Below are 144,179 nucleotides of genomic sequence, written 5' to 3'. Positions count from 1 at the left end.
CCATGAGAGTTTCCATCATCACTGTGTAACTGGTTCTATGCTTCCAAAAGCTAGGAGAACAAGAAATACAAATGGTCTGGAGAATATTAGTACTAGAAATTGTTTTAAATTTAGTAGTACAAAGTGCAAAGTATTTCACTTAGAAAACAATAACAAGAATTTCTGCTGGCAAAAGGAGACTCGGTTAGACAGAGCAAATGACTGCACCTCACACATTGCAGGCTAATACAGAGATGTGCCTAAGTCAGTGGCAATGACGTGGCTGTTAAAAAGGGAATGAAGTACCAAGTAAGACATACCAAGCAGAAATAGAAAAAATATTAACGATACTATGTCGGGCATCAGAAGGATCTCCTCTGGAATGCAGCATACAATGCAATTCTGCTCACTCTGAGTGAAGATTAATTTAAGTGGGACAAAAATGTATATGTGAATTTACTGGGAAGAAGGCAGGAAAGCAACCTGTCTCAAGAAAATAGATGTAAAGAGCTCAACAAGAGATGCTAGTGTCCTGCCTCAGCCCTTGTGCCTGAGAGCATAATTTCTAGCTTCAGAAGCAAAAATTGTACAAAAATAATCCAGACCACCATCCTCTGGTCAGACAATGGTTGATAGTTACGTGTAGACCCCAGAAACAATTGTTTCTTACGTCCTTTGAGATTCCACAGCTTGCTTTCTCACAAATGAATTTTAATACATCCATCAGTCTGCTTTAGCTAGGAAAAGCAGCATACAGTATGCCACACTGAAACTATTTCCTATCCGCTCTCCATATGGATACCGTCAGAGTAAGCTGCTTCACATAAAGATATTCTTAGTGGGAGCATAACAGCATCTGCGTGAGGATCGAACAGGAGATTTATTCTCCCTAACTGTAGGTGCCTAAGGTGTTTCACATAGAAGCCTAGTAGCATCCAGAGGGCAATCAGATTTTAGGTGGGTTGGAACACCCTGGGGAGATGTCCCTCTCTTGACTAGGCAGTGTGATTTGGCACTTGGATTTGGTGTCTCAGACAGTGTCTCTGTAACATCTCATAGGTGAATACCTCCCCTTTGTGCAGGATTGCAGGTGTGCTATGAATTCTCACCTCAATATGAACTGACTTCAAGATGAAGACGAAGCCAGCATCAAAGAACAAAATCAATGGTTGCTTTGTCACTGATTTGAAGGCAAGAGGATTAGATTTAAACTAACATTCCTACCCAAAATATGGCTTCTCAAGATGTATGCTTTGCTATGAATCCCTTCCTCTCAGGGTGAGAAGATAGTAGTTAACTCATTCTAAGTTTCTTTACTGGTTGCTTCTACATGATTAATTCAAGCCTCTGAGGAAGAATTACTTCCAGGTTGACTTTTCAACTGGTTGGAATCTCTCCTGTCAGGATTATGAAGCTGTCTCCCACACAATTTAAAAGTCTCTTTGATGTAGCCTGTATCTTGCTTTAGCTGCACAGTAAATATCTGGGAAATTAAACTCTCCAATGGGGAGGGTATCCTGTGGTTACATGTACCTTGAGACTTGGTCCAAGAATTATTATTCTTGCTTTCCTCCAGTCTTGGTGATCTATAGTGCTTACCTCCTGTAGATTCCCCTTTGATTTTCATTCCTTTTGTCTTTATCCAAGAATTTCACTACCCTATTCTCCATTTTCATATTGTCGTCTGCTGGCATTGGAGATGTTTTTCAAATACAAAACCATCCCTCCTCTGTCTCTTCCCATTGTATCTCTTCTATATAAATTGAACCTGTCTGTACTGATATTCTGGTTATGAGAATCATTTTACAAGGTTTCACTTGCACTCATACTTTCCATTATTTAGTGATATTTCTAGTTCTTCTTGCTTGTTTCCCATGCAGAATTTCCATTCACATAAAGCCACTTTATGACTTTAGTACTTTTATTATTCATCTTCTATTTCAGAGCCTCAACTTCTGTCTTATTTTGTGTTTTAAAAGCACACACTTGAGTTTTTGGATTAAGTAAAAGCTTCTTCTTTCAGCTTGTTTTAAAGCCCACATAACAAGCCAATTTTATACCTGAGAAGTTGTCATTCCCTCTGTTTTAGTGGAGACCATCTAGCAAAGCAGCCATCTCTCATCACAGAAGATACCCAAATGCTCTTTGATTCTAAAATCTTTTTCTCTGTGCTGTGGGAGAATATAGTGATCGGTGTCTCGTACCTGTCTTAGCTTTTTTTTTTTTTTTTTTTCCCCACCAGTGCATTGTATTGAAGGCTCTGTGAAAAAAAAAAAAAAATAAAATAAAAAAAAAATAAAAAAAATCACCTGGGTTGATTTCAGCTTTGTTTCCCTGTTTCTCTTCCTTGATCTCTGAGGAGGTCTTTTATCTTCCCTAAACAAAATTATAGCTGTTCCTTAAGTCAGAGATTGCTTATCAGAAAAATCCCTTCCTTCTAAAGAAAGAAATGAATAGAACAAACCTAGATGAATATGAAACAAATGTTTCACATTGCTGCAGTTATCAGTATGCTAATGTCCGTGCTCTGCAGTATTACTGTGGAAATACTGCGGTATTACTGTGGAAACGGTGATGTCGGTTACTAAAAGAAAGATCATTACTGCCAAATGTCTGCCAAAAAAAGAGGGGTCAATTTCTTTATGAGCCTTCCTATTAAAAAGAACAGCAGAAAACTGAAAGTCCAATCTGGTTCATACTGTTGCAGACTTTGAGGGCTGAGTTCAAGGCATCATAACAAAATTGCAGCCCCAGCACTCCAGGAGATGTTCCGTGGCTGTGCAGATCACTGACGGAATAAGCAGAAATATTATTTGTATTTTAACAGATAAATGTCAGTTAGCTGTTTTCCTGTTTTAACAGGGAATTTGAATGATGATTCCTGCATTTCTCTGAGGTTGGTTCATTTAGCAGCACTCTTTGATATTTGTGAAATGCCACCTTTCTATGAATATAAGAGTTTGGCAAAGAACGAGAGAACTATTCATTAAAATTCAGAAGTACATAAATGACAAATAAGGAAGTAATTTAGAGGATGTATTTGGCATGTGGGGTGTGGAAACAAACCAAGTAGCCTACTGCAACTTTGACTGTATTTGAAGTTACGTATTTAACTCATCCTTCTGATCCCAGGCTGGCGGGAGTCTGCAGAAGCGTTTTCAGTCCTGTGATAGGCACCCGGTGTGCTTTGTACTGAGGTCAAGTGATGGCCTCTAGACATGGTAAGGCCAGGGTAAAGGCTGAAAAGCTGGGCCATCTGCTGCTCCGTGGGGGTGATGGAAAGTGGCAACACTGGTGAAAATAAATGACAAAGGGGTAAACACAGTGATGTAACCGAGAGCTTAAATTTTATATCTATTGACATCTGAGACCAGGAACAGGTGTTGTCTAACTGATGGCAATTTTTTTCTCAAGAAGACATTGTTATCTTTCCACAAGGATTAGAAGAGCTTGCTTTGCCTCTGCTGTTCTTAGAGCTGGCATACCTTTGGATATCATCTTCAGCACGGCAACCTGAGGAGGGCTTTTGCCTTGCCTGGGCTAGAAGTCCAGGATGCTGAATATTTGTTGGTATTTGTACTTGGAATAGTTAGATGAAACCTATACTGGGATCACCTGTATATGTCAACCACACTGTCAGCATCTAGAAACAGAATGATTTCTACTCAAGTTCATGTTATCTACCAGGCAAAAAATGTCTCAGAGATGTCAAAGCTTCCTTTGCACAAGCAATTGTCTTTGCATGCCACAGCGATTGTGCAGACTGCATTACATATCTGTGTTGCTGCCTGGAGTTTGCAAACATGCCTTAGCTCCCTTTTCACAGGCAGTTGCTTGCATAGGAAAAGCTAATGAGTTCAGAGGCAAGGATTGAAAATAAGCAGTATCATGAAAAAATATTGCAGAAGCTATCAACCCTACTCACAAAGAAAGAGAAATATCAGTCAATTATTCTTTCTTATAAACTCATTGGTACACACTAAATCCAGGAATTACCTTTACTGGCTTGCATGCCATTTTGAGGTACACAAACAGCACGGTAACTTCATTGTTCACAATGGTAATTAAGTCACTACATTATCTCATCACAGTGAGTCACTTAAATGGCATCACTGTTGCAAGATGGGAAAATTTACCAAGCTGGAAAATTATGGGTCAGATTAACTCCTAGTGTAACATTCAGAAGTATTATGCCCTGGATACATTTGGCCCACCCTTTATAAATTAGATTGTGTTTAATGTGCTTTGGAGAGGAGATGAATCAGACCTGGTGTTTGAAAAAAAAAAAAAAAAAGAAAAGAACCTGTCTCATGCTTTTAGTTTGCCCATTCCTTGGGGCAAATGGCTGTTGAAGTTGTGGAAATAATCCCTTGTTTTTCCAGAAGAGGCCTACCTGGACCTTCAGCAGTAGATCACCAAGAGAGTGTATCTTCTTTATCAGGTCATGGGAGTTCAGTGCAGAGTTGTACAGTAGAAAGAGCACGCCTGCAGTCTCTTAAAGACATCAGACTGCTGTAAGTCAGCCATGCACATGGTCCTTAAAGGATAGCTGCAAGGTACTTAAAGCTATAACATTACACACAAAGGTCTGAGATGGGAATCGAGTCTAAAATATACATTTGAAACGTGGTTTAAAACAGGCCATGAATATCTATTTTTAAAAGCCCCTGTGACTGAATTTTCCTTTTGACCGTTATTTTATTTTTTTTAAAAAAGAAGAAAAAACAGAAACTGTCGATACTGTAATATTTTGTACTGATGACTCGCATTACCCCTGAGTGACAGCTCCTTAACTCAATTGCAGGAAAACATGGACATCACGCCCAGGTAAACATTCATTAACTTTTCTTGACAGCCCTTTTTAAATTAAAGGGGGGAGAAAAATGGCACTCAAAGTTGCTGCCAAATTTGTCAGCTCTGATCTTGTCCTGACACTAAGCCCAAGCAGCATTTATCATGTTTCATTTCCAAGGACACTGGTGTGCTCAAATCAAAGTGGGTGCCATCGTTTCCAGCAGGCTCGGGGCTCTGTCGACCACTGCCACAGTGGCATTCCCAGCTGGAAAGCACATGGAGTAAAACCCCTCTGTGGGAGCAGCGTGGTGCTCTTGGGTTTTCATTTTGTGGAAAGAGTTAAGTGCTTAAAGATGAGGGTTCAGGGAAGGAGAGTCTGAGCCTGTTGAACTTGTTTTTCTCCCTCCCAGAGTTGCCCAAGTTTACAGTCTGTGGCTCTATCCGTAGGGCTTCAGACAGCAATAAAAGGGAGGCAGAGAGGTTCCCTGACAAAAGCCTGAAACCCTGGTATCTCTTTTGTTTTCACCCTAGTCTATGGCCACTGACATTACTCCCTTACACCATGGATGGATAATAAGCCCCCTTCTCAGGAATAGAAAAGCTCTTATACATTTTAATGTGACCTTAGACAGTGCTTTTCAGAAATCACAGGCACATCTGACTACACTTGAGGTTGAATTGAGCTAATGGCATTCACCTCATCTTTAGATGCAAAATTGGAAGATAAAAAGACCTTGATGTGAAAAGGAAAGGGGGGTTGTGGGGAGCGGGGGTGGGGGGGGAAGAGGAGCAGATTAGAGATATTGCTTAAAAATCTTATGATTGCTAGTTGATAACGAAATGTCTCCTTCTCTTTCTAAAAACCCTATGGGCTTGCAAGATGTCCTTGCGCTTTTATTTTTAATGATAGAATCTTTTTATTCCCTGGCCAAGGAAATTTCAATGTTGCTGCATATGTGGCCAGGAGATACGTTGACCTTTAGCAAATCTTATTTTTAAAATCAGATGGAACAGTTATTGCAATATTCCAGCCCTGTAAGATTAAAAAAGAGCTTTCTTCCTCTGTAATCAGACGTGGATTAAATTTATTAAAGGTGCAGTATCTCTTCTTTAAGTGACACTTGCCAGTCATATTGAATTCTAATAAGCCATTTGAAGATTTTGTATTCTCCTGCTTTTATTTTTTTTTAAGCTGAAACCAAGGCATTATAAAAAGAGTGGGATAACTTATTTGACTAGCAAAGAAACTTGATGTGAACAGGAGAAGGGCAGCAGACAAAAGAAAGCAACTGAAACATTAATGAATGATAATGCTGAGCAATGAAACATGCAAAGGAGCATGCAAGGAGGAAATTCAATGTGGAAAATGCATTTTAAAACTAGAGTAAATCTACTCAGTGAAGAGGTGCAACTGTCACAAAAAAAGGCTTTAAAAAAATCAAGTGGTGTGTTTATTATAATAATTTCAGTTCTGTTCCTGAGCAGAACTGTCTGCCTGTTGGGTGCATATGCACATTTGAGAACACGAGACCAGTCAATCCTATTTAAATGTGTTTTCATTTTCTAAGTACACGGAGTTGCTCGGGGTTGTCTGAACTGTAAGTAAAGCTATAATCCTTTCTCTTGGGAGTGTACAGAATGACTAGGTAGATTCCTTGACATTGTTTTTGAAATTTTGAAAGCAAATTTGGGAAATTATTCAACAGCTTCTATTAAAATGAATCTTTTCTGAGTCTTCCTTGAGAATCATAGAATCGTAGAATTGTTTAGGTTAGAAAAGATCATTTAGTCCAACCATTAAAACAGCACTGTGTTGTGGTTTAAGCTCAGCCAGTATCAAGTCCATCACTAAACCACGTCCCTAAGTGCCACGTCTACATGTTTTTAAATACCTCCATAGATGATGTCTCCACCACTTCCCAGGGCAGACTTTTCCACTGCTTGACAACCCTTTAAGTGAAGAATCTTATTTTTAATATCCAATCTAAACGTCTCCTGGTGCAATGTGAGGCCATTTCCTCTTGTACTATTGCTTCTTTCTTAGGAAGCCTTCTTCCTTGCTCATCCAAGCCATGAGTAGGCAGTTTCTCAAGGAGAATTCTATGAGAAATAGTGACAAAGGCTTCACTAAAGTCCAGGAGGACAATATCCACAGCCTTTCCCTCATCCACTAAGTGGATCAGTGTGTCACAGAATGAGATGAGGTGAGGCAAGCAGGACCTGCCTTTCATAAACCCATTCTGACAGGGCCTGATCACCTTGTTGTCCTGTATGTGCCGCATGATGGCACTCAAGATGATCTGCCCTACAAACTTCCCCAGCACTGAGGTCAGACTGACAGGCCTGTTGTCCTCCAGAGCCTCCTTCTGGCCCTTCTTGTCCTTCTGACCTTCAGTCAGCTGGGACCTCCCCAGTTAGCCAGGACTGCTGGTAAATTATGGAAAGCAGCTCAGTGAGTATTTCTGCCAGCTCCCTTCGTACCCTTGTGTGGATCTGTTCAGCTCCATAGATATGTGTGTGTCCAAGTGGTGTTAGAAGATCACTGACAGGTTCCCTTGAATTATGGGAGCTTCATTCTGCTTCCCATGCTTGTCTTCCAGCTCAGGGGGCAGGGTACTCCAAGAACAACTTGTCTTACTATTAAAGACTGAGGCAAAGAACGTGTTAAGTTCCTTGGCCTTTTCCTCAACCTTTGTCATTATGTTTCCCTGCATCCAATAAACAATGGATATTCTCCTTAGCTCTCCTTTTGTGTTTATGTATTTGTAGAAACATTTTTTATTGTCTTTTACGGCAGTAACCAGGTCAAGTTCTATTTGGGCTTTGGCCCTTCTAATTTTCTGCCTGCATAACCTCCTGACATCCTTGTAGTTCTCCTGAGTTGGCTGACCCTTCTTCCAAAGGTCATAAACTCTCCTTTTTTCCTGAGCTCCAGCCAAACCCCTCTGTTCTTAACCTCTAAGTGTGGGTCCAGAAACACTGATGGCGCAGGAAATGTGAAGTGTACAAGGACACTCAGGAGAAGTTTGTCATTAAGCATATCCATCTTTTCAAAATAATTACTAGAGTCTTAATTAGGAGTCTGATCTATGCTCTCTGATTGTGCCTAGCAAAGGAGCCTCTCTATCTGACCTTCCCAGTCCTACTTAGCCTAAATTTTTGGTGGTTCTGAACCTGCTTGTCAGAATCAGTCTGGATGTGTGATAATAATGGCAGGAATCTTCATAAATGGCCTCCTGAAAAAAAGGCAAAAATCCAGTTTTGCACCACTGTATACAGAGCCCTGGGTTGCACTGCTTCAGCCCAGGATCTGCATGGGATCTCAGTCAGGATGGTGCTGTAGACATACCAGGGCTACTGCCCCTTCCACACCAGCATGGGGAGAAGCCGTTGAGCACCAGGTCCCGTCAAAGCACCTTTCAGCTTTCCACCCTGAACTTTCCAATTGTTTTTCTGGTATCTATCTCTTATTCCCCAAGAGATGCCTGTTATTAGAATTATATATACGATACTGTGATACACAGAGTCAAATGTATCCCCAGGGTGACTTTGCTGACACTAGTAGATTAGCATGTGCTATAAATCTGGCCATTCCCATGATGCAAAAACCTTTTCTTTTTATCCCTAAATAAACATTAATTAAAAATTTTACATACATAAAATATATGAAAAGGAAAAAAAAAAAAACCAAAACAATCATCTGCTCCTGCATTAACATTATAAGAAATACCACTTACAACAGTGAAGGCTAGGAAATTAAGTAATTCAAGCTAGTCTAGAAAATTGAAGCATCAATGCCAGCTAACAGGAGCTGAGAATTAACTACCTGACTGCAATTTGTTAGTCATATTATTCCCTTATGATTTTCATTATACATAGGAAAACAGCCCTGCTTTAAATGTGTGATTTTTTAAACCCAGATGGTTTAGGAGCCTTAAAAATTGTAAATCAAAACCAGAAGAGATTTTTCTCTTCATTCTGTATTTGTCTTTCTTTCTCTTGCTTTTATTCTTTCTTCCTTGCTTGCTTTCTCTCTCACTTTCTTTCATTTCCCTTTCCTCTTTCTCTTTTTTCTTTTCTTTTCTTTTCTTTTCTTTTCTTTTCTTTTCTTTTCTTTTCTTTTCTTTTCTTTTCTTTTCTTTTCTTTTCTTTCTTTTCTTCTTTCTTTTCTTTTACTTTTCTTTCTTTTTTCTTTCATTTTTTTCCCCTTTCCTTTCCTTCTTTTTTCTCTTTTCTCTCTTTTTCTTTTTTTCTTTCTTTCTTTCTTTCTTTCTTTCTTTCTTTCTTTCTTTCTTTCTTTCTTTCTTTCTTTCTTTCTTTCTTTCTTTCTTTCTTTCTTTCTTTCTTTCTTTCCTTCCTTCCTTCCTTCCTTCCTTCCTTCCTTCCTTCCTTCCTTCCTTCCTTCCTTCCTTCCTTCCTTCCTTCCTTCCTTCCTTCCTTCCTGCCTCCCTCCCTCCCTTCCTTCTTTCCTTCCTTCCTTCCTTCCTTCCTTTCTTTCCCTTCCCTTTCCTTTCTTCCTCCCTCCCTTCCTTTCTCTTTCCTTTCCTGTCCTTTCTTCCTTCCTCCCTTCCTTCCTCCCTTCCTTTCTCCCTTTCTTTCTTTATCCCTTTCTTTTTCTTTTTCTTTCTCTTTCTTTCTTTCTTTTTCTTTCTTTCTTTCTTTCTTTCTTTCTTTCTTTCATTCTTTCTTTCTTTCTTTCTTTCTTTCTTTCTTTCTTTCTTTCTTTCTTTCTTTCTTTCTTTCTTTCTTTCTTTCTTTCTCTTTCTTTCTTTCTTTCTTTCTTTCTTTCTTTCTTTCTTTCTTTTTTTCTTTCTCTTTCTTTCTTTCTCTTTCTTTCTTTCTTTCTTTCTTTCTTTCTTTCTTTCTTTCTTTCTCTTTCTTTCTTTCTCTTTCTTTCTTTCCTTCCTTCCTTCCTTCTTTCTTTCTTTCTTTCTTTCTTTCTCTTCCTTTCTTTCTTTCTTTCTTTCTTTCTTTCTTTCTTTCTTTCTTTCTTTCTTTCTTTCTTTCTTTCTTTCTCTTTCTTTCTTTCTTTCTTTCTTTCTTTCTTTCTTTCTTTGTATGAGCTGTCATTGAGTAGCACTGGCAGTGAAGGGCCATTTTTATAATTCCTTCTACATCATATGCTATAATCACATTCCCCCTTTTTAATTTGAGGATATGAAGTTGTCAAATGGGAAAAGGAAAAAAAACTCTTTACAGTTTCAATGGGACCTTCTGGAAGATTCATGTGTGTTGTGTACATGGAAGTGTAGGTGGGCTGGCAGAAAGTCAGGAATAATCTTAGATTGTGTTAATGTTAAAGCTTAATAAGCTTGGTGCAGTATACAGAGAAGGAGTTGGTCCTAAGTTCTTTAATAGTTCTTTAATAGATAATTTTTTTACTTTAGATGAACTTTAAAGAAAAATGATAATGTAAGCACTGGTAGTTACTCTAGGTTGGGATTTAAGATTACAGCATTTAGAAAGATTATATATTTGATGAACAAGGCGAGGTGGTGTGTGTCAGCCTTTGAAGGGGTTACCTCGCCTAGGAAGTGAGTATTAACAGCATCTCAGCCCTACCAAGATTAATGTCAGTGGAATCAAAACTGGCATTAGCAGAGCACTGTTGTCAGGAAGCTCACGACAGTTCAATAACTTTAACACACTGGGTAGATTTCAGCATGTGTGTCAAAGACTAGTACTGCTTAAAAAGGCATGTGGCAAGTAGGCAGTTTTAATATAAAGATCATAAAAGATTTGAATACCAAATGTACAAGTGTTGAGTATTACTTGTGGGTATTTGGAAAAAAAACAAAAACTTTTTTTTTTTTTTCTGCCTCCTTCTCCCTCTGTTTTTAAATTTATTTTAAGTGGGGATTCCCATCCCTGAAGAATTAGTACCCGGTATAATACAACCTGCATAGCTGCCAATGAACCTAATGAGGAAACACGGATTGTTAGCTAATGGTAATAGGGAAACAATATGTAAGAGAGGGATGAAAACCTCTTTTGATGGGTTTGTTAAACGTGATGCTGTATGCTTTGGGTTTGATTTTCACTTACTTTTATGTTTTATGCCATGTTTTCTGTGGCTATATTAAGGAGTTCAAGCACTATAAAAAAATCCCAACTATAAATGTCCCTTTGCTAACTAAAAAGGCCCTTCACTGATCTTTGAAGCCAGAGGAGCACTGATGAAGGCTGGTAATAAGTGTATAGATGTGTTTTTAGGGGCACTTAGGGAACTACACGAGGGCCATCCCCCTACCCTAACCCTTCCCCGAAGGCAGAACACCACGAGCCCACCCTTCCCCTTAGTAGGTGCACAGAGGCCGGTGCCATCCCACGAGGGCCGCGGGGCCGTGGGAGCCTAGGGGGCCGCGGCGGGGCCGTGTGGGACCGTGGAGGGGCGGTGGAAGCGGAGCTGGGTGCGAGCTGCCCTCTCTGCCCGGCCCCGCGCCCTGCCCAGCCTCGGGGGATGGAAAACTGGAACGGGGATGTGTTTTTGAAGCGTCTGCGAAGCGGCTGTGCTCTGCTCTCTTCTGCTCCCGCCCAGCCCATCCGACAGCGGGGATTTTCTGGTTTTAGCAGTGATGTAAACTAGGAACTATTTTATTTTTTGGCTTGCTTTGTCAGACCTTTCGAGCTACAAGCAAAAGGCTTTCAGCCTTTGTGCTCTGTGTAACGCCTCCCCTCAGCCCCGGTTTACGTACGTGTGCTCTGTCTGCGGCTCTTACCCTGGGTTGGGAGCGGCAGTTCGACATAAACACTACTGCTTCTTGGGAGGAATTTGGGATTCATTTCTAGAAAAGAGATAGCAGTTTAATTACAGGTCAAATACCGATATTATGTTGTGCCACATATTTGTCAGAGTGATAAGTTTGGGGATGTTTGTGTCTTTCAGAGGGGAAGAAAAAGACATATTCAGAGAGGAAGATTTAATTTGTCTAACTAAAATATGAAGTCTTAGAAAACCAAACCAAAATGATAAAAGAGGATAGTGTGCTTGTTTGCCTCTGGTATAGGTTTTCCATAGATAAAGGAATTTGGCTGCAAATGATCCGAAGTAATATTTTAGCACAAGCCTTAAACCACACACTATTATTATCTATTCCCATGCTTCTCTATATATATTTCTACAGATATTTTTGCTGTCCTTGCCATTGTGGAAGCACATGCCTTCTCACAATTTTCTCTTTTATAAGTTACTAGAATTTGAAAACCTAAATCTGACTTTTGGTCTGCCCTGATTCTTTAATAGGTGCCTCAGCTCTGTAGTTTGCTACTGAAAATCCAAACTTCTGGGAAGGGAAGATAAATTAAAAAAAAAAAAAAAAAAATTGCTTTAAATGTGTGAAGTGTTCCAATAATTTTAAACAGTTTAATTTAAATTTTAAACTGCAAATCTTCAACCTCTAATCACTTCTAAAGTGAAGTGGTTTTAACCAAATGTGAAGTGCTGCAGAGTTTTAAATGATCATGCCTGAAGTAGATGACTGTAAACTTTGGAGAGGGTTGAAAACTCTCTTTTTTTCTTTCTGTTTTCTTTCTTTTTTTTCCTTAAAATAAAAACCAAAACCAAGCAGCATTACACAGCATTAAACTATTTCTGCTGAAGAAGGCGAGGGGCTGAGAGGGAAGCTCTATTAATACTGCAAGACCATAAAAGTGAAGGGATCAAAGCATTTGAGAGTTTTCAGAGGCACAAAGTCCAGCGCCAGGCTGAGGCAAATGTAGAAAGCCATTCCCAGCCTGAGAGCCCGGGTAGGGCCGGGGAGGTGCTGGGCTGTGGGTGCAAGGCAGGGGGGATGCCGGGGGATCCATGGTCCCCAGGCTCCTGCGCTGCGGGAGGGCGAGCCTCGGCGAGGCTCTATGGAGAGGAAGGTATGTGTGCAGCAGAGGGATGGTTAACACTTCCAAATTTGCAGCTATGTTTTTAGGACTCTTTCCAGCATTAGCTTCTCTTCAACATTTTTATTTTAGGGCTTTCAGTCTTTGCATTATGTGTTTTTCCTGTTTGAGGGAAAGAGTAAGAAACTTAAACTAGAATTCAGAAGCTGGTCCAGGACTCGGCTCCAGCTGGAAAAACACATGTGCTGGCATTCAGCTCCTGTAAGCTCCTTTCTGACTATTTTGAATGCTGGCATTGTTACAATAGGCAGGGGAACAGCCATGATAGCCCAGGGTGACAAATTGCTCAGTCTTGTGCATATATGTTTTTGCCTGGCTGGTTTTTATTAGCATGTAAGCATCATCTGCGGACTGCGCATTCTTTCCCTTTCATTTTCATGACCCCGTCCAGTTCAGACGACTGACAGATTCACTATGTGATTTCCAGCTTTTGATGATAACTTTTTGACAGCGGTCCTTATCTTTTATTTAATATTATTATGATGATTATAACAAAGGGCTGCATGTCGGGCAGTGTGGAAATCAGACTGGGTGCTGCCTCCTAAACTGTGGTGTTAACTTTGTGTTGTTTTAACTACAAAATAGAACACAACTTCATGGATTAAATGAAGAAAAAGGGGGACAACTGCCGAATCTGATTATTTGGATTACTGCAAAAGGTAGTTATTTTATGTCAATAGGTAGCTATTTTGTGCCTTCAAGGACTTTGGTACTTATTTAACCTTCCTCAGGCGAGTAATGCCATTAATTTAAGCAGGACTACGCATATGTGTGTAAGGGCCAGGAGCTTATTATGCAGAGATGTAAATAAACATCAACTTTTCCCCCTTTGGTTAAAAGGAGACTCTTGTAAATGAATGAAACCAAATGAACAAACAAAAAACAGATGAAAGAGAAAACATCCCTTCTTTCTGAAAGAAAAAAAACTTACATGCATCACTTCAGATTTGGCAGCCTCTTGTCTCTTACAGACTCTGCTTTTGTTTGCTTAGAGATGGCTGAATTACTATTTTTGATACCACTTAGGATCATGTGCTAGAAAAGGGTTCTCGTCAAAGCCTCCCAGTGGGGCTGGACAAGATCTCTCCAGCACGAACCCCGCTCTCCAGCAGGGACGATGGAGGGAAGGTGGTGATAGGTAATTTTTGCTGTGCAGTCCCTCTTTTGCATGGGCATTTGCATGAAAGATACAAACACACTTAGTGTGTGCAAATCAGAAATAGATACTTGCTGGGCATTTGTTGAGGAGAAAGGTTTTGACTTTGTAGCTTGCTTTCACTGTTGGTCAAAGAGCTTTAACTTTTCATCATCCAGGTTTATTGCTCTGATTTTTGTTCAGTTTTGCTGTTCTTTCTGAGGGTAGAGGCTGGTAGAGGACACTGCATGCAGAAGACTGATTTCTTTCCCACTCCAGTATCCGTTTTGTAGAAAACTGACTCTTGAATTTCCTAGTCCTCCTTTCGCCATGTGAGTTAGATGCTGCTCTGTTATTTTGATTTGAAACAGCTGCTAAGGGAATCTTTGCCACTGAAGTTTTGGTGACAAAATGGAGATTATATCTGCAAACAGGCTCCCAGACATGTCTCCTTCCTTCTTTGCCTTACAGGGAAGGAGGTGAATTTAGTATTAGGAAATGCCTCTGGAGGTTTCATGCTAGTTGGAAATACTCCTTTGCTTTGGGAATTCAGTACTGGCAAGCAATGGAGGCATGGTAACTCTGCAGTGCAGTGAATGGGTTGAGTCAAGGCAGAATCCTGTATCCCTGTTTAGCAGATGTTCCTCTTTCATGCATTGAGATTTTCCAATCAGTACGTCCCATGGTTGAACTCTAGCAGTACAAGATAAAATCAGTCCTTTCAGTGGGTGGAAAACCAGTCATGAATGTGTGAAAACTGTCTGGGAACATCCACACTCTTCATTAAGGTCTTTGTGTGTACCGAAGGTGGTAGAAAACCTCCTTCCATCTTTGAATTTTGGATTAGATTTATACATGGATTTCGGTGATCAGCAGAGATCTTGTTATGGGTTGCTGTCTCGGCTAAACGCTGGGGGTTGACCTCTGAAGGTACAAAGTGTGTGCTGTGACAGCACAAGTGGAGAAACTGGGCTTTTATTTTTCTGGCTAAATCAGATTCTCATATCCTGTAGATTGACTGCTGAGGAGGACGTTTAGCAGCCTGTGCTCCTTTGTGAATCTGGTCAAAGCTTTTGTGCTGAAATGTTTATGCCGTTAAAAACACACTTGTTTGCTGGCACTGAGACTTTTCAAAAGAACAGGCCTGTTCTAACACATCTTCCAAATGATTTCAAAACTGGACAGTGAAGCAGATTTCCATCAAAACCAGCCCGGCTCCTCACTGCTCCCTCTCTGCTGTCCACCCTCTGGGCTGCCTGGGCTGGGGTAGTTGCAGATGTCATCCCTGCTGCTCGTGTGGCCCTCCTGCAGCCCCAGGGTGCCTTGCAGCTGCCAGGCACACCTCTGTGGCAGCAGGTTCTGGGGCTCCTGAACACCCTGCTCTCGTCGTAGGGCTATAGCTGAGCTGGAGGTGCCTGTGCTTGGGCTCCCCTGCACTCAGCACTTCTAACTAAAGCATTTCAATCATTTACAATGTCTTGAGTTCTCCTTTTCCGTACCCAGCTTTGAAACCTTCACTCTGATGTGGATTTTTTGTTCTTTCAAGTCTGCAAAGTTTCCCTCAGAAAGGTCACCCAGAAAGCTAGTACTGGTCGTGTTATGCACCTGGCTAACGTGGCCTTAGAAGATAAAGTGATAGAAATGTGTGAGAACATGAACTGGTAGATAGAGGGGTTTTCTCTGGTGTCAGGAAATAGGTAAATAGTGCCTCGCTCTGCAAACACTTACCATGAGTGCTAATTTTTTTGGGCAGTCTGAACACCTAAATGAGACTGTGCCCTGGGAATAAATGGGGAACTTTGGACCATCAATTTTTGTAAGGCAATATTGCTCCCTTTGGGTAAACAGAGTAATGAACTTGTGGTGGATCTGTCTCTCTGTTTTGCTGGAGGCTTTTGTGGAATGTGGCTTTCACTGAGGTTTTGTCCCTTCTCTGGGGGCTGCACCAGCAGTGCATCTTTTCCTCCTGGCTACTGCCCAGCCAGAAATGTCCCCCATCACTGGTTTCAGTGAGGCTGAGGGACAGCTCTCTAGAGCACGGTGAACAGTTAGGTGCTTTCCATCACTGTGCTGTTCTGTCAGAGAGGTTAAGTTTAATTTGCTGGCTAATCTCTGGTGGTGAAATTAATTTCTGCTCTGTCTGTTTAGATTGTTGTGACACCCAACCAAGCCAGTGTCCGCTGGCTCCCTTTGCTGCCAAGGGCTCCAGGTGGAGTGGAACAAGGAGGGGTGCTGGCTGCTAGTAGCTGCTCCCCTTGTGCTTGGCCTTGATGCAATGTAAAGAGACAGACCTGCTTCCCATGCAGAGCCCTAGTAAACTCATCACACTGCAAGTGTCCATAACATTGAAGGTCTGAGGTCACCTGAGTTTCATCCCTTCCATTGTGAGGTTTAGCACATAAATCAATGTGATTGTCCCAGTTCCTCTCCTTTGTTTTTTTTTTTTTTTGTTTTATTTTTCATCATATAATTTTCTCACACTGGGTAGGGCAGGAATACAGACAGAAGAATAGAAGGAAAAGGTGAACACCTTCTGGTCCTGCTCACATGAGACATTTCAAAACTTCTACCTCTCTCTCAGTATTTTGGCTCTGGTTTTAATAACTTTTAATCACTTTCCTCATTAGCCTGATTGTTCATTTTTCAATATGCTCCTTTAACTACTTATATACCTCACAAAGAATACTGCAGAGAAAGCAAACTAATTTATTAGAAAAGCAGAACCACATGGCATTCCATATTGGGCAGATTTGTGATGAGCAATTAATTATTGCTATTTTCTCCCTCCCCAGTTTAAATACAGTTTAAGTTGTTGATGTTAATATTATCAAACCAACATTTTTATATCATTTGCCAGGCTTGACAGAATTAAGTGGATTTCTTTAAGTGATAATAGACATAATTAATTTGGTGTATAAGTTGCTTTGTTGCCTTTGAAGTTAAGTAAAAAATGAGATGTTAAGACTGAATTAGTGCTATTTAATTGGAAACCATTATAAAAAATAAACTACATCCACGGTAGTTCCATGAAATAGAACAGAGAGAGTGTATGTGTAAGTGCAGAAATTAACAATTTGTGGTTGAGTGTTTTGCTTTAATAGCTGTAAGAGTGGCAGCAGTGATTGCAAGTACAGTGGAGAGAAGGCAGAGCAACACAGAAAGGGCAGGGCTGAGCTATTTGAACATGATTGACAAGAATAGTTACAGGAAATTTCTTTATAGGTCACACAGACAGAATGAAACCATTGCTCTTGGAGATAGTGCAAGTGTTTCATTTTCCTTATTTCATCTTTTGTAGTCCTGTAGTAAATAAAGAGTGGTTATATGCAATGTTGGTAACTTGCAAAGGATGTTAGGCTCTGCCATGTGCCTCTGCACCTGGCTCAGTAGATATTTGGAAGACAGAAGATGTTAGCATGTTTAATGGCTTTTAACATACAGCACTGCTTATCAGAAGGCCATCATGAAAAATGACATGGCAGAGACCTGGCATTCTCCTGTGAATCAACTGGACAGCCTGGAAAATCTAATCTGTGATATCAGTATTATAAATTAAATATTACTGTCAGATATTATCAACTGATTATCAGCTCACTCGTGTGTAAGGTAAAATTTGGCTATTTATTAAAATGAGTGCGTTTCTGGCCTCCCTTTTATCTCAGGAATAGCCTGATTTAAGTCTTCAGCTGTTAGAAGAAGTTCTGGTTTTATTTTCACCCATGAAGTCAAAACAGCTGTGGAAGAGGAGTATGTGGAAGGAGGGGAGAAAGCATGGAGTTGACATTCCTCAAGTGAAGGGCAGCCTAGTAATTCCCTAGTAAAACCAGTAATTCCCTCCAATAATAGTGGTTTAGGCAAGGTAAAAAAATGGGTGCTGTATACCACTGTGGTGAACAGGATGCTCTCGTTTATATTGGATGTCAGTTAGATAAAGCTGGCTGTGTAAGTGAAGAGATTACAGCAGTGCCTACAAAGGGATGAAAACTAAAGGTTTTATTCCTGAATTTGCAAGGAAATAGTGTGGACTATAATACCAAGATTCCTTTCCCCCCTCCTACACCTTTGTTGACAGTGAAAACACCACACCAGGTTCATTCTTGGTCAAGTATGTGCCCACAGACCTCTCCAATCTGGGTGGAAAAAAGAGGGGGTGCTGTTGAGGAGTAAACACCAGATGCCTGTGGTCACCTCTAAATTACTGTTTTGGTGAAAGGTACTAATAGCTGCCATCAAGTGAGCCTTTGATCCAAAGACAGTAATAGGTCTCATTAAAATCAGTGGGTTTGCCAAACACTCCTTTTCAGGCTCTGAAGAAGCAGCAACTGAGCCTCTTTAAATAGCAGAAACAATGAAGAGATTTCAAACAGCACATGCCAGGTCAGAGCTGAGTATGTAGGCAGGGGGATTTCCTTGGTGGCACACAGGGAGTGGGATTTTTAATTTGTAGTTGCTGAGCATCCAGTGGCAGCATAGCCATGTGAAATCAGGAATAGCAGTTATGAGCAGGACTGTGGTGGCAGGAGTGGGACTGAGGGTCTCAGGTGCAGAGCTTGGTGGAGCTGGATGATGAATTCTTGTACAGAAACTGGGTACCAAAAGCCCCTTCCGTGTTCAGGGAAACATACCTCTGGTTTGGCAAAAAAAAAAGGAGAACCTAAAGAAGATCACTGTACTGTGTCACTGTTTTCTCATCTAGAGTGGTCCTGGGGGAACTGGATGCTGTCTAACTGCTAAGACCAAAGGAGCAACAGTGATACACTTGAAAAACAGTGAAGTTCATAGAAGACTCCTGTTGCCTTTTGTGAGCTCTGGGTCAGGTCAGGGTTGCCAAGAGTTTGATACTGCTAAGATGATTATCTCAAGGGGACATTTCTGGGGGAGCTGTACAACGGGGGAGACAATACTTGCTTTGCCTGATTTTGACAGTATGTCATATTCGATGGATGCTCTCTTCACTTTCCAGCTTTTGACAGGCTGTAAGAGCTAATTAAACAAAAGTACTAAATTCACATGCTTCCTTCAAAGTAGCACACATTTATCCTGCAAACAGTTAATACCTACTATCATGGGTATGTAACTAGTCAGTGTGCTGTAACACATATTGCAGAGCCTACTGAAGGCAGATATTGCCAATTAACACATGATATTACCAATCAGCATTCATGCCATTTATAGAACACGTTGTCTTTCTGCTACTGGAGCTTCAAGACCCACAACAGTATGAAAGCATTTTTAAAATAGGATTTTATATCAGAGAGGGAGTAAAGCTCGGTTTTATTGAAGAGGTGGAAGAGTAACAAAGGGCTGAACTAGAGGGAAAGGAGCAGCACTTTACAAAACACACAGAAAGACAAAGTCTCTGCCCGGAGGGTCTTATAGTGTCAGGCCAAGGAAATTCTGTGTATGAGATATCAGAGGATGGCAGTGGGAGGCAGGAGGGAAGGAGACAGGGTGGTGTGAAAAAACACAGGTGTGTACCCTAGAGAACAGCTTTTTTATATTGTGTTTTGTCAGCAGATTGTGGAGGTAGGGAAGGCTACCATCTCATGGGCAGCATCGACCGGAAGCAGAGAAACAGAGTCTGAAATAGATATTTAAGAAAGGACAACAAATGGGTGAAAGGCCACTTTCTACTTCCCCAGGTTTGGGCTGCCTGGAGAAAAAATAATTCTCCAGGCAGTAACAAGCAGCTCTGTGTTGCTGCGAGTTATGACGACCTGGAAAATACTTTGATGTGGGCATTTGCTGGAGTATTTTTTATTCCTCCCCGCTCAAGAAAAACACTTCTTACCTTTTCTTCCTGTCCCTTTGCTGTCACTGATGTCCAGAAAGTTTCCCGTGGACTCCTATCAGTACTTGGGGCCAGAGTCTGGTATTTTCCTCTTTCCCCAAAGTGTACTCAGCAGCAGAGAGATTCCCAGAGGGTTTGAGGGACTGGGAGTGGCAGCACAGGGGTTAATGAGAGAGATGGAGAGACTCATCAGTGAGGAGACACAGGACAGAAATACACACATACCTGTGTATTTATTTTAGATACAGGTATATAAACTAACCAGAAAATAAAGTCACTACAGAGAAAGAATACTCCCTAAAAGCGGTTGGACATACAATTTCTTTTGAGGCATTAATATATGCTGTCTCTAATGATGCAGTTTGTAAATCAGAAGAAAAAATGAGCTAGCACCTTAGGCTAAAGAAGAACAAACCAGGCCTGGAAAGTCTTATCATCCTTCATTGTCCATTTCTTCTCTTTCCTTTTCATTAAGGAAGAAATGTTGGTACCTCTTGCTGCAGTCCAGGTATTGATATAAGCTGGTATTAGTATCTCATGAGGGATGTATTTTTTTTTAATGTGGGTTTTTTTCAGCTGAGGTGCTGTAGCATTACGCTTTGTATTCTCCTGATGCTAAATAATCACATTGTTCTCACTCAGCTTGTCAGGAGGTTGCATTGGAGCCTCTGAGGTGACTGGACCTGGAAAGCCGCTGAAAAGAAAGATAGGTGAATAATTGCTAAGGGTATTTTAGAGGTGTTTCTGCCTCCTCTGTAATTAAGAAAGCACAGCTTGGGGTTTATATAGATGTTTGCACAATTTTTTTTTCTCATCTCATTTATTTTTAACAAGAGAAGTCTGAGTAGTGCTCCCTTCATCTCATTTCCTATTTCTAAATGCTACGGGAAAAAATGAAACTGAAAGGAATTAGCAAAGTCACCTCTGAAAATGTGCCTCTCCCCCCCATCCACCGATGAGAAGTGAATACAGAAGATAACTAATGCTGTGTTTCTCATTAGTCCTAGATTCAGAAAGAAAATGAGGGGAAACCTGAAGGTTTGTAGTGCAGGTGTCTTTTCTTCCTAATGCTGGTTTTTAGTAGTCACTTCAGCCTTGAGTGTTTTACATTAAAATTATACTGTTCAATTACCTAATTTAATTCCTCTATAAGATTCCACTGGTCTCCAAGTACTCAACATTCCAATCATATCTAGTAGTATGCAAGAGCTGGTGAACTTTCTCAACAAGCATTTTCCATTTCTTGAGCCCAGACATTGTGTATCCTCTTCATGGTGACAATGGAAATTGCCAGGGGATTTCTATGAGTTGAAGCAGATTCTGAGGATGGCTTTAGTGAAGATGATTTCTTTACAACATCATTCTTGGGTATTTTCAGATGCGTATATTCATGAATACGGTATATTCAGATGGGTATTTTCTCCCATGGTACCTACTGTAAAAAGCAAAAAAAAAACCCACAAAAAAATCTTTACCAAATAATATAACACTACGGTAGAGCTCCACATTTTTATTTCACTGCTGGTGAATGTAAATGCTGAGCTAACTGCATGTAAAAATTTGTTATGGAAGTACAGAGTGAAACATTCATAGAAATTTTATTTATCTTTCAGGTAGTTTCTTCTTAAGAGGAAAATCAGAATTGCAGAGTAAGTCCTTTCTAAGTTTTATGTGAGTTCTGATTAAAATAACTAGCTCTTTTTAAGTAAAAAGTTGTTTGTTTTTACCAAAATTCACAAAAGCAGCAATTTTCATAACCTACAAGAACACAGGAAATTTTGAAAATTGTCTCTACCCCTAAATAGCTGGGGAAAAATGACAGACATTTGATTAGCTTTACTGAGCACACAGTGTGCTCAATGTGTGGCCTTCAGTGAGATGTTTCAAGGCATTTGGATCCAAAATACCTCTCTCAGTTATACCGAATGTTTTATCTTCAGTGTAGCACTCCCATTTGTGGGAATGGGAGCTCTGATATTGATCATTTGAAGTTGCATATTGCTAATGTTTTAGCCATAAACTTATTATAACCCTAAAAATAAAATTCAGCATCTTCCCTAAGGTGGATTGAAATGCATATTTTACAGACGCCTGATGAAATTTCTGAAGTTGCATGAGTTTTTTTTTAAAACCTGAATAAAAAGGTTCTCTCTGTGTTAATTTATGAACTGTTTTACTTTAATTTGTGCCTGCCATTTAAAGAATAAAGCATAGCTGAGGTGCACCTTGGTGGTTTTTTTTCCCCACAAACCCTCCCAAAGTGCAGAAATCCAGTCAATCACTTTCACACACCCACAAAAAAATAATGGCTTGACCCACTCATGGCCAGATCTGACATGCCCTGCTGTGGTGGGAAAATTAATTCACCTCACTACATTGCAGTCACCCTCAGCTGAGGCCTGCAATTATTTCATTATGATCTAACTAAGGCTGATAACAGATCTCATTTGATACTGCGGATGGCTTGGGGGGCAGCATGGGGGTGGGAAGTGGATGCCCTCACATGTCAAACATTTGCATCTAACCAACCAAGCTTTGTGAAGCTTTCTTGCCTGATGGAAACGGGGGTGATTAAAGACATGTTGTGCCCGTCTGTGTAGCTTCCACTGATTTTTCTCCCCAAGACGCTGTACTGTGCATTTGGCATATTTAAGAAACTAGAGGCTTTTCATCTTCTGCAGGGGGAGGGATGTTTTTGATGGACTGGCTGGAGGAGCACACTCAAGAGTCCAGTGTTTTCTAGAGAAAGGATCCATTATCATCTTTTCTTTCTTTCTTTCTTTTTTTTTTTTTTTTTTTTTTTTTTTTTTGGTTTTTTTTTTTTTTTTTTTTTTTTCACCTGTGCTGTGACAGATGGATGGAAGAAGCCCTGGAAAAGTGTTAATTGCTCTTTTTTTTTCATTCAAGTGGTTCCGAGGTTCAGGAGACCCTCTAATTAAAGAATCTGTGAGTGAGTTGGGCATCTGGCCTCTGCCATTTTAATCAAACTTGTAATATGAGGAGAGGGCAATGGTTGTCCAATTACTTGACAGCTTGAAGAGGTATATATAGTAAACAAATACATTTGCTCAGAAGATGCCAAATTGTCATAACAACAAAATGCTTGCTATCTATTTTATGTTTATAATTCTTTTGAAAAATGGATAAACATGTACCCCATCCCCATGCACTGAATGGATCTGTGTCGGTTATAAGATTCTTCTGCATGATTTAGCATCTGCAACATGATTGGTATGCAGAAGTTTCATAATATATGCAAGTACCATTATATTGAGTCAGAGAACAGTTTCTCTGATATGAGAAAACTACTGAAGTTCTTTATTTCAGTCAGCTGTGAAATATCTTTCACCCATTTGCCTACAGAGACCTGTCATTCATTTAGCTAAAGAACATAGCTACCTTTTTCCTGTTTTTCAAAGGATCCAAATCCTAGCTCACACACCTGGAATTTATCACAGAGTATATCAAGACTCCTTCATATTAGTGAACATTATGTTGAGTATGAAACGATGAGTGCTGCTTCCATGAATCTGATGACAACCTGGAATAATTGCTGAGCAATATAAATTTTAAAATTCTTCGTAAATGCTGCTAGCTCTCTAATGTAAAGATGAGTCTTCAAATGCCATCACTGTTACTTTAATATACAGGATCTTGTTGAATCAGCTGAATTCCCATTATTTCACTGTTTGTCATTTTAAGGGAAACAGCTCTCAAAATGCCTCTTTTGTTATCAGAAACTACATCTCATATTCCTCAAGGTGAGACTCTAGTGTCAAAGTAAACACGGCAAATGCCCCTTTAATAACTGTATGATTCAGATTTATATTTAATTAATTAAAATGTCAACACAAAGATACTGAAGGAAGGTGCTTCAGAATTCAGTTTGCTGCAGAATCTGAAGGGCGTTGCTGCAAATATAAGTCTTGTATTTATATATTCAATCATATTTATTGAAATGTGGATGGCTCAGTTGCTGGCATTTGGTCAATGGAGATTTTCTTCTGTTGGTTTTTGAAACAAGGTTGAGCATAACAATGCATAACAACAGATGGTACTTTTAATTTCTACAAACCAGTCAGACCCATCCCATCTAAAACTCATCTTCGTAACTCTCAGCTGTATTGGAAATCTCAACAGAAAAGCCAAGATAGAGCGGATTGTTAGAGGCAGCATGGGCTGTTCTGGAACCAAAATTAGGAGTCTTTGACTGCAAAGAGGAATGTCTCTTCAACCCTGCTGTGGTGCTCCAATTATACTTTTCCAGTTCTGTGAAAAGAGAGAGCTCTTCACTTCCCATTATTTACATACCTTTATCATTAGTCCTGAGCTTTATTTTAAAATTGTCTCCACCAAGAAAGGTCTCTATCCGCTTCTTCCTTGCACACAACATAGAATGCTGGCAACTGTAGGTACTTTTATAGCTGTCCGCCAAACCATCAATTTGAATGAACAAAGCAGACTATTTTCTCGTACTTATAAGACCTACATTTATAGTATCCACACGCTGGGGTAATTACTGCTAAATAATTTAATACCGTAAAAACTGACATATCCATTTAGGTGTATGCCTGTTATATTGTTAAATTGTATTGGGGTTTTGACCTCTATTAGACAGCAAATAATCCTACTAAAGACTGGTCATTCTCTCTCTCTTTTGCTCTCATGGTGAATTTTATTCATAAAGCTTCGGGTTTTGCAGCTATTCTCATTGTTGTGTGATTAGTAAGTACACACTTGTGACAGCACTAAAAATTCAGTGCAATCACAATCATGTTTGATTACCAATTCAGAAGGATCTAACTATCTAGCTGCAAGGATAATTTTGCTCACTGTAAACAGCTTGGAGAATTGTGTGCGATCATGTTGTGTGACCAAAAAAAAAAAAAAAAAATCGAATTAGATTATTTGCTAAATGCCAAGGCACATTAAATATTTTTGACAACAATGAAGATTCTTTGTAAATTGTAATTAGACTGGAAATTATTGCACAGAGCTTGCTTCCCTATAATCCTTTTAAATCAGAGTACTTGTAATTGGCCTTAGAGACTCAAACTGTTTCGTGTTTTATTTTCTAGAAGTTCCGCTTCTGCATATGTAATAACAGAATCCTTTGTGAATAGGACACAATAGGCGTGTGTGTAGAGTTATTTTAGTTTATTTGTTTTGGTAGTGAGTCAGATAACCAGAGAAAAAGAATATAGGAAAGAAAACATGCCGAATGCTCCTGGATATTAATGGTACTTACATGAAAAAAAGAAAGGTATATAAATCATAATGGGCCAGATGAGGCTAAAAGAAGCAGGACAGTCCTGCTGGTTAATATTCACCAAATATCTGGACCTATATTTTACCCATGGTACTGCCAGAAGCTTCAGGATACCTAATGATTTGTGTTTTCCTGAACACAAAAACATGGATTTTTTTTTCAAGTTCCAGTGTCCTTAAAGCTTTCTTTTCACATTTGCAGGTTTGGTTTTTTTTTTTCGTTCTGGTTTTAGGTTTACAGAAATGGAGAGCCTGTGGGAAAGGATGAATTCTGCTGCAGCCATTCTACGTTTAAAGAAGGCCCTTTTCAACAGAAGATCCTTATGGCACTAGAGCACGAGCATGTCTGTTTGTTTGTATAAATAATAGCTGTAGGAATGAGAGGGAGCAGTGGCAGATAGTCAAGGAGTTAAGTGGAAGTAAAAATTAAGTGGGAATTTTGAGGCTTATTTGATGTAACACTTGGCTTTGAGGATGGAGGAAGTTGGACTTGAAGCAAACCTGCAAATTACAGCCCAGCCTCATTAGAAATTAGCTGGTAGTAATCAGAAAGCCTTAACTGAGTGTATAAGTATCTTTAATCTAGAGATGTGGGATTCTGTTGGGTGGCTATTGCTCATTCTCTCAGAGACTGAATTAGCTAACAAAACCAAATCTGTCAATACATCCAATATAAATTTTCAGCCCGCCTCTACTGAGCTTTGATTCATCACCAATATCCAAAATGAAAGAATATTTGCCTTGGAACAGTTTACACAGGACTAGCTCTTACACAGGACTTGGAACAGTTTACACAGGACTAGCTGTACACTCTTGTGATTTTGACTTTCCCTGAAATGAGTGTAACTGCTAGTCTGTACATGTGATGAGAAAATAATGTATATAGAGCCACTTCATCTATTTCATGTGTGGAAGTTACAAACCACAATCTCCAGTGAGACTGTATGTAAAACTGGAAATTTTAGATCTATTGAATTACTTTAGCTCTTCCTTGATCTAGCTGAGGCTAAATATTGGCCTACATACGACGTTTTTATATTTTTAGTACTAAGTTTACACCCAACACTCAGAATTATAAAGCTCATCTGCTAATGTAGGCTTATTAAAAAATTCTGGAGTCCAAAGATGAGATTTTGGTTTCATTAGTAAAGGAAATGGTAAAATCCACAGGAAGGGACTAGAATTTTATTGTACAAACATGAATTTTAGAAGACTGAAAAACTGGAGTAAAAATAATATAAATATCTGCCTTAAGTGTTTCAAAGTGATAAGAGCTGCATGGATGAAGTCCATCCAAACCAGTGAAAAAAATCGTATTATCTTCAATGGGTTTTGTGTCAGATACTCTGAAAGCGTAGCCCAAACAATATTATTATCATTGATATTTTCTGTTTAAATGCATTATTTCCAGACCTTCAAAGGTCATCTATTTCAACCCCCCTTCAATGAGCAGGGACATCTTCCACTAGGTCAGGTTGCCCAGAACCACATCCAGCCTGAACTTGAATGTCTCCAAGGGTGGCATATCCACTGCCTCTCTGAGCACCTGTGCCAGTGTCTCACCACCCTCACTGTAAAATATTTCTTCCTCATGTCCAGCCCGATTCTCCCCTTTTTTAGATTAAAACCATTACCCATTGCCCTATTGCAACTTATCCTTTTTTCCTTCATTCAGTACAGATATTTTTCTTCAATACATTCAGATGGGGCATTGAGGGAGACATCTGACTCGTGTCACATTGTACAACAAAGTATGTGGCTCTGAAGAGCCAAAATAGCTTTAAAAAATAGTGAAGTCCCAGTGATTTCTACAGGCTGGAAGAGGAGAATTTGGACAGTTTGTTGGTATGGGAGAGTGGGGATGCTGTCCCAGCCCATGGCCCATTCTGGTGTGGTTAATGTGGTTGGTGGTAGGGATGGTCCCATGCAGGTGTGAGCACTGCCTAGAAACTTGCGGGCAGTGAGAAATGGCTGATTCATGAGGTGTTCCTGGGGCCTCTGCATTACACCCTGCTGGCCCAGCACCAGAGTGTAAGAAGCTTTGCCATCTGCATCCTCGTGTCACCACACTTCAGTGGCCAAATCCCACAGACTTTTTTTAAGCCTTACTCAGGTGAACCACCCGTTGAGTCAGTGAAAACCTTTTCCAAGCAGTGCTTGAATGAGGAAGTTGGAAAAGCAGCTCATGTTCACTGTGGGGCCACACTCCTCTCCAGTCCTGCTCCTCTCAGTCCTGTGGCTGCTCTCTCTCCAGTGTGGAAAAGGCATTTGTAACAGGACCCTACATTTTGAAGCGAGCAGAGTTTTACTGTGAAGAGTGCTAGGTTTTACAATATATATGTGTGTGTAAGTATATGAAAAGAGGGAGAAAGAGGCTTGATATGTACACACATGCATACACATTTATTTACAAAGAACCTTTTAAAGTAGCTTATAAAAACATCAGTGAGATGGAGTCAAACTTCAGGACGTAGCACTTGAGATCTCATCTCAGGCATCATGTTTCTTGGTAGCCTCAGTATTCGCATTTGAAAAGCCGTTTATATTGATATTATTACCAGACAGCTATGAGTCCATAGCTGTGATGTAGAGGTCAATTATCTGCAAAGTTTGGAAGCTAATGGAAGATATAATATGCTATAATATGTTGTTGCTACAGTGTTGATTATTTCTATGGTAGGTCTGGCTGAACATGTGCCGTCTACTGCTGTGTGCTGCCGCAGGTGCATGGCTCTAATGCATATTGCCCTTGTGCGCTCCAGTTCAAAAGTGCTGAGGTACTGGTGAATAATCGAAGGGATTTGATAATGGTACCTTGAAGAACTGGTGAGGACCACAAAACTGCTAAGTTGCTGTGGGTAATGTCCTCTTGGTTTTCCTTGATTTGCCACATGTATGTGCTGACCAGGCACATGTGCTCCTGCCACGTGCATGGTAAGGCAGTGAAAAGCAGGATCTCCTCAGATCTCCTTTTCAGTTTGTTTTCTGAAGGAGAGATGACTCCCTTTTCTCCTCCCCCCATTTCCCTGCACTTGCTGCTCCTCTGGCCAGGACAACTGGCGTAGGCGACGCGTCCCCCTCAGCACCGTGAGAAACTCTCTGGCTTCCTCCCCTGGAGCCCAGATGTCTCCTTTGATTTTCCTGATGCCTGTCACCCTGCCACTGCTGATGTCCCCAGTGCCAGCGATGCTGCACATGCAGGAGTGCTTCATGAGGCATGAGGGTCAGAGAAAGTCTCACACAAGCCTGCGTTAACCACTGGTCTCCACAGCCCCAGCACGTGGAGACCAGTGGTGTAGGGTTGAAGCTCAGCCAGTGGTGGCTCTGCCCTAGTTATCCGTTCTCTGTGCAGTGACTGCCCCCTCAGCTGCTGGCCTGATGCTCCTAAATATATGACTGCCTCCATCTTGTCACCCTGCCACAGCTCACGCTCTCACTGATGTGAACGGGTACTATATTTACCCAGGAGAGTCATGAAAATTGCCATGACAATGACTGTGGTTGCTTGGGAATGCAAAGAGCTAATTTTGCCTGAATAATAAGACACAGAGTCATCTGTCTCCCTCGGTAAAGCAATGAGGAGTTTATGCAGGTGAGAACAGGTAATCATTGTGAGGGCATAATTGCAAAATATGAAAATGTTCCCATATCAGTTCAGACTGGTGACTAATAAATAGCTCTAATGTGCTAATGGCTAAAGTTTGATGCACTTGGTCGTTGTGCTGAAGATCTGTAGAACTGAGCATCCCTGCCCCCTCATTTCACTGCCACAGAGAAAAAAAAAATCCTATTAAAAAAAAACTATAGCCTGAAAATAACTCTCTACTGTACATCTTTGCCTAGGGCAAATTTTTCACTGGTGAGTAACAGTATTTTCAAAATCCACCTTTTATATTTATCGCTCTAAAGCTATGTAGTATGCCAAAGTTCATTTAAAGGAGACTACATCTTTTGCTTTTGGAATTCTGAAGGAGAAGAATAAGTTATCTACCAAAACCTAAAATTTTCTCAGCTAGTGCTTTTGCTTCTCCTTCCCATCACAGAGCCTCTGAAGACCTGCTTGGTGAAATGGTGACAAACTGAAAAATCACTAAAAAAGTTCCCTGTTTGTTTCAGAAATGTCCTGGCATCTCCAAACAAACAGATAAGACAGTCCCAGCAATGCACTACCCCCCACCCCAAGGCACAGAGATTTGGAAGAGGACGGCATGATGGATGGGTGCTTCCTCCGAGAGCGGTGAAGCCCTTGACCCACTGGCCCAGGAGCCCAGCACCCTGGTGCACACCTCCATTGTGAATTACAGAAAAGGGCTGGTTTTGTACATGGTTTAGAAAGAAGCCATTTCAGGTGTTCATTAGCTTTTCCCAACCCAGATGCAGCAGTTCCTTGGAAAGTTGAGAAAATTGCATGACTGCCAGCAGCATCGAACGAATATGTACAGGCACAAACCCACCCGCCCTCCTCAGCACTTCTTTTGCTGCAGCACAGTGGTTGAAGGCAGCTTTCAGCTGTGTCTGAGGCACTTCTCTGCTTGGTTTCAGTCTGTGGGAGCAATTAGCCTTCAAAGGCATTGGTCAGACTCAGCAAAAGGTACTGGTGGCTTTAAAACTGCTTCCAGGAATTAGATAAACAGTCTCTTAGGGCTCAGAAGAAATCTCTCTCTCACTCTTTAATTTTTTTTTTGTGTCTTGCACTTTTAGTAAGTGACAGTTTTGCAAATTGCTAGTAAAGAACTTAAATGTCTAATTAAATCTCGAAGATGTACAGGAGTTTGAAGAGCGTGATTGATGCCCACAAAGGTATGGCTGCCTAATGGAGTCGTCCTGACAGCAATCGCGAAAGCCCATTTAACGGCTGATGTCTTGTTGTGATCCATGTTGTCATTTTTTCATTACTGATTAAAATTAAAAATCTGCTTGGCAAATCCATTGTAAAAATTTCCTTCATGAAAATCGACGGGTACAAATTATTTTGTCAATCGACTGGCAATCAAACTGTGACTGAAGATTGTTTCATGGCCATGGATTTTTTTTCCCTTTTTGCTCATGCCAGTGAGCTTTCATAGCAAAGTTTTTTAAGTGTAGGTGGCAGTCTTGGCAATGCTTAATTTCTTTTCTTTTAAATAAATAAAGCTGCACCTCTATATTTTAATGAAATGCTTTGTTTATGTTGTCTTCCCATTCCCATTTGAAAGCAAATGGGAACGTTCCTCGCTCTGAAAGTTGGGCTATGCTGCTTAATTGTCTAATGCCATGTAATGACAGGTGAATAATAGTAATAAAAGCCTTTATTAGGATAAAATCTGTTTTGAGAGTGGAAGCGTAAACTGTCTAAAATGTAAAACTGAAAAAAAAAAAAAAAGAAAAAACAACCAAGGCTTGCAATGCTGCATTCAATACAGCTAGTAGATATGTATGGCTCCATTTCTTGGTGGTTTTCCAGCTCGATGTTCCCATATGTGAGTGCAGCGGACCTGGGTGAGCTGCCCTGGGGTGAGCTTGGCAGCTCACTGGGGTGGGGCTGCAGATCCCTTGTGAGGGCTGAGCAGAGATGGCAAAGTGGTGTGAGATTGTGAATGAGTGCTGATATATTCCTTGCAGAAACAGTGCTGAAGACTCGGTAGCATGCAGCTTACTGTTGCAGGAGAGTCACTTGCAGATCCTAATTTCTCCAAAAAACTAAAAAGATGCTTTATCCTGGCTAAAAGCAAATGGACAACTCAAGCAGGAAGAAAAACATTATTGTCCCATTAATAAAACTTTTCTCCCTCTTAATTGATATTTCCACTTTTCCTAATTGAGTCTCATCACTGAGTATAAATCAAAGGTGATAAAAATAGCTCTCCATAGCTGTTACTTGTGCTGGTTTCAAGTTTGATCTCTGTTGCTGTTCATGCTTATCTAATCTAATCAATGTATCTTTTTCTGCAGGTTCTTATGTCATCACTGTGAATGCTTCTTATTTCAGAGAACAAGAGAAAAGGAATGTTTTGTTTGAGTTGCAGAGTTGTTGTTTATTATTGTGATCTTCAAATTAAAATGCTGAAATGTATTGTGTGCCTTATATCTTCCTTTCAAACTTCTGAGCAAAGAGTGCCCTTTTTGCTCTGAATGAGAAAAGAAAATCTAAATAATTTTCTCCTTTAAGTCCATCATGTTTTGAACATAAGAATTTTATTAGTAACATTCTCAGTGTTCTGAAATATTTAAAACAAAATTAAGAACTTGCAAGTAACTTTACAGTAAATACGTTAATGCTTATATGAAATGGGTTGCAGATTTTTATGTGAAGACCTTGTCTGCTTGTGGCAAATTGTATTTCTATGATAGTGCTTTTGGGAAGTACTGACACAGTCTACACCAGAGTGGTAGAAAATAATTACTGGGTGAAAGCTGGCTGCCCAAGTTCCAGTTTTAAACATTCTCCAATGCTTCTGGCGATACACTTTAGGCAGTTAGCAGCTGAAACTGATGTCTTTTGTTGCTGCTCAAATTTGAATGTAGCAACAACATTAATAAAAGCAATAACATTTTCTTCCTGAAATGTTCATTTCTAGAATGAAATAGATGTTTTGAACTTTGCTCTATCGAGGTGTAAAAGAATGTGCTTTTAAAAGTTGTGTACTATGCATCTAATGGGGACCTGGGAGAGTACTGTGTGCTAAGGAGCCATATACTGTCTACAGCTCAGCGCTGAGCTTCCCCTCTAGGCCTTGTGGAGCTGGTGACCCTTATCCACACATGTTGCTTTTTTAACTATGAATTTTCCCAATCTTTCTAAATGGGAGAGGCAGATCTGAGCTATTTCAGCCTGTTTTTGGTAACCTTGCATGCTGAACTGGCATGCTGGTCCGAAATACTGGCAGCATGATGGGACTACTGCTGCTCTCCAAACAATTGCACAGGGTTTTTGCTGCTTCATCGGTTATTGTTCGTGGCATGGGTAATAAGTGAAAACAATGGGTTGGAGTAGAAGAAAGAAACAAACAAAATAACAATGGGAGCACCAAAACAACAACAGCACCCCCCCCCCCCCCCCCAAGTTTACATGTTTTTAATAATGTTAATGTGACTGAGAGAAAGGCCAAGGAATTTTAGCCATGTGGGATATGTCACTCTTTATTTCTGCCTCTGAGGCAAAAGCAAAGCAAAATGCTTAAGAGTTTGAGCTTGGAGCAGGGTGTCAACCTTAGCCTCAGTTTATGAAAGGTTATTACTTATTTTACAGTAGTGCCCTAAATGTGCCAGCTGCAACATAAAAATACTGGGAAACTTGCTTTTCCCCCTGAGAGCTGTTATGATGTGACCCCTCTTTAAGGCTATCTGCAGGGTTTGAGCCTGAGGCTTACACGCATTCAGAATGTGTACACACTGAGAAGTTTCCCACTCTGCTGTCATATCATGTCTCCATTACAGGGTAGAATCCTGGCATGTACCATCCTTCATCCCACAGCCCTTTTTTCATGGAAAGGAAAGCGGGAGTGTGGGTTTGGATCTTGCTGGGAGGATTAGATGACAAAATCCACTGGTACTCTTTGCTCACAGAAGTTGCATGTTGTAGGATTTAGGGGTACAAAATTGGATTTAAGTAGCTAAGCCTAAAAATAAAATTCATAGAACTTTCATTTAGACTCATACCTTTGTTCAATTTACAGCTACCTATATTAAAGTAGCAGCAGAAGCTCAGCAAAACTAACATCTTTGTAGGACTGAACTCGTGTGCAAAGAAAGGCACAAGTCTTCTGAGGGAACTGGGGTTGTTTAGCCTGGAGAAAAGGAGACTGAGGGGGGGCTGTAACACTTTCTATAATTATGTGAAAGCAGATGTGGAGGTCGGTATCTTCTCCCAGGCAACAAGCTATAGGACAACAGGACATGGCCTCAGGTTGTGCCAGAGGAGGTTTAGATTGGATATTAGGAGAAATTTCTTCACCAAAGGCATTGGAACAGGCTGCAGAGGGAAGCGGTTGAGGTATTTAAAGATGTATAAATGTGGCACTCAGGGACATGGTTTAGTGTTGGACTTGGCAGAGCTGGGTTAATGGTTGAACTTGGTGATCTTAAAAGACTTTTCCAACTTAAATGATTCTATGACTATGTGACTGTGATTCTTATTGCCTAGCTCGTATCTGGGGTTGCCAGTGGTTCTCTGGAAAGCAATATGAGAAGGGCTATAAATGTACAAGATCTTTCTTAGTTCTGGTCTCATCTTCCCATAAACAGACATAGGTTATTTACTTGCTTAAATGCTTGGGTTTAAGTTGTTACTGAAGCTGCACGTCTGTATAACACACCTAGCAATGGAATTCATTGCAGGGTTTGTCTGCCATTATTCGTAGTAAAAATAATGAAAGATCCAGTGTCCAAGTTCCTCATAAAGTATTACAGTGTCATCTGACTGAAGGGATGTCTGAGGTAGCGTTGTGACTTGCCAGAGTTTTATTTTAATGAATACTCTTTAATCAGAAATGTCTGATTCACAAAACCAATATTGTTTGCAGAATAGAGTTTGTTTCAATGTATTTTTCTAAAGACTGTAACATTTTTTGCATGTGTGAAAATGTTAAACAAACAAAATTTGTAACAGAGAATGTCTGTCTTCCCTCTCTCAAATATTTTTTGTTTGAAATGTGTATTATACACACGCAGTAGATGTCATATATAATAACATCTTATACAATATGCATACACTGGACCATTATGTACTCTGTGCGAATACAACATACTAAATCATTTCATACTTTTATACAACTACAAGAGACTAAATGTTTCCAAAAAAAAGCCAGAATCCTTCAAGACTTTTGCCTTTGTGGATGCAAGATGTCTAAAATGAGGCTGGAACCAGTCGTTTCTTATGTTTCTTTCTATGTGATGGGATTCAGTGCATGGACAGATGTGACCCTGTTGCAAATATTAGCAAGCCTAATCTAAAATAATATTTAATTGCATTATATTGTGTCTATCATCTTTAGCCTACTGATGTAATAGTTATGAGGATACTTGTTTTCCTTAGGTTTTCTCTAAGCATAAATGACCAATTTAGGAATACGGTTTCTTGAAAGACTCAGACAGGTGCAGGCTCCTTTGGTAAGTGATTGACATAAACCCGGCTTGTATTCTTCACCTTCCTGAAGGTGCTGCATCTAATTCAGCTTCTCCACCGAGGGGCCTACACTTAGCTGCAGTATGTGGTATCATGGGTTTCACCATGGGCTGTGTAGGCTAGTGCTGGGGAAAAAAGGTTCTTGCTCATGAGGTTGAAGTCTCTGCTGTCATGTCTTTGCTTCCGTGTTACTTGAGGAGCTGCACTGAGATGACAGCAGGTATTTCTATTTGTACTGAAATCACATATCCTTATTGCAGCACAGAGGTAACCTTTGTGTTCAGGAATAAATGTGTGACTTATGTATAACATGCATATCAAGTATTTCAACTTTTGCCCTAAAGTATGTTAGTAATTGTCAGTATGTATTAAATACTGTTTATTAAATTAGTTATCCTTTATTCTTTCGTTAGAAGTTCTATGGTGATGCCATCAGTCTAGTGTCACTGAGCTGATAATCACGAGTTTTAAATCACATAATATTTCATATTGAACTCTTTCCAGAAGTTATTTACCTTTACATGAGCTGTTACATTTAAATGTTCTGTGCTGCTGGAATCAGAGTCTAGACTGAAAATGGTTTAAAAGAAGGAACATTGCACTTGAATGGGGAATGATTAGGTTATGGGCTGGCAAATACTTTCGCTAGTGATGAAGTTAATTCAAAAAGTAATGCCATAAAAAATGTTAGAGATTAGACAACACTAATTTTTTTTCTCACGGTTGTAGGAATTTCTCTATAACATTAAATATCTCAAAGCTAATGAGACAGTTACCACTTACAAACACAGCTAGTGCATAATCTTGAAGTGTGTATGATTCCATAAAACTGCACTACATGATCACAATTATCTACAGCTTTTTAATTACCTTCAGGAACATGCTTTAGCTCATAAATCTAAGTTTTTATATTTGTAGAGTTTTGCTCCTGGGATCAGTGGTTTTGGAAAAGAAAACACTTTTTGAGAGTGTATAAAGTACTTGAAAATAAAGGAGTTCCTCTCAACGTGTACCACTATAACTGAGGTCAGAAACTGGACCCTTTCACTTTTGAGAGTGAGTAGGTTAATGCCTCATTATCCTGCAATAGTCAAGGGATTAACAGTGTTTCCATTACATGCTCCTGTTTTGAGAGGTTAATATCTCAGCCTATAAAAATTTGCTGTGTGCTGAGACTTGGCACAAAAGGTCTCGGCACGGGAGAATCTTGTTTTTTACAGAATATGGTTTAAATCACTTGAATATTTTTTTAAGTTTCAAGAAAGCAAAAAAAAAAAAAAAAAAAAGAAAAAGAAAGAAAAACTGGGGGAAAAAAAAAGAAAAAATGGAAGAAAAAAGAAAAGGCAGAGGTTTGTGGTTTCACACTCGGATTTTTTAAGGTCCTAAAAAATGCAAAACTAGCTTTGACTTAAGCATTTTTTATAAATTTTTCATAATGCAATTTTAGATGTAAAATAATTTTTCATAATGTAAGCTATTGTCTCTCACTATTAAATAAAGCCTTGCAAACTTCTGCCATTTCAGGCTCCTGACCACTTTTTTTTACCCTGCTTTCAGTCTTAGCTTTCATTTCTAATTAAAAGGAATGTAAAGTCTAAAGTGAAACCATGCTGAAAATATATTGCACTTTGAGAAAAAATCGTATTTCAAAAATTCCTACTAGGAGTTCTTGATGTTACATGAGTATCAATTAAAATTAAGCTTGAGATACCTCAGACTCACCTCAGCATTTCTGTCTTGGTGTTGACGTACCCACAACTGTATTAGTTGTATTAGTAAGGCTCCAAAGAACTGATTTTGTTGACCTATGTGAAAAAATTACAAGTGATCTTAAACTGTTTTAGTATCTGCTGCTCAGAGATAAATGGGCATTTATCTTGTCATTCACAGGCTCACTTCTGCTTTTTAGGCCAAATTTTGCATCACCTACAACTGCATACTGAGGCAAAAAAGTATGTGGCATATATGTAATAGTAAGGATCAAAACTTGTTTCAACTTCAACTGTTCTTACATCCCATTAAAATCCCATTAGTTTTTCTGGCATAACCATTCACCCTATTGTGGTTAAAATATCTTGTCCCACTTGAGGGGTTAACATTCAGCCTTAAAAATATACTTACACTGGAGATATAGTGTTAAAACCATCAGCTTAAAAAAACAATTCTTCAAGAAAATTTAGAAATAATAGAAAGTTGAACGTCAAGTACATATAAATACCACAAAATCTGTTGTTCCAATCTTTTTTGGTATATTCCAGAACTTGAAAAAATAACTGTTTTGTTGACTTACAAGACAGTGCACCAAAAGTCTACAAATTTTTCATTGAGGCAGACAAAAGGATTGAAGTGTCATATGTGTTTTGCTTGTGTCATGGGTGGAGCTGGGTTTTGTTAAAGAGCAATGTGCATTTCAAACAGTACTTTGAATAGCTGGGACAGAAAGGAAGCACTGCAATTAATTAGTTATTTTGGGTTTTTTCACATTCACATCTTTGTCCATTTTCTCAATGGGAATATTTAGCACTCCAGTTTATGTACTGCTGCTGGTAAGTGACATGACAGATTGTTGTGGTCTGTAGGGCCAAAAGCTGCTTTTAGAAAAATCAAAATGAAATGAGTTTGAAAGGTCGTGTAGACAGAGTTACACTTGAGTGAAGCCAGCTAGATTTGGTGATGGGACCATGGATCTCAGCAGGGTCCAGCACTCCTGCCAAGACAGCTGAAAGCTGACCTGAATGTATCTATGGTACTGCAGTCTGCGGAACTGGTATACCTAGCTTATAAGTCCACATCCTTTCCTTAGAAATGCTACACACAACTGTCTACGTACTTATGCAGATTTAGCATGTGATGTCCAAGGTGCATTTAACAAAAAGGATGTGAAAAGAATGCTATTGCCACCTGAGGCTCCAGGAATCAGACTATACAGGATTTAAATTTTCCTGTGAAACTGAGAATTGGTATCTTGTTAGCAGGCTTAAAATACTTTACAACACTTTAGAATTTTTAGCTGAACTGAACTGAAAAATACAAAAATATGAAAAAAAAAACCAACAAGGAAAAAGGAAAAAGATAAAAAGCAAATCTACTTTTCATGCAGGACTCTCTTGAATGAATCAAAGTTGTGTGCTGAGAAAACGTGTTGTCCAATGGAGCACTGAGACAAAAACATGCCCAACTGGACACGTGTGCCATGTTGACAGCCCATGTCAACAGTGAAATGGGAGGCATTGATCAGTAGCAAGCACTCAGACCATAAATAAACTACACCAGTAAACAGAGGAGGGATTGATGTTTCATGTTGCTGGTTCCCAGCCCAGTTCACCAGAAAGAGACAAACTCTAAGTGCCAGTGATGGAAATACTTTTCCATCAATTTATAACTTTGTCAAACCTAAAGATGCTTCCATAGGGTGAATAAAAGGCACCTTCTTAGCCAAAAAACTACTCTGGTGCCAAGTTTCACTAACTACAAACAGTGGTGGTATTTTAGTTCTTGGATGAAGCTGCCAGAAGGCTTTTAATCATGGAATATGTTGAACAACCTAAGTAAAGGAGTCATTGCCACTATGCTGCAACCCTACCTAACACATTTATAGGTGTATGAGTATTTCAGAAGACATCTTTGTAGGAACTTTTTCAGGTGAACTTTACTGTTCATATTGCACCTTTACAATGTATGTTATCACTGACAATGCTTGAGTAATTTCACATCTAAATGGTTGCACAGAAAAGTTATTATGACCACAAACAAGCACTAACTTAGGCTTCCTGATTTTCAGTAAATTTTCCCTTTATAATCAGGAATAAGTGTGTTCAAGGTTATGGCCATTACATCAATTATTTTTCCAATTCTACTTTAGAATGACATACTACTCCAAGGCAGGCTAGTGACAAATTGTATTGCAATTGATGTGAGAAGATTTAAAAGGGAAAGAAAAAGCATAATTTTGGCAAGAGATTCGTGACTTTTTTAAGTATAAAGAAATAATAAATATGGATTGGATTCTCCATAAAGGAACTGAAACACTCAGTCCCTTGCCATTTCAAATGGTACGGTATTATTTTATATCCCTCTCTGTCCTAATCTCTTTTGTGACGTTGTTGTGTTGTATTGTGTTGATAAGAGGCTATCTTGGGGCCAGCAAGGGATAAGATGTTAATAAAACTCTTGTTTGCTGTTACAGAATCAAACAATTTAAGGGTAGTCTCAGGTTTCATGTGAAATTATTGCTGGCTTCTCTTTATATCAATCACTAAGAGAAATACTTCTTAACCCTTTAAGGCACAAAAAATAAAATAACTCAGAAATCTTTCAAGATACAAAGAATTAAATTTAGAGGGAAAGCTATCATTTATTTATTTTCTCTTTAATAACATTGAGTCCTTAAGGGGGAAATCCCTGTTTGTCAGCCTCTCAGTGAGATGACATTTAAAGCTGATCAGAAATCTGCAACTTTTTTATCAACAAGAAGTAAAACATAATAAAAAAGCAGTTCCTTTGAAATCAAAATGCCAAACTTCAGTTTGGAGGAGAAACAAACCACCTTGCTTCCACATTTTAAATTGAAAAGTTTTCATTTTTTGTTTTGAGATATTCCATTTATTTTATCTTCCATAATGACAAAATAAAAGGATAAAAATTGATATGAAAACTTAGCAGTTTTGTAGGTGAAATATTTTTTCTTCATCTCCAATCAGTTTTGAGGTAAACTTCTGTTCAGAATTGATGTGAAAATCAGCAGGAATATTTCTGTAATTCAGAAATAATCAAGAAAGCAATTTTTTTTCTGCCCTTTCCCAGGAAAGTCTAACCAAAACCAGTTTATCAAATATGTTTGTTATCTAGAATTAAACAGGTTTTGTGGTGTTTTTTTATTTTTTTTTTTTTTTTTTGATCAGAAATAGTTAAGATTGTCTGGAGTAACTGCTGTTATTGTAGCAGTTTTTTAAAGAGAAGACAAAAAAAAAAAGTGCAAATAAATAATAGCAATTGCAGAAAATGTACCTTCACTTTCCAAAACATACTTTTGTTAGCTGTTGAGCTTCTGGGAAATTACACAAGCATAACAGAGGGTCTTGGGCACACAGAAACTTGGCAAAATTTTACCAGTATCAGCCTGTTTAATGAACTGTGATCACTTGCATCTCTATTTACAATTCTCAGAAGTGATACAAAACGTGGATTTGCCTGGCCCCACCAACACAGGTGCTTTTTAGACAGAGATAGACAGAAAGGTAGCATGGTGGGAAAGCAAAATGTTATAGATTAGGGTGGATGGAAAAAACTAATATTTACATCCCAGATATAGCTTAATATTTATGGCTTTATATGTTCATCCAGTAGACATACTGATGCCATCTGGTTTCAGCCCACCTGGTGAGGATATTGCAGATGATCAGCAGTACCATGGTGAATGATGTGGCCTTGGATAATGGTACGATTGGCAACAGCCATGTTGGTAAAGCTCATTTCTTCCAGACTATGTGTCTCATACTTTTCTTCAGCAACTGCCAAATAAATATTGTGCAGAAAAAAAAATCTCACCTCCATGTCATTAAAGTGAACCAAACAAAATACATTCTGGTGATTTGAACTGTATACATTTTCTCCTATTTCTAGACTCTCTGAGCCTGTTGTCATGCCAACTTGTGACTTTACCAGGTAGCTCAAGGACCCCTTAGCTATGCTACTTCAATAATAAGTAGGCAAAACTGACCAGTTTCTACTAGCATTCCTCCTTTATATGACATTAAAAAAATAATATAATGGGTAAGCTGGACTTTGGTAACCTTGGACAACTTAAATTGCAATTCTCTATGTAACAGTTGTCAAGTTACTCCAAGAGGTAACAGCACTTCAAGGCCCTCTGAAATTATAGTGTTGCACAGAGATGGTGAGGTTTGTAAAGAAACTGGAGATGTTCTGAGAAGGAATAGTTATTCAATATTAGCAAATATTTCTTGAGGAAAATCACTTAGCCCTTAATGTTGAAAGCAGTTTTGTTATATAATGATGCACAACAGAAATACAGAAATACAACTGACACAAAGCCACCATTTTATATCAGGAATATTTTAAATCTGAAACATATATTAAGGGTTGTATTTTCAATTCTCAAAAGGCTTGAAAATAAAAAGAAAGGAAAAAAAAAAAAAGCCACCAGAAAAAAGAAATCAAGGCCTAAATTCCACAAAACTTCCTGCATGAGTAAAGTCGACTTTAAGATGTATAGCTTGCAAGAAAGAATTTTAAGTTTCCTCTCCTTTCCATCTTCTGATTTTTTAGTCTACCACCCTTCTGAAAATCTAATAATAAAATTGGGTTTGTATTTGCTCATGAAAGACATACTAGTTCAATTTATTGCTCTTTCCTGTTTGTTTTAGTTTTAATGCCTAGACAGTTTTAGATGAGGAGCTGGAGGTCGTCTTATACAAGTGAAAAAGTCTGTCAGTGCTGTGTGTGAGGAAACTGGGTTAAAAATTGTTTGTTGAGCCAAAATGTCGTCTTGGTTATTCCTGATTCTTCAACCTCCAAGCTGCTCTCTCAGTCACAATTTGTTTCCCCACATGAAATACATGTACACAAAAGGTTTTCTCCTTTGTGACTGTAAAGACTACAATGCCCTTTTTTGGGTAGGAAAATGTAATGTATGTAGAATAATTTATATTACTTTCAATTACATTTTCAGAAAGAAACTAAGCTATCCAGGGTTGCATGTATACATCTCAGGGGAAGTTCTACCATAGAACTGTTTGGTTCATGCTGGACAAAGCAGTGATGTGACAAACCTTATGACAAGTGCAGTACAAAGATTCTAGGTATTAAGGAAATTAAATGGTTTTAAAAGAAAAGAAACCCCATGGTAATGTGTTCTTTAGCAGTGCATTGCATACTGGTCAAATTCAATGACTCTAACAGCTCTGAAAAAAGTAGAATACATATAATGTCAGGAATAAGCTGGTCTAAATGAAAGGCTTCTATCGTAACATTTGCCTTTTATATAACTTGTTACTACAGTAATAGAGTTCTCAGTAAATTTCAAACCAAAATTTTCATTTCAAGTGTTTTTGGAAAGGTATTATTACGGACCTAATTTCCACTGCAGCTAAGCATGTATTAATAACAAAGAAGGCTAAGGAAACTGCTGGTATATCCAGTAGTGCTTGACATTTAGTAGATGAATTAAAGTTTATAGTCAAATTGGGTTTTAACTAATAACATTAGAGATCTTTGTTATGAGTGTACATCTTTCTCCTTTTCTTTTCTTTTCTTTTCTTTTCTTTTCTTTTCTTTTCTTTTCTTTTCTTTTCTTTTCTTTTCTTTTCTTTTCTTTTCTTTTCTTTTCTTTCCTTTCCTTTCCTTTTTTCTTTTTCTTCTTTCCTTTTCTTTTCTTTTTCTTCTTTTCTTTTATTTTCTTTCTTTTCTTTTCTTTTTTTTCTTTTCTTTTCTTTCTTTCTTTTTTTCTTTCTTTTTTCTTTCCTTTTCCTTTCCTGTAGTTTCTCACTACTCGTGTGGTGAGGGACGGAAGCACTAGTTCCCTCCGAACTAGGGTTGAGACATAGAGCAGTCACAGAATGTGGGTCAACAACAAATTATTGCGCAGTTACAATTCCTTATATACATTGCCTAAGTGCCTCCCTAGGGTCAGCTGGATCCCGCCCCTCCTGGCAACTTCCCGTCACATAACGTGATCTTCCGTCCGCCAGTCCCTACACTTTCCTTTCCTTTCCTTTCCTTTCCTTTCCTTTCCTTTCCTTTCCTTTCCTTCCTTTCCTTTCCTTTCCTTTCCTTTCCTTTCCTTTCCTTTCCTTTCCTTTCCTTCCCTTTCCCCTTTCCCCTTCCCCTTTCCCCTTTCCCCTTTCCCCTTTCCCCTTTCCCCTTTCCCCTTTCCCCTTTCCCCTTTCCCCTTTCCCCTTTCCCCTTTCCCCTTTCCCCTTTCTCCTTTCTCCTTTCTCCTTTCCCCTTTCCTTTCCCCTTTCCCCTTTCCTTTCCCCTTCCCTTTACCCTTCCCTTTCCTTCCCTTCCCTTTCCTTCCCTTTCCTTTCCCCTTTCCTTTCCCCTTTCCTTTCCTTTCCTTTCCTTTCCTTTCCTTTCCTTTCCCCTTTCCCCTTTCCCTTTCCCCTTTCCCCTTTCCCCTTTCCCCTTTCCCCTTTCCCCTTTCCCCTTTCCTTTCCCCTTTCCTTTCCCCTTCCCTTTCCTTCCCTTTCCTTTCCTTCCCTTTCCTTTCCCCTTTCCTTTCCCCTTTCCTTTCCCCTTTCCTTTCCCCTTTCCTTTCCTTTCCTTTCCTTTCCTTTCCTTTCCTTTCCTTTCCTTTCCTTTCCTTTCCTTTCCTTTCCTTTCCCTTTCCTTTCCCCTTTCCTTTCCCCTTTCCTTTCCCCTTTCCTTTCCTTCCCTTTCCTTTCCTTCCCTTTCCTTTCCTTCCCTTTCCTTTCCTTCCCTTTCCTTTCCTTCCCCTTTCCTTTCCTTCCCCTTTCCTTTCCTTCCCCTTTCCTTTCCCCTTTCCTTTCCCCTTTCCTTTCCCCTTTCCTTTCCCCTTCCCTTCCCTTCCCTTCCCTTCCCTTCCCTTCCCTTCCCTTCCCTTCCCTTCCCTTTCTCCTTCCCTTCCCTTCCCTTTCTCCTTCCCTTCCCTTCCCTTTCTCCTTCCCTTCCCTTCCCTTCCCTTCCCTTCCCTTCCCTTCCCTTCCCTTCCCTTCCCTTCCCTTCCCTTCCCTTCCCTTCCCTTCCCTTCCCTTCCCTTCCCTTCCCTTCCCTTCCCTTCCTTTCCTTTTTCCCTTTCTCCTTCCTTTCCCTTCCTTCCTTTCCCTTCCTTTCTTTCCCTTCCTCACTCCCTCCCTCCCGCATTACATGTGTCAATCACATTATGCTGGACTAGTGAGAGTCACTTAAAGTGCCCTCAAATCAGATTTTATCCTTTTGGAATTAGTATCCATAACTGCATAATTTGGGCTAAATTATGTTCTCATTTACACCCGTACTGTAAGTCCGTGAGATTGTGGGAGTAATAATTGGGAAACATGAGCCAAATTTTTCTTTCAGTCATATCAGTGTAAATCTGCAACAATTAATTTAAATTTAATGACCAATTATGATCTACCTCTACATATATAATAAAATAATTAAAAAAAAGCATTTTAGGAAAATAAAATATTTTTGTCAAAATTGGGGAACATTATAAACATCCCTGTAAATCTGTGATGATTAAAGAATAGCAGGAGAAGGAAAGCCTGATTAATGTTTCATTGTATCCATTTAATACACCTGTATAATTTACATATTTTTCAAAGCTGTCCTGTTGTCATTTCTTCCCGTGTCCTGACCATGTTTCATGACATGTACTCTAACAAAGAGTATAAGGCAATTCTGGGATCTGTGCTATTGCTGAAGTGGTTAATAATAGTATGGTTGCCAAACAACTCTGCTGTTCTCTTTTGATTGTCATGAGTTAAAGTAGCACTGCCAAACTGTTTCACTTCTTTCCCATAGGTAAGACCATTTGAAATTGAGATTTTTTCAAATACGGTTTGATTTTTGGTTTATTTTAAAGTAAATTTAGCCGTCCAGTTGTTAAACTTGCACATTTCCTTTAAAATACAGTGTTTTCTCTGCAGGGAAATTAATTTTTTTCACACAGTCTCTCTAGTGAGAGATAATGTCCAGAATAATAACTGCACATCAACCAGCTTTCATGAAGGTTCTGACTATGGTGACAGACAGCAAGAACTTTTGTTTGCTTTTATTTGAGCATGTGGATGGAATAGCTGTTCCTGTCCTTGGCTCAGCCGTGTCCTTCACAGATATTTGAATGAGTTAATTATAGATTGTTACCTAATGACATAACTACGCTTTCTGAATCCCACAGAATGACAATCTCTGATCAAAATACTTCTTATTCCTGTATTTCCTCATCATCAAGAAAACCATTCTCTATGTGTATGCACATACAGAAATCTTTTCTGTAATATTTTCTTGAAGTCTGAGGGTGCTGCCACATGCATTTCCACTTCAGATTCCATTACTTGTATCTGTCTTACAAACCAATTGATACTCACATGCTGTTATTTTACTAATGAAGAAACTTGCAGCATCCTGTTCCTGTTTACTTATTTAAAAGTCAGAGTCCAGGAGAATGAAGAAACACCTGCTAGATACTAGTCATATTCATAGTCACCTCTTAACTACAGTTGACAAAAGAAATAGATGATTCCGATATTATACGAAGATTCAGTTCATCTAGTAATCATGTTTCAACCTGCTTTCCAAGTGCTTAGACTTGGTTATAGTTTTGGATAAGCATTTCCACCCCATTCTCCCCTCTTGCATAGAATATGTGACCCCTTCACTTACATATCTGAGCTGAATTCTGGACCTCCCTCTTTCCTCAACACAGGTTCCCTCTCCGTAGTAGAAACTGCTGCTGTTTCTGTTTCAGACAAGTGCTGGTTGCACTTTTCACAGATGTAAAGTCTTCACTGTATTGAAAGTAAAATCCCAATGACTCCTGGTCTTGTGTAAGTTATCAGTTATATTAGTCTTTTTCACAAAGTCACTGGCTGCTGAAATGGAGGTGGACCACTAGGCATCAGGGTTGTTTTGAAGTTCTTTCTAAAGCAAGCCAGGTTTTGTCCAGTTTCTAGATGGGGTATCCCTGCCTCTGTGTATGTAGCCAGCTCTAGGAATATTTGCAGTTCATATCCAGCTTAAGTCCTACTCACTTTTTGCCAGTCTTAAATGTACAGATTTTGGCTTGTCTTCTCAGAAAAGCTGCAATTTTCATTACAATAGATATGAGATGTTCCCTTCTTTAGTGCAAGATCAGATACATTTCAAGCTCTTGCATTTAACTCACTAAAAATACTCAGAAGTATTTACCTCTGAAATTAGCTTATCAAGTATGTTCAAAGATAGATATTCCTAACTGACTGATCAGAATCATAGTTAGAAGCCATCACAGAGTCTACTCCAGTTTTCAAAATGATGGTGTGTCTTTTACTCTATCAGCTTCAGCTTTACAAGTGGAATCTAGCATCTGGGTATTTTTCTGGGAGAAAATGGGTACATGTGGTGCTGCAGGGCAGAAGCTTTCCAGGAGCATTCCAGAGTTGTACTTGAATCACTTTCTTTTTTTTTTTTTAATGTTTTTTTTTCTTTTTTTTTTAATTGGTTTAAAAATAAAGAAAAAGAAAAGGGTTTCTTTTATTTCCTTCTAGAAGTTTATGGCACTATGTACTTTTGAACTGGGAAATGTCTATACTTTCTTGAAATGGTAGCAAAATATAGTAGACAATTATTTGTTTAAATGCAGTTTTGAAATATTAAAAGCCATCTTTGCCATTGCTGGGATTTACCCAGATGTATCCATTAGCCTTTCAGTCAAAGGGTATGTGAACTTGTTAAGAGCCCAATGTAGTTACAGGTTGTTCCAGTTACAGACAAAAGCCCTAGGCAAGTCTGCTGTGTTAGTCTTTGTTCTGATATAGCTATCCTTGATGAAAGCAAATCCTATAGAAGACCATGGTGGAAAGTTGTAGCAATTAAGCAGATTAAATTTATCCAGTGGACTTTAATAATTATTTCCAAATTCCTTTTCTCTATCTCAAGATTGTGTTTCGGTGTCCTAGAGAAAGGTTAATATTACCGATGTGATAATAATGTAAACACTGTGATTGCAAAGTACTGCATTTGTGGGTTTTCTTGGCTTGGAAAGTCTCAGTCAAGGAGGACATTTTCTTAAATATTTTTTAAATTAATTCAGCCATTATCAAGAAATCTATATGAATATGGTAACTAAGGAATTTTAACATTTTATGTTTTCCATTTGTGTAACTACCTAAGTCATAAAATAGGTTTCAATCCAGTGCTGTCTACTCCATAACTGCAGGGTTTCTTTCAAAAATCATTCACAAAATGCTACATAGTAAAAATAGATGAAGACATTTTTCTGGTCTATGAGTATAAATATTATCATATAGTATAGTATATATTACAATATATTGTAATATATTATTGTAATATATATTGCAATATATTATCGTATATTACAATATTACATTTGTATAGATCATAAGGTACTATTCAGTTCAAAAGAATGTTTTGGTGAGATGGAAATAAACTCTTTGGGTTCAGGGTTTGTTTTTTTTTTAATTTTGAAAGAATGCAAAAATGCAGTTTCAACACCTTACAAATATGTTGAGCTTTCTTTTTTTTTTTTTTCATTGTGTACATACTGATGTATCTGCATAACATTATATAGTGGGGTGCATGTGTACATTTCATACCATCATACATCTGCAAACACATAAAGAAATGCATGTATCACACAACAAGAATAGTTGCAATATGTTAATTGAAAGAACTGTAATCCATTCTGAATCCTAGGACTACATGAACAATACAAAATTATAAGATCCGTTTGAAAGTTTCTAAATTTCACTGAACTTTCTCCACAAAGCAATATGTTTGTTCAAACATGTGTTTGTGTGCTTGTTAGAATAGTTTTACAGCATGACTTGATCTTTAATAAAAGAAAGGAATAATTAACAATTATGATTATAAGCTTAGTGAGGTCAGAGATGGAAGCCTGTCATACAGTGTAGCTCCCCAGAATGCTTTGTGCATTTTAAGTCCGAAGAAATATTCTTTGCCTGCCTAGTTCTTTAAGAGCATTTTTTTGACATCACATGCAGTATTGTCTCTTTACAGTTTTTGGTATAACCTTCTTCTTAGTATCTTGCTCCTCTGATGTGTGATGGTCTGCGTAAGGTCTGTTTGGGTGTTAAGGATATTACTTAATGTTTATTGAAAGGAAGGAGAGGGCAAAAGTTCTCATGATACGAATTTTAAAGAGTTGTGAAGAAAGGGTTAAAATGCTTCGAACTAGCCGTGCGTTTCACCAGAGTGATTAGGTGTAACTCCCAATTAAAGATCAATAAGGCCTTTAAAGTGATTTATAAAAATGGATTAGCAAGAAATGTCCATTTAGAAACTACTGTGAGTAAAATCACTATACTTTCTGTCATATTGATCGGGCCTTTATGTCTAAACACGCATTAACTGGGGCAGACAATAAAAATTAATCCTCTTCTTTCGTAAAATGGAAGGTCATTTTCCCAACTGTCCCTAGGGGGAATGATGTCATTAAACATGCTACTAAGACATTTTATTAAATCTGACTAGGCTGTTTGCATAAAAGTAAATTAGAGCAGTCAATATTGGAAAGAAAGGGATGTTAAGAAGCAATAACTAGAAGTATTTATTGTAAGTGTATTATACAACAGATGCATAATTAAATTCAAAACAAGCCCATTAAAATAATGTTAAAGGCCTGGGTTAAAATGACAAAAGGCAAGATTTTCAGAGCCCAAACATGTCCTGTTGTACCTAAGCATTTCAAGGGTTTCCAAGCAGTAGGGGATTTCACACACCACATGTGCTGATATTTTCTGCTCCTCCCGTCCAGGATAATTTATAAATAATACCACTGAGCAAAGGGGTGAAACTGTAACTAGCGCCAACTCAACCGAAACGGTGCCCTCAATAAAACACCTGAAGTTTAGGTTCCAGCATGCATCACTTTACAGTTGCATTCTCTCAGATAAGAAGTACCCTGCAACACCAAAAGAAAAACATTAAGAGAAGGAGTCTTTTAAGATTATGTTCTGCTGAAGATGTGCGGCTTTCAAGCTGCTGCTGCCCAGTGGAGCCATTTGCCCAGTCCTTGGCAAGAGCAGAGGTGGTAGAGTTTATGCCTAAGCATAGCATCTCCAGCAATGGCACCCTGTGCAACCATTCATGTCTGAATGCACCCTGGGGCCATTCCTGAATCAGCTACTGTATAAGAAACAATTTTTTTGAAGATTAAAGTCAGAATTTCAAGTTGCCTTCTTCTGTGTCCTTATTTGGTGCAGAACTCACTGCCAAACCTCTGAGTAGGTGATCTCCTTCCCATTCCTTCTGCTCTGAAGATTGTTATTGACCTGCTCCCTTGTAGGAAAAATTCAGCAGTAGTTAAATTGTTGAGGCCACTGCATATTGTAATGATCACTTTATGATTGCACTGTCTTCACAATCTCTAGTTAGCTTACACACCAAGTTTTTGTCTCTTTCTGTAAGTGAGATTGTAGATAATAGGGTGTATAGGACATCTTTTTGTTAGGACTTAAGCAAATGGAGGTCTTGATTATTGACTAGGCTCCCATTTTAATTCTGATAGTATGTACCCTAATGCTGCTTTTATTATTTGAGAATTTTTTTAGTATACCAACACTGAATGGTTCCTACATTTTGCCAAAGATGTTATATATAAGATAAAAGATATTTTTACCCCAAAAATCCTAAATTAAATCAGGTCAGTAGATGAATCTCAAGTGTGAATAATTCACAGAATCATAGATTCATAAAATCATAGAATCATAGAATGGTTTGGGTTGGAAACAATCTTAAGATCGTCTAATTCCAACCTCCCTGCCATGGACAGGGGCACCTTGCACTTAACCATGTCATCCAAGACTCCATCCAACCTGGCCTTGAACACTGCCAGGGATGGAGCATTCACAAGTTTCTTGGGAAACCCATTCCAGTGCCTCACTATCCTCACAGTAAAGAACTTCTTCCTTATATCTAATCAGTTTGATAGACAAATGACAATCTTGTGATTGTGAAACTCAGACTTGAGGTCTGGGTTTCATGCTTGGTTGAGTTGTAAAGATCCCATGCCACAAAATAATCATTTTGGGTCAGACCTCACAAAAGCCCTGGGGTGCCCTGTGGTGGCATCTGTGTAAGTGCTTTAGAAAGAAATCAGTAGAGGGGCTTAATTTGTAACCAGCTGAGAGGAGAAAGGAGAGAGAGGATGGATGCTATGGGCATGGAAAGGCTGTGGATCATCATGGGACTTGGAAACATGGATGTAAAACTGGCTGAAAAATGTAGTAATAGTGCCTCTGCTTAATGCCTACTTAAATATGAGATTTTCCATTTCTTCATTTTGCCCGAAGAGTAAAAATCTGAATAATTTCAGATTTTGGCACATGATTGGCTGAGAAAAAAATGACCAGTTAGAAATGCCAATTTGATCATTTGAAGTCTCCTCCCTGATCTCCTTGCAAAAAAATGATTATAAAAATCTTCAGATGTTATTGATTAAAAAAAAAAGAATAATTCCATAATATCTACCAGATTCCTAAACTGTTTATTGAGGGGGTTGAACATACAAAGACTTTCTCGTGATATTTACTTCTGTTTCATGGCCTGAACCTCTGAAATTCATAGTTGACAAATGCATTAAACAATATGACAATAAAACTTTGACGTGGAAAGAAATACAGGGTTTCATAAATTATTTGCTAGGTAAATAAGTTCAGGCCATGTACCTCTTCAAGGAAAATGTTTAAGCAAGTCTCCGACGTGGTATACAGTAAGCAGTATGTACGGAGTCAGCTCTGCAGAGAATACAGATTGTGACTGTCCAATTTGAACTCATTAATCCAACCTAAATCTGTTTGGGTTTTTTTTGTTTTTGTTTTTTTTTTTTTCCTTCCACCAAAGCTTCAATATGCATCTGATCTCAGGATATTGGATTTTTCTTTGAGGAAAGAAGTAAATGATTTATCTGGGGAATAAACCCAGTCTTCTCTCACTGCTCACCATATATATTGTGTTAAAATAAGGTTCACTGATTCTAATGTAAATCTCTAAAGCTGAACCATGATAATACGAGTTTCTGCATTTTATGTGGTAGGTAAGTAGGTTGCATCTTAGAAAAAAAGTAGTGAGAGAGATTAGTAATTGTAGCTAAGGAGAAAGGGAACAGGCCCAAATACCTTTAGGGTCTGAAACTCCTTGACAGACTAGGAAAAACTGCTCAAACACATTTGTTTTGGTTTAAAATTGAGATGCATCTAGCAATATGAGTGATTCCCCCCATCTCCCTTTTCACACACACATTTTGCGACGTCACGATTTTGTCTATATGGGCAATTCTTACCAGTACAAAACAGCCTGCATTACTATTAAAAAATATGTATCATCCTTTGTAAGGATGTCATTGTCAACATTTCTGGGAATATTCATTCTTGCAGAAACAGAAATTAATTTATCTTCGAAAGAATTTACACTGTAGCATGCTGCTATCTGACATGTTGCTTTTCCACATAGCTTTGCTGCTAACCCCAAATGTCCAATTTGTTTATTGAAATACCTTTTTCTAGCCCGAAGTCAAGGTAACTGTATGATAGCTCTCTGTGCTAGCACAGACAGGTTCAGCTTCTCTGCATGTCCTCAGTGTCTATCAAAGACACCTCACATGCTCCTCCACGATGCAGCACATTTCTTCAGTGTCCCAAATAGGCTGTGGATCACATCTATCCCCAGAATACTTCAACTTGTCAACAGCACCGAGTATAGCAATACTGGGAGGGTGACTGCACAGGATCAAGGTTCAAGGATGACTTCTAAGAACAGAGAGGGAAAGGTGGAGCTCCATATTGGTGTGACTCTTCTGCACTGTTAGAGCAATTCTGACAGGATTCCAGGCTGGGAATGCCATCATTTTGATGCCAATATGATGCCAATGGGCAGGAGGACTCCGGTAAATAAGCAAAAGATAGTTTTTCTTTTCAGGATGATGTGCATGACAGACAAGAAACTGTTGGATGTTTAACAATCCAGGTGAGGATCTGTAGATTGATCCAGTCACCCAGATTGCCATTCCCACTGTCACCAATCTTTTGGTTCTTGGAAATGCTTGAAATATCAAAGACATGGTAGAAATGACTGGTAAGCATCATAGCGCATGCAGTGGTACTGTGCTGTGTAATACAAACTGAACATTTATTGCCAATTACAGTTATGGACCTATTGCGTGGAAGTGAGATAGCATAATTTCCAAATACCACTATTTCTCTTTCCAAATTGCAGCTTCCCTGGAGATCTTGAGAACAGGCAATTACAACTGGTGACTGTGCTCACTGTAGAAGGGGCTGCCCCCATAATCTCTAGCTACTTGTCAGTCATACCTTCCCCCATCTTTCTTATCAAGCCATGTGCCAGCTTCTGGATCAGAACAGCTCTAGACAACAATACACTTACTATCTGTTCTTTGCTGGCCTCATTTCCATCTCTATGCCAGCTGGGCCAGATTTAGGAAGCATAGTACATCATGTGGCTGTTAAGAGCCATCGTTCTGTAGCTGCGTTATAAAGTACCTATCATGCTTTGATCATCCAGGAAATTAATCTAGTTAATCAGTGCATAATTATTACACGCACAAATCTTTGGAAGAGTTTGGGTTTTATTTAAGATAAAAATCTTATCAGAGCCCTTTTTTTGATAAAACCTTAGTAGGTTTTGTTTTGTTTTGTTTTGTTTTTTTACTTTATCAATACAAATCTAAGAAAAGCACATTGCAAGAACTTCAATTTTTTTTAAAGTTATTATCAAAGTACATTAGAGCAACTGCCAGGGAAGGCAGACAGCATATCATATAGCATTAGTAAGTCAGAAAAGCCTCAGTGCCACACAATAATTTTAAAATGTTTGCAGCTTTATCAGGTGACATCTGAAGTACAGAAAGAAGGGTTTAACACTTGCATAGTGAACCTATTTTTTCCTTTACCCTTTAGTTTGTGAAAAGGTCCTTCCTGATATGCAAATATATAGGTATTATAACTTGGTTGAATACCCACAAATTTGTAAAGAACAGGCTTTCCAGGGAACAGGAGAAAAAGTGCTATGTTGATTTAAGCCTATCTGGTCTACCAGGGAGACTAGGGAAATAGATGAGACAAATAGGCAGTTGATGGTGTTAATGGATGGAAGACATTATTCTCAGAAAGCATTCTTTTCCAGATGAGGCATCCCTCTCCTATCTCATTCCCCTTAGGCACACTGTTGCATATCCTGATTTTAGGGAACTCATCATGTTGAGAAGAAAAATTCTTGGTTTGTTCTGCTATCACACTTTCCTGGCCTGACAGGGAAAAAAAGTGGTAGATGGCAGCTCTATTTCTTTGATCCTTCTATCTATCTCAGACAGTGGGACTGAGGCCAATCACATCAGTCCCTTAAATTCCTGACCAAGCTCAAAGAGAAAAGCCTAACATACTGTTTAGGATCCCTTTTTAACCTTTTCTCAAGTGATACCAAACTTCCAAATTTCGTGAATTGAAATCTTACTTGTCCTTTACTATAATATCTTGTTACTAGAATTGCTTTCTCTGCTGGTATATTTAGTAATTTACAGATTTAAACCAAAATCTTGAAAGATTTTGATTTTTATTTTTGTTAGAAGTGTTCCTGCCTACTAAAATCATGGTACAGAGAATGATTTAATTCATAATAAATTACCATATTTTAATGTGAAACCAACAACTTTGAAGAGGCAAGGGCTGTGGCATAGTAAGAGGAATTATGCCATTGTCAAAGCTTGGTGTACAGAAACACAGTGATTGTACTTTTGTGTATGTCCCAGTGTGCATGAAGTGCAGAATCCCACATGACATAAAGACTTTAAGTAATAGAAAGGAGTGCAAGATACCCACCCACGGTGCTGAATGCACACACTGAATGACAATCCTTGTGTGATAGCAGAGGTTCATAAGGATGTTACCTTTATTTAAATGCATGTTCCTGTTTATAGGAACCATTGAATGATTTGCCTGAAATGCAGATTTTCTTGAGGAGAGAAACCCCACATACAGGTAGTTCAGAACCATCCTACAGCCCAATACACTATTCACCAACATAGTCAGTGTGTTTACAGACCAGCTTCTGTTAGCATTGTCATAGTTTCTCCAAAGGAACCCTGGTTATCAATTTCTATATTGTTCGTCTGATTCCCCTGAGCCTTTAGCAAAGACCAATACACATTGGCTAAAAAGTCTACAATTGTCAATAAAAAATTACAAGACTTATACTTACAGAACAAAAATATTGATATCCTTGTTTTGGTCTGATTTGGCAGTAGGAAGGATCCAAGCAGTGTATCCTGTGCTAGTAAAATCTGAAGGCAGCTTGGATTTTTCTGTGGGAGAAGAGGACAAAAGGACAGAGCATGATGTGCTGGAAGGTGAATAGCTGCATGCACAGAGGGTACTCCAGGTTAAAAATATTGTATGGAATATTGTCTAGAAGCTCCTAGGCAATTCTCAGGAAATCTTTGGCCTTTGCTGTTCTGCTGTTCTGTTGAGCTTATTTGCCTAGTCTTACAGTATCTGAGTAAAAACAATAAATTTATAACATTAAGCATTACTATCCGAACACAGCTATCCCTTGCTCAGAATAATAGGCCAACTAAAGAAATTCTGATTTTATAAAGGTTTCCATCATCCTACGGGTGCTCTCTGTTCTTTTTTTCTTGTTCTCTCTTTTTACTCTTAATATGCTCATTCCTCTCTAGACCAAGGTACCACTGTTTCTGTGATAGGCTCTTTTGTGACATTCAGTGGAATGATAATCCCCTCTCTGCACTGCACACCTCTCCAGATTTGTCTCTCAGCCTGTTCTCAAGCAAAGCTCAAGTGAGAGCCCAGAATTAGCCTAAGCCAAGGAAAGAACCTTCCTGGAATGTTTTTTTTTCATGTGTAGAATTTTATTATTTGCACTTTTTTTAGCTGAAAGCCTATTTCCAATGTTACTTCCAATGTTATTAGTCTGGGGGGGACTTAATTCAGTTGGAAAGCTTTAGGAATGTATTCATGGCAGTTAGCATAACAGTGGAAGCAACTGGTGTTCATAAGTACACCGTTTCCTTTACATTGAATTTTCTTAGTGTATATTGGTAATGATGGTCAGCTTTCTCTGACACTTTTCTTTACTTGATTTTCCCATTAATGCAGGGATTTAACTCTCCCCTTTCTTTGAATCAAATTATTTCAGCCCCAAATTGGCTATATTGCATGCCATATCTGCATGCACTTACGGACATAAGACAGTCCGGAGTATTGTGAGCTCAATTTCTGTAACTGCAACTCACAGCCATTTAGCTCAGAAGGGTCCATATGTCATTAACTCCTTACACCTTGGATAGTCAATTGCTTGTCAGTATCCCAAACAAATTTAAGGTCATTAATGAAGACCAACATTCACAACTGTAATTTGTTACAGGGACAGAATGGGATAGTCCTGGAGCATTGCTGGTACCTGGGTGTCTGCAATGACCTGAATTCTGCTACACAATTGGTGTGTGATCCTACATGGCAGATCAATGAAACACCTCAACATTCAGCGTCCAACAGACCCAAGGCAACCACAGGAACACTGAAATTGGGATTAATAGTATACTGTTAATGCAGTGCAGCTCCCCTTGATGTACCATAGAATCATAGAATAGTTGGGGTTGGAAAGGAACTTAAGATCATCCAGTTCCAACCCCCCTGCCATGGGCCGGGACACCTCACACTAAACCATGCCACCCAAGGATTTGTCCAGCCTACCCTTGAACACCGCCAGGGATGGAGCAGTCACAGCTTCCCTGGGCAACCCATTCCAGTGCCTCACCATCCTCTCAGTAAAGAATTTCTTCCTTATATCCAATCTAAACTTCCCCTGTTGAAGTTTGAACCCGTTACCCCTTGTCCTATCACTACAGTCCCTGGTGAATAGTCCCTCCCCAGCATCCTTATAGGCCCCCTTCAGATACTGGAAGGCTGCTATGAGGTCTCCACGCAGCCTTCTCTTCTCCAGGCTGAACAGCCCCAACTTTCTCAGCCTGTCTTCATCAGGAGGTGCTCCAGTCCCCTGATCATCCTCGTGGCCCTCCTCTGGACTTGTTCCAGCAGTTCCATGTCCTTTTTATGTTGAGGACACCGGAACTGCACACAATACTCCAAGTGAGGTCTCACGAGAGCAGAGTAGAGGGGCAGGATCACCTCCTTCGACCTGCTGGTCACGCTTCTTTTGATGCAGCCCAGGATACGGTTGGCTTTCTGGGCTGCGAGCGCACACTGAAGCCGGCTCATGTTCATTTTTTCATCAACCAACACCCCCAAGTCCTTCTCTGCAGGGCTGCTCTGAATCTCTTCTCTTCCCAACCTGTAGCTGTGCCTGGGATTGCTCCAACCCAGGTGTAGGACCTTGCACTTGGCATGGTTAAACTTCATCAGGTTGGCATCAGCCCACCTCACAAGCGTGTCGAGGTCTTTCTGGATGGCATCCCTTCCCTCCAGTGTATCAACCGAACCACACAGTTTGGTGTCATTGGCAAACTTGCTGAGGGCGCACTCAATCCCACTGTCCATGTCACCGACAAAGATGTTGAACAAGACCGGTCCCAACACTGATCCCTGAGGGACACCATTCGTTACCAGTCTCCAGCTGGACATTGAGCCATTGACCACAACTCTTTGCGTGCGGCCATCCAGCCAGTTCTTTATCCACCGAGTGGTCCACCCATCAAATTGATGTCTCTCCAATTTAGAGACAAGGATGTCGTGTGGGACAGTGTCAAATGCTTTGCACAAGTCCAGGTAGATGTCATCAGCTGCTCTGCCCCTGTCCATCAGTTTTGTAGCCCCATCATAGAAGGCCATCAAATTGGTCAGGCAGGACTTCCTCTTAGTGAAGCCATGCTGGCTATCACCAAGCACCTTGTTGTTTTTCATGTGCCCTAGCATGCCTTCCAGGAGAATCTGCTCCAAGACTTTGCCAGGCACAGAGGTGAGACTGACTGGTCTGTAATTCCCTGGGTCATCCATTTTTCTCTTCTTGCAAATGGGGGCTATATTACCCTTTTTCCAGTCATCGGGAACTTCACCTGACTTCACCTGACCATGATATCATCTAATCCAAGGATACACATAATGAGCTTTAATTTTTTATCATTGTGTTTTCTCTCATTTAGTTACAAAACCCTTTCCATAATTTAATCAATGTTAATGTGAAACAATATAATTTTTGTCTGGAAGACTCTTGTAGGGCTTTACACATTTGGAGATTTAGAAATTTACCTAATTTTTGTCTAAATTTATTAATGGCTAAGTTTGATCTTTCAAGCTCATGCTGATATTTTACCTTAAATTATTCCCTGCCATCAAATAGGTTTACAGGAGCTTATGATCTCTTATCATGCTTGCTGTTCCTATCCAGCCATCTCCTTAGGTAATGGCCTGTCACATTTAAAAAGCAGCCATGGCAGGCAAGTGCTTTATGAATGTGACTGGTGAGTTTGCTGCTAGACCTAAGGTTTCACAAGGACAAGCACTTCCCTGGGAGAAGGTGCATAAGGGTGCCTCAGGTTGACTGGATGCTTTTCTGACTGTTTCCTGGGGAACTGAGCTATGAGCACCAGGAGACACTGACAGGTTAAGGTAGCAGTAGAACACATTTGTCTTGGTCCTCATTCCACCTTCCATCTTGTGTTAACATGAGTAAAGAGAAGATGGTGGGGAAGACTGTGTCATAAATAACAATTTCTACTAGGATGCAGCAAGCATCACTGCAGAGTTGCAGTACTGCAGCTGCCAAGGGGAGAGATACTGGATATTTAGAGTAGAATACCCAGACTGTGTGTTTTACATTATAAAATAAATAAATTTTTCAGAATCACTTTGTTTTGGAGTTAGTTTTTGCTTGTGATTGGGGCTAGATGGAGCTGTGGGGGTTAGAAAAAAAAAACACTTATTTGTGTTGTAGAAAAATCCAGGGCCTTCCCATACCTTTGCTATGTGATTAATTTACTTCAAGAGGGCTTTAACTTGTCTCTGAGAAAAGGATACTAACAGCCATAACCTGTCCTCTAGATAGGCTTTGATTTCATCCCAGATGTCCTGCCAGTGGCAGCCCTTGTACCGCTTTCGATTTGTGGAGTTTCCCTGAAAGCAGGTTATTATCAGATGCCTTCTGTCAGGCAATTTCTGATGCTAGAATGACTGAAAGACTTCCAATATAATTCAGAATCAAGTGGCAGCCAAGGCTTAAAGCCACCTCTGTATGGGTAATCACATTCCTCTGAGTTCTTGTCCCAGCTAGAGAAAAAGGAAATCTGAGACTCAGGTCTCCCACTTCTCTATGTAGTCTTTATAATTTTTAAATAGCACGTACACATGACATGCTTTATTTAGTACAGTGGATTAAATAAACCCAACAAAAACAAACAGACAAAAAAAAAAAAACAACCGTGAAGGAAAAGGCACCATTCTGAATAAATTTTTAGAAGAAGAGTGTTCTCCTTTCTGAGCTACTGCATGCCCATCCTTTTTGTTTGCAAAGCCATGCACCAGGGGCGTAAATGCTAGTCTCACATGAGGTGAAGAAGTTACTGCATGGAGTTGTGAGAATATGGCCTTTATCTGCATTCTGGGAATGGTTTTGTTCTGCACTCTCTGCTACGTGATGAGGAAGGACTAAAGAGTCTGGACACCCAGACAAAAAGAGGGCCATTTAGCCTTTTCACTGAAGTCTAGGATCCTTGCTGAGGGATTATTTTATGCAGGCCTGTGTTTTGGCTAAGGGAGTCTGTTTTTTACTCAAAGCCAGGCAGCAGATGTCAGGCCTCAGAATTGCTCACAAAATGATGACCTTGCTGGGTCAAGGCCTATACAACCTGCTTCGCCTCAAGCTGTGTCAAACACAAGTGGTAGAAAGACTTTCCCCAGGCAGGCCTGTCTGGGCGACCAGCTATCCCCAGTTTTCCCTGTAGATTGAATTCCTTGTGAAATTCTACAGCTCTGAGAAAAAAACCTTCTGACAGTTAACTTAGCTTTTTCTTTTTATTTAAGTAATGGATAAGGCAGTGAAGGTTTTTTAGGGGGTAGAGGTCTAATGCATTATTATGCTATTTTGTAGTAACAATTTGTATTGTCAGGAAAGTTTGTTTGGGGTTTCCATGTGTGACTAAAATATGTTAGTACAGATAGTGTCAAATATAGAGATGATACGCTCGAAGAACCAAATGTGAAAACGAGGGCAGTATATGAAATGCAATCTATGGCAAAATCGCATTGTGTATTGGATGTAAATATCTTCAGTGTGATGATCTTTAGGGGGGAAGAACAGCTACTGTGATTAAGAATAGCAAATTATATTTGCTATAGTTATTGTCTTATTGGGAAATATTCACAGTCAAGGGTTTAAAAATGTAATAAAAAGTGGATCAATATGTGTTTGAGGATTTCATCAATTGCATATTAACAGCACTAGTCCTTCTGACCTCTTTTCTTTGAGCTATTCCCTTGATCAGAGAAGAAACGATATAATAAATTACGAGTTTATTCATCCATGTGCTGAATTCTGTTTCATATTTCTTTTTGCTTGCATACAAAATTGAAAAACAGTGCGTGATTCCTGAACATGGCTCTGGTTCTTATAATGATGGATGAGCATTGCAAGTTTTATAAGCAAAGATTTCAACCAAATTTCTGCAGAACAAAAATCAGAGAATTTTAAGTTATATCATAAGATACTTGACACTTCAGTTTGTACCAGTACAGCTTGGAAAAACAAGAATAACAGTTTTCACATTATATTGACCCTTTTTGCACAGGCTGAATTTCTAAGTGCATCACAAAGTTCTGGAAATTTTCTGTTTTGCTTTTCCTTTTGTGCATTTGTGCATAAAGGTCACTGCAAGTGTTATTCACTGATCTGCCTTCCATATTTTGTATTGACCTGCATGTGTCATTTGCTCTTAGTTTTGTACCCCACGTGATATTTAAGGATGATATTCCTGAAATTTAAATATTTTACAGTAGAGGAAAGCACCAAACTGACTTTTTAGGACACCATCCAAATGAGAACAAACAAATATAAAAGATTTTTCTGTTGTCTTTTGTATTCCTTCCTGTAGCAATCAAACACAACTTTTTTCATGTGTAAAGAGAATAATTAACTTAATGTAAAACTATTACATGTAGAACTATAATGGCAGTGACTCAGTGGTGAATTGGACCTAATATTTATGTTCATATTTGGACAAGTGAGCTTAACAGTAACAAACTTTTACTTAGGAACATTCTGAGTTGCATGGGTGCAAAGAATACTGCCCATTAATAAAGTCAGTAAGAGTTTTTCCATTAACATGCATGGAACAAAGACTTAATGCCATTTTTGTTGTCACACACATATTCTTTTCAGTACAGAGTAAAATTTTCCTGGATAGGGATACTGAATGTTATGTAACTTAGAATAACATACATTTTTTTTCTTAATTTACTTCAGTGTGTATGTGAAAATGCATGTAAAACCATATTTATTTATAACTCCGAACTCCAGCATTTTTGAAATGTGTCATCTTTACTGGGCCTCTATGCTTTAAGAAATAGTGTGTCGCAGGAAACACAATGCTGAATTCTCTGCAGTGTTTGTATTACGCTTAGCCGTCCTAAATCACACTTGCCTGTTACTTCGTTTAATTGTGAATACTGTGTTATAAACCTGAAGGGGCTTGATGTTTTCACCTAGTACCAAACCTGGTATAGAGCAAATAGCATTGAGAAGAGAAGCATTTGCTTAGGAAAATGTCTTGAAGAACATTTCTATACCACATGAACTTTTGGTGTGTCTGCACATTCTGTGTAATAACATTTTCTGCTTTTGTGGTTAAAGAGAAACTATCCCCAAGCTCAAGGAGTATTGAATCAGTTCCTGTTCAGGGCTATCGATGTACTGCTCCCTTTACTCTGAGACTTTGTTCAGAGCTATTAAAAAGGGAAAAAAGGTTTACACACATAATCAGGGAAAGCTAACGTATTTGTCTATTCAAAATCACAAAAGTCACATGAAGATCAATGTAAAATTCTGATTTTTATTATTTAGAACTTGACTTCTAGTGCTCTGTTCTTCTGGAAGAGAACTACAGTCTTCTGAAAAAAATATCCAGTTTTATCCCTCTTTATCTCTGTGAAGATGACTATAACAAAAAGAAATTAAAATTAAAAAAAAAGGGAAAAAAAGGTATCTGTAGTAAAGCAAAATAGTTATTCCTATCAGTATCATCCATTCTGATGATAAGAGGTATACAAAAGATGTGGAGCTGAATGATTTTCTAAATGAATGCTGGAAATTAGTAATTTCTAGTACTAGATCTACCCAGGTTTTGTTCATATTTCACTCTTAGGTTTATTTTCAGTACTACTGTCAAATGGTCCTGAGAAAGACCTATCAAATTTAATTCCTTCCACATGTCACCTTTTGAAGGTGTACTGTATGGAAATTAAGGAAATATTCCCAGAATCTTTAGTCACATGTTTTGTTGACGAATCTATTCCAAAGAAGGTGTCAATAAATAAAAAACATTAAAGCAAATGCAAACCCGTTACTGCAGAATATAAGACACTTTTATTTTTTTCCAGAGTTTATTCAATATATAGGAAAATAATGCATACCTTTATTTATCCTGACATTTGTTGACAGTTTGCAGTGAAAATACTAATCTATATTAGAAATAATCACCTCTAAGTATCATGAAAGTTTTTAGCTGAAGGTCAGGCTCACATATGTATACTCTGTTTTGACATAATCTGATTCAGCAAACAATCCTATTGATTTTATGAGGATGGTTTCATTAGAGAAAGCAGAACTTCACCACAGTAAGCAGAGGAAAGGTAAAAAGATATTCTCTTTAAAATCACAACAGAGAGGAACAATGAAAACCAGTATGGAGTCCTATAACTGTGAGAATAGCATGACACTATTTACCTTGAATTAAATGATTGTTAGACTTGTCCATTCTTAGGGAATATTGCAGAGACATTTTGGTACTTAGGTAATATGAAATGCTCAGCTTGAAAATATTCTTCACAGGAACTGAAGAGCTAATCTTAGGGTTTTGTCATGTGAGTAGGAGCATTGCCATTTGAAATTAAATAAGGCTTTTGAGCACTGAAGTTTTAATACTTCTTTGATGCACAGATACAAGCGAAACTGTCTTACACAAGTAAAAACTATCACCAAGTTATTTTAGTTGCATCTTCCTTCAGTCAGAATTCAGTGCCTCAGAACAGATCCAACATTAAGTCTTCTTTATAAAATCTCAAAAGATTTATTAGAAGCAACCTGGCCTTTTTTGGAAGCATTTGTGAGACCGGCATTGCGTCAACCCAGAACATATTTAGTTTTGTATGTCATACTTCAAAAAAACTTTGTAAATGGTAGATCTAGACTGATTGCACAGATTCTGGGTGCTTAATGATATGCAATGCATAGAGAGACACAGCATACAATTATAAAGATGTCATTCGTGTAGGCACATGAATTATATAATAAAGGTTGTGGTTTTACATCTACTAACCTCAGAAACTGTGATATCCAACAGACTGATTTCGTGCAATTCCTGATCATCTCTTCTCTGGGTACCTTTCCTTAGCCAGATTTTCAGTTGATTGACAGGCTCATCCCTACTTTACTGCATTGAACTGACTTTGAGTCAATGTCCCAGTTTTCTCCATATGCATCCATACTGCTTTCTTAATTTCCCATTGAACAGAGCAGCAAATGTTCACATGAAGATTTCCTTGAATGTTCACTTCAAGGAAAGAGATAACAGTTTCCCAACTTTTCTTTCTCCGTGGTTTCTGGTCGTACAGAATACGTCATGCATGAACTGTGCTCCTTGTCAGCTGGGACATTATGGAGAAACAGGGTTCTGAGTACAGATATCCTAAGTTCCAGTCCCATTAAAAAAGGCAATTTCCCCTCATGGTAGGTCAAATTGTACCTCAGTTATATCCATTCAAGCCGTGGGAGCTGAGAGATTAATTTGGCCCTGTATCTGTGCCGTCCTTCAAAAGACAGCAGCACTGTGAGGAAGTTAGTCATCTGAGGGTGCCAAAATTTGCTGCTTGAGGAATGAACTTTTCCACACAGGAGCAGATAAAAATGAAAACAACTTAAAAAATTTCAATTAGATTAACAGAGACAAGTGAGTGCTTGCCCAGCCATTCCTGAGCAACAATTTATTCCTAGGGTGGTGCGAGAGACTCAAGCCAGCGGTCAGCAAGCTGACAAATCTGTCAGCTTTGCTGGGTGGCTGTCACTCAAACCAGGTGCCCGCTGTGTGTTGTGGTGCTCTTTGTATTAACACCCTGCTGAGATAATTCTTTTTTATCCTTTTTTTTTGCCACCAAGAGGGTCTGCCACCACACTGCTGTTTTTCATCTTGTTAATTGAGTCATTTATTTCGTTAAAAGGTGAAACTTTATCAGGGTTTATGTGCCAAATGTGAGAAGGCATACTTAATGATACATCAAATGTTAGAAGCATGCAGGTGCCTCTGTGTATGCTCTTTAAAATGCTGAGAGGCAAGGTAGTTCTTGTAAATTAAAATCACCTGATATTAACTAAAAATAGGCATTTTGTTCCCAGGCAACAATGCAAATACACTGTACATATGTGTGTATATGTTTGTTACTAAATATATAAAACACATGGATATTCATATCTAATTTTCAATCAGCAAATTCATCCATATTCGAAAGCAGATAACTGGAGGGATAAACAATACAAGAGCAGAATTCAAAATTATGTAAAAAAAATGAGGAATTTCTAGGGTGACTGCTAAAAATAATGTTTGAAAAAAAACTTTCAAGCTTCTCCAAAGAAGATTTACCTATCACTGATCACCTCTAGTCTTTCCATAGTACTTTATTCATTTTCATTTTCTAGGTATTTCTGAAGCAGTTAAGTTGGGGGTTTTGTACCTTTGTTAAGAAAGCCATTTGATTGGTTAATTAGAGTCTAGGCAAGCCTCCAATGAAATGGATGAAAATCTCTCTATTGCCATCAATGGTTGTTGACTCATATCTCCAGGTCTGCTTTTACGAGGGAACGAGTCAGTCGTCTTCAAAAAAACTTAAACTCTACTGAGAATTAATAGGGTTTGGGCCCCTATCTTCCTCAGGCATCTAAGAAATCAGTGCAGGTTCATCACCAAGTAGGTTTACTTCACAGGATCAAACCCATGCTCCCAGATGCAAAATGACAGGAAGTGTCCTAGAAAGGGGACTATTGAGATGTCAAGAAGGCTGGTTGGTGCAACTACCAGTTGTTATGTAGCAGTCAAATTGGTAGTTGATGTTAGTGAAAGCTGTATACTGCCTTCTTCTTTGTTACTTCTATCTCTTAGCAGAACCAGGGGAGATTGACACCACCAGCAGACTGTGCATTTCTCTTTAAAAGAGCTGTGTAATTTGCATTAAAGAAGTGTTGATTCAGTAATTTTTTTAAATAACAAAAATTACTTAATCCCACTAGCAAGCAAAAAAAAAAAAAAAAAAAAGAAAATATATTGCGGAAAGTCTGTCTTTGTTAACTGGGTTTCTTTTCCCTGCAATCCACTGCTAAGTGCTGCCTTCCCATTTGGGGTTAGCCACCACTCCCCCAGTTCCTGTCCCCCTCATGATTGCCAAGATCTCATTAGTTTAGGAGGACTAATACCATCTGTGTCTGAAAGACATACTCCCACATGGTTTATTTAGTCAGCAGCTACCAAATTCACCCTGCCTTCCAAGGCTGAGAGTAAGTGAGTGGATCTGATATCAGGGCACTAATATCATGCTGGTGTTTCTGAACCCAACTAAGTGTGTGGGTATGTTTTGTAAGTAAGAGGTGTCTCACTTTGATTTCAGCAGTAGTCACTGTGCTCATTTATTGCTCAAAAATTATCTAGTCCAGGTGTGCAGTTTTCATTCATGCTGCAGAATTAGTTTGAACAAGGGTACCAGAACACTTTTCACCTGCCTCACCTAATATCCTTGTTCTTTCCTCGCTTCATCCCACAGGTACCAGAAACTGTATGTTCACTTGGATAAATCTTTGGTTTCATTGCAATAGCCATCAAGCATATTCAGTATGAAAAAAAGCAATGTGTTATCTGCTTATATTTCTCCAAAATAGTTGAACCACAGTTCAACTTTTGAATGGCAACTTCTTTCTCAATAAACCCACTCCTGTGTTAGTTCACAGTCCTAGCTCCTCTGTGAATGACAAAAATAAATGTTCACTGATTTTTAGACCCAAACAAGCTCCAGGAGAAGAAATCAAAGTCTAGGAGTGGATGTTATAGCACCAGGACTTCTAAGAGGTGAGAATTTTAAGGACTGCCAATCAATCAGTGACTTTGTTGACCTGTTTCCTACTTCTAGTAAGAAAGTTTTAAATCCTGGGCCAGAGTTGTCTTAACTTCAGCAGCCCACTAGTTGTTTCCCTGTGCTCATGTGGTAACAGCTGTCTTGTTCTCTGTGATCACCAGTCCACCTCCTGGAGAAGGCATGTCTGCAGCCCTCTTTGTTTTCCTTCATGTGAATGTGCTGTCACAGGTGTCACTGTGAAAAGAGAACTTTGGCTTACACTTTGTGTCCAATGTCCACTGCCTGTTTTTTCCTGACAACTGGCATGGTGGGGGCATTAATAGTGGGGCCATGCTGTTGGAGATGGCTCTTGTTTCACAGTTTTGAAAAATTTGTAGCACCCGAATGTGGACAAAGTTCAGATGAACAATACCATTGGGGCTTGCCAAGACAGAAAACTGTCTGTCATTACAAACAGTGTAAATAAAAATAGTACAATCTCACACAAAAAGGACACAATAACATTTCTACTGCCTTATGCTGATCAGAATTATTTTTTTTATTTGTCTGGATATACTAATGGAACAGTTTGTCTTCCCCTTACCAAGGTTGCTCTTGTATCTGGAAGACAACTATAGATGAGACTATTACTGTGCTGTAGGAATAGTGTACAAAATTGTTATTCTGGCCTCTCAAAATCTACAATCGAAAAATAAGACAGAAGCCATAGGAACAGTAGAAATGGCCATGTTAGTTGCTTAGACTAAGTTTGCCTAAGTCCATGTGCTGTGTTAAAGTGGATGTACAGGATGTTTAAGGGAAATATAGAGGAGACAAGGCAAGCACAAAGCAGTTGTAAAGAAAATAGCTTGGTGAGATTTGGAAATATGGTGAGATCATCTATATTGTTTGGTTAGATAAAGCACTGCATAGCTCATCCTACATATATAAGGAGAAAATCCCTGCTAGGTCTCTACGTTTTGCTATCAGTATTAATTTGTACTTATGTTGTCTTATAGTCCTGGGTGACAAGACATTTATAAATGTTAATTCTTACAGTACTGAGATGTTATGTAGATAGAGTTGAATTTTATTTACAGCTGAAGAGACTAAATCACAGAAAAAGTGTGCATGAGATCAGCGACAAGGGCTGGGTCTCATTCCCACAAGCCCAGGCTTTCCATATTTTATTTCTACTTACGCATAACCTGTGCCTGTATTTTTCTGGTAGACGATCATATAACATGACCACCCCATTTTCTTGTAATAGCACTGTTTACTATTTCATATGCAGTCACACCACCCTTTCCTTGTCTTATTATCCTCTTACTTACATGCATCATCTGGGAGTCATTCCCAGATCTTCCACCATCACTCTTCCCAGTAGTCAACCTGTTCTCCCACCCAAATCCTGGGACTTTCAAAGAGAAACATTAGTCAAACAGAGATTATTTGGCTCAGCAGAAACATAAATAGCTGAAAGGGAGATTGCAAACTGCAGTCTACCCCTCTTTGAAGACAAGCTCTGAACAATTCTAACTCTCTGAACTCCAAAACCTGATGTTTTTCCTTTCTATGCAGAGCAGAAACTGTTATCCAAGGGCTCATGCTCTGTTGTGTTAATTTCTGAAAATTAGAGATGGTTGGGAAATTTGTTTCCATCATGCAGCACCTTACAGCATACAAAAATGACTGGTTTTGCTTTCCTTGAAATTATTCAGCATTGAATTTTTTCCCACTGCCTCAACTCAGAAATTCTATCTTAATTTCTTCTAATTGAAAAGCAGCTGGCGAATGAAGGCAAGGTGTTATTTGCCCTCCTCCCCCCTGAAGTTTGCACATTATGTAGTTATTAGTTGAAAAATTAAAAAGCATCCCAGAAGTAAGGACTGGAACTTTTTTTTTAATATAAATTTATTTAGATGGGTTTGTTTTCTCTGTACAGATCTTAAAAGCACACTATTAGGAAAGTATATAAACGAAAGCATTCAACTGGGAAACTTATTTGCAAAATAGAAATCCTGTGTCTTATTTACTGTGTTTGCCAGTTACTGAATGAACATGGTAAGACAAAATTGGATTTGGAGATGTAGTTCATCAAGTAGCGACCATCAGGGATGGTGCTGATTTGTACCCCAGATCCTTTCTCTCCACCTTTTTCCTGTGATTAATACCCTGCTAAGGTTAGGTTGATTTCTGTTCTTGCATCCTTTCTGAATCAAGCTTGCCTCAGCTTACATTCAATAATAAAATGAAACCAGCTTAGGTAAGTAAAACCATAATCTGACAAAAAGCTGGGCCTGGAGGCCTTTTTCTTAGATTTGGGTTATGATCATGGTCCCACTTACTACGGGCCCATCAGGCAAAAAATAATGATTGTAAAATTGCCAGTACTTACCAGGGTGCCCTTGGGCCATAAGAACTCAGCTAATTTTGAACTCTGTTGATAGGTTCCTGGGCTTTGTGTCTGAAGATCAGCAGTTAGCTTTCTGTTAAAGACAAACTTCGCACTAAAGCCACTGACAGAGTAGTATGAAATTATCCTTGTCATCCAATATGTAAAGCTTGAGTGATATTGAAGCGTAAAGCTCAAAGGGAAACACTTGCACTAAGAAAGTGAAAAACAGCTTGTCCATTGTACCTGCACCAATTGCCATGTTGACAAGCTATGAAGAAATTAACTTAATTTCCACTGTGGAGTATTTTAAATATACTCTCTACTTTTAGCCCTAGAGATGGAGGCACATACAGCAGAACAAATTGTTACCCTGGATCCACTTGCCCTACTTTGTCAGAAGAAAAAAAGTGAGATAAATGCCAGTAGCTTCACACAGTGAGAAAACAAATCTTGCTACTGTTTGAAAATGGAAGACCATTTAGAGCACACTGAAGTCAAAATACAGGCATTTATTTAACGAAGCTTGGGATCATATATTATGGTGACATAAATCCTCTTTTCTAGATGTTAGCTATTGCAAGGAATTAGGGATGCTATTGCAGGTTGTACTTTAGTATACCTCAGCTAAGCAAGTGATGTTCCTAGCTTGTGTTTCCCTCATCATTATAAAATTCAGTGGTCTTCAAAAGTCCACATTTGTATATGGATTCACATGCAGAAATGCTCCTCCAGGCTAGTCTTCATTGCTCAGTTCTGTGCTTTCTGCGCTATGCAGAAAGACTCAGCTAATTTGAAAGGAGTTAACTGGGTTAACCTCTGTGACCACAGCACCACTATGGCTAAATTACAACCAGTAGCATAGACTTTCTGCGAGAGCATCACACATCTGTAATAGCTGTCATCTCCTTCTGTAGGTCTTGGAAGGAAATTTGGTGTCTCAGACACCACATTAATATAACTGTGGGTAAATTGATGATCCCTTTCCTTGAGTAACATGTTTCATTGTCTTTCCTCTTCTAATTACTCCTCCTTTTCATTTTTTTTTTGCTATTCTCTGTATTACAGTAATTATTTGACATCACAGTGAGGATCCAAAGACCCAAAAAGCTGTATAAACAGACAATAAATAATTAAACAGGTCTTTTCCCAAAGGACAGAATAAAGAAAATGTGCTCTCAAACAAAACTGTTGCTACCTTTGCACTGTGCTGTATTTCCCAACCTATAAAGAGGAAGAACATAATGTGTTCTCATTCAGGACTGGATTCATCTCTCTTGGTGATTATTTGCAAAATCTGTTGATCAATGAAGTCCTCCTACTGAACTTAGGCATTTGGCAAGGAATGAGTTATGGATCCTTAAGTATGCTTGATTAGCACCTTAACCAAAACACTCTGTCAGGCAAGGAAATGTTAAAGCAAGGAAATGTTAAAGCAATATTTTTCAGTGAGATGTCAAGATGGTTTCTACAGGAGCTTTCTAAAACAGTAAAGCAGAAATACAAAGGTGTTAAGTATGCATCATAAAGGTTTTCTTATTTATTTTGTCCTTTAGTAATTTCTGGTGCAATATCCCCAAGTATTGTATTTTTTCTGGAAGAACATGACAGATTAAAAAAAAAATAAATCATAGCAATGGCGTATACCTCCCTGCCACACTTTTCCCCTGATTTCTCTCCCCAGTCTTTACCTGAAGAAAGAAAAACAGGAAAAAGCAACAGGCAAAGTGGGAAGAGAAGGACAAAGAGAAATCCCCGACCCCCTAAAATTCTAACACCAAACAAACAGAAATGCCTTTGATTTTTTTTTGTTTTATATTCCTTCAATTTCTTTTTTGAAAAAATAGGGAAAAGAAAAAATAGAAAACCTTCCCTCAAAATAAATCTCTCCATTTTTTTTTTTTTTTTAAAAAGGTAATTTTAATTTCTAAAAGTTTCTAACAAACCATTTATAACACCTGTGGTTGCTACAGAATTTTAACCAAAAGTATTTCATTCTGATCATCATTGCAATATTTGATGTATAATCACATTTTTGCTGGGAAATGAATAGTAGCTATCTAACTTCCCTGCATCCATTCAGCTAATTTTTAAAATGTTTGGGCAGAACACTAAACATTTCTGAAATTCCTAGTACCCTTTCCTGTTCCACCACTAATGCTGGGGCAGCATCAGGTTCTTTAAAATTATTTTGGAACTGTATCCAATACTTTGCAGTCTCTTCATTTGCTTACATTGTAGCAGAGTTTCTGATGGTTTATAGCAATTTTTCTAAGGATTTTTGTAAACTTGTAAGATAGAGATGTTACACAAATTCCTATCACTGCTCTCTGCCTTATGTAGGCAGGGGGTGCATTTCAATTAATCAAAAGTAGAGTGGGACCCACTGTGATGACATTGTATTGACAGCTTAATGTTCCTTGGTGTTTATTTAAAATGGAACAGAAGGGTAAAATCCTGAACAACAGTTTGGTGCTGCTCACCTTTCCCTTTGCCTACACCCATAATGTTGCTTGCATTGTACTCCCTGCACTAATGAGCACAGGTAGAACATACACAACTTCATATCTCTCTGCAAGCACCAATACAACAGGACTTTGGTTGGTCTGTTTACAGGCACAATTAATAATACTTGATCAAATGTGTTCTCATTTTAAAGAGGATTTAAACGATTTCTGAAATCTCCACAAATGTCTTGTGAACACCATGTCAGATATTGGCTTACTTGATTTATTAGTCTTTTATGCATTACTTTGATTGCTTTTTTAAAACCAGCTTTTACATCAATGCATCTTCACAGTTAGCAAATGATAGATTAGTTTAAACACAATGATACTAATATATTAGGTTTTCAAGGATGATATTTATCGTTTATCTGTGGACCTACTATATTCCATATAGTAGATTCTGTATGAAAACACATTTTTTTCCCCAAAACTTCATAATTTCTGAAACATTTTTTATGAATTTTACATTCTGGAATTTTGTTCTTTATTAAGACTGGTCACATTGAACTCTGAATTGTGAGTGGAACCATGTGAGCCATTCAAAGAGAGAAAGAAGCAGAGATGCAGCTTTAGTATTATAGATTTTAGCTTAAAAGTTAGCATTTTGCATTTAATATTTTCACTTAGCTATGTACTTGCGGTAAGTGCACACACACACGCTAAGTGTATCTATTAAAGTACAGATAGGGAAGGAGAAATATATATGGTATAAATATTGTATATCTTTGTTTAGAAGCTACCCTCATTTAGTAGCTGCACCTTAACCATGCACCTTTACTATGCAAGCCGCAGGGAAAAATAATTAAATTTAATAGCTGCTGCCCTCATTTTGAAGTCGCCCTCAATATAAAGCTGCACAGGGAAGTAATTAAATTTAATAGAAGCTGCGGATTCTAAACAAAGATATACAGTATAAAGTCCATATAGTTCTTGGAAAGTTAATTTCCAGCAGTAGCAGGCCTGTCACTTGAAATATTCATGGTTTTGTAATTGTTTGAATCAGATCTCCAGCTACAAAGGAACTGTATCTGAAATGATGGAATGATGATCTGCGCATGTACTTGGATACTACCAGAAGAAGAATAACAACAACAATAATAAAAGAATGAAGAACAAAATAAGATTATAAAAGAAGCCCCCCAAAAGTCACACATTAATATTCCACACATTTTCATCAATCACTGAAGCAATACCCCCTAGATCAGTGCATTAACTTGTTTATCTTTTACAATGAGGAAAAACTTCATAGCTTCATCATTCATTCCAGAGTGAGGGGAGAAAAAACAAAAGGCAGCCACCGAAATTTGCATGGTGCTCAATTATACATTAGTGAACATCACTTGGCAATCTGTTCATATCAATTTAATTGGATTTTAATACTGCCTCTGATCTTGTTTTCTAATTAACAGCAGTGCCTGGCAATAAAGCAGAACCATGCACCCAGCAACACCTTTGATCTCAACCATATGGAGCTCCTCCGTGCTCTTGAAAAAAATTTTTTTTCCTTTGCCTCCAATGCAGGCCGAGAGATACTGGGGCCCCCAGATGGCCAAACACCACTCATGACTGAAACTTCATTGATTATTTTCTTTCCTGATTGATCCTGATTGAAAATAAATAAAACATACACTTGGAACTGGGTGTAAATTGGTGTCGCAAGCTTTTGGTGATGTTGATGGTTTTCTCTGCTCCTGCTTTAGATGAGAAGTACTTAAGTAAACATCAGTTGACTCAGTGGTCTGTATTTAGGAGCATAACTTTATCACAAGAACCTTTTGTTCCATGTGCAGTTACTGTCCTACCAGAGCCACGTTTTTAACTGGTACTGAATGAAGTTAACTGTTCATTCTTTATCTTGCTGATGTTATCATCATAGGCAAACTATTTAGGCATGATTTGAGCTCAGCAGTTTGATTTATATCTGCTTTCAAGATTTGCTTTTGACAGTTGGTTCTTTTTCTTTTCTTTTCTTTTCTTTTCTTTTCTTTTCTTTTCTTTTCTTTTCTTTTCTTTTCTTTTCTTTTCTTTTCTTTTCTTTTCTTTTCTTTTCTTTTCCTTTTCTTTTCCTTTTCTTTTCCTTTTCTTTTTTCTTTCCTTTCCTTTCCTTTCCTTTCCTTTCCTTTCCTTTCCTTTCCTTTCCTTTCCTTTCCTTTCCTTTCCTTTCCTTTCCTTTCCTTTCCTTTCCTTTCCTTTCCTTTCCTTTCCTTTCCTTTCCTTTCCTTTCCTCTCCTCTCCTCTCCTCTCCTCTCCTCTCCTCTCCTCTCCTCTCCTCTCCTCTCCTCTCCCCTCCTCTCCCCTCCTCTCCCCTCCCCTCCCCTCCCCTCCCCTCCCCTCCCCTCCCCTCTCCTCTCCTCTCCTCTCCTCTCCTCTCCTCTCCTCTCCTCTCCTCTCCTCTCCTCTCCTCTCCTCTCCTCTCCTCTCCTCTCCCTCTCCTCTTCTCTCTTTTCTTTTCTTCCTTTTTTCTTTTCTCTTTTCTTTTCTTTTCTTTTCTTTTCTTTTCTTTTCTTTTCTTTTCTTTTCTTTTCAGGACCAGTAAGTAAAAAGAACACAGACTAGAGCTTTGATCTTTGTTTCCTGCACAGGTCTGGCTTCAAGTACAGTATATGCTCAAACAGAACAAAGTTGTTATGTCACATTTCACATGTTCTCCAAACAGAGCTTGCTCTGAGATACAAGGAACTGATGTGGTAGATTTCTTCCTTGAGCTCGGAAAGAGATATTAAAAATGTTCCAGACTGTTATTTTATGAAGTATTTTATGAAGTAGATTTTTATATAAACATTTTAAAAAGCTATTTCATATGTGTGTGTATATATATATACACACACACACATGCACTATCTGGCTCTGCAAAGGGGTGAGTAAGTACAGGAAAAAACATTGCTGTCTTACATAATGTTAACACAAAGAATAATTTTGCTTTCTGACTTTCAGATAAATAAAGAGAAGTCATGCTTCTCTTCCTTCTCCTTTCGCTTTTTGTTCTGAATGTGCCATCTTAGCCTGTACTTTGATTTGGATAAAACCCATAAGCAAGGTCAGGTCATTCTTCTCTTGAAGAAAAGATTGCCAGCAAACACCCCAATGTGCAGTTGCAGAAGTAGATGCTGATGACTTTGCAGGTGACGACTTTCCCTTTGTGTTAACACTAACCCACCATAGTGTTAAGGACATTAGCTCCAGGGCAGTTTTTCATCTGAGATGCAAACCAGCACCCTGACCGCTTGTGTTCATTACAGAACTAGCAGACCGATTCAGCCTAGCTTGTAAACCATGTGCTATTTATACAGTGTATGTGCATTACACGATGCCATCTCCTTTGGTTTCAGCTAGATACTTTTCTCTGCATGGCTCTTAGCTCTCATGCAATATTGCTTGTGTGTTAATAAGCCACTGCTACATACTACATATATAAGTGAAACTGCACTAAGTGACTCTTCTTCCTGCTTTGCTTTGAGATCCTGAGTTGAGAATCCTCAGATGCAGAAAGCATATTAATTCTCTTGATTTTGCTGTTGATCTTGTCTGTCTCAGCTTCAAAACACGTCTGATTAAATATGTTTACTATTAAACTTTAACCATGTTTTTAAACAAACTTGATCAGGTGTATGGATTCCACATTTGTGGAGGTATAGATACCAGACCAAGGCCAGAGCCAATGAACAAGGAAATAAAACTGATTGGTAGTTGGGATACGGGCAATTAATCCATGAAGATGCCAGGTTACACTCTCTGCAAATCCAAAGCCTAATTCTTGCTAGTTTCAGATTATATTCCATATGTACTATTTCACACATTTACTTCATTTTAATCAGCTTTTACAAGTGACAGCTTCAGAGGGGAAAAACAAGCCTGCCTACTCTGGACATAACTTTCCTTTATCATACAAATAGAAAGTACTTTGGAGCCCATATTCCAGGGAAATGCTGGAAAGCTTCTCCAGCCTGACTGTGTTTAGCAGATCTTCAGGTAGTTAAGAGGACTGTGCAGGTTGAGGTTTTTGCCCTACTGGATTGATTGTAGAAACAGGGTTTATACACTTGTACCTAACACGGGTTTAATCTAGATTGATCTTTTTCTTCATTTGCTTTCCAGAATTTCAAAATACAAGCGCCTGCATTTTATCATGTAGGGTGCAAAATAAAGCACTGAAGGAAATAAATGATTAAAAAAAAAAAAAAAGATAGAAGTTGAATTTTTATTCTGCTTTTAATTTGCTGATAAATTAACATGGTATTGTCACACATACAGTTCAGTGACATAGTAGAATAGTATATAGACATATACTGATGAGGGAGCAGAGTTGATAAATGTGAGAGTTTCCTGTTGCACCCTGCAAGTAAACTGCTGCTGATAGGATACGTTACACCAAGATTACTGCTGTGGTCTTTTTGAACACTAGGGCACATAGACATTTTCAAAATTAGTATGCTGACACACCATTTTGATCTTTGTTGCTGATTTCCTTACTCCGATAACATGCTAGCTGCTGTCTTGTTTGCTTCCTGAACTCCTGAACTGCTTGCTTGCAGTTTGGATGAAAGTTGGTTGTTTGGGGAATTGTTTTGCTTTTGTTTTTTTTTAAAAGTTGTATATTTGACTCTTATTTTTTCGACTAACCACTCTACTGCTTGTACTTTCCCTCTAGGAGTTAGAAATGTGTTCAGGTGCATCACACCACATCCTTAATTTAAAATACGGGCTGCTTTGCTTGGCCTTTAAAACGCTGAGGGGCCAGGCCTTTTTTGCAGAAAAACAGTTCAAGACATTCATGTTTAATACCCACCTCACACCACTACAATGAAGGTACTTAAAAAGTGGTGGGTATAAGTTTGTGATCATGCTTTTAAATGTGTGGCTAAGGGTATAATAGGTCATATATCTAGCATGAAGTGTTACTCTGACCATGTTCGCAGATCCTACAGTAGATCCTACAGAGGCTGCTCAGTGAGAATAGGTGGACAGAAATGTCATGCAGAAACTTCTCCCCAGTTTCTGTTTTCTTTCTTAGATAAAAATAAAAAGAGGAATGTGCATGCAAATGATTCCTCTTAAAGATGAGCTGTGGGAAAAGTGGATTCCTAGACATAGGAGGAGTGGGGCTAGGGATGGCTGTGGGCTGCAGCTGCCCAGCACTGCACTCCAGTGCCAGGTTTGTGAGCAGGCTGCTCACATCAGGCAGACTCCTGCTATCCAGACCAGCAATAAGATTTTTCCATGTGCATAGGATACAGTCAGGAGGTGAGTGCATGTAAGACACTGGTTACTTATATGTGCATGGCTTTAAGAGGACACCATCTCCAGATTGTTGGTGAGACTGTTTCACCACGGCTCATTATTCAGGTTGCCAAAGGTGACTCTTTACTCCAAGTAAATGTGCACGTGCTATTCAAACTACACTTGTCTGGAAATGTTGCTTATTCCTAAGTGCAGAAAGTGAATAATTAGTTTCTCCATGTCTCTGGGCCTGTGCTTTTGTATCAGATACAATTTAATAAGATCACTAAGAAAAAAATAAGCTTTTTTTTATTTTAAAACAATGCTTGGTAGGATTATCACAGTTGCATTTGGTAACATGAGGAGATTAATCAACCGCCTTACTGACTTAAAACTTTTAGTGATGTTGCTGCTAGTTGTTTATATTAGATATTAGACACATCTGAGAGGTGTCTCCATCTATATATGCTTTGTCATGTAGGATGACAAGGGTGAGCTGCATAGCTGAGTCTCCCAACATTAGAAACAATCTAATTTTATTCTTTTCCTCCTCTTAAAATATACTCATACTGGTTATTTGTATTCAGGCCGAAATGATGAATTTGCACGTCATCCGGTGCTGACCACTAATATTTGATATGTTTCATCTAGACTATTTAAATTTTATTTATTCTGAACAACTGATTCTGAAAGTATATAGTGTTTTGTGATGTTTCATTATACTATATGCCTTTCATTTTGCCCTTTTCCTTTTGTCTGGGGCAAATGTAATGATTCACTTATTATTATTTCACACTCATTTAATTTACTCTATTGTTTGAGGAAAAAATACTGACTGATGGGTGGTTTCTTCCCTGAAGTCTTTTTCCCCTCTTGAATTTAAGCATGCAAAGGCTTCCCCACCAGTGAAACTTAAACATACATGCAGATGATGACATGGTATGCTGTGAATGTATCATTGTGAAATGGACTACATTAGCCTTCAAGGACCTGTCATCACACTAATGCCAGTCCTGAAGAACAGCAGCTCTGGCAGCTGGCATTAAGCATACGAGTTACTCTCAGCGTTTGTGCCTTATTTTGCTAATCTGGCTATGGCTTACGGGTAATACTGAGTTTTCAAAGTACTCTTTTTGCCTATTGATAATTAGGGAAGACTTGTGCTATATCTGCAAATTTAGGAGAGAACCAGCACCTTCAGAAGTGTACTGCCCTATCTTCTCACCTTTAAACTTCCTAGAAAGGTAACCCTGGAGGTTATATAAATGAATGAATTGTTAAATGTCATTGATTCTACTACCTTATGAAGGTTATCTGTATAGTGAGTTACAAAAAGGCCTAGTTACGCTATCTCTAACATTGATATACATAGCAAATTAGTGCAATGGCTTTAACACTATCCTCAACTTCTTACAGCCCTGAAATGTAATATCTTCCATCTGGTTACCTTGTCTCAGACTTTTAGGTTAATATCGTGCATTTACCATCCATGGTGAACTTCTCTCACACCTTCTTGCTGTTGTCCTCAGTTTGTGATCAGCAGGTTTTCTGACAGGCTCTCATGTGCCTTTGCCAATCTCCCTCCTCTCCTCTTTTTTGTTTAAAATTACATGACTTAATAAGAATAATATCTTCACAAGCCAGTAGAACAATATCTTCACAACCCGGCATTTTTTTTAAGAACCTGTACTGAATTTTCTCTCTTTTCCAGCCATAGTATGCTGGCTTTGATATTTCAGAGAAGTTTTTGTTCTCACTTCTTTGTGAAGGAGACTACAACAGGGCAAAGACTCAGAGTCTCAAAGAAACTTTCACTCCAAGATTTGAACTAGGCATATTTAGCTAGTACTTAGTGGAAAGTGAACACTGAACACCAGCTAGGCCTGAGACCATGTAGATAGCTTCTGCTTCAAATGGCTGAGGAGGCTGCTTGTGTGGCAAACAAGGAACGAATCACTTCCACCTGGCAGTGTCATCATCTTTTCAGGGTGTGATGCTGCTAGCCAGGCTTTGTAATACAGGTGTATAGGATGACACACATACCCTGGAGACAGGATTCATGTTCTTCTAAGACTAGGAGTAAGACTATTGGGTTTGTTTGGCTTTCTCTTATGATTTATTTCATTTCTTCTGTTTAGCAATGGTGCCCTTTGCCAATGGGGAAGAATAATCTTTCTGTAACATTTCCTTCTTCCAGCCAGGAAACATACGGCTGAGCACACAAAGCTTCTCCAAACTGGCATGCTTTGTTATCTTGTTCTGCTTCTTTTATTCTCCTATAGTTCCCAAGGGAAACTAAGGGCTCCATCTGTGTCATCAAACACCTCGGACTTTGTGATGTTTCTTACTGGAGTAACATTGCAATGAGTTGAAATTTTAGTCTTGTGTATACAGTGAAATGGAAGTTACTCTGCCTGTATAATTCCTCTGTTTCCCCTGTTTTATAAAGACTAAAGGCAATGTGAGTATCTCTTAATTTAAAATATGATTAGATAATATTTAGCTTGTTCTGCAGGTTGAAGGAGGTGATCCTGCCCCTCTACTCTGCTCTCGTGAGACCTCACTTGGAGTATTGTGTGCAGTTCTGGTGTCCTCAACATAAAAAGGACATGGAACTGTTGGAACAAGTCCAGAGAAGGTCCGCGAGGATGATCAGGGGACTGGAGCACCTCCTGTATGAAGATAGACTGAGAAAGTTGGGGCTGTTCATCCTGGAGAAGAGAAGGCTGCGTGGAGACCTCATAGCAGCCTTCCAGTATCTGAAGAGGGCTTATAGGGATGCTGGGGAGGGACTCTTCATCAGGGACTGTAGAGGTAAGGAGTTCAAACTGAAACAGGGGAAGTTTAGATTGGATATAAGGAAGAAGTTCTTTACTGAGAGGGTGGTGAGGCACTGGAATGGGTTGCCCAGGGTTGCTGTGACTGCTCCATCCTTGGCGGTGTTCAAGGCCAGGTTGGATGAGGCCTTGGGTGGCATGGTTTAGTGTGAGGTGTCCCTGCCTATGGCAGGGGGGTTGGAACTAGATGATCTTGAGGTCCTTTCCAACCCTAACTATTCTATGATTCTATGATACTATGATGTGCAATGAAAGCTGGGTCAAAAGCTTGTTTGAGTGCTCAGATGTGCATTGTTGAAAGGTTAGGTTACAAAAAATTAGGATTAAAAGCATGTGTTAAGATGACATGTCTTAAAAGTTTTTTTTAAATAGAGTTACATTTATAACACAGTAGCTGTGGTTATGTTATAATTAGAATGTAATTACATTGTCTGTATAATTCTGGTTACTTGTAATTAACATTAATGCATATGAGGAAGTAAACTACATATCTGAATTGCTTATTAGTATCCTGTTAGAACTGGAACCTATAAACATATATGGAAGTTTACTCACCAAATATTTTCATTGGCTGTCACTGAATGACTCGTGACTAAAGCTATGAATGGGTGTTTGTAGGCAGCAACCCCTCAGATGCTAGCTAAAATTAACATGAAGTTAACTGCATTAACCACTTTGGATTTACCTGCTGCAATTACCCTGAAGCTACACTTTGATTTTTTTTTTTTTTTTTTTTTTTGTGGTAGATATGTAAAGAATTGGTTCTGCTACAGAGTTAGTGTTCCAGCTATATGAAACATAATAACCGTAACGCAAGTGCAGTGGAGTCCCAACCAATTAAAACTGTGCCATAGGGTGGAGCACACATATTTTTTTTGATACATTTATTTTAACCAAAATTTGGCCTAGGAGTTCATAATTCCAGAAGATAACTATTTTTAGAATAGCTGTTAGCAATAGCAAGAGCTGGGAGCTCTTCATACAAGGCAAGATGTAGCATTTTCAACCTTTCTATAAGAAGTGGTATGTAGTGGGGCCCCTTTCTAACCTGACATTCCCAAACAGAATGCAAGTAGATGTGCATGTTTGTAATAAGATGCCTTGCACAGGTATCTGGAGTCTTTAAATAACTCAGGAGGGAAAAAAAAAAAATATTCTCTAAAAACAAGGCTACTTTTTTCCTTCTCTTTAAAATCTTAACTCTTGAATAGAGAAAGAAGGATGCCTAATCTTGTGTGATGCATGAAGAAGGAGGAAGTTTGCATATAAAGATGCATCTATCATCTGAGTTGAAAAAAAAAGTCCAAATGCCATCCATTTCCAGCCTTTTTGCTCATCCCAAATACATCTGATAACTTCATAATGAATGGATATTGGAAACAGGTTTCTTTAGGTTAGGTGCATGATTAACTGCAATGCTTCTGAAAGTCTATTGTGGCAATGACCATTGAACTAAGGAGAATTTACATGACCAACTATTGTATTAGATCCGGTCTGTATTTTAGGTAGTCCCTAAATATGTATCAGTGTGACAAATGGAAATGGCTGTACTGTACAGGCCTGTAAGTTGTGCTTCAAGAGGATTGTAAATACTTAATGGCACATAGACTGCTCAAAATGAAATGACCCTCAATTTAATAAAGTAGAAATGGGATTTTGGATCTGTTAAAAAATATTGTATTCTGCTAATTATAGTTCACATTAGGTTACTTAAAGTTATTCTGTAGGCAGAAAGGCCTTCTTAATGAGTAAAATCCTGTCACACATAAGCTCAGTACTGTGGCTGTGTATGGGGAATGGTCAGGCAAAAGTGAAGTTAAAGGAAGCCTTCACAGTAATTTCTTTCCTGCAGCATGAGGATTTATCAGCTGTGGGTTTTTCCATGTCTCTGTTCCTTCTATGGAAAGATGTTGAGAGTGGAGGGCATCAGGAACACAGATGTACCATGTGAAAATTTCTGGTGTAAATAAGGGACAATGTTGCCCCAGAAGGCTCCTAAGTTTTGCCTCCCAGTGATCTCAGGTTCACTCCCTTTTTATTTCAAGGGGATAAGGGGCATTAAGATCCTATTTACACCAGCCCTTTCTTGGGGGATGAGTAGACAAATGAATATTTTGGCATCAGTTGTATACACTAAATCAGGTTGTAGTAGATGTCATGAGCCCTCTGCTTTCTTAACATTATTTTTTATCTCTAAGGATTTGTCACAGAGATGTTATGCTATCAGAAGACACTGATTACTGATATTGATTACAATTAGTGTTATCTATTATAATTGAAATAGAAACTTTCACTGTCTATGTTGGGAACTTCTTAGGTTCTGTGGGAGATTTTAATCACTTGATCTAGGTACTTGCTAGCATTTCAGAAGCCTTGGGTATCTAAGACGTCTTCATGGGACCTTTTCCTTTTGGAGTGGCAGCTGGAAGCCATCAGGGAAACTCTGATCCATCTTAGCTGCTATTTAGGCATCAGTTTTGGGGGTGCTGCCCATGACACTGAGGGGGTGGCAGGAATCTTCAAAGTGACTCTCCAAATATTTTTACAATAAAGGAGAAGCTGAGTACCTTTTCTTTCCAACAGTTGCTCAGTAATTACTGTTAGTTCTGTTCATGTCTTTGCACTGAAAGAGCCAAGGAGTTTCCTGCAATAAAAGGTAGCAAACTGCTCTGTGACTCTCACAAGCATTTGTCTCTGAATGGGAAAGAGAAGGTTTCAGTCAGCGGTTACACCAAGACAGGTGAATGTAAAGGAAGGGTGAAATTTGAGGATCTCATTCTCCATTGTGACATCAACCTTTTTACAACTAAAGAGGAAGTATCAAGTGGAGGGAGGATGGGTCCCAAAGAGTGTGGTAGCATTTTGTTTCCACTATGCACAGGTGCAGATCAAGACTTTGGTACAGTCCCAAAGTCTTTATTTTTGGCTTGCTTGATTTGCCACAGTTTTCATTGCTTAACACAAGTCATGCCTTGTTTGCTGAAAGGAGCTCTTAGGCTTAAATGTACACTTAATATTAAAAAAGTTTTAGTTTCTTAAAATTGGAAAAAAAAAAAAAAGAATATTTGTAGATAGTATTTTAATTTTTTTTTTTTTGTTTTCCAAGTTCTGTACAGGATATTCAGACAGGATATTTCAGCTTCCTTTCCTAAAACCAGTGGGCTTTAGTATTCCTGCAAGGAGTTAATTGAAGCAAATAAAGTTCTTATACTGTTAATAATCCTCCCAATTTGATCGTGTTCTTTTCCCCCCTCAAGCAGTAAGAGGATAAGTGCAAGTGATAGCCAGATTTATAAATTATTTCTTGTGAGCTGAATGCTTTAAAAGGGAATATAAAAATCTGCTATGTGTCAGGCGATCCATGGAGGCATTAGCAAGCGTGGCTGATTCTCAATCCCCTGAAAGCAGGAGTGATAATTTGTATATCTGGGAACTGTATGTGGAGAATGGTAATTTGTCATTAGTAAGATTAACATGATCAAGGGAATAGAATAGATTATTTACATATAAAATACAGAAGATCATTGATGGAGCAGTGATGAATAAATACATTTTGATAAATTTAAATCAATATCTTTGGGAATCAATACAGAAGTTTTTAGCTGTCATATAACACTGCAGCTTATGTTTTATGTTGCATAAAATATACTGCCTGTTTGAGAATGGTTAAATAGATGGAGTTTTCTGGCCTGGGCATTGTTTAATCTACGTGTAGAGCAATCCTTCTGAAACACTCTACATTTAGCCACAAATTACTTTTCTTAGTTCCTTTAGAATGAAATACCACTTAAGATGTAGAATATCTGAGCACTCATATACTATTTAAAAGGACATGACATTTTTATTATTGCAGTTTCGTATTCTAGTAAATTCTTTTTGTTCAGATAGATTTGCCTTTTTGCAGAGAGAAACTATCACAACTAATTTAATACATTTTGATCATGTTTTCAATGCTGACTGGATTACAGTTGCTGACACGGTTCATTTACTTACACAAACTGCTCTTGTGCTCACACTGTTGCTCAAAAATTCAACATTATCAGGTGAAAAAAATTGCATGAAGAGAGGAAGCCATTATTCTGACCACTAAGCAATGCAGAATGAAATATCAATTGGCAAGTTGTTAACTCCTATTTTCAAATACACCATTTGCAATGACTTATAACTACCTACAATAATGGTTATAACCTTTTTTTTTTTTTTTTAATTTTCTGAAAGCTTCAGTAAACTATGCTATCATAGTGTTTAAAGAATTTAAAGCAAATTACTTAAGGAATGTGGCTCAAAGCAAGTGCTATGTAACACAGTAAGTGACTTCTGTGGGTGATTGAGCACTAAAGCAAAGCTGTGAGGTTTGCTAATGTAGACAATGTTTGTTTCCAGGAAGATTCCTTTGCCAGGGATGTTCTCAACAAAACCAGTTGTTGATCTTGCTGATGGGAATATGTGCAGTGCTACGTGTGTGTAGACCCAAGGAGCTCAGTGGAATTGCTCATGTGCATAAAATTACTTGTGTGCCTGCATGTCCAAGGCTCAGGGCATTACAGTGAATTAATCTTAAAAGGTGAAACAGAGGCATTTTTGTTATACTTTGTTGCACTGTGAAAAGTCTCCAGTCAGTCTTAGTTACAGGATTACTCTTCTCACGGAACTGGATATCCTAGAAAACAAAACAAACCAGAAGACAACATTGCTTTGTAGCAATATAAGCTTTGAACATTCTCTGCCGTAGGTTGCTCAGACTTCCATTGACATCATGAGGGGGCTATGTTTAGGTGAATAATTATTTTGGCAAGGTCAAACAAATGAATAAATGCTCAAGGGAGAGCTAAGCTAAAGGAGGAGGAGGCCAGAAATCCAGGACTTGTGCATGTAAGGTTACTATGACTTTACAAGCAACCACAGTATTTCACTGTTACATGTTTCTGTTTGTAATCAGAACAACTGATTCGCAGTGTATTAACCTGCAGTAAACTCCCATTTGCTAACCAAACTGTTGTCCACAGAGGGCTCAAAATGGCTCTTTTTCACTAATATGTAGAAATAAATTAAAAGGAAATGATGGATGCATATATGCCTACACAGGAAGACATGAATAATATGGAGTGTCTGAACAACCACCCCATAGAACATAGCTTAGTAGCAAAAGTATTGAAGAAAAGGAGGTCATTTTCTATTATCAGCTTGCAGCAGCAGAAGCTTGGAGGTTTCTCCTGTACTGCTCCAAAATGGACTTTACAGTCTTCAGTGGCCAGATTGACAACTAACTCCATAGAGATTGCAGATACTTCCTAAGCTTCAGATTTATGATTTTAAATACTTGTGTATTATAAAGACTGCATATTTCCTTATTAGGAAAAATATGAATGAATTCATGCTCTTATTGCTTCCACCACATCTAGAAATCTGGATGAAGGCTGGAATTTTCAGAGAAAACTAAGGTTTTGTGAAAGATGTATGCTTGGCATCTGATGTCTGTATTTGTCACTCCTAAGGCATTTATCCAGGGACAGAATTTAGAAGCACTGGTACAACAAACTAACCATATAATCAAAATAGAAAATAAGATCTTTCCACTAATTGTATAAAGGGAGCAAAGGACAACTGTTTGCTCCATTACATGCGTAGCAGAGGGGTTTAATATTACTTGAATTAAATCTGGGCTTTAAGTGCCTTTGAAATATCCAAGCATGATTTTTACCCTGAAATGAACTTCTTATAAGAAGAAGTTATAATACTGTGATCTAACTTACAGAGATAAGGATCTGTGGTAACCCTTCAAATTAAGTGTCTCAAGTGAGTAATTAATCTCCCAAACTAAAGAGTTCAATTTAACAGGATATTTATTGTGTTTTAAATTATTAAAATAATATTTTGGGGGAAGTTTAATAACTGTAAAAGAATGATGTAGATAATCACAGAAGATGCATATCTTCTGTTTTCCTGTTAAACCAGTAAATATTGGTAATAATTTAATAAATCCTTCAGAGCTTCATTTTATATTAATTGAGTTTACATGGTGGAGAAACAAAGGTGTTAAAATAGCACTATTTTCAATTCAGAACTGTCTCATTACTCAAAATTCTGTCATAATGGATGACAATTGGCTATGCCTTCTTAACTAGAGTAAGAATTTCACCACTAAAATTAGAGGTAAAATAAAAGAGAAAGGTTTTCATTTCAGATATGACTTCTGCCCATTAAAAATTTAGAAAAGAGAGCTGATGACAATAACTATATTGTGAGTAGCTCCATGGTAGACTATTGTAGGCAAACATTTTCATGAATCACTTCATAAAACGCATTTTTATCATATTTGACTTTCAGAAATATTTCATAGGGTTTTTTATTAATATTAAAATTAGATTGGTAATGGTTTTGTAGCTAATGGTTAAAATGTACACTAAACTACTTCGACATTATGTGAGTGATGGGTTTTAGCTGGCTTGTTCAATTCCTGAACTTTTTTTGAATTGTCGTTCAGGAAGTTTTAGGCATTTAGTTTTCATTGAATAAGGAATGGAAGATTGGTTTGAAGTCCAGAAAATTATTTGAGAGCTATACTCCATTTCCTGTGCCTCTATTAGCTGGAATGATAGAAAGAGAGAAAAACCCTATCAGCACCAAGGAGCATACACTGTAAATGTACTCTGCAAAGGTGCACTAGTCTACCATATCTTTCAGAAAACTAAGCTTCAAGCCCTGGCAAATCTTGTGGTGAGGACTGACTGTGGTGCTCTGCATCCCTGGGAGAGAGAAATAATCTCTCTATAGCAAGGCACACTTATACGCTTCCCTTTGCAGTGTTTCCAGGATTCCTGCCTTTACCTGCAGGCATTGTGCTGGGACCCCATAGACTAGCCTCACTGCACAGTTACACAAACATGGACTTCTGTAAGTCCCAAGAACTCTGAAGGAAGTGAATTTGGCTCACAGAACATCATATGAAACTTTTCTCTGGCTTTGGAGGAAGATGGAATTTTGCTTTCTGTTTTGTATTTAAACAGACTCAAAATCTCAAATCAAGACACTGTTGAAACTACTGAGTTCCACCTGGCTCATGTGAAATGCATGTAATACCCCGAGTTTTATATGGTTTAGGAAAAAGCCATAAATTGAATCAGAATGACTTGAAAGGCTGAACTTTAGTGAACTTTAGGACAAACTTCAGCTGAGCTGCAAGCTTCTGTGAAACCTGAAACCAAGAGGATTTTGCCCAGCTTCTTTTGAGGCTCATGAATTTTGACAAGACCTATAGCGTTGCCAGATTTTACCATTTTGTCATAAAACTTACCCTAACTGGTGTTTTCTTTAAAGCTTTCATACATTCAACGAAGTGACCATGTGAGAATCTCATTTTTCATGTAAAAGAGAGCAGAAGTTTCCAGTCCCTGTGGTTATGGTGAAAAGCTTGAACTTGTGCCCAAGTGCACCAACAGTTCAAAACCGAAGGTGACTGTAGAGACTCCATCATGCACTTTATTATTTTAAACTCAGTATTAGGGTCTTAACTAAAAATTTTTTTGAGCATGAAATCTAGTTTGCCATCTGTGTTTCTGCATTCTAGCCAGAGGACATTAAGTTTTTTTCCTCCTCTTATTGTTATGGTGCTTCAGAAGACAACTTCAAAGCAAAAACACTAAAATTGGATATCAGTAAGCCTGGCACCAGACCTGACAGTTGTGGCAATGTCTCTCAGCTGAAACCCTGCATCCCTGTGTACCTGGGTTTTGTGCAACCAGTGAGACAAAATCCAGAGAAGTGTTAAGTCTTCTAACACAGCACCATGTTCAGTAACCCAATTCCTGCCAACCCCCAAGTTTATTTTAACAGCATCATTTTTCTTTGAAGGCTATAGGTAATACACTCTTCTTTAAAAATGTACAGATGGTTTCTGGAAAAGTCCCTTTGTTCCTTCAAATAAATAACACAAATAAGTTTACTTATGCACATGTAGGGCACTGTGTTGTGCTTTTTGTTTATTGGTTGATTGTGCCCTCTGGAAATGTTAATGACTTTTCTTGCTCATGCTCAGAGAAAGAGTTTGTCTGATGCCAAAGCTAGAGAATTTCCTTGGTATAAAAAACTCTTACAATTTTATATTTCATACATTTCACGGACCAAAAATCCACGTGAACAACTACACATCTTTCCTGAATTTTTCTCAAACACATCGCTTTTGAGAATCCAGGCTTGTAGCAAATGTTTAGGCCAACAAAAATGATAACCACCAGTATAGAATATTTTGGTATGCCATTAACAGAAAAATGAATTGGTTGGGAATTTTGTTCATGTTTTCATGTTATTTGACTTGGCAGAATTGATAATGCTTAGAGTTGAGAATTATTTGCCTTTTCTGAATTAAACTAAACCAGTTATCAGAAAGGTTAACAGAGCTAAAGGCCTGGTAACTTAATGTTTTGCTATACAACAGCCATTCACATAATTTAGAAACTGTAAAGCTATGATAGTGTTCTGGAACAAGTTCCCTTTGTGCCAAGAAAGATGGCAAAGTTACTTTTTAAGAAATAGTACAAAGTACATAGTGTTCTCTAAAGGTAATAGCAACCCTTTCTTATTTCATATTGTATACAAGTTTATGTTGTCTCTAAATTGGAGAGACATCAATTTGATGGGTGGACCACTCGGTGGATAAAGAACTGACTGGATGGTCGCACACAAAGGGTTGTGGTCAATGGCTCAATGTCCGGCTGGAGACTGGTAACGAATGGTGTCCCTCAGGGATCGGTGTTGGGACCGGTCTTGGTCAACATCTTTGTCGGTGACACGGACAGTGGGATTGAGTGCGCCCTCAGCAAGTTTGCTGATGACATCAAGCTGTGTGGTTCGGTTGATACGCCGGAGGGAAGGGATGCCATCCAGAGGGACCTCGACACGCTTGTGAGGTGGGCTGATGCCAGCCTTATGAAGTTTAACCGTGCCAAGTGCAAGGTCCTACACCTGGGTCAGAGCAATCCCAGGCACAGCTACAGGTTGGGCAGAGAAGAGATTCAGAGCAGCCCTGCAGAGAAGGACTTGGGGGTGTTGGTCGATGAGAAAATGAACATGAGCTGGCAGTGTGCGCTCGCAGCCCAGAAAGCCAACCGTATCCTGGGCTGCATCAAAAGGAGCGTGACCAGCAGGTCGAAGGAGGTGATCCTGCCCCTCTACTCTGCTCTCGTGAGACCTCACTTGGAGTATTGTGTACAGTTCTGGTGTCCTCAACATAAAAAGGACATGGAACTGTTGGAACAAGTCCAGAGGAGGTCCGCGAGGATGATCAGGGGACTGGAGCACCTCCTGTATGAAGATAGGCTGAGAAGGTTGGGGCTGTTCATCCTGGAGAAGAGAAGGCTGCGTGGAGACCTCATAGCAGCCTTCCAGTATCTGAAGGGGGCCTATAAGGATGCTGGGGATGGACTCTTCTCTAGGGACTGTAGTGATAGGACAAGGGGTAATGGGTTAAAATTTAAATGGAGGAAGTTTAGATTGGATATGAGGAAGAAGTTCTTTACTGTGAGGGTGGTGAGGCACTGGAATGGGTTTCCCAGGGTTGCTGTGACTGCTCCATCCCTGGTGGTGTTCAAGGCCAGGTTGGATGAGGACTTGGGTGACATGGTTTAGTGTGAGGTGCCCCTGCCCATGGCAGGGGGGTTGGAACTAGATGATCTTGAGGTCCTTTCCAGCCCTAACTGTTCTATGATCCTATGATTCTATGTTTTTTTGAGGCTTATTTTATGAACCTGATAGGGATAACTGATCTAGCATGCAAAGAAACTCTTGCAAAGCTAAAAAGGAGTAAATTGAAGCTTCTTGAGATAAAAGATAATTTTTCTTTCCATTTTTACTGCTATATCAACTATAGCTGGAAATAGTTAGGCAGTCAAGCTGGAAATATGGACTTCAAATTACTCGGGTTTATAAACAGTGACTTAGAGGGCAGTGATATGCATTAATTTTCAGAGGTGTATTTCAAGTTCCATTAGCTTCACTGAGAAATGTTGATAATCTGCAGTTTGGAAAATCAGGGCTATACAGTGTACTAATGTCTACTTTGCACATAACACCTCTCTCTCTATTCAGAAACTTCACAATATCATAAATCCTTCATCAGAAATTTCAAGAGTCATCAGTTTTGTAAGTATTTACTTTCTTTCCACTTTATGCCTCTGGAAAAGTCCTGGGATGTTAAAACATACAAAGAAATAAATGTCTATGTGGTGTACATAGTTAGAATTGATCTCTTAATTTATCTCCATAAATCAGACATAAAGAGAAATGTAAGAAAGATTGTGCAAATGATTAAATTACAAACCTTTTCATAGTCAAATATTTAATCATAAAGTGTGATAAAATTCTAAATGTAAACAAATCATGTTAGGGTTATTGGTTATATGCTTTAGGTAATGTTCCTATATTATTTGCCTTCCAGAATACAGGATATGAAGTTAAAATACTGTATCATGTGCAGATTAAAGACAAATTTCATATAGATGAGGTTACATTTAATTACCTGGAATAGCTTTGTATGTTGAGAGAAAAACACAGTTTTCATCAACACCATATTAATTATTGCTGCTGAAAGCTGTAATTGACTACTGTGTTTTTCGGCTCATGAGTCAATGGTGACTAAATGTTTACTTTACTGCTCCTAATTGCCTGAAATGCAGCACTTGTTTTTCCCTGGAAAATCTGTGGGCTAAGTTTTACTCTTGTTTTCATGCCTATAACCCCACAATGATTTACATGTATAGCTCAAAGCTTACTTTGGCTTCAAATCTCCTGGCAAAACTGGTAAGTTAGGAGTATTAACTGTCTTAGCAACCAATATAGAGAAAAAGAAAACGCTGTGTCAATACTATCCTACTGTGGCTGTACTCTTCCATACTCCTCCTGCAGGAAGACTGAAGTTGCGTTTAGATCAGGGTGCCTATAGACTTCATTTGATCTTGTGTCAGCTGAATTCAAGACCCCTGTGGTAAAGGCACCAGCTCATCATTTATATCAAGCATGTAAGGGAATATGGTATACATGAAGATGATTAGGATTGCCATCAGTATTTTCTGCCACAGGAATAGTTCTAGAGACACAGAAACAGTGGAAAAGACTAGAGGTGGAACCAGATGCTACAAATCCACTGGAATTTTACTATTCTCCACCTTTACACGTGACAGGAGTAACATCCTCTCACAAGTCCAGGCAGAGGCAGTGTAGCTCCCAGGAGAGTGTGCACAGCAATAGGAAGCTTTTTTTGCTATAGGGAATTTGAGGAATTGCATGGTGGAATCACCAGCCTTAAACTTGCATGAGCTCTTCATTCGAAGAAGGAAAAAAAAAAAGAAAAAGGTGGGGAGAGATAAAAAAGGGAGAGAGAGGTTCAAACATTTTGAAGATCACCTGCCTCTCTCCCTCATCCTATGTTTTACTGAAAGTGACAGTGGCTACTGTCCCAATAAGAAATGCTCTCCTGTTAGAATGCCACCAGCAGAGTCCAGGTTGCTCTTAGCTTCACATAATTTGGGACAACATTACTGATTTTCAGGAGCCTTGGGATCCCTGTAAATAGAAAGACATTTTTCTAGACAACTAATTTTTCTTTTCAGTCATTCAATTCCACAGAATTTTCCCAGAAAACCAGTAAGGACTATATTTCTGGAATGAGTATTTTGAGTATGGAGAGAACTAATCATAGATTTCAGCAAAATCCTATCCCTTTTAGAGCTCATGAAAAGATCTTTATCACAGGGTTACTTGGATGGTTGGGGAATCTTACTAGATCTTTCTAGATCTTTCAGAGTTACCAGCAGTAATTTTAGTTACATGGACTAAGAGGCTCCTGAGGCTGAAGGCCAAGACCAAATGAGCATTGTGGACAAATCTGTCGAAACTGGCATTCATTCCTAAGAGTGCCTATTGCTAACAAAGTGGTTCGGTTCAGTCATAGGTTTCATATCCATACTTGTGAACATAAAATATAAGTGATGTAGGGGTGTGGACAACAAGTTTTGTGCTGTTTAGGTAACTACTGTGGTACTGCCACAATGACAAAGCCTAGTAAAAATCAAATAACTCATGTTTAAAGAAAACAGGTTAAATGAAGTGAGGTGTCAGTAAACCTTTCTGGAGTTTAAACAAATCACTTTTACTGTGCTTTTGACAAATGTGTATATCTGCTGTACACAAAAATAATTAAAATTTATTGCAGGTGTGCTTTTTTTTATTTGTTAGGTGATTTTAGCAGTGATTTTTACATGTCAGAATACATTTTCAATAATGACTGCTTTCCTAAGTCTTGCAAACTTAAACCTCTGGCGTTAGATCTCATTCATATTATCAAGTTCTCATTCTTTTTCCTCACTGTTTTTAAAGTGTCTTGCATGATCAAGGTTTTTTTTCCACTAATGGCAATGATCTTTTTCTTGGATCTGCGTAGAGCCACTGTGCTGTTTTTCTGTTGCGGAAACCAGTCTATGTTCAGATGCAGGTTTTGCTCTTTATTTGGGTTCCAGACATTCTCTTAATGGTCATTACCATCCTTTTGACAGTTTGTTGTGGCTTAAGCCCAGGCCGTAAATCAGAACCACGCAGTCTACATCCCCCCCCACCCTTTCTTCCCCCTCCTGGAAGGACAGGAAGGAGAATCAAAAGAATGCAACTCCCATGGGTTGAGATGACAACAGTTTAATAACTAAGGTATAACACAAATCACTACTGCTGCCACCAATAATAATAATGATAAAGGAAATAACAAGGGAAGAGAATACAACCGCTCACCAACCGCTACCTCACCACTCAGAGACCGATACCGATACCTCAGCTGCCACCCAGCAGCGATCCAGCCCTTCCGGGGACTCTCAGTTCTACATCCTGGGCATGACGTGCTGTGGTATAGAATACCTCTTTGGCTAGCTTGGGTCAGGTGTCCTGTCTCTGCTTCTTCCCAGCTTCCCCTCCTCCCTAGCAGAACATGAGACTCACAAAGTCCTTGGTCAGAGGACCAACTTTATCAGTATTATCCCCAGGCTGAAAGTCAAAAACACAGCGCTGCACCAGCTACTAAGAAGGAGAAAAAATGACTGCTACTGCTAAACCAGGACACAGTTCTTTCTTCACTTTTGTGGCTTTATATTTTGACAATTATTCTACAAGAGAATAAAAGACAATGTCTTTATTTAGTGGTGAACTTACGATACACCTGCACAGTTCCAGCTTGGAGTTGGAATGTAATGTCAATAAAACTCATCTACCTGTATATGAATTCTTCAAGGGTCTATTTTCATTGGAGGCTTTAATACAATAGGGATGGATATATATGGAAATGTGGTTGTTCAAAATATATCCCCTCTTACTCTCACGTGTACACACAGAGACCCACAGACAGAGATCTGTTGCTGTTGTTACCTCCAGATGGAAACACTGATTTTCAGTATTTGCAGAACATCTCTTATTAATACACTAGCCTGGGGAAAAAAAAGGGATACATGAAAATATATTTTATAGCTATATAGTCACTGCCATCATGCACACACATACACTTATGCACCTATGTCTTTATTGTGAATCTTCAGATTTTAAAAGTCAACACTAAAGGAAAAAAAGTGGTTTCAAAAGAAGAATATCACAGGAAAAAACATAGGCAAGAACTTGAACCAGGAGCAGAAGACTGGGTGAAGAATACATATATTCTGGTGTGTGGGTGTCAAAACATTGCCTGAGTTCTGATGAAATATGTAAGATATAGGTCTTAAAATACCAGAAGTACTGATTGTCACAGTTTACTTAGACTTCAGACGGCTCAATAGAAATTTAGATGCTTGCCTATGAGCATCCATATTTTGAAAAAAGGCTCTTTTTTTAGAGAGTAGAAGTGAACTTCTATTAGATGAAGATCTAAAAAAACAGAATCACCATGATGTGACTCTTCGTCAGCTCACAATGAGATCTGCTGGCCATCTCACCTTGCTTCAACTTCATTAGAAATGCAATATAAGGCTTACCACATGAAAGATGCATTCCGTGCCAAGTAAATTAAATTCTTATAGTAAGAAGCAGAGTGGTCCAGTGGTCAAAAAGTGAGGCTGGCAACCAGCATCTCCTGAATTTTAATCCCAGTGTATCTTATTGTATAACTTCAGGGAAGTTACTTAACATCCTAGTTTCTACCCCATAAAACTGTGATAATAAAAGTTTTTCTGAAGAGCAATTAGTTAATGCTTGTTCTCTACTCTGGAAAGAAAAATGCAAAGCACCATGGAGGTGCTATTAATTCTTAAATTCTAACCATCTCAAGGACTCATTGTGATTGCCACATTTAAGTAAACTGGTAAGATTATTAAAGTATACGGCCCAAATAATCATCCAGCACTTGATTCTGGATATGCAGTATATGGATATGCAGTAAGGGACCTGTCACCCATGTTGATCCATGAGTGTCGTGTGACAGGTTGAAAAGCTCCTTATGGGATTTGCCACCAAATCATGATTCCAGCTGTGATCCTGTCCCCTTGTGTATGGGTTTCTAGGTGGTAGTGTGAGCGTTTTGAGAGTTGAAGGGTGCTGCTGCAAATAAAACATCCAGATGGCACTGAAGTGTGAGGCTGCTGTTTAGATCTCACATTTTGTTTAGGTTGGATGAGTGTCTGAAGAGGATGAAAAACAAAAGTTATCCCTTCCCAGGCTCTAAATGCAACTGATGCCCACTTAAGTAGTTCCAGATCTGCTTTGTATAGACAGAAACATAGGAGTAATTTAAGTGTTTTGATAGAAATATCCACTTCTTCCCAAGCCTCTTCTCTGTTGGAGACCAGCCATCACAAACATGGGGAACATGCAGATCTGAAGATCCATAATTTATGGAAGAGGGTTGAATATCAGGCAGATCAAACGTCTGGTGGGGTAGCTGTTGTCAAGCACTCAAATGTTTAACTGACTGCACTTGTCAAAGAGCTGTAGGATAGATCTGAGGGGAGAGTTTGGCCCTTAGTGTTGCTGGTTTTCATCCTGTAATTTCAAGAGTGTTCTTTGTGCCTTGTTTACTGCAGAATATGATTAGATTTTAATTTAACAGGCGAGGAATGCATCTTTCATGTGGCAAGTCAGAAGGGCCTTGGAGCTTTATAGTGGGGATGAGGGGATGGGGCTGGCGCTTGTTGTGAAGCGGTGGAGAGTCCTGCTATATTGCTCATCTTAAGATGCTGTTTATAAATAGGTCCTGCTAGGCTGGGGCATAATGATTTCAATCATTTGTGCTGTATAAATAAACAGGGTATTGTGAGCTTCCTTGTTCAGGAATTGTCCTTGGCTTTAGTTTTGGCCGCAGACTCCCAGAGGCCTGCAACCAATCTAAACTGGAGGATTTAAAGAAATAGTCCGTCTCTGATCTGAAGCCACAGGGGGAGAAGAGAGGGCCAGTGGGTCTGGAGGGGAAAGCAGGAGAGCAGGGAAGGGGGATCTTCCACAGGGTCCTGCTTTCCTTGGCTCTGGGGAACTGGAGCTTGGGAGAGCCTTTGGCACCGGCTGGCCTAGGCTGATGAGATACAAAATGTCTTCTTTGTGGCTTGGTGTGACATGGGCAGTCCGCAGGGAAGGAGGTTGCTCCCACCTAATGAGGAATGGGAGGGTGAGCAAGGACTGCCGCATGGTCTGTGTGGGACACATTAAGTGCGCAAACTGATAAGGGCACTGCTGTCTTGACTGGCACTGACTTACTGCAGACTGTGCCTGTTTGCTCTGTCCTGCATTTGGTTCTATGGGTCCCTCCATATGCACAAACTACACAGCTAAGCTCCCCTCTCATGCCTTCAAACTCACAGCCTGCCCTGAGGATAACCAGCTTTGGTCTCCTCTTGCTTTGGCCTTGTGGACTTTCATTAGAAGTGAGGCTTGATTAAGGAAACAATTTAAAAAAATATTGAGATTTCCATGGTGCTAGTAAATATGCTGCAGGTTTCTGATATGATCGACAATGTGCTTCTATTTTCTCACACTGCGCTAAAGATGTGCAATTCGCTTAGTAGCTCTGTCAGCAGATCCTGCTGCTGCTGGTAAGCATTGCATGTCTGGGGAAGAGATGCAGTAGTCTCAAGTTCAGAGTTGCTTATAAGGACAGAGACATGAGGCTGCCCTTAATTCTCCAGTTCTTTCATAAATTCTGGGCTTTTTGTATCCTTGAATCTTCACTTTCCACAGCCTTTGCCATTTGCTTATCTGACACCTTGACTAGAGTCTTCCAGACATACTCTGAACCATAGTACAGAACGGAGTGGACCCAGTAGAATATGCAACTCCAGTCCTCACATATCCTCCCATCTTCAGTCCTCAAAGTCTGTGGATTTTCTGAGTTGATATCATAGTATCGCAGCCCTACTAAAATCAGTAGGACTTGACCACTGACTTCTATGGGACCAGAAAGTCAAGGTGGTATGATCTAGGGCGAGGAGCACTGAAAAGAGACTATTTCCTTTTGCAAGTAAGGAGATGGGAGAACAAATATCCTTACTGTGATTTCCTTACAGCATGAAGGAGCATCGATCCTGTATTCACGTAATAAAACTTTTATTTCTGAACCCACCAGCTTAAGATAGGCAGATAAATAGCACTCTGTTGAGAAAATAAGTAAAAAATTGTGCTAGCGTCGGTCAGGAAGCTGAATTGATACCATCTGGTCTATATAGTTATCATGTCTAGCAGTCAAAGTTTAATAGCTAAGAATTTATTAGAAAACGTTTCTTCAGCTTCCCAAAATAGATATAAAAATAAAAAGCCTCACAAATAGGTAAAATTTTCTTTGTACTGAAATGTTTTCCGTATGACTAAATTTCTGGAAATTTGAAGAAAAGCACATACTAAGTGGAAAGAAAACCTTGTAGTTGAATATTTCAAATGTGTCAGTCTTTGATTTACCTTCCAAACTCTGTGTACTTTATATTGAGAATAAGATCTTCTTTCTTTCCTTTTTGAAACTCGGTTCAGTAAATATTACAAGCCACGTATCTTCCTTTGAATTCCTGTCTTGTTCAGGGATTAATCTCTAAATATTTAATTTTTATCCATATATCTTAAGATTTGCTTTTGTACCAAATATTGTTGCATGAAAGGTTAATGAATTATAACTAAAAGGTTGTCATTTGGAAAATTTTCTTTTAAATTATCAAAATTAAAGAAATGGCTTTATTTTTATGAGTATATGAAATTATTGCACTTTCCATTTAACACTGTAGCTTTCATTTTCATTATCAGAATAATAAAAAAATGATTGAAGTGATGGTTTCTTTTTAAAATGCAAAGTGTTTCATGCCAGAAGTTCTGAGAAATTAGATTTGCCTTTTCTGTTTGCAGGTATAAAAGGAATTATATCTGCTTCTTTTATTTTGTAGTTGGTTTTGTTGGATTTTTTTCCCCAACTCAATTTTATTCTACTTTTTAAATGTTTTCTCTGCTGTTTACAAGTGAGGAAGAAAATCACTACAATTATTTTTAGTGAAACAAAGAGAGGGAGTGAGGAAGTTCAGATGAAAAGTTATATTTGTAAAGGCAGAATAGAGAAGCAATTCACATTAATTCAAAGCAGAGTCTCTTTATTGGATTATGGGCTGATTGTGTTTACAAATACACTGCCAGGAGGGTTTTAATTTTGGGGCAATTTCATTGTTCATAGATATATATCTATATATAGATATATATCTATGAAATTATGTGGTTATGTGTTTTAAATGAGATACAGCTCCTTACTGCTTAATGTAATATATGCTTCCATTTTATGACATAGCGCAAAAGCAGAGCAATTTTAGAACAACTTAGTTGAAATATCATCATAAATGAAAGATGTAAACAATGTTATGTTTATAGACACAGTTTAAATTTGAATTCGTTGGAACTTGGTGATCTCTTTATTTAACAAGGATGGACTTTATTATGAAAGTGCAATCAAGCCGTAGTACTTCCCCTTTGATTTCAGGCTTTTCAGCATTTACTATAGCAGAGTAAACACCAGAGTTTACATCCTCAGGCAGACCAGAGCTCCATCTAGCCCAGTATTCTCTCTCCAGCAGGAGTCAATAGTACATTTCCAGGGGAAAAAGTAAGAAAACATGTAAATATAGAATGACTTTTCTCCCAGTCTACCCTCCCCAGGTTCATGCAACCAGCAATTTACCTACTTCTTGAACTGGAGATTGTGACTAGATTCTTAAAAATCCACAAGTGCATAATCCTTTCTGGACATTTTTGTCCTTCCAGACCTCACAAACATCCTACACAAGTTCCAGACTTAAGTTTGTGTTCTGCTAAGACATGTTGCTGTTCACTGAATAGACCTCTTCCCCCTCCCCCCCATTTCTATGCTAAATTTGAGAGGGTTCGTAATATACCAAAATTGTGTGTAAGAAAGTAATCCTCTTCTAAGACTGTGCTTATTATGTTAAAGGAATTCAACAAAATCAAGGCTGCATTAACCACTGGGATAGCATGTCCATGCAAAGATATAAGGCAGAAAAAGGTTTTTTATATCTATGTGCATCATTGTGTAGGTAAGACATGAGCACATAAACATGAATGTGTGAAACAGAGCAGAATATGGCTGGAAGGGTTAGAAACGGAGCATAGGATTGACTACAGCTCTCTACTGAATCATCAGTCTCAAACTAAGTTGTAGAGTGTGATTCCATAGTATCTTCATGCTCAAATCTCCCATTGATGACATTCAACCCTTATGGTGTTCATCTATTACCTATTATACAGAGGCTGGACACAGCCTGATTTACTGGGAAAGGCCTTTGCTGTCAACAGTTTCCTAGACAAATCAGAAAAGAATAACCTGTGCCTTTGTTTCACCATGTTTAATCTGATTTACTGATGTGTGTTTTCCCGGTATTTTGATGCTTTTGATACTTGCATGAAAAGAAGGAAACAGATATAATTTTGTGCTGGATTTCCAGGTAGAATTTTTTATTTCTAGTAAATAAAAATGGAAACCTCTGGCTACTATTTTATTTCCTGACCAGATTATGATGTTTTTATCCTAGCACTTAATCTGATTGTGGTATTTTCTCCATTTTATAGAGGGATAATTTCACATAAGGAATGGTATCTGCAGCCTTCAAGTTTCAGTGTTGCACAGACACATCTGAACTCACTTTAAGGAAACCTATGTGGTTGCTGGAAAAGTCTATGGCACTCAGTTACCCCTTAGTAGAATTTGGTGTGTTTTAATCAGACTTTTCAAAAACAAGCTTGCTCTGTGTAAATTATCATGTATACCTTAAACCATGTTGCCTTTATTAGCAATCGGATTTCAGAGGAGGGTATTAGGGTTGACGAAACCATAAAGCCTCTTATTGCATTTGCTATAAGCATGTTTTCCAGGTCTTTTGAACACTTACTCTGAAAAGTGTCTATGCAGTTTCAGAATCTTTCCTACTTTTTCCTCCAGCTTCATCTTGGGGACTCTTTTAACCTCCTAATATGTCCATGCATGGCATCACAATCTGTTGCCATGGAAAGGACCATAATATCAAACAAGCAAGATGGTCAAAGGTTGCCTTACAGAAGAGAGATAGAGATTTCATAAGAAAAATCCATTAATGCTTAAATATCGTGCAATGGGTAATATCATGCTATCTTTACCTAAATCAGTTACATAATTTTAAAAAGAAGCAGTCAAGTTGGCTGAGCTCTTATCTTCTGTCAGAATCCTCTATTTTCAGAGGTAATTGAAGTTTTCTATGTTTATATATATATAAACAAACTACAAACTGTGTATGCTATAATATCCACTGCGATCCACTGAGTGTTTCTCTTCACAGTCAGAAAGAAATGTGAGAATTTAATCTGATACTTTTGCAACAATTCTGAATCTACCATAGATTTTCTGGGTGACCCAGCATTCTGTAGAATTGTAGGCTTATTGCTGGTAGAGACTAAATTAAATTAATGCTTAAGAACATATGTAGTGTGCTGAGCTGGTTCTAGGCTTCCAGCACTGCACCCCTTCAAAATAAGTTGTGGGACATGCAATCAATCTTGCAATGACAGTCAGAAATGAGGCCCTAAGAGAAGTCACACAAGGTCGGATTCACTGGGCTTTCTGCTGTCAGGGGATTCAGAAGGCTTGGGGCAATGATTTTTGCCTCTGGAGGGCTCCCACTTGACCCCATCACCTGCGTACCATGCATCTTAACACAGCTGCAGCAGCCCGTCTGACTTTCTAAGGTGGTGGTATAAGCAAAATAGGGAGCAGAGCTGTGGCTGCTTTTCCTTTCTGGAACTTTGCTGTCCAAGTTAGTTGCTTGTTTTGGTTGTGCCTAGCTGATCCTGTATGCATAGCAATTACCCTTTATTATGCCTCTGAAATTAGGCAATGGTAGGATATAGCAGAAGTAGTGCTGCTTTAATGGTTGAAAAGCTTTTATGGACCATAGGTGTGGATGTTTGTTTGTGTTTATGTTCCTAATTTGTAGTTTGCAACCTCACAGAGGTACTAGACCTCAATGAGCACTGAGGCATAAATAAAGGTTTTATTTTCCGTTCGCTGAAGTTTTATAACAAAAAAAAAAAAAAAAAAAAAAAAAGTGATAATTCTTTAAAAAGGAAAAGTGCCTTCTCTTTGTTTTTATCACACTTAGAATAGGTATCTTTGAACACAATCAGACCCGCAAGTAGTTGACAGGGTTTTCTCAGGCTTTCATAGGATTTTTCCTGGTAGAAAATAAAAATCAGAAGATTTCAGCATCAAAGGTGCAAAAGAATTAGGGCTGCCTCAAGGCAGAGTATTGCTACCAAAATACCTTATCATTTTTCAGTAGCATTAAGGAAGCTGAGTTTATCAAGATTTGGACACTCTTTATGTTATGCAACTGCTCTGTACATATTAAGCTAGCAATCACATTTATTTTCTTTATAAAATAGTTTGTGCAGTTGGTGTAACTAGACTCTGCCTGCTGTTGGCAAGGATGAAAAATACATCACTGCTTGTATCTCGAAGGTAAATTATTCTTCAGGGAAGCATGCCTCTGGGGAATATTTTCTTAGGAAACCCATGAACAATGAGAGATTTTCCACAGGGAATGCCCACAGGGTAAAGTGTACTTCAAAGGGAGAGATCCAAGATGAAATGGGACTCTTCAAAGGCCAGCTCCACTTCCCCTCTCAACAAGACAAATGACTTCAAAGGGGAACCCACCAAGGTTGTAAATAACTGTTACCCATAATGCAAAAGCCTTATTGAAGGCAAGTTCTCTCAGTAATGTGATATTTTTAAAGAAATCACCTAAAGCCAGGTGAGGTCTAAATGCATCCAGTGGCCATCAGTATAAAATATTTCTACTCCTTAAATATATATATGACCATCTAGAGACCATAGCTGGCTGAAATGTGCACTGTTCATTTCCTTCTCACTTATATAAAGTTATAGTAGGATATAAAACTTACAGGTCTGATGGCCTAAGGAACCATGAAAATATAGCAACAGCTTCAGGGACCCCAGGGACGATTTCTATCCAGTGTAGCTTATCAAATTGGCTACAGACCAAAAGTCAGTGAGGGCCTAAGAAGACTCTATGTTTACATAGGACATTGTTTTTCACAGCAGCTATGTGAAAAGTCTTTCAGACTCAAAACTATATTACAGCAATATCAATTAAAGGCAAGATTTTTTAATGACTGTTAAGGATCTTTCACTAGACTGACATCTTATGGCAAGCCAGTGTCTGCAGGTATGTCTTTGTACAGAAAGTGAATTTAAAAGACATGGAATTATAACATGACTGAATAATTCGGGTTGGAAGGTACCTTAGGAAGTCTCTGGTCCAACATCCTGCTCAAAGCAGGGCCATTGAATTCAGACCAGGTCTCTCAGGGCTTTGCCCAGCTGGTTCTTGAAAATCTCGAGGGATGGAGTTGTGTTTCAACCTCTTTGTTCACTCTTGTTCATCCTGCTATGCCCTGCTGTGAAGTCTTTGGCTCTATCTTCCAATAACCTTCACAGTGGGATTAGTTCCCACTTACATCATCTTTTCTCCAGGCTAAACAACAGCACTGGAAGAAGAAGAAGAAGAAAAGAGAATACAGCAGCAGCAACGAAGACCCAAAATAACCCTTGCCATTAGCATTACAGAGAGCACTAAGTGAAGAAAACAGCTACTGAGCCTGTTGTCAGTGAGACAAATGGTAGGGGAGGTCCAGTTAAAGGTATCTCTCAGGGTAAAATCCAGTTAAATTTCATAATAAACCTGAAAATATTCTTCTGTTAAAGCCCCAGAAAGATAAATAAAATCCTTGTATTTTTGTCTACCCCCAGAACTCTGCTGTTTAAGAAGTTAATTCTGACTTCACCAGAAGTATCAGAAAAACGGTCCGCTGTTACGATTCACAGCCTCACACATATATGCACTCTAATGGAAAGGAGCCATACACAGCGGCACCAGACTATTGATATTTCTACCCTATTGTTTAAGTAATGCACAACATTTAGTATGTCAAATGGCATGACCGTTAAAAAACCCAACTAATTACTAGATACTCCTCTCACAAATCAATGATGTCATTTAGAATTGGCCTGGACAAAACAATGGGGGTTGTATGCACTAAGAGGCAATGCTGCACTTAACACAGGAGGTCTTTAATAGTCTTAGAGGCTTACCTTGCATGGGTTTTAGCCTGCTTTGCTGAGGAAGGGAAAAAATAATGATTGCACTATGTGGATGTGTTGTCTGTACATCCGTACATTTAGAACATGTTAGCTAAACTCAAGCAAATTTAAGAGGCAAAGATCTCAAATATATAAAGTTGCTGCAGATTTTGTGAAAGCTGACAACTATGCAGAGTAGATAGAAGTTGCTAACATTATGAGCCCCACTGATGGAAGAGCAACTGAGTGGTTCAAACATTGTTTGACCTCAGAGTCCACACTGGATCTTGAGATCTAGCTACAGATTTGCAGGCATGTCTTCTGTGGCTCACAGAACGAAATCTCTAAATTTAGATTGATAGACTCCAGTCTGAATACTTGTTCAGCTGAAAAAGTTCTGGCTGGAAAGACAATGCATTGTGATGCAGTAAATATCTCACAAATATTTGAATCCAAATATTGTCTATTTTTACAAAAGCTCATCAATTCTCTGACATGATTATTTTTTAATCCTTTGTGTGGCTCTTTATGAAACCATCCATAAAAATGCCGCTTCTGATCTAAACTTCAAGTCCCATCCTCCCTTCCATAAAAGGGAGGCTTGACTTTTGGAAAGAGAAGTTTCAGTGCAGATTAATCATAAAGTTCTCAGAGAGTCTTTCTCTCAAATACAACTGAAACATCAAACTGAAGTTTTCCCGTAAATTGCCTGTGCCCAACAAACGTGTATCAGAAACAAGTAAAGTGTAGCAATGTTACAGCTGAATGCAAAGTAGCTCTTTTCAAGTGCTCTATACTTATTTTGATAGGAGGTATGTATGGTGTGTGTCCAATCACATATGACAGTCCACCATGCAAGAATTTGCAAGGCAGACATGACTTTCCCTAGATGCATGCTTATTTTTTTATACAATCTAAACAGAGAGGGTAATAAGCAAATATTAATCAGAATTAAGGGGAAAGAACAAAAAACCTCAATGAATGTGTCTTTGCTTATTTAGTCAAAAATAGTTTATTTAGTCAAAAAAAAAAAAAAAAATAGCTTATTTAGTCAAAAAAGTTTAGCAAAAACCCTGCTGGTTTTTGCTGTCTAGAACAGGAAGTCATCCCCTTGAAACGTCATAATGAATAGCTTCCTTGGATATTGGATTTGGCTATTAGGTCATAGTTCAAAGGTGACCCTTTGCTTTTAATAATTGTGAAATCTCCTATCACACCTTTGAATGATAAATAAATAATAACCTTAGCTGCACTTTCTGAAGTTCAACAATCAATAATTTCTGTGCATGTATAAAATATGTTTAATTTAAATACAATGTTGTCAAATTGTTAAGAAGAATCTTACTGGAATTATCAAGAACGCATTCAATATTTTTTATATTAGTGTAAGATGTTATTTAGATAACCAGGTTAAAGCTGTTTTTTCTTAACATGGCTGGAATGACTATCATGAATCTTAATTTAGAAAGCACTTAGCACTTACTGTTGTAATGGAACTAAATAATCACAAGAACCAGAATTGGTAATAATGGGTCAAGATACCTGAATTAGAATATGAGTAGATTTATTGCTTATGGATTTCACTAAAATTGCATCTGCTGTTTATAGACATTAAATGGAACTATTGTTAATAAATAGAATGTTAAAACCCAAAAGTTTCATACGCATTTTCTTTATGGCATGCATTCTAAAATCTGAAATATATTCATTGTAATAATAAGTAATAAATCTATGTGGAAACTTTGGTTATTATGTTTTCATCATTGCTCTCCCTTCTTTGAAGTTTTATACCCAAAAGGTATCTAGCTAATTGTCAAGTATTATTTTCTACTTTCAGGCACTTATGAAAGAAAGAAAATAAATGAAATGAGCTCAAGGATGGAAATAGCTACTGCTGCAGTACCAGCAGTGAATAACCATTACAATTTATCCAGCAAGTTGAAAACTGTGCAGTGAAGTTACCTCCAAAAAACTTGTGTATTTGCTGCAAAGGCCTCTGGGAAAAAAAACATATTCGGTATAGCTTACTACAATATTGGCCACATTCGGGTAGACTTCATCTACTTGTGTACCTGAAACCAGCTGCCACATGTCATGGAGAAGGACTTGGGGGTGTTGGTCGATGAGAAAATGAACATGAGCCGGCAGCATGCGTTCGCAGCCCAGAAAGCCAACCGTATCCTGGGCTGCATCAAAAGGAGCGTGACCAGCAGGTCGAAGGAGGTGATCCTGCCTCTCTACTCTGCTCTCGTGAGACCTCACTTGGAGTATTGTGTGCAGTTCTGGTGTCCTCAACATAAAAAGGACATGGAACTGTTGGAACAAGTCCAGAGGAAGGCCACGAGGATGATCAGGGGACTGGAGCACCTCCCGTATGAAGACAGGCTGAGAAAGTTGGGGCTGTTCATCCTGGAGAAGAGAAGGCTGCGTGGAGACCTCATAGCAGCCTTCCAGTATCTGAAGGGGGTCTATAAGGATGCTGGGGATGGACTCTTCATTAGGGACTGTAGTGAAAGGACAAGGGGTAACGGGTTCAAACTTAAACAGGGGAAATTTAGATTGGATATAAGGAAGAAATTCTTTACTGTGAGGGTGGTGAGGCACTGGAATGGGTTGCCCAGGGAAGCTGTGAGTGCTCCATCCTTGGCGGTGTTCAAGGCCAGGTTGGATGAGGCCTTGGGTGACATGGTTTAGTGTGAGTTGTCCCTGCCCATGGCAGGGGGGTTGGAACTAGATGATCTTGAGGTCCTTTCCAACCCTAACTATTCTATGATTCTATGATTCTATATCAGTGTTGCATTAGTGTATATGCTGGCTTTGCATGTGTGATTTGTTTTCAATCGGGCCCATATGTGCAAGGTCACTGCTCTATGTTTCTTGTGTATAGTAGACGGTCACTTTGTGACCTGACTTGTGGGTACAAGACCTTGGCCATAGTGAAGGCATTTTTGGCTTAGAGCATTCCTGTCTGAAAACTTTTCAGGCTTTAAGATTTGCATTTCAGATTGAAGAGTTTCACATTGATAGAGAGGTTTTGCTGTTTGTTACCAGAAGACAGAACACTTTTACTGTGTAACAATTTTCTCTTGTCAAGATCTTTGTGTGTGGTAGCTGGCACAAGCAGGCTGCACAATTATAGGGGTGTATATATGTGCGAGTCTGTATCTGTGACACCAAGAGCTCAGCTTCTGGGCTTAGAGCATTTGGGTTGACTGGACTGTGAGCTGGTGACAGCCTTGGTACCAAGAGAAGAAAAGAATATAGGCTATGCAACGCATTTTCTGCTAGAATCTACTTTATTGTTACAGCAGCTGAGTGACTGTGTCATGGCTCAGCAGCAGTCATACACCTCACTTATGTGCTGCTTAAAAATGGTGGGCTGGTGCTTAATTTTCCTCAAAATAAATGACATAAAAATCAAACTCCCAACTCTGTTTTAAAAATGAGTAAATATGAATTTATTTGGGTTTTGTTTGTTTGTTTACTTTCTAGCTTCTTACCTTGTTGCTTCTGAATTTTGCACTCTTCAAGGGACACATTTTCAAGTTTTTAAAACAATGAAAATTTAGATTCTCACATAGCGTCTTGACTCAATGGAGTAAAATTCCAAGGAAAACATTTAAACATCTGTTATTGCAGAAGTTGTGGTGTGGAAGTATAATTGAATGTGTGTGGGAAGCAAAAAGGAGTTCATAGGGCTTGTGGAAATTTTGTGCTTCACAAAGTTCAAAATAAAGAAATTAAGATCTGCAATTTTAGCATCTATACTGCTTCTATGATACAGAAGTATTTTAAGACGACCTTTATCATACATGTGAAGAACTAAATAAAAATGTTTATTTCTGAAAGTGTATGTTGGGGCCAACTGTAAGCAGAAAGTGTACACATAATATTCATAAGGAAAAACCTACTTTAGTGACAAATAATAATTTAATGATTCCTATGAGCACTAAAAGAAAACCCTACCTATCCCTGAACTGCAGGTGAATCTATACAGGAGTGTGCTAGCTCCTGAGTAGCAAATTCTTGCATTAAGGGCAGGAAGCTGTGAAGGAGGCACCAAGATTAAATAATTTGATATTTGTTCGCTCATTTCCCATTTTAATTTTGCTGCGAGGCTGGGTGGAGTTAGTAAGCTTTGAAGTGTAAATCAACTATGAGGAATCTCCAATGCCCCGTCGTGGTCAGGGCAGAGGAACCACAAACCATGGACAAATTGCCATTGCCCTCGGAGAAATATCTTGCCCGTCTCAGCAAGAAGGTACAAACCATCATGAACTGAAAAGCAGCCAAACATTTTGCAGTGCCTTGCTTCTCCTCAGATTCTCCTCTCCACTTACTGGGCAAGCCCTATCCTATTTAGTTGCCAAAATCTCACATTATCGCAGCCTGAGGCTGTAGGTCTGCAATGGATCCTGGGAAACTGTTTTCAGCAAATCTTAATTCAAAAGCTGACCACATCTTGGACAGGACAGAGCATCGCCTGGCAAACAGATGTAATACATGAATGTTGGCTGTGGTTTTGGTACAATCTTACGTGTTCCTCTTTTCTGTTTCACAGAGTGTCTGTGAAACTGGAATATTTTCTATTAAAGGTTTTCTATGTTACTACGTTTCTTTTTTTTTTTTTCTCTGAAAAATGTTTAAATCTATTTGAGTGTTCATAGCAGTTAGTATGTCTGTCCTAAAAGCAGCAATGAAGATGACAATTTCTAAGTCTTGTTCCAAATTTTCTAAGTTTTGTATCTAACTGGGATTTTTATTTTACATGTAAATCAGCTAACACAGTATTTTACTTACATAGCTGAAATAAATTAAAGATATTTGGTCTTTGTGTACATGCAAATGTAGTAAATGTGCTAAAGTGTGTTTTAGCAAGTCTGTACCAAGGTATACGTACAGATAAAAAGTGGAGTTCCTTCCATTTCTGATTCCTCTATTTACTTGACTCGGTATAGTTTTCATTATTTAAAAAAAATGATGTTTTGATAAAACATTTTCATAGAATCATAGAATAGTTAGGGTTGGAAAGGACCTTAAGATCATCTAGTTCCAACCCCCCTGCCATGGGCAGGGACACCCCACACTAAACCATGTCACCCAAGGCCTCATCCAACCTGGCCTTGAACACCGCCAAGGATGGAGCACTCACAGCTTCCCTGGGCAACTCATTCCAGTGCCTCACCACCCAACAGTAAAGAATTTCTTCCTTATATCCAATCTAAACTTCCCCTGTTGAAGTTTGAACCTGTTACCCCTTGTCCTTTCACCACAGTCCCTAATGAAGAGTCCATCCCCAGCATCCTTATAGGCCCCCTTCAGATATTGGAAGACTGCTATGAGGTCTTCACGCAGCCTTCTCTTCTCCAGGATGAACAGCCCCAACTTTCTCAGCCTGTCTTCATACAGGAGGTGCTCCAATCCCCTGATCATCCTCATGGCCCTCCTCTGGACTTGCTCCAACAGTTTCATGTCATTTTTATGTTGAGGACACCAGAACTGCACACAATACTCCAAGTGAGGTCTCACGAGAGCAGAGTAGAGAGGCAGGATCACCTCCTTGGACCTGCTGGTCACACTCCTTTTGATGCAGCCCAGGATACAGTTGGCTTTCTGGGCTGCGAACGCATGCTGCCGGCTCATGTTCATTTTCTCATCGACCAACACCCCCAAGTCCTTCTCTGCAGGGCTGCTCTGAATCTCTTCTCTGCCCAACCTGTAGCTGTGCCTGGGATTGCTCTGACCCAGGTGTAAAACCTTGCACTTGGCATGGTTAAACTTCATAAGGTTGGCATCAGCCCACCTCCCAAGCGTGTCGAGGTCCCTCTGGATGGCATCCCTTCCCTCCAGCGTTTCAACCGAACCACACAGCTTGGTGTCATCGGCAAACTTGCTGAGGGCGCACTCAATCCCACTGTCCATGTCACCGACACAGATGTTGACCAAGACCGGTCCCAACACCGATCCCTGAAGGGCACCACTCGTTACTGGTCTCCAGGCAGACATCGAGCCATTGACCACAACTCTTTGAGTGCAGCCATCCAGCCAGTTCTTTATCCACTGAGTGGTCCACCCATCAAATTGATGTCTCTCCAATTTAGAGACAAGGATGCCGTGAGAGACAGTGTCAAACGCTTTGCACAAATCCAGGTAGATGACGTCAACTGCTCTGCCCCTGTCCATGAGTTTCGTAGCCCCATCATAGAAGGCCACCAAATTGGTCAGGCAGGACTTCCCCTTCGTGAAGCCATGCTGGCTGTCACCAATGACCTTGTTGTTTTTCATGTGCCTTAGCATGCCTTCCAGGAGAATCTGCTCCAAGACTTTGCCAGGCATAGAGGTGAGACTGACTGGTCTGTAATTCCCCAGATTGTCCATTTCCCCTTCTTGAAAATGGGGGTTATATTTCTCTTTTTCCAGTCATCTTGAACTTCATCTGACTGCCATGATTTTTCAAATATGATGGACAGTGGCTTAGCAACTTCATATCTTCACAGATGCTTAACTTTAAACTGTAGGACTGGGTCACTGAAATGAAGTTGTAGTTTAATATATTTCACTAAATTGGTGGGTGAGGAAGATTTGAATAGGCCCAACTCAGTCCTATAATTTTTTGTTACTCAGAGGTGAGGGCTGGGTTGGTGACCAAAGAGAAGCAATGTAAGTCTGCATTTATATAAAAAAACCCCCAGACCTAAACTATGGGAAATTGTGTGTGAAATATATCAATATCTAATAGATAGACTTGTTTATACAAGGCATTGATATTAAGTGTGTGAGAGCCTGATTCTATTCATGCAACCAAGCTAAAAGGAACAGTACTCATCACAGTAATAGCATATAATCTATCTTAAGTAAATTCAGGATGTTAAATGTTAAAAAATCCCCTCCCTCATAGCCTATTAAAGAACTCCTTGTGTTTTTTGAATATGATGTCTTGAAATCAAACAAAAGCATGTTTTTTAGGGCATTACTGGAGTTACACAGGTACCTGTAGAAGCATTCCTTTGAGAACTAAATAGGCCAGAGAAAATCTGATTTGTCTGAAAATCACATTGGCACTCCTTTTTGTGTGAGATAAGCTGTGTTTCCCATAGGGTACCACAAAAAATTCTCGGTGAAGTTTGAGTTAGGAGAAATCAGCAAAAGTACTGTGATTAACTTGCCGGTAAGAGTTCCTGTAAAGCAATACTAGAGAAGATAATTACCTATCTTGTAAAATTTTTACTAGTTCATTCAAAGCATTCTGGTCCCAATTTTGGTATGACAGACATTGGTATATCAGTTTGTTAGTGTTAATCTCTTGGCTTCAGATGCTGATTGAAATGAAGGCTGCCTAAATCTTGAAGAATTCCTTTGATTGCAATTTTTTGTCCTCTTTATTTTCACAGGTTTATATATAAAAGTTTGAAATGCTTGCTTAAAAATGCAGAAGACTGAGAATTAGAAACATAGACAAGCATGGAGAAGGAAAATGGAAAAAGCAGGGAAAAACTATGTGAGAAAGGAGTAAAAAGTAAAGTAATTGTGGTGCATAAAATAAAAGTAAAAAGATCAAAATGAACCAGAGTAGATGGAAAAGAGAATAAGTCTAGATAGATGGCAGGAAGCCTGAGGGAGGCCTAGAGAAAGAAAACTACAAAAAAAGAATATCAGAAAAAAAAGGAGGGGCTGAAAGAGGAGAAATGTAGGACTAGACAAGATTAAATCCATGAACACACCAAAGGGAAGATTTTTATTCTGGTTTTTGGCTTTGTGGGTTGTTGTGGGGTTTTGTTTGTTTGTTTGTTTGTTTGTTTGTTTTCTTCATTTAACAGGGGCAAAAGGTATGTTTTTAAACATTTGTTATTCTCTGTTAGAAAACCTGAGTCTGGCTCCTGGCAAAAAGGTTTCCATATACTTGTGAAACTAAATTTTGCTTTCAATACCTTGACTTGATAGGGTAGGAAAAGAATTGCTAATCATTGCAATCTTGGTTGATGAAAATACAGTCTGCAGAGAAATGGATAGTGAACTGCTACTAGTTTTATTAAAAAAAGTGGTTTGTAATTAAATGGCATGCATACACACACACATACAGATACAATTTTTCTTCAGACAGCAAGAATATACTGCCTAAGTGGTGCGTAACATTTTAAATTAATTTAACCAGCTTTAATAAGGTATTGACAACTGCTTTTGTTACAAATACATTTTTAAATATCAATTTTCATATACAATCAAAGCTTAGGAACAAGTAATTTCAATATGTCTCTTTGATTTCTCTGTCTCTCTTCCCCCCCTCTTGCCCTTCCATCAGTGGCTAGCTATTGAAGATAAAATGGGTGTAATCATTATTATAATAGATCCCTCTGCATGATCATTCTAAATGGGCCTAATCCTCTGCTTTTCTTATTGCATTTGAATACTACGGGAATGGAAGACATGACACAAAGGATTATTACTACTGAGTATGAAAAAAGAAGACCAGAGTGAAAGTTACTCTTTCCACAGAAGTGCTTCATAAACATTGAAGTTTCATACAGGCTGATAGGTAAAAAAGCTTCTTTAGCACAATATTTTCCATTGCAATTTCACTGAAAACACAAGTTAATTAAAACATACACACGAAATATCCTACTTTTGGGTTCTAACCATGAGACAAGACCATACTGTATGCATATAAACTGTAAGAAATAATTTATAGGACAAATTCCCCATAAGACCATTCAGGGAAGAAAAAAAAAAAAAAATGAAAGAAAGAAAAAAAAAGACCTGGCTCTTGACACTAAAGGCTTAACATCAAATGCGGCCAGAAATCCATTTTCACAGTTTTATTGCCCATTCTGGACGCTTCATTTCAAAGGGAAAGAATTTGAATTCAGACACATAAAATTCCCTTTGTTCTCTTGCCCTCCAGCCTTTGGTGCCAGTGTGGACGGTCCTATAGGGAGAGGTTGAGATCAAAAAAAATTTGCGGCTTAGATACCTGGCCTCAGATGATGCCCCTTGGCATTCTTAATTAAATCAGCTTTGCAATAGATTGACAATGCACTGTCAATTATAATCATTCATATTAGCAAGCGAGGTATTTTTAACACTTTAGAAATAACAGAAGTTCAGTAGACCTGAGGAAAAAAAAATAAAAGCTATAGAATTATACCGCATGATGATCACATTTAATACAGTGAATCGGATTGTAACATCTTATCTTAGCTCTGAGTAAAACTGATAGGATTTTGCATATCTTCTCCCATCTGAAAGGACATTTCCAGTTAGATTCAGCTGGGTTGTTTGTTGCTTTCCTGTCAGCTTCAAAACAGAAGTTGAGTGTACTGTAAGGGGCTAGGAAGGAGGGGACATTTCAACCCTGTGATGGAAGGAACCTTTGTTACAGAGAAAGGGCCTTATCCAGAGTCTACTGCACTGGAGGGAGATATTCCTATTGATCTCAGTAGGCTTTGGACCAGTACCTGCAGAGATTATTTTCACTGAGAGTTCTGAGGTGCTTTTGATATTAAAATCTGCAGAGGCATATTTATGAAAGGAACATATCTCTTTTGCTAGCAAATGAAATCTCATCTTGTAATGATGAATAAGGTACTTTCTGCTTACTATAGTGTTATTTCTTTATGTTTTAGCCTTGTGCCTCTTTCTATTCCAGTTAATTTGGAATAGATACAGATCAGCTCTCAAGCTTCAGAGTGTAAATTGATCACCTGGAGAGGTCAAGGAAGGCATTTTTTCCTCTCCACATATAACACTGCACAAGAGATTAGAGGTCTGTATAACAATGTCTATATTTCCACTTTCTATGGAGTTTGTAGCTACTTTTTTCTTTCTTCTTTTTGGGAACCAGTGACTCTAGTATTCTTTTTGCTTTAGTAGGTTCTGCATGACTTTTTCTTCAAACATTCATGTAAGTTGATTTTGGTTTTCCTGTATGAAATACAGAGAGCAGATGAGTTGCATGTTGTCAGACTATGTTTTTGTTTGGTGGCAAAATACCACAGACTAGCCATAGAACAGGCAACCTTACTCTAAATTTTTATGAGATTTTAAAAAGTTGTTGTAACTAGGAAATATTGATCAAGTGTTGCAGCTTTCACCATAATTAGAAGACTTTCCTAAGTCTTACATCTTTGAATTTCAAACCCAGTCAGAAGATTTTGACAGTTCTCTCAATGGAATATTCCTAAGTTCCTGAGCATTAAGGACGTCCCTGAGCATTAAGGATGTCACAGACATCCCAGAAATTCATTTGTCCAGAAACAAGAAGTAAGCTCAAAGGATAAAAAAGAAGCTAAAAAAATATTGTGACCTGTCCTGAATTGTGAAAGAATCAGTACCTGAAATTTGAGAACTGGCTTTCAGAATGACCTGCCATAGGTCCCTCAGAAATTATTCTTGTGAACTGAGATCAAGAGTTTCCAAGTTAGGACACATCCACCAACTGTTATATAGAAAAGAATGTGGCATCTCCTTTGGTGAAGAATGTCTTAAAGATATCTTCAATTGCAGCAGATTGAACTTCAGCTAGAAGTGGATGGGGGGGATATTTTAAACCCAGTTGTTTAAAATATCACCATTAAAATGTCACCATAATGTGAAGTAGCTGGAATGTGCATTTGCTAAATCTTTTTAATAAATGCAAAATTGACCTCATTACAGTAGCTGATTGATAGTAGAGATCTCCTGACTAGCTTTTGACGTTAGCCTAAGATCACACACAAAGCCATGCTGTGGCCAGAGAAACATTCTGAAATTTTTCCCTTCATCTTTTCCACTTTCGTTTTTCTCTTAAACTGTTCTTAGCTTTCACTCCTCTTTCTTTATACTGCACTTTGTCTTCTTCCAATGAATGTATATCCAAAGAAGGATATATTACATCTTGCCTGCCGAGCCAGGTGTTTCCTCTAAACATACCTTGTGAGGGCAGTCACTGAACTTTGCAGAGTATTTCTCTTCTGTTCTTTCACCAACCTCAAATCCCTTAGCAATAATAAGTGTGTATGTCAGGCTGTCCACTCTTCCTAGTGTCACTGGATGTCATCAGTGTCCATTCTGTTTCGAGAAATCCTTTCTGGTTCTTAGGTAGTCCTTATTGTCCTGTTCCAGAATTTCTTCAACCAGTTTATATTCTTCTTCCACATCAGCAGTGTCTGTCAATAAGGAACATGTGATTAGCTTTTGGAACTCACTGAAGTGAGGACTAGTCTCCTTTTATATTTAAAGAATAACTCTCTGGATACAAGAAAACTGAGGAGCATAGTAAGTACCTGGCAATTCAAGCAACCATTAACTGTGTGGCACATGCAAAAGAGGAGGAGATGGTGACTCCCCAGTGTTGTCTACTCTGTTGTCTACTCTGATATAGTCTATTTCCCCAGATCTCTAGATCAAACAAAGCAGAAATCAAGCAGATTTTCAGATAGATTCTTGGTACATTTTGAAATATTGTTAATCTGAATGACAATTAAAACTATTAATAAATATATAATTCATTCTTTGTAAGTAATTTTAATGCTTATTTGTATGCACTCTGTGAATGATTAGTTAGGTCCAATGCTTACTCAGTTCCTGCAACTTTTAAATGTCAAGAAACCTGATGCTTCAATAAAATCAGGACTATCATACTCTGGAATCATGGTAAACTCACTTAATTTGAGCAAATGTTTGCAACTGAGATGATTAGATTTTTTTATAAACCCATTTAAAGAGGGTCATCTTTTTGCGGATAATTTTAACGTAGGACAAAAAACCTAACACCTGAAAACTGAAAATATTTTGACTTAAAATATTGATGTGGTACCTCATGGGAATTGTATTTCAGGAATTGCCTGTTTCCATTTTCTTTTTCTGGGACAAGTTCCTTCAGTGGAGTACTTCTCTAATGATGCCCTGTAACTGTACAATTCTTATGTTGCATGCAGCTAAGATAAGAAGAAATGAGATGCTCCACGAATTGTAGTCCTGCTAGGAAGTATAATATTAAGAAAAATAAATGGGGGAGAAAGGATAGATGAATTACAGTTCTTGTAGAACCTCATAGTGTCATTTATGGTTCAATATTTGTAAATCCTTGAAATTCTGGAAAAAATATTTAGTTTTTTACTTTTTTTTGTCTTTTCCCCCTACCCCTACTTAAAATCCAAACCAAAACAAAGACTAAAATTATCTTCTATCTTCAACAGCTCATTACAAGGAAAACCTTTACTGAGGCCTGTAAAAAAGAAATACGTTAAAATACAACCTAGAACAGGAAAGCTAACCTTCTTTTATTTTACTTCTTTTTTCTTCTTCCTGTTCCAAGTGGATACCTGTGAAGATTTATTTCCTATGTAGATCCAATGGTAATTTAGGATGATAAATCTCTCAGAGACATCTCTCTGCAGACTTAGTGAAAATGTCTGCCTGAAGCTAATTTTCTCCAACAGTCTGCTTTTCCTTTTCTAGTTACATATATGGGCTGAATAGTCCAGTCCTTTGTTTTCTAGTGAACCCAACAGGGAATTTGCTTTTCAGAAATGACACAGGATCTTATTTGTCAGGGGTATCCATGAAAATGGTCCTGTCAAGGGATTCCTGTGGGTATCCATGCAGATGAGAGAAGGTTCCCATTTAATACCTTCTTTCCATCATAACTGTAATAGAATTTTAATATACAGTTATGTGAAATAAATTTGAAAGAGGACCAAAAAAGCCAGATCTCTCCTTGTTTCCCAGGGCAGAATGAGCTGTACCTAAACCAGTCTTGTCATTGTTGTCTAACCTGCTCTTAAGAATTTCCTACAGCCTAGATTCCATCATATCTTTAGGTAATGCAATCCGAAAGTTACAGTTACTCTTTTTTTTTTTTTTTTTTGGCTCATTATTTTTTGCTTTATAGTGTGGAGAGCAGATGATTCCATTTTGTTTTCTAATGTCTTTTTCTGGATCTGCACTGTTTTTTACTGCCATCTCCCACAGTCTCTTCAATAAGTTTACATCTTTCTTGAAGTATAAGGCACAGTTGGACACAATTTTCCATTTGTGGTTGTATCAGCTCAGAGGACAGGACAGATTACCCAGGTGCCTTTTCAATGACAATTTTTATACATATTGTTTGCTTTTTTCCTACAACGTGACATACTCATTCATGGTGGGTATTTCTGAGTGTAGAACTTTACCTTTATCCTTAAGAAGTTGTAATCTACTTTTTAAGGCCATTATTTCATCCAATTAATTTTGAAGTCTAATCCAAAGAGCCTGAAGTGCAGTTTAGCCGTGTATCATCTGTATGTTTACTGCAAGTACCCTTTATTCCGTCTTCAATTAATGGATAAACTAATGAAATACAGATTAGTGCCAAACATAAGACAGACCCCCATTGAACACTCAGTGCATCCATCTAGGATAAGAAGAAATCACTGAATATATATGCCTTAGTTAAATTTCACTTATATTTTATTTGTCTGCTTTCAATCATATCCTCTAAGTACTTGTAAAATCTTAGGGTTTTTTGAGTTATGAAATTAAAAACTCAGATCCAGAAAAAGGGAGATGTGTCAATTCATATCAATGAAGATCAGTTTCTTTTAAACATAATTTTATTCCACCTTAAGCAAAGGACAAAAATTATGCCAACTGCACTTAAGTGAAACTCGGACCTCATTGTAACAGATGATCTCATCTACATTTAATTAATTACTGATTGTAACTTAGAAGCATATTCAGCTTGTTTATTCATTTACAAGTATTTTCTCTTGCCCTTTCCCTCTACCCTCTTGTTTCTCTCTAGTAGCCTACAGTAGAAAAAGCGAATGTCTTAGCAAAATAACAGAATAAGGGAAAAGTAAGTTGTATAAATAAAAGCACATCTTGCATGATTTCATCTGTATTTGTTTTGGAAGGTAAGTGAGGTCTGGTTTGGGTGTTTGTTTCTGATCCAAGCTAATATAATAAAAATCTAAACTCTACCTATGATATAGTGATCGATTAATGGGGGTTCACTTTTTAGTATATTTTTAGTATATTTTAGTATATTTTAGCCTTTTACCTGTTTCAGCTTTATTTTCCATTTAGCTCTTCCTACTTATTTTTTTAAACAGGACATCAGACAGCCCAGCTGAGTAACTCAGCATTGCGAGAGTACTCAACATTGTTCACATAGTTTCTCAAACAAGACTGCAGTGAGCGCTGTTAAAAACAACATTTACCATGGCATGGTGGAAATATCTCATAGTGGAAAACACTCTAAGCAAGGAAATACTGTAGTAAAATCAATAGCCCGGAGCACTATTATGCTTTCTAATGGCATCCACAGTTTGAGCAGGGAACATGTACATATATTTCCACATTCTTATGTCCTGTTCATGGAATCAAATTATGTTTAGGTCTGCAACAAAGACATAGATTTATATCCTAGACTCCAAGCTCCTCTGAAGCAAAACTTGTCTGTGGTCTGGGATCTGACCCCAAACCTGTTGAATATGGGGAACATTTTCCCTTCAACCATCTCTGAGACAAATCTGAAAGGTACAGCATCCAGCACAAGGAAAGTGGGCAGCATGGTTCATTCAGACATGGCTGGCTTTGGGTACTGCATGCTGCTCCTCCTCAGGATGCAGCAGGGAAGAGAGTGGGATGTCCTGGCTGTGGGCAGGCATGGGGAGTAGAAGAGAACAGAACACTGAAGATGACCAGTAGAGGTCTGGAACCACAGTCCCTGGAGGATGTGTCTCATGCCTGTCAAAGCACGAGTGTTTAGCCCTGAAGGAGCAATACACTGAACCCATTAAGAATATTCCCGAGCTGCAGTCCAGCTGGACATGCAGAACTGGCACAAACCACCTTTGGTGACCCATGGCAAACTTCTGCATCTTCCTGCTGGTGGGTATCAGAAGGGTCCCTGTCCCGGTACACTGGGCTGTGTCAATCAGGAGGGCAATACAGTCACAGCTTGGATGGCAGCTCCTTAGTCCTTCAAAGCCATTCTCTTTGAGCTGCACAAAGGCAGATGCTAATAGTGCTGAGGTTAAACTACAAAATCATTACTTTTTTAGATTTTGCAGAAGAAAACTAGTGTATGGATATGACAATGTGTATACATTTTGAAAAATAAATTATATATAGAAATAGATAACATTTTTTGAACACTAAATTGGATGTATTTCTGTAAACATTATGTTTTGGGGGTGTCCTGGGTTCAGCAGTAGCAGTCATTTTTTCTCCTTCTTAGTAGCTGGTGCAGTGCTGTGTTTTGACTTTCAGCCTGGGAATAATACTGATAAAGCCGATGTTTTCACTTGCTGGTCAGAATGTTTTCCCTGACCAAGGACTTTGTGAGTCTCACGCTCTGCCAGGGAGGAGGAGAAGCCAGGAGGAAGCAGGGACAGGACACCTGACCCAAACTAGCCAAAGAGGTATTCCATACCACAACACGTCATGCCGGGGGATGTAACGGAGAGTTATCTGGAAGGGCTGGATGACTGCGGGGTGGGGGTGAGGTAGCGGTCGGTGAACGGTTGTATTCTCTTCCCTTGTTATTTCTCTTATCATTATTATTGGTGGTAGCAGTAGTGATTTGTGTTATACCTTAGTTATTAAACTGTTCTTATCTCAGCCTGTGGGAGTTGCATTCTTTTGATTCTCCTCTCTGTCCCTCCAGAAGCAGAGGGAAGAAAGGTGTGTGTGGGGGGGAAGTAGACCGCGTGGTTCTAATTTACAGCCTGGGCTTAAACCACGACAGGGGGATTTTTCTAGAAACACATAAAGGAAGAATTCTGATATTTCTTACTCCCTAAAAATTGTAAAATTGTCCCATATGATTAGAATAGAACAGGTCTCATTGTACAAGGCAAATTAATTTTTGTCTTTTAGAATAGGAAGTGATTGAAATAATCCTTTATGTATTTTACCATTTCCTTGGCACTGTGATCTCTAGGAACTGAGGGAGGCATACGGCACATGAAATAAAAAATACTTTGTTAGCAACATTTATATATATGTGTATGTGTATACTGAATATCTATATATATTTTTCTGATTCTGTTGATATCATTTCATAAGTACCATGTATATTTATAAATAGTCCATTTTTATGTGCATGGGAAACTAAACATATTGTAATTGGATAATGATAATCAACCTTTGCATAGTTCAAATATTTAGCATGTGGTCAAACAATTTAGCATGTGGGCAGATAATGGCCCCAATTACAAATAGACCTGCCTTTGACTTTCAGAAGATTACAGAAGCGTTATTGTGGAGACAGTTTGGATCTATATGTTTGTTGTATGCTTAAATGCATTTTGGAAACAGTATTTTAAACAGCTAGTCAAGGGTGAAAAAAGGTGGAAACTAATAGCTAAAAAGGATTTTGTTGATTAAAATTTCTTCCCACTTAGTTTTTTGTCCTTTTCATATTATATTATTTGTGAACTTGCCTGAAGTACTTTGTACAAGATTCAGGGCAGCTCCTTCCCCCCACCCCCCCACCCCCCCCCGATTGTATTTAAATAATTGAATGCTGGCAAAAAGGTGGTGTTTTGATGAGTCTGCAGTTTTGTATTGAAATCAAATATCTTGTAAGCACAGGAAAATACAACTCAGTGCCCTAAGAAGGTCTGGTGTCATGGTCAACATTTCATATTTGCATAAGAGGTCATTCAAAAGAGAGACAGGAAACTTCCCTATTGTATTAGCATGGTAATGCAATTCTTTGTGCCTATTATTCTGACCCACACCAGCTCTGGTATGCACAGTGTCTGGGTTTTTATGAGCAATAGGCTTGTATGCAGAGATATTTTATTAACCTAATTAAAAGTTTTATAAAAGTGAATGGTATTTATGTTTGTGTCTTCTATTTGCAATCATCAGGGAACCCAGACCACCTCTGGTGACTTCAGAGAGGACTGGTCAGGTCCCATCTGTGTAAATCTTGTGAGTTATCATAGACTCATTGCATTTGATTTACATGTGAAACCTGCGAACTGAGCACAAATGCTAACCAGACAGCTGATTAATAACACCATACTGGAGCAACACTTCTGCATTTCTTTAACTCTTTTCTTACAGGGATCTCTAAATGCTTTTCAGGCCTTAATGAATTAACCTTCATAGTAAAAAAGTCTTGTTACAAGAATATCCATGACACAAAATGCTAATGTTTATATACCTTATTATATTTATCAGTTTTATGACTTGTAGCTTTAATAATGGGGTAAGGCTCATTGCACAAGTTTTCTTACATAGTAAACCAAAACCTCATTCTGTCCCAAACATCTCAGAAAGTAAAGACCTCACTAGTGATTTGCATCGATTGACAGAGGGAGTCCTTTAAACTTACCACCCCTCTGTTGAGACATGTCTGTGTAGATCTGATACATGTGGAAACCAAACAAGTTCAAGTTACCCAGGAAGTGGATTTAATTCACTGGGAGTTTGGTTTCAGGCAACCAATTTTGTTTCTTATTTGCAACAGGCTAGAAACACATATACACGTCGTTATCAACTCTCAGCTGAGGGCTGTACCTCAGCTGCTTTTGGTTGGCCTGCTCATACCCTAAATCTTGTACCACTTCAGCTGATGAGACTTAAAATGAGGTAGCAAGTCCAACTTTACAGACTTATACAAAGAGGTTGTACAGACAGCTGACTGAATCAGGTGTCAAATCCAAGAATTCATTTCCCACTGTATGCCTATAAGTGCTAAGAGGCCTGTTGCACAGCCCAAAAGCAATTTTACATAGATATTTGGGAAACAGGTTCCAGGTTATACAGAAATAGGTCGATGTTTGTGTGTAAAACTCACTTGGCTTAGCTGCTTCTTGTCTGTGTGAGCCCCTGATCCACTGGCCAGTAATGCCAGGGGGAAGTCTTGCAAGATATGCCTCCAGAAAGGCAAGGGGCTCAAGGAAGATTTATGTTTGACAGCAAGGAGGGAATAATGTGCTTTATAATCTCATAGAGGAGAGAAACCACAGAGGTTGTAACAACCTGCTACTTGCTGTGATGAAAACTAGTGACAAACAGATGCATGGATTCACACAACGGATAGCCATGGTCCTTCTGTCACTGTGCCTCTTCATGCACCTCTGAGAGTCTCTGAACAGACCTGTCAGTATGATTTTTCTGTGTTCCTTATATCTTTTACTTTGGCTTGGCTAGCCCCACTGAACCGTACTAAAAACTACTTCTGGATCAGGCATTGGATTCTCTATAAAACAGTGTTATGCACCTAGGTTAAGCAGCTCCTAAGAGGGAAGAAACAGATGCCAGGAGTGTAACAGAAAAGAGCTTTAAAAAAAAAAAGTTGTGAAACAGACCTATTAGCAACTGGTAGTTACAGGGCTGAAAGGCACCTTGATGGTGGGGGACAGGAACAGCACATCAGGTGACATGAACCATGTGCTGCGCTGCTTTTTATTCATTAATGGGCAAGGGAAACACATGCCAATTCATGTCTATTTTGTAGCATGCAATGTGTATATTGGTATAGTTGTTGTTGATTATTTGGAATACTACCTTACAATGAATACAAACTGTAATGGTTACTCTAGCTATCTTGGGAGCAAGGTTTTGATGGTCACTGCTGCACAAAAATAGCCTCTAGACAGTGCTCTAAAAAATAAAATTAAACAAACATGCAACATTATTATAGCAGTATTTAATAACTTGAAAATAAAGCAATCAAATTTAGGTAGTGCCAGAATTAAAGTTGACTGTTCAGCTTTGAATTTAACCCACTTAGACATATGGTTTATACTAATATTAATTATATAATTGCCTTTTAGTTTTCTTATAAGATCCAGAGCTTATCCAGAACACAGGATGAGTGTTGTTTATGGAATAAGATGCTATTCCATAGTTTGTTTTATTTCCATTACTTGGTCTGTGCAATTTTAATGTAATTTGATCAACAGGATGTATTACAGCTGCATTTACCTTATGAAGACTTGCCAAAATGCTTTTCCATTTTGTTAAAGTATTTCTTGAATGTTTCTGTAATTAGGATGTGTGCAGAATGTGAAATTCAGCAAAACCCATGGAGGTGCACCATAAACACCATAATAATTGTCATGCTTCTAACAGCACCCGTTAGGGTGCTGTCAACACCACATTAATCAACTAGGACCAAATTTTGCCAGGTTTTATTTTCATTACTGTTGGGTCAGCTGCAGCCTGGGTCATCAGTAAACAGAACTTTTTAGAGTCTTCTGGTTTCCTTGAGTTCTAATGCGAAGTTATATGGTGCTTTTCAGTCCATGTCCTTGGCTATGCAAGTTCATATCCCAGAGTCCTGTTCCTTTGACTCTAGAAGCATGCTACACTGCATGTTAAGTGCAATGCAGAGTTACTGCATAGTAGCAAAGAATACTAATTTTATCACAGTCAGGGTTAGGTCTGATCAAATTAAAATGCTGAAGAACATGATACGGCAGCTAGTGGAGTTGTGTACTAACCTGATAACTCCGTAACTCTAACTCACCTCACTGGAGTGTCCCTCCATGACACTGCCTTGTGTAAAATAATATGTATTGAGTAACAACACAACTGGCAATCTCAGTAAGGAAGGCAGGGCAGAACAGACACTGACAGTCTTCACACAATGCAACTGAAATCATAGAATCATAGCTGAGCACAAGGTCAAGCATGGCACCTCTCCTTGTCAGCTCCTCTATTACTTGCAGGAGGAAGTTGTCTTCCACAATCGAGCAACCTCCTGGATTGCTTGTGCCGGGCCGTACCGTCCCTCCAACAGATCAGGGTGGTTGAAGTCCCCCATAAGGACAAGGGCCTATGAGCATGAGGCTGTTCCTATCTGTCTATAGCATGCTTCATCCACAGAGTCCTCTTGATCAGGTGGTCTGTAACAGATCCCTACAGTAATGTTCCCCATCGCTGCTCTGCCTTTAACCCTGACCCACAAACTCTCTGTCGACTGCTCACCTGTCCCCAGACAGAGTTCCATACTCTCCAGCCTATCCCTAACATAAATAGCAACTCCCCCTCCCTGTCTGCCAGGCCTGTCTTTTCTAAAGAGCCTGTAACCTTCCATTCCAACACTCCAGTCATAGGAGCCATCCCACCATGTTTCTGTGATGCCTGCTATATCATACTCCCGTAGTCGTGCACACATCTCTAATTCCTCTTGTTTGTTCCCCATACTGCGGATGTTTGTATAGAAGCATCTGAGCCGAGCTCCAAATGAAGCCAGCTCACTGGCTGGAGAAGCTGAAATATCTCTACATTGCTCCAAGCATTTATTATAGGTGCTGGCAACTGACCGGGATGCCCCCCTCCCCCAGCACATCTAGTTTAAAGCTTTCTTGACCAGCCTGGCAAGCCTCCTACCAAAACCACTCTTCCCCTTCATTGTCAGACCAGCTCCACCAGCCTCCAGAAGACCTGGCCTCCCAAATCGAGTCCCACGTTCTAAATACCCAAACCCCTGACTATGGCACCACTGTTCTAACCATTTATTAACCTGGCAAATTCGCCTAGCCTTTTTAAGGTCCTCCCCTTTATCCTGGAGAGTTGATGAAAAAACTATCTGACCTCCAGAGCCCCCAGCTACCTCTCCCAGGGCTCTGTAGTCCTTCTTAATGTTCTCCGGGCTACTGCTATCTATATCACTAGCACCCCCATGGGCAACTAGAAGTGGGTAATAGTCAGTGGGAAATACATGGTAAAGTTGCTCTCCAGGCTGTACTTTCATAATGGTTGTAAAACACAGTAGACTGGGGTACCTTTCAACAACAAAACTTCTTTTGGCTTTGTTTGCTATCTGAGTAGAAGACCTTCAGAATGAAAACAGAGCTATTCTCCCAGGCAAGGGAAAGGAAAGGATAAATACTGGCTCCCTGTAGGGAAGATAAAACCTTTCACTGTAGTGCAGGACCTTGCAGATGCTTTCGCTTCCCTGAATTATCATACAGGGTGACACCCTAGGCTGCAGTTTCTGGGTTACAAAGTTTTGGGCGGTTATGAATAATTACGTATTCTTTTTCTTCTGCTGGAATGGAAAAATGGTGAGAAACAAGTTAGAGGAGACCTAAAGGGGCAAAGGAACTTGTAGGTGCAAGACAAGTCAGGAATACTTTGGGTTTCAGTGGTAAGCTGTGGAGGGTTAGGGGCAGTACATTTAATAAAACAGAGCTTCAGCCGCTTACATTAAAAAAACAAAACCAAACCCAAAAACCACCTCCTCTGGTACATAAAGCTGTTTTGAGACCCACAGAGCACTAGGGCCTAACAGTGCCTTAGAATCACCTCAGTTGTTCACTCATAAGTAAATTTCATCTCTACCACCATCGGAAAATAGCCCTTATGGAATAGAGCTGTAATAAATATATATTTTTTTAAATCATGAGATTTAGATAGTCTTGAATTTTTCTGTGCAAATTCCATGCATCTGTGCATAATTTTTTCTGTGGAGCAAGGGAAAACTTAAAAAGACAGAACTGGAACACGGTAATTTCAAAAAAAAAAAAAAAAAAAAAAAAAGGAATCTACCGTACATACATGGTAGCATTGTTTGCAAGAATAGATGACAACATACTCACCAAGAGCCACTGGTGCTTCACTCCAAGGTTGTTCTGATTCACGGGTAATTTACATTCCTTTCACAGTGCTTTTCAATAAACAGCTAACTCTGATCTATAATATAGTCAGTTCTAATAAGCCAGATTTCAAAAGGTTTATCCATCTAGCTAAAATGAACCTCAGTCATCTCCGTGCATAAAGCACCCACATAGGCTATTTGTCTTGGGCTTGAGTGTTTGGCAAAAAGCCTGACTTAAGCCTTGAGCATGAGAGCTTAGTGAAAATTGCTGTCATTCATGGGGAGGGGGGTAGTTTGGTGTCCAGGATTGACCCCACCCTCTGTACTTAGCTCTGAGCTTCTTGGCAAAGACAGAGAAACCACAAGACAAGTTATATCATCTGGTAAGCCCATCGCTGGACAAAGAAAATAACCTCAGTAAAGTACTTCAGCAATTGTAGTACATTTTAGTTAGGTGTTTATCACATAATCACAGCTCAATTTTTTTAGTGTTTAAAGTTTCAAACATTCCCTCCCTCTCACTCGTCCCCAGACCAAACCAAAGCAAAGCTCCAACCCAATGCTATTCATTATAAGAGCTTTAGGAGAGAACTCTGGTAGCAGTGGTCTGTCCTCCCACACCTGTGGAATATCTGATAGCTTTGGTTGCTGGAAAATACAGAGATTAAGTCAGAAGTGAGTTGGGTAGGCACCTAGAGATGGGCAGCTATGAACACCTCACTGTGTCCCTCTGTCTCATCAGAAAAAAGGACAAAGTATTTAGGATGACACAGAGTGAAAGAGAAGAGGGATGGCAAAATAGCTTTCAATGGCAACCTGCCCTCTGTTCAGGGGTGGGATGATACTGACATATGGATGCAGTGGAGGAAACTTTTAAAGCAAAGGGAAATGCCTTGCCTGGTGGGTTGTACCTGTCTCAGACAGTTATCTGATGAGTTGTCTTTTCCTTACATTTTGGCAAGCCTTCCTTAGCTTGTCTTGCCAATAAATTCTCATCTAATTGAATTGACAAGCATGGGCATTTTTAAATTAAAGCTTCCAATCTGCCCCAAATTCAACTGATTATTTTTTATTGTAGTGTAGTGTCTGCCATATGAGTTAATATATTGAGTCATGGTTGCTGAAGAAGACAGCTGATAAAATATCTTTACACTGGCAAAGAGTAGGCCTATGATCTTTCTAGGTCATTCTTTCTGGTAGTGTGCTTTCTTTAAGCCCTTCATGTTTGGCTTGGCATGAATTACACCTTCCATTATTATTCTCATCTCCAATTCTTTCCTCAGCTTTCAGCATTGAATTCCTGGCTCTGTATATCTCCCATTCATTGAGGTGTCTCATTTGCTGATCATGAAGCACTAAAAGAGTGTGTTCAAAGAGCTCAGTCCTACAGGTTTTGAGAAGAACTGCTAACTGCTGGTGAGCCTCAAGTCTCCTTAAACTCATCAACTATAAAAGCTTCTCTGCACTTCTCCAGTTGGCAAGATGAAGCTATAAATTGGTAATTATAATTAGATAATGAAGTGTTAGGTGCTATGGAGTCCCTTGAAATAGCTCTATAGTTTCTTTCCTTTTTCCCCTTGTTGAGACATCTGTAAAAAGCCCAATATTGTACAATTTTATATGATGTGTGAAATTATAAAGTTACCTTTTATGCTTCTATTTCCATATTTCTGAAGTGTGTGCTTTCAAAATGTGTGCCTGTGTGCATATTAGTCATTAAAACCCCTTTTGGAGGGATTAGACCCTATTATACCAGTGAATGTAAGATACCAAAAAGTCCTTTTATGGAAGGTACATCCAGAACAATGTTCACAGTCAGATGTCTGAAACACAGTCATCAGCGAGACATTACAAAGAGTACTGATGTGAAAGAAAATATTTGTGCATTTTGTGTGTTTGCTCACACATGCATGAGTGAGTATTTTGTCAGAGTACATGTGTACCCTGTGCATTAATACTTTGCAAATATAGTTGCCATATATACAGTTTTAGAAGAGTTTGCCAAGTTTTACTCAACAGCCTCATGATTTTTAAGTGACAAATATTTGCTTGGAGGCTGACAACTTCTATGCCAAGTTTCAATCCAAATTGCCCACTGCAATATCTGAGTTAAAGAGCCATGAAAAATGAAATATATACAGGAATGTAAGGAGAAAAAAAGTTAGCTTTTGCAGTTTGCCAGGTGAGTACTTAAATAGTTGATTCTAAGCTTGCTACTGTAATTTACAATTACAATTACCTGCTACAATCTGTATATTGAATGATGCCATTTAGGAGAGGGTTTTATCTGATTGCAAGGAGCACTTAAAAAGGACATTTTTACATATCACACAGTTAGGAATTGTGACTATGAGGACCTGATCCAAAGCCTTCTGAAATCGAGGGAAAGAGACCTGTTAACTTACTTTAAGAGCCTTAGATTGGACCTGAATGACAGTATAAAATAGATTTTTTTCTCTACTTAAAACTGATGCAGACTCACCTTTAAGTTTTGTAGGTTAAATTTTATCCGGATTATCATGAGCGAAAAGCTAAGGATTTTTGGCGTGCCATGAGCTATATACTATTAAACCTCTTCATAACATTAATTCCTCATTGAAAATTCTCCTGTTCTTCAGTGGTCACAGTAAGTTGAGTTGGTAATAGACACTACAGTCTTTTGGATTTTTTGCCTGCATACATATATGGTAGGAAAATTCAGTTGTCGTCTCAGTCACACCTGTGCTTGGATAAAACAACCCTGTAATTGTATTGCTGTAACCCTAGTCTTTTACCCCATATGGCTCTTATCAGAATTTTTTTACACAATAACAAAAATACAGAATAAGTCTCACTTGCTTATACCATAGCACCACAATTATCTCTTCACAGTACAGAAGGCACTGCCAATCACCCCTATTGGTAGCAACATTTAAAGGTTAGGCTGGAAGCATTTAAAAAACAGGGACTGTATCGTCCTCTGCCTGCCATAGTACCTGCAGTGAATTGATCATATTTGATTACAGTATACGAAATCCCAGCCTGCAATACAGTGCTCATATTGCAAAGCTTGTATGTAATCAAAGGAAAAATCTAAGTGTCTTGCTGAGTCACAGCAGGGTTGGAAGGTAGAACAAAAAATACTGGTTTTCTGGAGGTAGAAAGGGGGGTTCAGGGGTTAGGCTAAGCTGGGGATGTGTCTTTTTCTGTGTATGTCCCAACAGAAATCCCTAGAGAAGCCACCAACCTAAAACTGTGCAATATAATCCCCTTTTGGCCAAGACAGGGAGCATCCAGGGGAAGACCTTAACCAGGCAGCCACACAGGCTCAGATAAAGCAACTCTTTCTCTTGACAGATTTTGATCATGATAAAATCTCTCACTTGGTTTTTCTCCAAAATATGTATCTTAATCCTACCATATGAGGAATCCGTGCAAACACTCTGGCAGAAATCAGTAATTTTTTCAGTGGTAAACCAGATCCCCCATAATGAGAACAACTACATAATGACTACAAAATTAATACAATTTGGTCCACCTAATTCTTGTTTTCTGCAGTTTTTCCTCACTGAACTTCCTGACATGGTGAGAATCCAACGTTAACTCTAGAAAAACACCTTTGAGATTAAAGGGAGAACAGCTATGGGAGACATTACTGTGAGGATCTGTTACAAACCGCCTGATCACGAGGAATCTGTGGATGAAGCACTCTACAGACAGATAGGAACAGCCTCACGTTTGCAGGCCCTTGTTCTCATGGGGGACTTCAACCACCCTGGTAACTGCTGGAGCAACGGTACGGCCTGGCACAAGCAATCCAGGAGGTTCCTCGACTGTGTGGAAGACAACTTCCTTTTGCAAGTAATAGAGGAGCTGACAAGGAGAGGTGCCATGCTTGACCTCGTGCTCACCAACAGGGAAGGGCTGGTTGGAAATGTGAAGCTACAGGGCAGCCTTGGTTGCAGTGATCATGAGATGGTCGAATTTGAGATCCTCAGGACACTGAGAAGAGCGTGCAGCAAGCTCACTGCCCTGGACTTCAGGAGAGCAGACTTTGGCCTCTTCAGGAACCTGCTTAGTAAGGTTCCATGGGATACAGCCCTAGAGGGCAGGGGGGCCCAAGAGAGTTGGTTGATATTCAAGAATCGCCTGCTACAAGCTCAGGAGTGTTGCATCCCAACTCCTCCTTGGATGGATAAGGAGATGCTGAGGAAAATTCAAAGGAAAAAAGAGGCTTATAAAAGGAGGAAGCAAGGACAGGCGTCCTGGGAAGAATACAGGGATGTTGTTCAGGAAGCTAGGGACCAGGTTAGGAGAGCTAAGGTCCAGTTAGAATTGAACTTGGCTAGGGATGTTAAGGACAACAGGAAGGAATTCTATAGGTACATAGCGAGTAAAAGACAGACTAGGGAGAACGTAGGCCCCCTCCGGAAGATATCAGGACAACTGGCTACCCTGGATTTGGAGAAAGCTAAGGTTATTAATGACTTCTTTGCCTCGGTCTTCACTGGCAAAGGCTCTGACCACGCCACCCAAGTCTTGGAAGGCGAACACAGGGACTATAAGAATGAAGACCCTAGGCCCACTGTAGGAAAGGATGTCCTGGGTTCAGCAGCAGCAGTCAGATTTTTCTTCTTCTTAGTAGCTGGTGCAGTGCTGTGGTTTTGACTTTCGGCCTGGGAGTAATACTAAATAAAGCCGATGTTTTCAGTTACTGGTCAGAATGTTTACCCTGACCAAGGACTTTGAGAGTCTCACGCTCTGCCAGGGAGGAGGAGAAGCTGGGAGGAAGCAGGGACAGGACACCTGACCCAAACTGGCCAAGGAGGTATTCCATACCACAGCACGTCATGCCGGGGGATGTAACTGGGAGCTACCTGGAAGGGCACGTCCTCTTTTCTGTCGGGCTCTTTTCCGGCGGGCGGTATCGTATTCTCTTCCCTTGTTATTTCTCTTATCACTATTATTATTGGTGGCAGCAGTAGTGATTTGTGTTATACCTGAGTTACTGGACTGTTCTTATCTCAACCCGTAGGAGTTACATTCTTTCGATTCTCCTCCCCATCCCTCTGGGGGGGGGGGGCGCGGAGTAGAAACTGCGTGGTTCTAATTTACGGCCTGGGCTTAAACCACGACAGAGGATCTGGTTCGAGACCATCTTAAAAACCTAAACGAACACAAGTCCATGGGACGTGACGAAATCCATCCGCGGGTCCTGAAGGAGCTGGCGAATGAAGTTGCTAAGCCACTGGCCATCACATTTGAAAAATCATGGCAGTCAGGTGAAGTTTCCAACAACTGGAAAAAGGGAAATATAACCCCCATTTTCAAGAAGGGGAAAATGGATGACCCAGGGAATTCCAGACCAGTCAGTCTCACCTCCGTGCCTGGCAAAATCCTGGAGCGGATTTTCCTGGAAGGCATGCTAAGGCACATGAAAAACAAGGAGGTGGTTGGTGACAGCCAGCATGGCTTCACTAAGCGGAAATCCTGCCTGACCAATTTGGTGGCCTTCTATGATGTGGCTACGGAACTGATGGACAGGGGCAGAGCAGTTGATGTCACCTACCTGGACTTGAGCAAAGCGTTCGACACTGTCTCTCACGGCATCCTTGTCTCTAAATTGGAGAGATATCAATTCGATAGGTGGACCACTCAGTGGATAAAGAACTGGCTGGATGGCCGCACTCAAAGAGTTGTGGTCAATGGCTCGATGTCTGCCTGGAGACCAGTAACGAGTGGTGTCCCTCAGGGATCGGTGTTGGGACCGGTCTTGTTCAACATCTTTGTCAGTGACATGGACAGTGGGAATGAGTGTGCCCTCAGCAAGTTTGCCAATGACACCAAGTTGTGTGGTTCGACTGATATGCTGGAGGGAAGGAATGCCATCCAGAGGGACCTCGACACACTTGTGAGGTAGGCTGATGCCAACCTTATGAAGTTTAACCAAGCCAAGTGCAAGGTCCTACATCTGGGTTGGAGCAATCCCAGGCACAGCTACAGGTTGGGCAGAGAAGAGATTCAGAGCAGCCCTGCAGAGAAGGACTTGGGGGTGTTGGTCGATGAGAAAATGAACATGAGCCGGCAGCATGCGTTCGCAGCCCAGAAAGCCAACTGTATCCTGGGCTGCATCAAGAGGAGTGTGACCAGCAGGTCAAAGGAGGTGATCCTGCCCCTCTACTCTGCTCTCGTGAGACCTCACTTGGAGTATTGTGTGCAGTTCCGGTGTCCTCAACATAAAAAGGACATGGAACTGTTGGAACAAGTCCAGAGGAAGGCCACGAGGATGATCAGGGGACTGGAGCACCTCCTGATGAAGACAGGCTGAGAAAGTTGGGGCTGTTCAGCCTGGAGAACAGAAGGCTGAGTGGAGACCTCATAGCAGTCTTCCAATATCTGAAGGGGGCCTATAAGGATGCTGGGGATGAACTATTCATTAGGGACAGTAGTGATAGGACAAGGGGTAACAGGTTCAAACTTAAACAGGGGAAGTTTAGATTGGATATAAGGAAGAAGTTCTTTACTGTTGGGATGGTGAGGCACTGGAATGGGTTGCCCAGGGTTGCTGCGACTGCTCCATCCCTGGTGGTGTTCAAGGCCAGGTTGGACAGAGCCTTGGGTGGCATGGTTTAGTGTGAGTTGTCCCTGCTCATGGCAGGGGCGTTGCAAGTAGATGATCTTAAGGTCCTTTCCAACCCTAACTATTCTATGATTCTATGATTCTAAATACAGTTTGATATGAATTTAAAGCATACTAGTAAAAAAATTCTAAGTTACACATGCAGGTACATATATTTACAAAATTCTTAAGCCTGGTTTGCTGTTATTCAGAGCTTATACCTTGAGTATAAAACAAAATCCACAATCATATAGAACCTAGTCTAGCAAGATGCAGAATGAATCCTTCATTTTCTGGGAACTGAAACTGCAAAACATTTCTCAAGATGAGCTTGTTGTTTCTCATTTTCTGCTTCACACAACCTGTAGCCTGTTAAAGGACATCTGAATAACAAAATAGAAGAATGCATTTAAAGCTGGAACTGCTAATTTTGAGTCCTCTATCACCTGCATCCCAGCTTGTATCTTGCTAAAAAGCAAAGGGTAGATGTGTTCTTTCCTGCAAAGAGCTGCTGGTTGACGCAGAGAGCTCAGGTCTAGTTAATAAAGTTTGCTCTGAACCTCCAGTTTCTAAGAACATTACATAAATATTGCGTATCTACTTCATCTTGTCAGCAGCTTTGTCAGTGTCAGATTGCACAGGCGAGTGCCAAAATATGTAATGAGTTCTACAAATTAATAAGGTTAACAGGTATCTCCCTGAAGAGAAACAATTTCCATTTTATAAACCCCACCTGAACTGGGTGAATGCTGCATGGACATACTGTTTTCAGTCTGCAGACAACGTTTAAGCAATAATCCAAAGTGACAGTTTTATGACATATCTGAGTAACTCATGAAACAAGTGAAAGGATACTTTTCTCTTTTCTAAGTGAAATCCACATACAGACAATTTACAGATGCTGAACAAAGGCAGGACTCTCTTCAAAGAGCAATGCAGGATAAAGAAACGACTGATCCTTCCAAATGTTAAAGAGATTTAAATCAGAATGCCATTTCCAGGTTAACACTTCTGATCTCTAAAGTACCAGTATAAAAAATATGTTAATGACAATTGACAAAGTTACCCTTCCTGGGCAGCTAATGACATCTTAACTCACAGAGCTAATATCTCTCTCTGCATTTCAATTTGCAGTTCTGTGCAGAGCTTAGTTAAAGGGATACATGTGTTGGTACTACGTTCGGGTCAAGCTCTCTAATACAAAGCAATTTTTAAAGCAATGATATGGCTGACAGGCAAGCCCATAAACCCAGAAGAATTCCCAGTTAAATTTACAACTGGGCCCTCTGCTCAGCTCTGTTGTGTCTAAACGCTTCAGCCTATGGGGACCTATAAAAGAAACTCTCCACAGTAGATAATATTACACGATCCGTGTGGTCATTTGTAAATGCTGTAGTACATATAATGCACAAAGGAATTCACTGAGGTTTTTATATTAGTATCTTGTTTGGTTCGGTTTTCTCAGTTGCGCAGTAATAGACCTCCATAGATTGTTTTTTTATTAAATTACTATGCTGTCCTTTTAGGAAGGTGGTCCTCTCTAGAGACTCTAGCAAAACGTGTTGTAAAAGATAATCTAGCCCAAGCATCTTCTGGGATCAAACTGGAAAAGGAGGACAAAGTCCTCATTTAATTCTACATCTACATCCTCAGGACATTGTAGCTAGGTCTTAGCTAAACCAAGGGTTCCTTGGATCATGGCAACAATCTTACTTCGGACTTCTCTAGAATTATTAAACAAGACAAAGCATACCATTGCATGGTGCTTGCAGCAGTAGGTCTGCAAAGTTATGAATAAAGCTGATTGCAAATGCTCTGTTAAATATTTCCCTGCGTTTTGGTTTGCTTTTTCATACTAAATAAAATTAGTAGCTGCTTTCCTGGAAAAAACAAATCAACGAATTTGAGAACCCCAAGTCTCAAAATAGCATTTGAAGTATTTAGTAATAGTATCTTTTTGTCTTTTGACAAAATGCAGGGTTTTTTTTCAATAGAGGAAAAGAACTTACAACAAGGCCTAGCACAGGTTAACTAGTATTCCTATGAAAAAGCACAGCTCTCACTAAAGCCACCAAGCTTGTGGCATGTCCACAGGAACATTTCAGGCACACAAACATTGCTCAAGGAACCATGCTTGCAGAACTAGGAGAAAGTAGTTTTCTACTGCTATGTACACACCAACTTCTCCCTACTAGCTTGGTTTTTCAGATGGAGACTCGCCTCATGCTGGTGGCTTTTCTTTCTGTGCCTACAGACAAGGTTTAGCAGTCCTATAGAGGTAATACAGTATTGTTTTTTAACTTCTCCTTTTATTTCTGTAATCACAAACATTTTAATTATGCTATAGCAACGCCTGTATTTAAGCATGTAATAGGGATATAATGTTCTCTGGAACAAAAGATTTGAAGTCATATAATGGCATTGCACAGTATGTAGTTTTCATGTTGTTACTCAGATTTGCTGTCTAGAAGGGTTTTGCTCCCTGTTCCCTCTTATTCACACTTTGTGGTGTTAACAGTAAAGAGGTTTTGAGTACAGTATGAGGAATAGACAGCCTGGCAGATAAGCATGGATCTTTTCATCCTCAAATACTTTTCAGCATGGCACAAATGTTAGCTTTATATTAGCCCTGTAAAGGTTTTATAGCACCTGGTTGCGCACCCAGGAGAAATGTGCCCCAGGACAGAGAAGAGGGCTGAGCAGGAGCGCTGTGCACATGTGGGGATATGTCTGGGGACATATTTTTTGTATTTTTTTTTTTTTAGATTTTTAAATATTACAGCAGTTTTTGCAATGCATTTTTGAAAACCACATGATTTTAAAATATACGATTAATGCAGGCTACTACACAATATTAATTACTTCTATTTCAGTTTTTTACGTTTTTCTGTTGCTGAAGTTGATCCAAGTTTTCTAAGTATTTTGTGTAACATCTTAGAAAAAATTGTTCTTCAGAATTTTTCTTCATTTAACAGTGGAGAGTACTCTCCATCTTCTGTAGCATCTCATGATTAAAGAACTTCTCACACTCTTGCTCGCATGTGTAAATCTTGCTGAAATTAACAAGCGCTTGTAGAATGGAGTTCTAGGAGCAGTCTCATTAGGAACAACAACATGATCAGCTGTTGGCAAATCTTTTTCCTTAATAATGACCACTAAGCTAAGCTGATATTACTTAATCATGAGTCTAAATTAGCAGTGATTGATGATGCTGCTGATTACAAGTGAAAAAGGTAAATGAGAGTCAGATCACTAGAAATAGTTGAGAGAGTTTGGTAACTGTATTTTGCTCAAAATTTTTTCTTACTACTTGTGCTGAGTAGTGAAATAGTATAAATACAGGTTCAGTTCTTCATTAGTATATATAAATTTAATCAAGTCCATACATAATTTCTTTGTACCTCATTATTCAGTAGATGGGAAGAGTGAATATCAGCCCTGTAATCTGAGATTTTTGGTCTTTGCAAAATGACTTTTTTCTCAGAGAAGGATTATATTTATTAAAAACACACCACTAAATGGATTTTAAAATAAAATGTTCCATCTTCTCTTTCTTATTTTAAAAAAGGCAAAAATAGAGTTTCAGTGTTAGTTGTAAATGTGACAAATCCAATTCTGCAATGAATTCAAATCTGTATGTTTCATAAAGGCTACTTAGGGACAAGATAGTTTCATATCTAAGAAACATATAAAAAATGACTCATTGTTAATGGGGTGAGCTCTTTGCATTTGGATTAGGGTTAACTGACAGTATCCAGTCACCTTTTATTCTTACATATTCCACCAGAGGAATGCTTTGTACTGGCCTGAAAAAGAGAGAATTAGGTGTTCCATTTATACTATTGATCTTAATAACCTCATCTCATAAATACCTACTTTATGACATCAATAAAAAGAGAAGAGCAGCAACTCCTAACAATGGAAATTGTTACTTTGTAATTCAAGTATTTCATTGAGCATCTCAAAGAGACTCCATAGTGGTACAGTAGTGATATTTTATTACCAGTTTTTAAATATGTGCACACAGAGACCATTTTTTTTTTTTTAAACAAGTGAAGATTCTAATTAATTGAGCACACTATAGCTTCTAGGTCCCACAGTTACCACAGTTCTTCTTTTTCATCTCTTGTCCTCCTCCTGTTCTTCATCTCACACATTAAAAGAACATATCCCTTTAAGGGAGTTGGTGGGTGTAAGACTAATTTTTCACTGGGCTGAATCAGATGAAATGAAACAGAGATCATTTTACACAACAGTCTTACCTCCCTGTTACCTTGCATTTTAGCATGCTGCAGATGGAAATTATCTGCTCTAAGGGGGTGGATCGAAAGATATTCCAGGTAGACCCATTCTCACTTTCCATAGACACCTTCTTACAGGTAGGGTAGGCCAGGACTGTTCCTGGAGCTCTCATCCAGCAAACAGTCACCACCAGGAGGAGGCGGACATGGCACTGCTGTTCTGCACTGAATGCTCCCTCATAAGCCTAGATCTTTTTACCTTTCACGTAAGGCAAAGGAAGGAAACGATCATAAATCATATGCAAGAAGAGAAGCCTGAGCGTTATCTTCAGTGAGGATCTGAGATGGGAGATTACGGGCTCATTATGCAGGCAGTGTCCACATCATTGCACCTGAGAATGGACAAATTATCTAGCACATCTGGTGGAACAGCAATCTCAGATCAGCCCCAGATGTTTCATAGATTACAGTGCAGACAGGGCATTAATGACTACCTGAGAAACAAATACTAAACACTCCCTCTTCTTGTTCTTTTAAAAAGGTATTTAACTTATATTAAACATTGATTTGGCTGTATTTTTATTTATCTTTCTTTGTGTAGCAGATTCTTCCTGGTGAATCCCAGTGGTTCCTCTCAAAAGAGTTGGGGTTTTTTACCCTTGTAGAAAGTCAAGATTTTTTTGTTTGCCGTTGACTTTATCAGTCCCCATAGAGGACCATGATTTAACAGAACAAAATGGAACAGAACGGAACAGGGTAGAGTACAGTAGAGTAGAACAGAACAGAATAGCTCCAGTTGGAAGGGACCTACAATGATCATATAGCCAAACTGCCTGGGCATTTCAGGGCTGACCAAAAGTAAAAGCTTGTTATTAAGGGGATTGTCCAAATGTCTATTGACCACTGAGCATGAAATATTTGAAGAAGTTTTGAAGAATGAATATCCAAAAGCCCAACACTATCTAATCCTTATTACAGTATTTTGCCCATTAGAATTTGTCTTTTCTGGGATTATTTTGTATGGGCAATGTCTAGTTTATCTCATCATAGTTCTTTATGCTATGAAGAGCTAAGGGGAAAGTACAAGTGTGTAAGACCTAAAAATATTTTTTTTTTCATTTCCTTTTTCTTTTATTCCAAATGGCAGAACCATGGTGTGGCCCAGAGGGGAAAATTAATGCCAAATACTCAGTATTGAACTGCTTTGTTCTGATTAAATAATTTCTCCCAGGCCTAAAAGGCTGCTGTTTTAACTGCCTTTGGACTTTGCAAAAGGTTTTTGTGTTGGTAGCTTTAAAATGTAAGGCTCTTAAACTTGAGTCTTGGCTTCTCAAAATTTTACCACTATTTCATGTCAGCAATTAATCCAAATACCTTAATCAAAAAAAACAGCCCTAAGTTATCTTTTATTTTCAGAATAATTATTAACAATTGGACTGAAAATGCCTTGTTTTAAACTCTTCATGATAAACTTGCTCACATTTTTGTTTCTCTATGATGCAAACGAGTATGTGATATATAATGATGTCACCATTCAACAAAGTCCTTCCCTTTTTTTCCCTACACCAGTGATGTAAAGATTCTTAAAAGGTATTCTGGTAGCTGGATATGTACCTTGAAATTCCTTTAAAAATACATTTCTAACTCAAAAAGTTTTTCTGGCATACAAACACTTTTCCAACCTAGCACTAAGTTTTCAAATAATCAGCACCTTCAGTGAGCACCAGATTTTTAGTAATACTCAGGATTCATAATGAAGCACAGATTTTTCAGAAGGGATTGGTTCTTGTTTGTGACCTGAAATAAATTCAGTGTGTTGGAGGTGGAGCTCTCTGAAAGTCTGCCCCTGGTTTTGGGTGCTACTTCGTTGCAAGCTGCTTCCCAAGAACTCTTAAAATTGGTCCTGGATGGTTTTAATAGTCCAGAAGAGGTTTGTGAGCTTGATAGCTCTTTAGATCTGAAAATAAATACAAATGGAGATAATTTGTTTTTAACCTGCAGAATACTTAATGAACCAAAACATTTCCTTTCAAGCATGATAGCAGGACTCAAAGATATGATCATTTGATGTTTTATGGTCTCCAATTTTCCAGTTAGAAGTCTGTCACAGGCTCCATGTAGAACAATAAATGACTTCCTATTTTATGTTCCTGTAAAATGCAAAAATCCAGCAGTACACCAATATGGAGAAATCCCTTTGGGATGAACATTGGCTTTAACAAATATTTCTATTTGCAAATGTGTAGCATGATGGCTCTTTGAAGACATGACCTACTGAGAAGAATCAAACAAAAATGTCATAAGCTTCTAGAAGCTGAATTCAGCTGGGAGATGACAGTATGAAAGAGAAAAGTTGGTTATTATTTTCTGCTTTGGCATAAAGGTACTCAATCATGTAGACCTTTAACTAGATACCTAGCTTTAAGCATATGTATGCTTTTATAGGTCAGTGGGCTTATTTCTACATTGTGAAAGTAAGACTATGTACAAATACTTCATTTTCACATACCTACTAAAGGAAAGATTAACTACCTGGTCTTAGCGGGTGATTTGTAGGACCAAAATTATCTGTTTATTTTCCCTGTATGGTCAATGAGAGAAGCCTCATGGAATGTGAGCCAAAAAATTTGAGATGCTGAAGGAAGAGCCAAAGAAGGCTAGCCAGTACCAATCAACAATCAGTGCAGTTTCTATTTTTCTGCTCTTTGCTGAACTGAAGGTGGGTTTTTTTCCTGGTAAAATCATAGGCATCTTTCTTTACTTGTAATCCAGAGCGTGCATTATGCTTCTGGGAGTAAGCACCTAACAATTACATTTTTAAGACTGTGACTTGTATGGCAAAGGCCATGGGGCACCTAAAACTCATAATTTAAATACGTTTTGACTGCAAGCATCTGGACTATGTGCAGAACTCACTCAGGTAGATCTGTAGGTAGGAAATGGATGGGAATTCTCCACCAAAATATAACATCTGTTTAAACTTCATCATTAATCTTGGAATAATCTGTAATTCAGTAGTCAGCAACAAGTTTTAGCATAAATAAGATGTGGATAGCTAAATCAGGGGTTAATTCTGTTTGATTCTACCTAAAGTTGAGGAGGAATATATTATGGTAATAAACCCCCAAATATTTAATTTGAATAGTTTCAATGTGATTAAATTGGTCTTAAATAATCACTTAAGACATTGATTAGAATTAATTGGTATTTCTGAGCAGTAGTTTCTTATAACTACAGGCAGCTCAGTAATGTTATTTTCTAACTCTAAAAGGAACTATTTATTTGCAATAATTCATTTGCTTATTGATACTACAATTTTGCTAAAACTAGAGAACTCCTCGTACATCCCACAGTATCCAGTGTCTCAAAGACTGATATTTATATACATATATAAAAGAAAAAGGCCTTTCTCAGGTCTTCATGTTGTGTTTTTTTTTTTTTTTATCAATAAACATCTGTCTTCTTGTCTACCTGTCCATCTATTTTCAGTTATATATTCTTATTTCCAAAAATATCTGAATACTCTCTACTTAAAATCAACAGGTTTGGTAAAATTTCTCTTAAGCATCCTAAAGACTCTGGCTTGTCTGCTTTTTTACAATAAAGATTTCATGAGCCAAACCTTCAAATTTTAGCTTGCTTTTTTTTTTTTTTTTTTTTTTTAGATCTAGTTATTATTTTATTGCTGTATCATGGATTTCTCAAGAGATTTTATTCCTAAAGAAGTTTAATAATATTTTTAAGGTAGCTGGGAGGTAACCCTGGCAAAGTGATAGAACATGTCTTGACATTGATATCAATGAGTTTGAGATAGTACTTTAAGAGATTTCATTTCTGCAGAAAAGTTTACGATACAGTGCTTCTCAGACTGCAGCATGCTAGCAGCTTGACTAATACCTTCTTCAAAATTCCTGAAAACATTTCTGTTTTTTCTTTCATTATGGTTCTGTCGCACGTAAGATGGTAAGCAAATAAGGATGGACTCAGACTCCATGGAAGGAAGCAAGCGAGGTGGTGCATGACTGCAGTGTTAGTGCCCTCCATACCATGTGACAGATTCTAAGGAAGAACGGCAATGGGACTGCTGGTCCTTCTCTCCTCTTGGGGGGTCAGATGTGGCATGCAGCTGGGCTGGCATGAATAAAGGAGGTGTACTCTCTTGTATGGAGAAGTCTGAAGCAAGCTGTTTCCATCACTGAAAGATGGAGAAGAAGGAAAATGAATGTAAACCTCACAAAACATTACTTCATTTTAGTCTTTACTAGCACAGGTCAGTGTATTTATGAGCTTGCTGCTGGTGTGGAGGAGCATGGGCTGCCAACTCCTCCTTTGTGAAGGAAGAGAAGTGCTTTCTCCAAACACTGTCATCTTGTTGACCACTTTGGCAGGATGCGGAGTACTTTCAGCAGTAATGAAGACATTTAGTGTCTGGCAGAAAGCATCTAGCACTTCACAGGCTGGTGTCCCTTGTTAAACAAAGATATCTGTTCTATAAAGTGAGATTGAAAAGCTATTCTTCCAGACTGACATCCAATTGATGCATGTGTTGCCAAAGTGAACATGAGGGTTCTTGAAAGCACCCAGGATCAGTCCAGCCTCACTTGCAAATTTCATGGTAAAAATCTATCACTGTAATTCACTTATATGTGAAAGTCTTCTGCATTTGTGACCTTATTTGGGATTTTCCATAGGGTCTGATGAAACGAACATCTCATTTTACAGCAGTGTTTACTGAGAATGACACACCTGTTTCGTAGAATCATAGAATCATAGAATAGTTAGAGTTGGAAAGGACCTTAAGGTCATCTAGTTCCAACCCCCCTGCCATAGGCAGGGACACCTCACACTAAAATAAAAGTGTTCCTTCAGACATTTTTTAACATTTTTTTTAGGAATAATCCAAACCTGTGAGGAGTCTTAGTAGGATCCCCCCTGATTTCCACAGGCTCTGCATCAAGCCCTTGCTCCCAGCTGAGTGCTATTTCCTGTTTTTAAGAATTCTCATTATTATATTAGATTTTCTGTTGGAATCAGCTATCACTAAAATGTGTATTCTTTCAAGAGACAGCAGCAACTGTCAAAGCATGGAGAAACATTCAACAAAAATGTCTTACAAAGGTGTATTCATGTCATAGGGCCAGAGCCTTCGCTGACACAAATCAGTGTATTTTCATTCTAGTCAGCACAACTATGGTGATTACAACACCGAGGATCTTGTGCTCAGGATTTTTTCTTCTCCAGATCATATTTATTTACCTAAGTTGAAAGCAAACAGGGATTTTCTCCTTTAAATAGAAACCTCTTATATCTTATCAATCCAAACTCAGCAAGGGAGAAAAAAGGATGAAGGGATGCCCTACAGAAAGCTTCTTGTAGTCGGCAAAATGTTTTTAGCAAGGAAACAGAAAAATCCTCTCAGCTGTCCTCCATCACCTCTGCCTCTCTCTAATCACAGTGGAAAATATCCTGGAGAAGGCAAAGACATTCCTCAGCTCATACAAGGTAGTTTTGTTTCCCTGCTGGCTGCATTTCTGTGGAAATTAAAATTGTGCCCCTTAGTTGTCCATCCTGAAAAAAAAGGCTGCTTTGATGTGCAATTGGATCCTATTCTATCTGGGATCCTGATGTTCTTGTTGAAAGGGGATAAACCCTCTGGGGAGTGTGGCAGAAGAAACTGTTCCAGAAACAGAGTCAACACACCTATTCTCCCTTGCTGCTGCTTTTTTCCAGCAATAGCAGGGTCGTTCACTACTCAAATGTCTGATTACTCTGAATATAACAAAAGGTTTAGTTTCCTTGGGAGTCCAAATAGCCAAGTATGTGGCTGTATGTGCTGTTCTTACTCATAAATGCAAATGGTAACCTATAAATCTTTCCTTTTACAGTACTGTAATAACATTCTATCTATTTAGCCTAGTACAATACCATCACAATAGCTTTTTCATTGTGCTGCATTCATATTAGACTAATATAATGAGATGCTACCACAATACCATGAAATAAAACGATGTTCTTGACGTATTTCCAAAACATTTGAACACTGTTTCCAAATCGACCTTGTGAATAAATTAAATAATAGCTTGCAAAAACGTCCTCTAGCATTTTCAGAATGTATGCAAATGCAAGCTTGAATGTTTACGTGTTTCTTACAGTGTCTGGGATTATACGGCGTATTCGTGCACATGAGTGTTGTCTCTGGGTGTATTTGTCATTTGTGCTCAGTGGCTTGCACAGAATTCTAGCATGATTTGCCCTTCAAGTTGTCCAATTCTTCCTCTGCTCCCTGATGACCTGCATATTAAACTTCTCTTCTGTAAGACTTCAGATTTCAGTGGCCCTTTCCATTTGTTATATGCATTATAGTTACTCAGAAACCTTTCACTACTGTTTGTTCAATACCTACCCTGATGTGTTCTCCTCTGAACCCCTGAATGCAGGTTCCTAAAGGATACCTTATTCAAAGGATCTATATACATAAGTATAAAAATACATATATATGCACATTGTAGAGGTGCTTCAAAATAGTGGGGGAGACTGAAAATTGGAATGAAATTTGAGGGACTAATTTTCCTGGAAGATACTTTGTGTCCTGGGTTCAGCAGCAGCAGCCAGTTTTATTTCTTCTTAGTAGCTGGTGCAGCGCTGTGGTTTTGACTTTCGGCCTGGGAATAATACTGATAAAGCCGATGCTTTTGGTTGCTGGTCAGAATGTTTACTCTGACCAAGGACTTTGTGAGCCTCATGCTCTGCCAGGGAGGAGGAGAAGCTGGGAAGAAGCAGAGACAGAACACCTGACCCAAACTGGCCAAAGAGGTATTCCATACCACAGCACGTCATGCCCAGGATGTAGAACTGAGAGTTCCCAGAAGGGCTGGATCTCTGCTGGGGTGGGGGTCGAGGTATTAGTTGGTGAATGGTTGTATTCTCTTCCCTTGTTATTTCCTTTATCATTATTATTATTGGTGGTAGCAGTAGTGATTTGTGTTATACCTTAGTTATTAAACTGTTCTTATCTCAACCCGTGGGAGTTGCATTCTTTTGATTATTCTCCCCGTCCCTCCAGAAGCGGAGTGAAGAAGGGGGGGTGGGTGGGAAGTAGACTGGGTGCTTCTGATTTACGGCCTGGGCTTAAACCACGACACTTTGGTAGTTCCTGAATTCTAATTTTTAAATGCCAAGGTCACAACCAATTGAAAGAGCAAAATTGGTTTGTTATTTTTTATTTTTTGTTTTTACCTGGGAGTGATTATTTGTAAGCTCTCAGTAGCTAATCTCTCACCTCTCATTATTGGTAGACCCATAAATACTTTTCTGCTGGTAATGTGACCTTCTCTCCTATAGAAATTGCCCAACCACGATATGCTGTAGAGTGAAAATTAACTTGCTTTTTACCATCATCTTTTCCATATCTGTAGATCTCATTTATGGATCAACAGGGATGTACAGATCATGGTCTGTAAGGTGTGGTGTAGATCTGTGATTAATCAAGACCAAAGGATCATTATGACAATATTGTCTGCTGTCCTGCATAACATGGACTGAAGAATTTTGTTCAGCCTTTTCTGCTTTAAGCACACAACCTTCGGCTGAGCTGCACTATTCTTGTTAGAAAGATGTCTGCTGATTGTTGTAACTCCTGTTTCAAAAAAGAAGGCCTCTAAGTGGAAGTATCTTGTAGGAAGCCTCAAAAGACTTCTTCAATTGATAACACTAGCACATATCTTTTCAATACTCCCATTGAGGCATCTAATCCAAACCTCAGTGATTTATCTTTACTGACTTTAATGGGCCTCACAAAGCTAGTTTAAAGTAATGGATTGTGAATTTCAACCAGTGTGTTCTTAGGCCATAAAAATCCACTGCAGACAGAGATCCAGTTGTCTTTCGTTAAGATACACTAGCATAATTTCTCTGAGTTGCTGTTGGCTGGCAATAACAGGTGGGTTGCTTCTAAATGCTCCTCTTGATAGATGCTATTTTACTTGACCTTTCTGAGGAGGAAATGGTGCATATGTTTATGAGAAACACTCTGACACTGTTTCATGGGAGAACGTGCATTGTTTGTACAATGACAATGGGAAATTTTCCACCAAGCACTTTGCCAAAAAGTAATTATTACGGTTGACTATATGTTTTGTTTTTCTGTTTTTCCAACACCGTGGAAATTTTCATCTTCCTGGTGGTCACAGCCATAGCAGAAACTTGAAAAATATTGTACCCTTTTATCCAACCTGCTGCTTGAGACATGTAATAATGCACAACTAAGGAAGTATTCAAAGAATATGCATTTAGAATTATAAAAAACCTGCCCCAAACCATTCATAATAATTAAAGCAAAATTGTTGGGGTTTTTTTGTATTCTAAATTTCTGTGCACATGGATTTTACACAAAATGAAATCAGCTGATGCCTCCCAGACGGACAACTGAGATCTATTGCTATGAATGTAGAGCTGAATTCTGGAGACCTACGGCCTGTTCTTCAGTTTATTGTTAATTTACATTGTTACCTTGAGTAAATCTCTTCTCTGCTCTTTCTCAGCTGTAAAAGAAGAATGCTTAAAGTTTATAGAACAGGTTAAGATCAGTGGGATGAAGGCACTACATATGCTCTTACTGTTATTGTTTATTATAAAACTGAAGAAATCCATGGGATTTGGTTCACCTGTAATATTTAGAAAAATGATCTTCAACAAGGAAATGTGCTTCTAGTTGCAAGCCACTTTGTTCGCAGCAAATGTAACTGTCTGACTGTACAGCTGCCTAAAATGATCTGCTTTTGGTGCCTACCCTTCAAATGTCATACTTGAGTCCACTGACAACAATTGGTTTGCTTGGACACCTGCTATCTTTTTCTTCTCCTCCCTGCAGTTTCTGTTTGGTATCCATACAATCCAAAGACAACTTTCTGTTTTCCCTCTGTTAAGCAATTTGTCACGCACCAATGCATTAATTACAGAAACAATGGACAGTAAGATTAGATTGATTGTATCTTGGCGAGAAATGCAGGGTGGAGAATATCAACTCAGTGTCTGCAGCAACAGTAGAGGAGATACTGGAGAGCTGATCAAGTGGCAAGATAGAGACGTAGCAAAGAGGAGAAGATAGCGAAACCTCAGTCCTGCTACTTGGTCCTCCTGCTATGACGGATCACTGTGTGCAAACAAACTCCCCTGGATATCAGTAAGGCTTCACTCAACTGCATTGGGCCACCCACACACACGCAAACCAGAGAGATGGGCTGCCAGCAGTGAATAGAGGTGGTAATGTATGAAACATGGGTTGACAGTGCTAAAAGCAATCGTGATGTGGGCAGCAATTCTGCTGTTATTGCTCCCTACCTTGCAACTGAGAAAATTCATTCCCTGAAAAAGCAAAGACCTAATGCAAGAGCTAATCATCCAGTAAATAAAGAAAAATAAGGGGAGAGCAGCAATTAGCCCCACATACTCCAGGGCACTTTGTCCTGTGCACCATAACCTTCTTTCTCCCAGTAAAATCTCTTTGCCAAAATTTCCCTTCAGATGAGGACAATACTCTTTATTCATAAAAACTTCCAGGTCTCTGATTTCTGTTTACCCTGAAGACCCTGATCTGAGATCAATATAGACTATAAGATTCCTGTCAAAAAGCTGGCTTCCCATTTGAAGAAATTATGCCCCCTTATCATTGATCCAGACCAGACTGGTTTCATTAAAATCAGAAGTTCCTCCCACACCATGTGACAATTATTTAGCACTATGTATTTTTCCTGTAAATACTGTGAAGAACTGTTAGCCCTTAGTCTGCACATGAAAAATGCTGGAGATCCTGCAAAAAATAATAAAAAAGCTGTTTTAAATGTAATATCTTGAAGTCCTTCAAGTTTGAGATGATTTTTATATAGTGGTTAAAAGAAAACCTATACAATATCTCTTCTTCCTCCATGTATACTAACATTTATTTGCATTACAGTAGCATCTGGCAGTCCCAACTGACTTCAGTACCCCAGTGAGCTAGACACAGCACACACATAATAGGAGGCAGTTCTGCGCCCAAAGACTATAAGAGAAAACCTTTGCTCAGCAAAGCTAGTGGCAAAAATCCCATAAACCAGTGGGGCCGAGATTCAAACTTTCAAACAAATTAGTCAGGAAAGACAAAGGGTGGACAGGAGAAACCGAGACCTGCAGAGATCTGAATCTGAGACTCGCACTGAATCGTCTTGTATCAAAACATAGCTATAACAGAAGAGCAACCATTCCTCAGTAGAACAACCTTTTAAGTATCTTGTCTTTGGCAGGGGCAGTAATGAAAGCGTAGGAAAGCATAGGGGAAAAAAGCAACTATGAAGGGATCTTTCCTTGGTGCATCCTTTGAGTTTCTCTGCTGAGATTTGATGAGATTTGGAAACACTCAGGTCATTCAGACCATAATGTTTAAAGGATAGCCTTTCTGCATGAGTTTAACACCTCTCTGGACCTATAATACACCTCTAGCCTCATCACCTTCCGTAGGGAAACTCTTGCACCTCTGCTGAGAACCTGAGCTTAAATGTTCATCAGGTCACATGGGCATTGGTGAACTAGGCTGGAACAGAACTTCCTGCATTATAGAAATAATTCTTTCCCTTCACAACAAAGGCATCCTTTCTGTCATCTCAGTTTCCAAAGCAACACTTGCAAATAATATTCAGCTCTGTTACATCTTTTTAGTGGTAGAATCTCCTGACTGGGTTAAAAGATGAAATGCTTTCAATTCTCCAGCAAGCCTCACACCAACTGTTGTTTACAGGTGGGGCTGGGCATGCAGGAATTAACCATTTTGTTCCAGATAAAAAGAATTTTACTGAATTATTTGTGCCAACACTGTTTAACAATAGCACTATCTCCTTTTCAGTCTTCCAAATGACTAATGTAGTTTAATTTAATGAAACACTTTCATGGTGGAGCAGACTACCACAGAGCACAAGATTTTATTTCCTCCTGCACACACTTCTAATCTTGCCAGGCTATCCCATGCCACTGTTGTTATCACTTGATTACAGTAACATGCGTAGGCTCCATTGTACTAGAAACTGTACAAAGGAATGGGAAAAGATGCATATGGCATGGGAAGCCAAATGTGAAACAACAGATTCACACAACAGGCCAGGAGTAATTCGAGCATCTAAGTTATAATCCAGTATTTTGTCCACAAGATCCTATTTCACTCTGTGTTGGTCTCTGCTTTTTTTTTGTCCTTCAGTGAGTGGGCAGAGTGATAGGGTTGCTCTCTTCTTGAGTTGGAGACACGACTTTGTCTCGTTATGTTGTGATCCAACATGATCCAGCTGGGTTAAATGAATTTCAGAGTATTTCTTCCCCATTCCCTCAAGCACAATGCTTATTTTATAAATTGAGATCAGGCTTCACCAAGGTCTGAAGCTGCTTCTTTGAAGTTCAGGGAGAAGAGATTAGGTATCAGGTTTGATATTTTGGGTTTATGGTGTCTTCTGCTTTCCATGAAATTATTTCTATTACTTATGTATATATACACATAATTTGAGACCATTTGATCAGATCTAGAAAGATGTGCTACCCTGATTTGTGATCAGCTGTTTGATATGAATATTCTTAAAATCTATCTCTTGCCAGCTGTCTAGTAACCGTAATTCCTTTAACTATACAGTTGCATTTTATTTGCATTCCTAAAATGCCTTCTTCCTTCTTTCTTGCAGAAAGACAAGAGCCCAAGCATAGAGACTTTTCCACTGCAGAAAAAGTCTGTTATACACAGAGTTGGCATTGTTTTACCATGCCACACATGTAATTATATTCTTTCACATGCCAGTTTAAAACAGATCTTCTATAGATTTATGGCAGAAATGAGCTAATGTCACATAGAGCGCTTGCTACTATGTTTTATGTATGACTGAGTTTGCTGATATTTCCATTGAATGACCTCTTCTATTTAGCTGTATGACACTTAATAATCTCACTGCTTGAAATACTGTCAGAAGATTCTGTTAATGGTAGAGCAGTCCCACATTGTAAGTTTGAGACAGCTCATTTGCTCACAATCCCTGCAGCACACTTCCAAACAGACATTGCCCATTATGTATAATCATCTGGGAGTAAAGCAGGCTCAGTGCAATATTTGGGATAACGTAATGGAAAGTGAGATTCATACTGTTATAGTGCTAAAATGCTCTTGTACTTGGACTGAATATGGAAAACTGGACAGCATCAGAGAAGACCTATAGCCAGTAACTTGCAGTTGGCTACCATTTATGTCTTAAACAGAGAAGGAAGCT

This window comes from Psittacula echo (genome assembly GCF_963264785.1).
Source record: "Psittacula echo genome assembly, chromosome: 5".
NCBI classification, from domain to species: domain Eukaryota; kingdom Metazoa; phylum Chordata; class Aves; order Psittaciformes; family Psittacidae; genus Psittacula; species Psittacula echo.
This window is presented reverse-complemented; position numbering follows the sequence as displayed.